Source organism: Medicago sativa, chromosome 4 (assembly GCF_051527215.1).
Source record: "Medicago sativa cultivar Bolivia chromosome 4, Bolivia_mono, whole genome shotgun sequence".
In the NCBI taxonomy this organism is placed as follows: domain Eukaryota; kingdom Viridiplantae; phylum Streptophyta; class Magnoliopsida; order Fabales; family Fabaceae; genus Medicago; species Medicago sativa.
In genome coordinates this window covers 92,162,415-92,297,087 of record NC_140752.1, presented here as the reverse complement: position 1 = coordinate 92,297,087, position 134,673 = coordinate 92,162,415, and the positions used below count along the sequence as shown (strand labels likewise).

The 134,673-nt window shown below is 33.3% G+C and overlaps 12 protein-coding genes, 2 long non-coding RNA genes and 1 pseudogene across 23 annotated transcripts; 11 read left to right on the top strand and 4 right to left on the bottom strand.

Moving 5' to 3' along the window:
• Window positions 1-20,172: 20,172 nt before the first annotated feature.
• On the bottom strand, window positions 20,173-22,960 carry LOC146933811 (uncharacterized; annotated as a pseudogene).
• Window positions 22,961-23,634: 674 nt separating this feature from the next.
• On the top strand, window positions 23,635-30,926 carry LOC146933810 (crossover junction endonuclease EME1B-like). The gene is made up of 12 exons (XM_085705597.1): window positions 23,635-23,948; window positions 24,119-24,286; window positions 24,377-24,456; window positions 24,999-25,205; window positions 25,301-25,454; window positions 25,555-25,664; window positions 26,855-27,030; window positions 28,175-28,238; window positions 28,348-28,466; window positions 29,218-29,307; window positions 30,192-30,306; window positions 30,520-30,926. The coding sequence occupies exons 1-12, from the start codon at window positions 23,696-23,698 to the stop codon at window positions 30,688-30,690; spliced, it is 1,707 nt and encodes a 568-aa protein (XP_085561723.1). The 5' UTR covers window positions 23,635-23,695; the 3' UTR covers window positions 30,691-30,926.
• LOC146933809 (putative serine/threonine-protein kinase At1g54610) lies at window positions 30,675-36,327 on the bottom strand. Its single transcript, XM_085705596.1, has 7 exons — window positions 35,772-36,327; window positions 34,509-34,793; window positions 33,399-33,716; window positions 33,088-33,309; window positions 32,892-32,989; window positions 32,579-32,690; window positions 30,675-31,353 (listed from the first exon to the last, which is right to left on the bottom strand). Exons 1-7 carry the CDS (start codon window positions 36,207-36,209, stop codon window positions 31,009-31,011), a joined length of 1,818 nt encoding a protein of 605 aa, XP_085561722.1. The 5' UTR covers window positions 36,210-36,327; the 3' UTR covers window positions 30,675-31,008.
• A 1,088-nt stretch (window positions 36,328-37,415) lies between these two features.
• Window positions 37,416-41,753, bottom strand: LOC146933808 (TSL-kinase interacting-like protein). The gene is made up of 8 exons (XM_085705598.1): window positions 41,626-41,753; window positions 40,857-40,994; window positions 40,414-40,634; window positions 40,073-40,311; window positions 39,746-39,983; window positions 38,532-38,939; window positions 37,859-37,978; window positions 37,416-37,773 (listed from the first exon to the last, which is right to left on the bottom strand). The coding sequence occupies exons 2-8, from the start codon at window positions 40,981-40,983 to the stop codon at window positions 37,684-37,686; spliced, it is 1,443 nt and encodes a 480-aa protein (XP_085561724.1). The 5' UTR covers window positions 40,984-40,994; window positions 41,626-41,753; the 3' UTR covers window positions 37,416-37,683.
• A 2,536-nt stretch (window positions 41,754-44,289) lies between these two features.
• LOC146933807 (uncharacterized) lies at window positions 44,290-51,145 on the top strand. 2 transcript variants are annotated; one of them, XR_015007566.1, is made up of 6 exons: window positions 44,290-44,797; window positions 46,754-46,851; window positions 47,225-48,221; window positions 49,046-49,215; window positions 49,870-50,179; window positions 50,724-51,145. It is a non-coding gene; the product is annotated as an uncharacterized LOC146933807 (long non-coding RNA). The 2 variants fall into 2 exon arrangements; XR_015007567.1 differs by lacking the exon at window positions 44,290-44,797 and adding an exon at window positions 46,173-46,573.
• A 4,073-nt stretch (window positions 51,146-55,218) lies between these two features.
• On the top strand, window positions 55,219-56,846 carry LOC146933806 (uncharacterized). The gene is made up of 2 exons (XM_085708414.1): window positions 55,219-55,957; window positions 56,354-56,846. Exons 1-2 carry the CDS (start codon window positions 55,219-55,221, stop codon window positions 56,635-56,637), a joined length of 1,023 nt encoding a protein of 340 aa, XP_085564540.1. The 3' UTR covers window positions 56,638-56,846.
• Window positions 56,847-59,191: 2,345 nt separating this feature from the next.
• On the bottom strand, window positions 59,192-62,410 carry LOC146933805 (uncharacterized). The gene is made up of 3 exons (XM_085705595.1): window positions 62,145-62,410; window positions 61,702-61,782; window positions 59,192-59,791 (listed from the first exon to the last, which is right to left on the bottom strand). The coding sequence occupies exons 1-3, from the start codon at window positions 62,301-62,303 to the stop codon at window positions 59,393-59,395; spliced, it is 639 nt and encodes a 212-aa protein (XP_085561721.1). The 5' UTR covers window positions 62,304-62,410; the 3' UTR covers window positions 59,192-59,392.
• A 4,071-nt stretch (window positions 62,411-66,481) lies between these two features.
• Window positions 66,482-68,537, top strand: LOC146933804 (small nuclear ribonucleoprotein SmD3b-like). The gene is made up of 5 exons (XM_085705593.1): window positions 66,482-66,673; window positions 67,746-67,798; window positions 67,915-67,981; window positions 68,067-68,123; window positions 68,256-68,537. Exons 1-5 carry the CDS (start codon window positions 66,515-66,517, stop codon window positions 68,313-68,315), a joined length of 396 nt encoding a protein of 131 aa, XP_085561719.1. The 5' UTR covers window positions 66,482-66,514; the 3' UTR covers window positions 68,316-68,537.
• Window positions 68,538-69,642: 1,105 nt separating this feature from the next.
• LOC146933803 (UDP-rhamnose/UDP-galactose transporter 4-like) lies at window positions 69,643-74,783 on the top strand. Of its 7 annotated transcripts, XM_085705589.1 has the most exons (7): window positions 69,643-69,819; window positions 70,088-70,159; window positions 72,069-72,219; window positions 72,887-73,071; window positions 73,160-73,360; window positions 74,008-74,169; window positions 74,263-74,783. In XM_085705589.1, the coding sequence occupies exons 3-7, from the start codon at window positions 72,090-72,092 to the stop codon at window positions 74,614-74,616; spliced, it is 1,032 nt and encodes a 343-aa protein (XP_085561715.1). In that variant the 5' UTR covers window positions 69,643-69,819; window positions 70,088-70,159; window positions 72,069-72,089; the 3' UTR covers window positions 74,617-74,783. The 7 variants fall into 7 exon arrangements, with proteins under 7 accessions (XP_085561715.1, XP_085561718.1, XP_085561713.1 ...); XM_085705592.1 differs by lacking the exons at window positions 69,643-69,819; window positions 70,088-70,159 and adding an exon at window positions 71,292-71,495; XM_085705587.1 differs by lacking the exons at window positions 69,643-69,819; window positions 70,088-70,159 and adding an exon at window positions 71,490-71,598.
• A 19,342-nt stretch (window positions 74,784-94,125) lies between these two features.
• On the top strand, window positions 94,126-97,700 carry LOC146933802 (mediator of RNA polymerase II transcription subunit-like protein). Of its 2 annotated transcripts, none has more exons than XM_085705583.1 (4): window positions 94,126-94,278; window positions 95,058-95,261; window positions 96,837-96,949; window positions 97,042-97,700. In XM_085705583.1, the coding sequence occupies exons 2-4, from the start codon at window positions 95,072-95,074 to the stop codon at window positions 97,174-97,176; spliced, it is 438 nt and encodes a 145-aa protein (XP_085561709.1). In that variant the 5' UTR covers window positions 94,126-94,278; window positions 95,058-95,071; the 3' UTR covers window positions 97,177-97,700. The 2 variants fall into 2 exon arrangements, with proteins under 2 accessions (XP_085561709.1, XP_085561711.1); XM_085705585.1 differs by having other exon boundaries at window positions 95,055-95,261.
• Window positions 97,701-100,663: 2,963 nt separating this feature from the next.
• Window positions 100,664-105,611, top strand: LOC146933801 (uncharacterized). 2 transcript variants are annotated; one of them, XR_015007565.1, is made up of 9 exons: window positions 100,664-100,839; window positions 101,346-101,434; window positions 102,473-102,539; window positions 102,675-102,800; window positions 102,881-103,059; window positions 104,081-104,127; window positions 104,469-104,876; window positions 104,962-105,040; window positions 105,152-105,611. It is a non-coding gene; the product is annotated as an uncharacterized LOC146933801 (long non-coding RNA). The 2 variants fall into 2 exon arrangements; XR_015007564.1 differs by having other exon boundaries at window positions 102,675-102,755; window positions 102,861-103,059; window positions 104,962-105,611.
• An 879-nt stretch (window positions 105,612-106,490) lies between these two features.
• LOC146933800 (uncharacterized) lies at window positions 106,491-109,370 on the top strand. The gene is made up of 3 exons (XM_085708413.1): window positions 106,491-107,375; window positions 108,487-108,921; window positions 109,008-109,370. The coding sequence occupies exons 2-3, from the start codon at window positions 108,508-108,510 to the stop codon at window positions 109,260-109,262; spliced, it is 669 nt and encodes a 222-aa protein (XP_085564539.1). The 5' UTR covers window positions 106,491-107,375; window positions 108,487-108,507; the 3' UTR covers window positions 109,263-109,370.
• A 777-nt stretch (window positions 109,371-110,147) lies between these two features.
• Window positions 110,148-114,633, top strand: LOC146933799 (replication protein A 70 kDa DNA-binding subunit B-like). The gene is made up of 11 exons (XM_085708411.1): window positions 110,148-110,666; window positions 112,205-112,469; window positions 112,572-112,668; window positions 112,765-112,892; window positions 112,985-113,069; window positions 113,198-113,327; window positions 113,426-113,580; window positions 113,690-113,810; window positions 113,892-114,065; window positions 114,180-114,251; window positions 114,338-114,633. Exons 1-11 carry the CDS (start codon window positions 110,517-110,519, stop codon window positions 114,524-114,526), a joined length of 1,566 nt encoding a protein of 521 aa, XP_085564537.1. The 5' UTR covers window positions 110,148-110,516; the 3' UTR covers window positions 114,527-114,633.
• Window positions 114,634-115,401: 768 nt separating this feature from the next.
• LOC146933798 (uncharacterized) lies at window positions 115,402-117,257 on the top strand. The gene has a single exon (XM_085708412.1). It carries the CDS (start codon window positions 116,156-116,158, stop codon window positions 117,128-117,130), a length of 975 nt encoding a protein of 324 aa, XP_085564538.1. The 5' UTR covers window positions 115,402-116,155; the 3' UTR covers window positions 117,131-117,257.
• Window positions 117,258-118,480: 1,223 nt separating this feature from the next.
• On the top strand, window positions 118,481-124,435 carry LOC146933797 (neutral/alkaline invertase 3, chloroplastic-like). Its single transcript, XM_085705582.1, has 7 exons — window positions 118,481-118,625; window positions 119,003-119,742; window positions 120,555-120,720; window positions 120,822-121,033; window positions 122,788-123,281; window positions 123,364-123,412; window positions 123,695-124,435. The coding sequence occupies exons 2-7, from the start codon at window positions 119,047-119,049 to the stop codon at window positions 124,010-124,012; spliced, it is 1,935 nt and encodes a 644-aa protein (XP_085561708.1). The 5' UTR covers window positions 118,481-118,625; window positions 119,003-119,046; the 3' UTR covers window positions 124,013-124,435.
• Window positions 124,436-134,673: the final 10,238 nt, after the last annotated feature.

The following is a 134,673-nucleotide window of genomic DNA, read 5'->3' as shown; positions in this document are numbered from 1 at the left end:
GGCAAAATATTGTACAAACTTTGATTTTTTTTTTATGGTGTCCGGGGTTCGAACCCCGTACTTGGCATATATTTATGCATTGTTCCTATCAACTGAGCTAAGCTCACGAGAAAAAAACTTTGAATTTATTATGAATTAACAAAATAAATAAAAAAATGTATAAAATATTTTCTGAAGGCTAAAAATATTAAAAAATAAAAGATATTGTTTTTTACAAATACTATATTTACTCAATAACGTTTATTTTGTGTAACATGAATACAAATTTGTATGATCATATAAATGACTTGTTAAATATTTGAATAGGAGAAACAATTTAAGGAGCCTGAAATAATAACATAAATAATATTAAAATAGTTGGTTTTTTCTATTTCAATTATACTCTATAACAAATTTCGTTATAAGAATACCATATTTTTGGTGTCTTTCAAAAATATAAGAATTTATATTATATGATATTATATTTGTTACATTGTTGGTGTCATGAAAACATATATGTTAAGTTTTTTTAATAAGAAAAAGATATGCATAGTTTGTTACACTATAAAAGTGCAATATATATATATATATATATATATATATATATATATAAGTATAATTTTTTTAGGCATCTATACCCTTTTTGAAGAAAAGACATCTACAATTTTACTTTTAATTAAAATCAAAGTTTTATAAAAATAATCATATGCATTATGCAACGCCAAAAAAAATTATACGCATTAGCGTAACAAAAAATAGACACACATAAAGTATTACTCTAAACGCTAATGTGTGTGTATATATTAGCAAGGTTGAAGAAAGAAAATAAAAATATTTGGTATCATTAAATGACAGCGTGAATAAAAATATTTGTGAGGTTGTGATGATTAAACGATATTGAAATTAAATATATAAGTGATAAAAAGATAATAAAACTCCTTTGAAAAAAAAGGTATTAAAATTAAATGAAACCTGCTTAAAAAAATTTAAATAGAACGGTTAAAAAAAATTAAATGGAAGAAAAAACATATTTGAAATATAATAACAAAAAATAAAAGAAAAGGTTCCCAACGTGAATTGAAGAGAGATGCTTGTGAAATAAATTGTCGAGAAGTAGTTTTTTGAAGTAGCATTCAACAACTTTTGGCCAAAGCTGATTCCACTCAATTTTATACATTAAAAAAAGTACATTTTTTAGTAAGTACTTAATTGATATTGTATTTGGCCTAACTTCTCCTTAAAAATGTATAGAAGTTGGAAAAAAGTCGGGTCAAACGATACTTTAATCTCCCACAACGACAATGTAGAAGCAACTGAATTTAAGATTATTTTTATTCTTATAAAATAAATATAAAATAAAAAAGAAAATAATATAAAATAAATATAGAATTATGAGGTGGCACTCTCCAAGGTTAATGAATTATGAAATTACCAAATTGCCCCTCCTAGGGGTAAAATTGGAAATTCACATGGCATCAATTTTAATAAATAGATAATAGACGACAGTGTACCACCCCAGTAAGTAACCTTATTATCGGAAGCGGATTCAGTGCCTTTGGCACTCAGTACCTTTGTGACTTTGGCTAACAAAATTTTGACACATGTCAAAATCTTTTAAAACCAGCTTTTACAAAAAACGACTTAGAAGGTTAAGAATATATAAAATAAATCCAAAAGGAAAAATGATTTTATTACCATTTATTTTAGATCCAAATTATCAGGATATTACTCAAGTAAAAGCACAAATTAAATGGTGCGAAGAAACAGCTCGGTACTACCTGAGAGAAGATTTTGATTATTTTCTTTTTAAAGAAAATATAGAATTAGCTGATTCTTTAAGAGAAAAACTTAAAAAATTAGCAAGATAATGGAAGGTCTTATAAATCCATTTGGAAAAATAATACCTCAACCATTTATATTAGAACCTAATTATAATAATATAATTAGAATGAAAAACCAAATTAATTGGTTAAGGGAAACAGCATATTGGTTTCTAATAATTGAAAACGATTATTCTACATATTGGGAATATGAAAACTTTGCAAATCTTTTAAGTCTCAAAATACAAAAGTTTATACATGGCTAATAAGGGTGTAAGTGAAAAAATACAAGATATTTTTGAGAATCTAACAGCACTTCAGAAACAGTTAGATAAAATAGTAGAAGTTCTACTAGAAAAAGAGTTTGAAGAAAAACTCAATGAAAAAATTATCTAGTCTAGAGGAGAACCAAAGATTACTAGACGAAAAACTTTGTATAAAAATAGATGATTTAATCGATCTATTAAAACTTTTACCCACAAGGGATAAATGTCTAACTCTAGAACAAATACAAACTTTTGCCAAAAAAGAGGGGGGAGACATGGTAGAAATTTCAGAAAATATTGAAAAACCAGAAAAAGAAATTAGCTTTTTCGCGCCGTTACCCTAATATGGACGAAACAGAAGAAGAAATAGCAAACCAGCTAAATGAATTACAAACATTAATGGCTTCCCTAGACATTAATAGAAAAAATCAAATAACCGAAGAATCTGATGACGAAAACAAGTTTGTTTACGACTTTGGTTCAGAAAGTTCTTTCAGTATGGAAGAAGAACCACAAGTAGGACTTGTGAAAACCAATGAACAACCAGAATCATCAGAACAAGGACGTAAAAGAGGACGTCGAGAGAATGAAGAAGAATTCATTGATCAACAAATCATTCAAAATAAAATAGATGAAAGAAAATTTAAACAAATACCACCTAAATATATACCGACAATAAATCGTCACAAAGAAGATGACGTTTTAAACATTGACTGCAGTGAGGATATTAAAAGAGAGTTAAGAAGTTGGTATCATGATCACATGGTAACAATCCAATTAGACCCTACACTTGGGAAACTAAGTCCAAAGAGTATTTTCAACTATTTAAAAACAAAAACCATAGGAAATGCTTGGAGTTTTTTGTCTGAACAATCAGATTCAGAGCTCCCATCAACAACTGAAGAAGTGATAAATCATGTCTATTCAATTTTAAAAAAAGAATTTGTAGGTTTTGATGCGCCAGAAGCAGAATCAGACCTAGAAAATACAAACATTCATAGAATCTTTAATCTAATTAGAATCTGTGATATCTGTTATGTTGAACCATTTATATGCGAGTTTAGCAAATATTATTATGCAATATCTCCACAAAAAAGATTACAATATAATCTTTTAGGATTATTCTACAATAAACTTCCATCATCCGTAGGAACAATAATGGAAAAAGTAATCCAAGAACACCTACAAGTGATCGTAGGTTTAGATGATACTCTAGGAACAAGAGTAACTGCATTAAGGAAGTGGATATCCGAAAAATGCATGGAAAAAACTGCTAAAAGAGAAGCAGAAATAAACGTTTGCTGTGATAGAATTCGAGACAAAATAGGAAACTACGGTTGTAGTAAACCTAGAAGAAAGAAAAAGAAAAAAGTTTTTAGGAAAATAGATCATTCCGAATATAAAAGAAAAAGGAAATTTCCTAAGAAATTTAATAAACAAAAATATTTTAGGAGAAATAAAAAATATCCTAAAAAGAATTCATGTCCTAAAGGAAAGAAAACATGCACATGTTGGTTGTGTAATGAAGAAGGACATTATGCAAATGAATGTCCTAAAAAGAAAGATTCTAAAAAAGAAACCTTGAAATTAATTTGGGAAGTAGGTTTCGAACCAATAGAATCAGATATAGATTCTGACGAAAGTAGTATTTTTGAATATACTACTGAAGAAGAAATTGAAGAATGAGTAGAAAAATTTTAAAAAATGGAAACCCTAATGCAACATTTATTCAAATAACATTGAATAAAAAGAAAATTATGGGTTACATCGATACTGGAGCTACTTTATGTTTTGGTAGAAGATCCATAATTAAGGAAGGATGGATTAGACTACAAAAACCAAAAGAAATTATCTTTGCTGATAAGCAAAAACACCAAATCTGGTTTGTTCTAAAACATGTTTTTATAAAAATTGAACATAGATACTTCTATGTAAAATCAATTTATGAACATGACTCTGGAATAGATCTGATAATAGGAAATAACTTTTTAAAGTTATATAATCCTTTTATTCAAAAAACTGACACCATAACATTAAATTGGTTTGATATCAATAACCCAGAAGAAAATGAATTTGTTACAACAAACATTATAACAAAAAATGAAATTTTAAAAGCAATTTCAGAAAATCTTAATATACTTAGATGTATGTGGGATAAGAGAAAGTTTTATTTAACAACTGAACAAAATCTAGGATATCATCTAGATCAAGTTTGTTCTGAAAATCCATTAGATACTATAATAAATAAAATACAAGATTTAATTGTTGTAAAACTTAAAGATCCTAAAAAGGAAGTCAAGGTCCTATACAAAATCCCTTATTCAGGAGAAGATAAGGAAGAATTTAAAAAAGAAATAGCAGAACTATTAGAGAAAGGGTTAATAAGTCCTTCTATTAGTCCACATTCAGCGCCAACTTTTTATGTCAGGAAACACAATGAGATAAAAAGAGGAAAAGCTCGAATGGTGATCAATTATAAAAAACTTAATGAGGCAACTATAAGTGACTCATATAAGTTACCAAGAAAAGATTACATTTTTGAAAAAATAAGAGGATGTAATTGGTTTTCATCTTTAGATGCAAAATCTGGATATTGGCAGTTAAGGTTGTCAGAAGAAACTAAACCTTTAACAGCTTTCAGTTGTCCAGAAGGACATTTTGAATGGAATGTTTTACCATTTGGTTTAAAACAAGCACCATCAATATATCAAAGATTTATGGACAATACTCTTAAAGGTCTTGATCATATTTGTTTTGTATATATCGATGACATATTAATTTTCACCAAAGGTAGTAAAGAACAACATGTTAAAGATGTTATGACTGTTTTAAATAGAATAAAGGATAGAGGAATTGTTCTATCTAGAAAAAAGTCAATACTTTTGAAACAAGAAATCGAATTCCTTGGTCTTATCATAAGAGAAGGAGGAAAACTCGATTTATCACCACATGTTCAAGAAAATTTTTTACTTTTTCCTGATCAATTAGCGGATAGAAAACAGATCCAAAGATTTTTGGGATGTTTAAACTACATTGCTAATGAAGGATTCCTTCAGGATTTAGCAAATGATAGAAAAATTTTACATAAGAAGATATCTGAAAAAGTGTCATGGTCATGGACACAAAAAGATACTGAGGCTGTAAAATCTTTAAAAGAAAAATTAAAAGTTTTACCACAACTATACAACCCAATAGAAAATGATTTTTTGGTTGTAAATGTTGATGCAAATCTGAACCGTCATAATATTCCTAAAGGCGTGGAAGCCCGCCAGAGGGACTCTAAGCCCTCCAGAAGGGCTCTGAGCCCTCCATACTGTTTAGCTTCGCATTGTCATCTCAAAACAGATAGAATTGAACAAACTCAGAAAATCGAATGATTATACATATGAGAAGAAAAAATTGATCCCAAGGATCTGGTCCCATGGACCTGCGAGCCCCTAAAAGCGCCAACCCTTTCAGGGCTCTGGCGAGGGTCGATAACTCGCCAGAAGAAAAAATTGATCCTAAGGATCTGGTCCCATGGACCTGCGAGCCCCTAAAAGCGCCAACCCTTTCAGGGCTCTGGCGAGGGTCGATAACTCGCCAGAAGAAAAAATTGATCCCAAGGATCTGGTCCCATGGACCTGCGAGCCCCTAAAAGCGCCAACCCTTTCAGGGCTCTGGCAAGGGTCGACAACTCGCCAGAAAAAAAAATTGATCCCAAGGATCTGGACCCATGGTCCTGCGAGCCCCTAAAAGCGCCAACCCTTTCAGGGCTCTGGCGAGGGTCGATAACTCGCCCACAGTTAAAAACATGCGAAAGAACTTGTGCACTAAACTGAGTCAATCTCGAGAATTAATATCGCCCGTTGTAAAAGCACTGAAGAACGATTTGTAATCATCAAACTAACAAAGTCACTATTACACAAATTTATCATCAAAGACATTATCAGTTAGAGAAGCAAACGAGATTCCGAACAAGCGAATGTTATCAAAAGACAAGTTGGAAAGAGCCCAGAGTCATATAGAACGAAGTTTGATCAAATAAACATTGTCTAAAGGGCGCTTCCCAAAGCCGCCAAAGTTACTAAAAAATACATAAATAAAAACTACTCGTCATCTACTAGCTCGCCATCAACAATGATCTTGAAGGGGTCAAGCTCGTCCACTTTGGCCTCAGGGTTAAACAAAAGGACTTGCTCCTTAGCTCGCCTGAAACCATCCTCAAAATACACCGCTAAGGATCGCCTCCCCTCATCCACTGCTAACTCTGACTTTTCCAACGCAGACTTGACCCCGTCCCGTTCGCCCTCCGCAGCTTCCTTTGCCTGTTTCATCTCCTCTAGGGCGGCCTCCGCAGTCGCCTTCTCCTTCAGCGCCTCCTTAAGGCGACCATCCAATCCAGTACACTTATGCTTCCACTTCTCTGTATCTTCCGCAGCATCATTGTACTTTTTCGCCACCTGATCATACTTCATTCCCCAAGCAGTGGTTCATCAGCATAATCCTCAAAGCTGCAGTATTGGAGTCGGCCACCAGATCACTGCATTTGGCCTTCATCCCAGCTTCCACGTCCACTCTCGCAAGTGGCACCTGTTCTTTCATATACCTACAAATAATAAAACCACAATAGGTCAGTCCTAGCCGCCTCGAATATACAGAATGGAGAAAGCCAAAAAACGACAGCATACCGGTGGATATCAAATTCAGAATGCCAAAAGGAGTCCACCACCTCGTCATTCAGAGAAGAAGCACCAGCCTCCTTTCCAGACGGAGGGCGACTACTGATGGGCTTAGTCCCTCTGCTGGGCCTAGTTTTCTTGGACGCTGGAGAACCCGCCGAGACTTGAGCCTGGCCAACACCTTCCATGTCCTCCACCTCGATCACGTTGGTGTCGCCCTTTCCAGAGTCTTTCCTCTTTAGCCTCCTCAAAGAAACGCCGCCTGCACTGCTGGATACGTATCCATCAGGATTTTTGCTCTTCTCCAGCTCGGCCAAATACTTCTTCATCTCCGCGTCAGTAAGGGGCAACATTTCGTCTATACAAAATCAAAAAAGAGAGAAGAAAAGGTTCAGTTAATTAAACCAAAGAGAATAAACAAGCAGAACAGACATAAACTTTAAAAAGGCACTCACGTAAGTAAGCTGCCATGCGAACAACATCGCCCTCACTATTTAACAGATCATGAATATTGGTTAGAGGAACCTTCTCCAAGAACTGAGTTAGCTTATGCTCATAGGGCGACATTTCATCCAAGTCATACCCCCTTACCTCCAGAGGAGTACTGGTCCACCGAAGAGGAAACTTTGGCTCACCATTCACCAGAACTGAGGACGTTGAACACCCGGGCGATCCCTGCACTCTAACGAAAGTATCTCGCCATTCTTTCTTGAAGTTACACGCATAAGTAGGGAAGAGCCTTTTTCCAGAATGGGCAGAGATAGATATCCAAGTCCCTTTATTAACGTCTTTGGTGCCATAAAACTGAAAAAAGACGGCAACGGAGGGCTCGAGACCTAGAGACTTGCACAGAATTTCAAATCCACGAATAAACGCCCAGCTATTGGGGCGAATCTGAGTAGGTGCCACATTCAAAAATTTTAGCACGTCCATCTCAAAAGGCGTGAAAGGAATTTTCACGCCAAACTCCTCTAGAACGGCGGTATAGACGAAGTAAGATTCATCCCCTTCTCCCGCCATCTCCTGATCACACGCGCGTTCGTCGGGATCACAAGACAACAACACTACATCTTCCTCCCGTCCGGTGGCCGAAATATCGAACTTACTTCGAAAGGAATCCATAGCAGAGACGTCAACGTAAAGGGAATCCTCTAACAACACTTCTTCCGCAAACAAAGACATTCCTATTGACCTAGGAGGTAACTTCTTCCCCACTAATTCACGAGGAGTTCCCTGAAACGGACGAATTTCCCAGCACTCATCCTCCTTAGTTGTCCCTGAAGTGGCAGACAGAAATACACAATCACTATCACTGTCTGAATTAGTATCGGACTCACTCGATAAGTCGCTAAACAACTCTTCCCCGTGAAGCCCACTGTAATAAACATCCCAGTTAATAATCCCGTCGGGACCCGTGGCATGCCTCAAACATTCCTTTCTCAAAAGATCTTTTTCAATTGAGTCTCTGGGTTGAATCAATTTTCCCTCACCATCGCACTCTCTAATTAAGACCATCTTCTACTATCGCTTTCACTCGAAACATAAAATGCAAAAAAAAAAAGAAAAAATGAAAGGAATAAGTATTCAATAAGTACCTGTGACAAAGGGAAGGGTAGATCTTCAAAAGCTGTAAAACGGTGAAGCAAAGAGAACCAGGATGAAGTCAATGAAGGTCGAAGACAGCAAAGAACGTTTGAGAATGGAGATTGGGAAATGAAAACCTAGAACTGCGTTTTTAAAGGGAAAGCAAGGGTCGCCTCGAGAAGCGTGTCGAGCACAGTTAAGATCAAGACACGTGGCGGCCATCGAACGAACAGTGGAATATAAAGAGTTTCGTGACTACACGAGCGGCGACCTAATGTGGTCGCCCAAAACGACGAAAGACATACAGAAACGACCTTTGGCGACCTCCTTTAAACAACACACACGACCCCCGTGAGACATCATCACTTCGCCTTGTCCCAAGACTCGTGCTTGGGGGGCTGTGAACCGTCATAATATTCCTAAAGGCGTGGAAGCCCGCCAGAGGGACTCTAAGCCCTCCAGAAGGGCTCTGAGCCCTCCATAAAGACCTTGGCGCCCTCCAGAGGGGTTCCTGAGCTCTGGCGCGTTCCCTTAAAGGCGCCGCCTTACTAAACTTCTAGAAGCCTCTAGAAACCGCCTGAAAAAACCCCAAAATACACAAATACCCCTGTTGCTTGGAAGCCAAGCAACTGAAGCCCAAGCCCATAACAGGCTATAAATACCACTCTTGAGAGCACTCTCAGGGCATCTAATCATCAGTCTAAAACCCTAGCATACGATTCCTAACCCTAGAATCCTTATCGTACTTTTTGCTAGTACAAAATCATTTTACATGGGCTGGAGTTATGAGAGCTCTACCTAATGGTAAACAAAAATTGGGATTAAATCTCAATGGATATGTTGAGGATGAAACCCCACAACAATCCTATACCATTGTGGGCGCAACCCCACAGTTAAAATCAGATATCCCTAATGGGCGATTAGATAAAACATCAGTTTCAACTGATACAAAACTTGATTATTCAAGTAATAACATCCGGATTAAGGATAAAGATCTTGTTTTATGCAAGTATGTTTCAGGTTCTTTTAAAGATGCTGAAACAAGATATCATATCAATGAGAAAGAGACTCTTTCTTGTTTAAATGTTTTAGAAAAATAGAGAATGGATTTAATTCCATCAAGATTTTTATTACGAACTGATTCAACTTATGCTAGCGGATTTTGGCGCTACAATTTAAAAGTTGATCATAAACAAGGAAGACTTGTTAGATGGCAAATGCGCATCCAACAATTCTATCCTTATATTCAACTAATAAAATCAGAAAACAATTGTTTTGCAGATACTCTGACAAGAGAACGGAGCAAGCTCTAAAAGTTCTCTACAACAGCTTAAAGCAAAAGGATGAACAGATTGAAATTCATAGCCAAAAGCTAAAACAACTCTCTTCGGAGAGGGGGGAGATGATTAAAATGATCGAAAGTCTAACCAAGATCATAAATGTTGAAACTCCAACAACAACAGAAGAACCAACAAAAAAGACTTTGAATGAACAACAAAGTTTTTCATCAACATCTTCAGCAGGTTCTATGCCAGAGGAAGATACGAAAAAGTCATGGGCTGAAAAAGTTAAACAAGAAGATGAAGAGTCAAAAAATGGTTTAGACCAACCAAGCGATGCTGTCGATCTACAACCAGAAAAGAATGTGTATGTCATCTTTGATGGTCCGATGAAAGGCATCTACAACAATTGGGCAATTGCAAGCCTTCACATTAATGGTAAAAATGTTAGACACAAAGCTTATCCAACAATGGAAAAAGCAAAAGAAGCTTACAAAGCCTCCTATAAAGAAATGACCATTGCCAAAGAAATTGGTCAACCATAAAAAATGGAATCAAAGAAAAAGATCTCAGTGGGATCCATAATAAATCTCCAGAAAGAAAAAAATAAGCCAAAAACCCTTGATGATTTCATGGGAAAATGGAGATGGCTAGCCAACTTCAAAGAAGAATTAGCACTTGAATGTTTTTACCCAGTCAATACCACACATGGGGTAAAAGCTAATACAGTTCCAGGAATATCCAAGGAATTGATTAAAGAATTTTATGACTATGGAATGCTTAAGACCGTGTATCTTGAAGAAGGAGAAGGTCGTAGATTCCAAGAATTAGCTGATCTTCCAAAAGAAATTGGTGATACAGCTAAGAGATTTAATGATTTCCTTGCTAAAGGAAGAGAAATATACCTCCAGTTCGAACAAACCTATCCATGGTTTTTTGAAGAAAATAATTTTATGGCTGTAAAACCAAGAACAGTCATCAAAATAGGAATTTCAAATAAAACTTATCTACCTCCAAATTCAGAAAGTATTGGATGGACAGTAGATTCGTTTATTTATCAAATGAAACGTTTTTATGATAACCTTATTAAATATGGTTCTACCATTGTTAATTATAAGGTCCTTTACACTACAGAAACCTGTCTCATGGTCTGTGATTCAAAGAGGAAGGTTTCAGAGGAACACCTCAAGCAAACACTCCATTATGAAGAACATTTCTCAAGATTTGAGAATGCTCTTAGCCAGATCCCAGAAGAAGTTCAACAGGAGTGCTGTCAACTCTTCTCGAAATACAAAGGGCATAGCTGTAAATGGTGTACAAAAAAGAAAGTGTCGGTAGAAGAAGACAAAATACCGACAATCACAGTACTTGAAGATAAGGCAAAAGGAAAAGCCTAAACACGTGTCATGTAGATGACCGTAGGAACAAAGTTGTAATAATGGAACCTTATCATCTGAATCAGATGGGGTCCATTTAGTTGAAAACCTTATCACCTTATGTGATAATGCCTTTATTTTTTCCTTTACATGTTTTGTTTGTTTTTCTTTTTAGCTGGAAGGAAAGTGACATGTGACCTACTCTGTAAGTCCTTTCCTCCTATAAATAAGAGCCTCGATGCTCACTTGTAATTCACAACTTTAATCAATGAAGTAAGTACCTTTAGTTTGTAAAAAACATTGTGGGAAAGGACTTCGCAGGATTTGAGGTTGTCATAACCAAATCAAAAGATTTTAAATTTCCAAATATCAATAATCGAAAGATTATTTCAAATTCCAAAGGATCGAAAGATCAGAATCATCAAAAATCCAAGACAAAGTCAGGTATGATTTTAAATATTTTTAAATTAAATATTTTATAATTTTTACATTTCACAATGAAATTTAGTATGAAAAAAGAAGATTCATCTGGTTTTATGGCAGATGTGCTAATAGATCATATAGAAAAGGTAGATTTTACCTTAAAACCAGAAGAAAACTTCAAACAGAAAAATATTTTTCTTTAATAAAAGAAAAACTATCTAGGGATAATATTTTAAAATATGGTATGATGATAGGAGAAGTTCCTGTACCAATGGAATCAACAGATGGATCTGTTGTAATATCCACAGTAGACGAAGAACAAATTAATAATAGATTAAAACATCTATCGTTAGAAAAAAGACAAAAGATAGGATATATTCATATATCAACTATCCAGATAATCATAAAAAGTACTTTTATGAAAGGAGTAAATTCAGAACTAGAACTTCTTATAGAAGATGCTAGAATGAACAAAAAACACTCACTAATAGCCGGAGGTGAAGGAAATTTAATAGGTGGAAAAATAAAATTTGATATAAATTTACAAATAGGTTTGAGTCTAAATGATATAGATCTAGGCAGATCTTTAGTAATTCATTATAAACTTAAAGATCAAGATCTCATGAGACCAGGAAACCATCCTTTTAGTATAAGTTATAAGATGAATTATGCACTAAGTAATTCTCATTATAGTATAGAATTTAGTGGAAAAGAGAAAATACAAATAGATGAACTATTTGCACCATTAGTAAAATTAGAATCACCAATTCTGAAACCACTAAAAAGGTCAAAATCAATTATGACTATAGAAAGAACACCTCTTCTAAAACAAGAAGAAAGTACTAGTGAACCAAAGTTTCTACCAGCAAGAACTTCATTAGATAGTTATGAAAAAAGAAAGCTTAATAAAGCTTTATCAGAAATAAAAACTGAACTTTCAGGTATTAATAGAAAATTATAATGCCAGGAATAACAATAAAAAATGAATTAAGTTTATTCAGAATAAAACTAGATAGCCTAGTTAACAGAATAGAAGAAAATTTCTTCAGAATAGAAATGAAAAACACACTTTGGAGAATTCATGATTTAATGATTTTACAGATTTCATATATAGATGAAATGATAGAAGAATTAGAAGAAACAGAAAATATTTCCGTTACACAAAAAGAAAGAGCCACAACCCTGTTATGACCATCTCAAAAATTAATTGAATTTGAAAAATCATTAGAAAAAATTCAGGAAAGTTCCTCAAATTCATAATGCCTGGTTTAGGCCTTATAACAGAATTAAAAATTTTTAAAGAAAGATTAGAGAACATAGTCTCTGATATAGAATTCTATCATAGAAAAGTTATCCTAAGACAGATTCTTTTCCATTCTAAAGAATTCGTACAATATCATATATAATATATTGAAGACTGTCTAAGAGAAATAGAAGATTTAGAAAATCTTACTAATACACAAAGAGAAAGAGCTAAAACACTCTTAAAACTATTTCAAGGTTTAATTAAAATCGAACAAATGTTAAATCAAGTTCGAGAAAATTCCGTTGGCGATTATGCCAACAATCTGGTATCAGAGCCAGTAATACAATCCTAAGGGATAAAAATAAAACTGAAAATAAGAATATTATTTTTCAAAAACAAAAAAAAACTTTTTAAAATCGTTTTTTTTAATAACCGGTTTAAAAAGATAAAAACAGAATGGAACAATCTAGTACGTTAAAAAATCTTCAACGGACAAGATTTGTTGAAAGTCACATGACTTTTCCCGCCCAAAAGTCATGGAATCCTGGTCCCTTATTATCTTCACCTTTTTTTAACCAGCTTTTTTATTTTCACCTCAAAACAAATTAACGATTTTTTTTTTGGGGTAGAATCAGGAGAGAAAGGGACACTGTCCGCAACCAATTTATTAATGCATCCCAAATTTAAGGGTAGGGTAGCGTAACGAAACGCGTGGAATGGGGTGAATGGGGCTACATTTGAGACCGACACATACATACATACATACATACGGTCCATTCGAAGGGAATTAAACATTGGATTTGTTTCATAAAAACAAAGTGGGTCCCATAACTTTTTGGATCATGAACCTAGAGAAGATGTTTTAGGACCCTCTGGGCCATCACGTGCTTCCACAAGGATTGGTTTTTTGCTTCGTTTATTAACATGTGGTTTAGAGTTTAGATAGAGTATTTGGAAGAGATAATCAAGATTGGTCTTGGATTTATTTGGTTCGTCAATGATGAATAAGAAATAATCACGCTTGGTCTCTGGGAGTTTTGTTGGAGGGTACATGATCACGTGATTGTGTTGGTCATCCACGCTTAATTAGAGCTCAAATTTGATAGTAAAAACTATTCACAGCCACTACCTTTAAACGAGTTTTGTCGTTTTATTTCAAGGCAAATGCTAAAACCGATGGTTTATACAGAGTTAAATAGTGTTAGCAACAAGTTTTTAAGGATGGTAAACTTTTAACAAAGGATCTCGAGGGTCAAAAAACACTCTTTAAAATTCAAAATTTATAAAGTACTATTAGTCAAGGTAGTGTGGCAGTGTCAGGGCCGGACCTTGGGGAGTGCAAGAAGCGCTACTGCACCGAGCCTCTAAAAACTATGGGCCTCAAAAAAAATTATAATACCCACCCCCATTGAAAGAATCACAACAATTATTTCTTTTTCGCATAAACCATTCGTTTTCCCCTTTCCTACGACGTAGGAGTGACATTCCAAACGGCATCGTTAGCTAAATTTCACCTCTCTTTCACTTAATTTTATTTTGTTTTGTTTCGTGTTTAAAAGTTCTTCTGATTCTGATTTTTTAATGAAGTCTAGCTACACAAAAAAAAATTGCGTTTTGATTTTACTGAGGCCAATTTTAAAAATAGAACCGAGCCTCCTATTTCATAGGAACGGCCCTGGGCAGTGTTATATTTTTTAATACGTTAGAAATGGAAAAACATTTCAAAAAAATATAAATATTTGAGAGAAATTATAAACATAACTTTATATGAATGTTTATACATGTTTATATAAAGGGTCATGTTAACTTGTGCCTTAAGGAACTAAAAATAGAATTAAAAGACAACTTTTGCATTGAAAATATAAAGTTTTAGACTTTTAATACAATGAATGTACAATTTTCAAGAAAAAAGTTTCTATGTTTAGTTTTTAAACTTGTGCCCCAATTGCACAAGTTAACATTTCCCTTATATAAATTTTTATGATATGACATTAACCCCATTATTAAAGGGAAATGTGAACAAGTGCCACCAGAATACTATTTAAGCACCTTTAATATTCCATCCGTTTTAAAATGAGTATCGCTTTAGGATTTGGCACACAGATTAAGAAATGGAATGAAATAATCATTGGATTTAACCTTTTTACTAAATTGCCCTTACTTTACAAGAAAAAGACAAAATTAAAGTTGCATTGAAAATTGTGTGAGAGAAAAGTTCGAGTATTTATTGAGGGTAAAGTTGGAAGAAAAAAATTAAAGTTGTATTGGAAATGTAAAGTGACGTTCATTTTGAAACATTTTTTTTTCGGGTAAAGCGACACTCATTTTGAAACGGATGTAGTAAGTTTTTATAAAAATTTGTGTAATCAATGTATTAAAATTTGTAACATTTGACTTTTTTAAAGAATACTCCCTCCGGTCCTATTTATAAGAAAAAGTTGATTTTTTAGATTCATTGAGTAATTGATGTATCTTGTCTAAGATATAGACCAAATACATCATTTATACAATGAACCAAAAAAGTCAAATGTTTCTTATAAATAGGACCGGAGGGAGTATATATATATATATATATATATATATATATATATATATATATATATATATATAGGGGGCTGTTAACTTGCACCCACCTAAAAACACTAAGGTGCAAGTTAACAAGCTGCACCTACTAGTTATTTACCAAAACACCCATGTTTTTCTATTATAAACAAATATTATTTATGCTATTTACAAAAATGTCCTTTTAATTAAAATAAAGTTTAATAGAGACAAAAGGGTGTTTTAGTAAAGTACAAGTAGGTGCAGCTTGTTAACTTGCACCCACCTAAAAACACTAAGGTGCAAGTTAACAAGCTGCACCTACTAGTTATTTACCAAAACACCCATGTTTTTCTATTATAAACAAATATTATTTATGCTATTTACAAAAATGTCCTTTTAATTAAAATAAAGTTTAATAGAGACAAAAAGGTGTTTTAGTAAAGTACAAGTAGGTGCATCTTGTTAACTTGCACCTTAGTGTTTTTAGGTGGGTGCAAGTTAACAGCCCCCATATATAGGTGTGTGCAAGTTAACAGCCCCATATATATGTATATATATATACATATGTATATATATATACATATATATATATATATATATATACATATATATATATATATATATACATATATATATATATATATATATATATATATATATATACATATATATTTCAACCATGAATAGTTAGTTGTTTAGATGAGTCCTTTTTCAGCTGCGATAAATGTAGTTTAGAGTATAGTTGTAGTTTGGGTTAAGGTCTTCTTCGTATTGTATTCTCTCCATTTGTTTCATTACCAAAATTTTGGTGTAAAAAATTTCAATTTATGTATTCAATTTTAAAAATATGTGTATTAATATCATTTATTTTATTCAAAACTACTATAATAATTGGCATTTCTATTTCATTTAGGAAAAGGAGAGGATCCCAACGAATGTTGCTACCAAATGTCCTAAGAACATTTATTAAGGATTTCATAAAAGAAAATTTTATCTGAAAAATACAAGTGGTTATTTTCATCAATGTAATAATTACACACTTTTTTGTGTAAAATTATTTCTTTTGGTTTCTAAATCAATACTTTTAATGCACTCGTTAACATCATTATTAGTTATATGAGTAGTTTTTTATAGTGTTTTTTTTTTTTTGAAAAATCAAAAATGGAATTATATTAACACCACACAAGAGTCGCAATAGCACAAGATGTGTCAAAAAGACTCTTCAAAACAACATATAGTATTTACAAGAACCAAAGCAGATTAGCCAATACCCAAACAAATTAAAGGGCTTGACCACCATCTATCTGTACCAAAAGGAAAGGTAGCATTTCTAGCTTTCAGCCACCCTAGAGACAAATATTTTACTTTGTCCAACAACCTAGGCATCTGAGTAATATAATTATTAAACAACCTATTATTACGTTCAGTCCATAAAACTCATGCACAAAGGAGCCAAACAAGCTGAAAAAAATTCTTCGTAGCTTGATTTCCACCTGTTGAATAAACAAACTGGACAAAGTGATCAGACAAAACATTCGTGTCCACTCCATAAAAACCAAGCCAATCGCGAACCATGGGCCATAAAGCAGCAAAAGTAGGACAAAAAAGAAACAAATGTTGCGCCGACTCTAAAGAACCGCAACCTGTAACACACAGACCAGCTTCTGGTGAAACAACACCTCTATAGATCAAATTCGATTTGGTAGGTAATCGATCACGAAGTAGCCTCCAGGCAAAAACAGAGACTTTCAGAGGAACCTGCCGATGCCAAACTAACTCCGCTGCTGGGTCCATTAAAGGTAAGTCTTTTGAAGTCAACACATCATAAGCCCCCCGAACAGAGTAACCCTCTATGGTATCCGGGAGCCACAACCACTGATCTGAAACATCAACATGCAAAGAAACATCAAATAGACAAGCCCTACACTCCTCTAACATCTCTTCCTCCCACGCCCACAGTCTCCTCCTCCACTGCCACGCCTCGCCCCCCTCCGCCACACCAAGAGAAAACAAATCAGCCACCGTAATATATTTGTTTTCATATAACTCAAACAACCTACGGAAACGAACACACAAAGGAACCGGCCCCAACCATCTATCAAACCAAAAGAGAGTGTCAGTTCCATCCCCCACCTTCTTTAACACACATTCCTGAAACCAACCTCCCCCATCAAAACCGCCCCCATCCCTAATCCTCCCTACCTCCCGCCACCATGAAGAACAACTCCGGCCCCCATCCTCCAACCTCCCTCTAGCCTCGCCGTAACGGGCAACTAAAACTCTATACCAAAAACCATCCCTATCCACTAACATCCTCCAACACCATTTTCCTAGTAATGCTAAATTGAACTCCTTCAACCGTCTAACCCCCAACCCTCCAACCTTCTTCTGCAGACAAACAAAACTCCAACCAATCCAAGAAATTTTCCTATGATCCTCACCCCCACCCCAAAAAAATTTATTCAATAAAGATTCAATGGAAGAGATTATATCTGACGAAGCTTTGAAGAAGGAAAGTGCATAGACAGGCAGAGAAGTCAAGACAGATTTGAGAAGAACCAATCGGCCACCAAATGATAGGAAACGACTATTCCAACCCGACAGTCTAGATTTAATGCGATTCACAATAGGATCCCAGAAACACAATCTCCGAGGATTGCCACCAATAGGCATACCCAAGTACAAGAAAGGTACCTTACCCACTTTACAATTTAGCACAGACGCGGCCTCAGATAACCAGGAAGGAGCGATGTTAACCCCCACCAACGAGCTTTTATGGAAATTCACTTTCAAACCAGACAAAGACTCAAAAATAACAAGAGCAGCTCGCAAAGCACGAACATTAGCCCAACTTTTAGTTCCCAACAACAAAGTATCATCAGCAAATTGAAGATGAGACACAACAATCAAATTGACTTCCCCAATGCTATAACCAGTAAACAACTGAGCCTCAATCAATGACTTCATCAAGACATTAAGGCCCTCAGCCGCCAACAAAAACAAGAAAGGAGACGACAGGTCACCTTGTCTGAGCCTTCTCTGTAGCGGAAACTCATCAGTGGGGCTGCCATTCACTAAAACAGAAGCTGTGGCCGTACTGACACACTCTCGAATCCACTTTCTCCAAAGAACCGGGAAGGACATTTGAGACAAAACGGAGTCCAAATACCCCCAATCAACCGAGTCGTACGCCTTCTCAAAATCCACCTTAAACAGCATAAGGTCTTTGTTCTTTGTCCGAGCCTCCTCGACAACCTCATTAGCTATCAGAATTCCATCCAGAATTTGCCTATTTTTAACAAACGCCGATTGAGAATCCGAAATAACAGAAGCAATCACTCCTCGAAGTCTGTTAGCAAGTAGTTTTGCCAAAATTTTGTACAAACTTCCCACCAGAGAAATAGGTCGAAAATCATTAAGCTTCTGAGGGCTATCAACTTTAGGAATTAAAGCAATAAAAGTAGTGTTGATACCTTTTGATAATTTACCATTACGATGAAACTCGGATACAAATCTCATAACATCATCCTTCATGTCCAACCAAAAATCCTTTATAAAGCCAAAATTAATGCCATCCGGACCCGGACTCTTAAAATTATCACAATCCCACACAGCTGCCTTGACTTCATCAACCGAGAACGGTTTAATTAAACTAACCCCCTCCGCCACAGACAACGAAGAGAACTGTAAATTAGACACAGAGGGACGGTTAACATTTTCTGACTGAAAGTGTTTCGCAAAATGTGAGAAAACAGCATTTCGGATAGGCTGCACTCCCTCAATGACCACATCATCAACCAAAATAGAACACAACGCGTTATGACGCCTCCTCCTCGACATAACAGAGTGGAAGAATTTGGTATTAGCATCACCATCACGTAACCACTGCACCCGGGACTGCTGCCAACAAATACTCGAATTAAGACGGGACAAAGAATGAATATCTGACGAAACACCAAATAATTCAGCACATTCCTCTTCAGTCAACTCTTCCACTTCACCTTTACTGTCTAAAGCTGCCATACGGTCCTTGAGATCAATAATTTTCCTTGGTAAATTTTGAGTGTGAGAAACATGCCACTCCTTTAGAGCTAATTTAATCAACTTAAATTTTTCCTTTAACACATAACCCCCCCAGCCATCTACCTGGAGAGATTTCCACTTGTTACTCACAAATTGATTATACCCGGGAATATCCTTCTAACATTTCAACAGCCTCGCTGGCCTAGGTCCCCAATTTTCCTCATCAACAGACAAAACCAACGGACAATGATCAGATAATCCCCTCAACTGCGCAATCTGTAGACAGTTAGGCCACTTCAGACACCAATCCTCAGATAACAAAAATCGGTCAAGCCTACTCATCGATTTGCCATCCCCTTTGTACCAAGTGAACATTCGACCTCCCAAGGGAAGATCAAAGAGCAAATTAGAATCAATGAAATTATTGAAATGAGAAAAATCGGAGGTAACATTTCCTTCTGAAGTGGATCGCCTCTCCTCTCGACAACGAACTGCATTAAAGTCCCCACAAACACAAACTTTCTTACCCCTCAAGAGAATCAATCTAGGAGATAAAGAGTCCCATAAGAGTTTTCTGGCTGCAGCGTCACACGGAGCATAAATATTAAACAAGTAAAATTCCTCATTAGATTTGATGAACCGACCATGAATAATCAAAGTATGAAGACTGCTAGACGACGACCACACTTCCACTTCTGAATTATCCCACAACGTTAACAACCCTCCAGAGGCCCCTTGAGAAGGACGAAAAGAAAAAGACACCTCTGAGTTTCCCCACAGTGAAGCACATAAACCATCATCACACACTTGCATCTTAGTTTCTTGTAAGCATAAAATAAACGGATTCTTCTCGATGACGAGTGAACCAACTTCCTTCCTCTTTTCAAAGCCTCCTAACCCCCGCACATTCCATGAAATCAACTTCATCCCTAACACCCTCACCCTTCCCCACACCCTCCACCAACGACAACTAACAACCCCTCCCCACCGAATCTCCACCTCCCCCAACCTCTTGACTACGAGCCCGACCCCTCCCTCTACCTCTATTAGCTAGCACCCCAAACATATTATGAGACTCCCCATCAAACTGAACACCAATCGCCTTTCCAATACCCCAAACGTCCTCCACCCCAACCTTATCATTCCCTTTTAAAACCACCTAGTGAGACCAATCATTATTCACCGAGTCAGATGAAGAACTACCAACGGAAACATTTTGAGACACCACCTCCACCGCCTTCTTATGTCGGTTGGAACCCTGACGTTTTCTAACATTTTTCTTCAGAATTTTCAAAACAGATGAACGATCTTTACAAGGTAGCCTGGCAACTTTTTTCAGACTAAGCACAGAATGACGCAGGACTCCATTCACCTTCTTGCGTTTCTTATCACTAGTAGCAGCCGAAATAGGATTAGGCCGCACCACATTCTTCCTTTTCTTAATGGATGATTTGATAATGCCGGCCTCCCCATGGTGTTGGTCACTTAACCATTCAAGACTCCAAGGTCCTGATTATAAAGAACGAGTACCCCGTGGTGGACAAGATAACCCACGGCCTTGTCGGCTCGTCTTCGTATGCACAAAAACCTCATCAGCATTCGAACCCAAAACTTTAGAAGCATCTGTAGAACTCTGAACCTCTACCGCAATATTAGGCACCGAAGTGCTTTTACAAGGACTAGTAGCGCTAATATTACTGCAGACACCATTATCATCCACACACAGCACCTTCGGCATCTCTTTATAAGAAGAGGGAACATTAGAAAATTTAATGGGATTTACAACATTTTCATCTAATTCCACTGACACAACTTTGTCTTCAGCCTCAGCCATATGGGACTCTGCCTTACTCCCATCAACTATGTCATTCACAATATTGTCCACCAAAAAATCAGCATTAACACCATTACGTTCAGGGTCAATACCAATATCATCTCGGTCAGACTTTGCAGAATGATTACCATCATCAATATCAAACAAACACACATCATCACCCATGTTAAAACCCCACTCCTCAACAATTTTAATCTCCACAACCTCACCATCAATAATAATATTCTCAACACAATTTACAACGTCCAAGGAGGACGTCGCAATCAAAACACGAGCATAATCAAACCTGAATTTATCAAGAGTATCACTGTCGGTACGTAAAAATCTTCCACAGTCTAACACACAAAGTTTGAAGAAATCCTCATTCCAAGCGTGAAGCGGAATACCAAACATTCTCAGCCAAGCACCCCTCTGGAAAGGTATTACTTTCTTATTCCACCTCGCAATATTAGAGAATAAGAGGTGAAAAAAATCCTGAGCACTTTCAATAATAGACAAAACATCTTTACCAGAAGAACTACTGAGAAACACCCTGTCTGCACCCAAGGGTCGGACATCTAAATCTCCAAAACCTGCATCTTCAATTCGATTCTAAACCACCGGAATAGCCTCACCATTAACCACAGATGCCGTTAAACCAGAACGTGCCCACTTCAAGTCATTTTCAGTGGACCTATATTTGCGGATCAATTTTTGGATTGAAGGTTGTCGCCCTACGTGAATAACCTGCTGCTTCTTACCTCCATCCACTCCACGCACACCATTCGTAACCACCACATCCTTTTCACCAACCGCGATGACATCCTTCCCTTTTTTCTTATCCAACCGCACCCTCACCTTACCCACCGTCACCTCATCTCTCCCTACCACTCCATCGTCCACCACCATCACCGCATTCATACCCTTTCCTATATCGACAGTCGACCTAGCTACTTCCTCACCCATTCTCAACATGTTTTCTCCCTCACCATCACCTTTCTTCCCAATCTCCTCAACCACCACTCCCTCACCCTCACTCACCCTCCCCAACACCCCATTAGCCGTCCTATCGAATCTTGCAACCTTAGCTTGAATACGAAAGTTACCAAACTGCACAGCATTCACAACTTTAAGTAACTTACTCACATCCCTAACATTTGAGAACCTCACAAAGCCATACAATTCCCCATTAACGTTGCGTTTACTTGGAACCACCACATCCTCTAACATACCACACACCTCAAAACCCTTCCGCAAATAAAAATTCGATAATTGAGGTGGAAAGTTGGTAAAGTAGAAGGTAACAAACCTTTTGAATTTAGTACCAATTGGTTGCTCAAGTGAAACAGGAACTGCTACACTTGCATCTGTTGGTGGAACTCGAGCATTAGTAAGCTGTGCTTCCTGATTGTCAATTTTGCGAACACAAATAGCAGCACGGCGAACGACCTTATGAGAGCCGTCAGCACCGCGTCGGTCTAGCTCAGTTCGACCGTAATCAACACCACGCATATCATCCTCCACAAAGCCCCTCCTGCTGTCAAAAAATTGCGCCTTGCTATAAGGACCCTTCTGAACCTGAAGCCGATTAGAATAGTAACCCCAGTCATTGTAATCGCTGAAATCCTCCCATGAATCCGTAAACCCAGACTGTCGGTTGTCTCTACCATCCCAATCCCTGCGCCGCTTGTTCTCCCGCTGCCTGTCCTGACCTCGATCACCCTGTCGCCGTGCTTTCCTCCGTCGCGGACTCACGTCAAACCAATCATCCCCATTCCCCCCCTTTTGTGGCACCCTGCTTGGACCCCTTCCCCCCGAAAGGACCTCACCTCCGGCGAAAAGGAGCGCCGGCGTGACTGTTCGTGGCGGAACCGCGACCAGTCGACCCTCTAACTCAGATTATGCATTTAATTTATTTTTATAAATAAAGAGGATCTTAACCCATTGAGCTATAAATAAAGAGGTGTACTAAGGAAACTTATGAATATTTTCATGTTAACTCGCGAGTAGATGGTTTCACATTTACCATTCTCTAAGGACGTTAGAAGAGCTCTGACTGACCTAAAACCTTCAAATCTAAGAGATAGAGTTCGTGTTAAATTATTTTTTTGTTACATGTCTATGTTAGATTTGAACTTAGTTTAAGAATATTTATTTAAACTTTTATCAAATAGATTTACACAAACTAGTTTAAATTAAAATAAATTTACGACAATTTGATTCAACTACGTTTATTTATCTTCCGACCAAACTTCACTTTACTGGATTCCTTTTGTCCAAAAATCAGAGAGCTAAAAAAACAAATTAGTTAGCAGGTGTTTATGTTAGATCTGAAAATTAGATATGAAGTTAAAATAAGAGAAATGTTATTTGAACAACTATTATTTTGAACAACTTATGTGACAACCAAAATATATAAAGAAATATATGTGTTGACATAATATGAGTATAAAAGATAAAATTTTCACAAAAATGACGGTTTAAATATCATTTCTATTAAAATAATAATTTGGCGAAAACTGAATTTCCTAAGAATTGAAAGGGGTGCAAGTTGGAATTAGGAGGGTTGTAATAGAAATTTGATTCCAAAAGAACTGGTCACTGAAGTTCCCACTTCCCATGATCCCGCGCTTATTCGAAGACGGAAACTGAACCACCGTAGTCTCTGACATCAGAAAAAATGGAACCGATCATCCTCTCCGACGAAGATGACCCTACAACACCATTCCCCGTCTATTCTAAGAAACGCAGAACCTCACAACCCGATCCAAACCCTACCGTTTTCCTCATCGACGATGACCCCACTCCACAGAAGCAACATCATCTACCTTCTTCTACACCTTCTCTCGTTGTTCCCGAGACTCCGTTCTCTCCTTTATTCGATTCTGAAATTGCAATCGTTAAATGCACTTCCGCTCCTACAAATGCACCAGGTCATTCATTACTCATCTTAATTTTTTTTATTGTTTCATTTTTTGAAACCCTAGAATTATTCATTCTTAGTTATTTAATTAATTAATGCTGTTGATTTTGATATTATGTATATGAAATTGGAATGTTAAACTGCAATTGCAATGTTTGTTTGTTTGTTGTTGGTGTTTAGGAATTAGTCAAATGATATGTTTGGAATCAGATGATGAACCTGAAAATTCTGGAATGGGAAATTGGAATGAGACTGAGGATGAAGCAAGGGGGTTATTGTCTTCATATGAACCAATTGCTGGAAATTCGACACGGACCTATGATTCGATTGGTTCCGGAAGTTCTCATGGTAAATGTCTGTTGAGTTTTTAACTAGTTTCACTTGTTTTTCACTGATTGAAATGGTTTATTTATTTGTTTATGCATTTGATGATTTCAGAGAGACTTGTTTCGTGTGGAAATGTTACTCAAGCTGAAATGTCCGAGGACAATCCTTCAAATCATACTTCCTCACAAGCGGTTAGTCATCTCATGATTATTTTGTGTTGTTTTTATGCATGTGCTCGCGCGCACACACATATATAAGATGATAAGATAGGATAAGGATTTAGGAATGAAGAGTATCAGAGAGTTAAGGTAGCACCTATTGTAGAAAAGATGGTAGAATGTGACCTGTAGGTGCTTTGGGTATTAGTGGAGAAGACATGTAAAAGCTCTAATTAAGAGAAAAGATTAAGTAGAGATTAGAGAATAGTCTAATATTTAAAGGTAGAGGTAGAGCAAACCATTAAGAAGTATCAAGATTTAAATGATTTATGATAGGATGTTATGGTGTTGTTTGACTTTGACCCATGTAGCTTAATGTAAGTAGTATGAACTATGAACAAGACTTGAGTGTTTTCTTCACTCTCTTTCATGCACATATACATACTCTTTTATTTGCTATTTTTTATTTTCTCCCTATTGTGCTTCTTACATTTTCCAACATGCATTTGAGAAACCTCGCGTTGTTTTATGAGTTGTACGGTTATCCTAATGAGAGAAATATGAGCCTGCTGCAGGAAGAGGATCCTAATGAGAGAAATATGAGCCTGGAGCAGGAAGAGAATCCTAATGAGAAAAACATGAGCCAGGAGCAGGAAGAGAATGTTGACAACATGAAAAGTTCTAAAGTCTCTACAAAGAGGGCAAACAAGGCAACTGGAAAAACAAAGATGACAAAAGAAGAAAGAAGTCGTTTGATGGAAGAAAAGAAACTACTGAAGGAAGTGGGTTTCAGTTTATATTGTTTGGTGTTTACACTTTACATCATTCCTGATTTTGATCATAATAGCTTATAGTTTTCTACAAATTTATTCTTCAGCAAGAGAAGTTAAAAAAAGAAGCTATGAAGGCTGAAGCTGCAGAACTGAAAAAAATTGAGAAAGAAAAGCAAAAGTGGGAAAAAGGGAAGTTTGCAATGAAATATATTGTTGCAGAAATAGATGCAAAGGTAGTTGAATCAGGGTCAATCGGAGGTAGGTTATTAATATCTGAATCAACAATCACATGATAAATTTCTATGTTGCTCCTTAATTATGTTTGTTTTCTCATAAAACTTCTATTCTCTTTTTTCAGGCCATTTGCTTACTAGGTTTGCTGAAAAAGGGCTTACTTACCATATTACATCAAATCCTATCTCAGGATCAATTTTATGGTCTATGAAAGTTCCAGAACAAATTTCACAGGTAAGAAATATCTGTAGTTCATCTTCGACCCCAAATTCATTAATAATTTCTCTCACTGTTTTATATATATTCTTTTCTTGTATCTTTTTTGGTTTATTCGATATACATGTTTGTTGTTTGCTGCTTTATTGTGTATGTTCATTTATTTTTGTCGAAAATTCTAAATAAATGTTTTTATTATTTTTACTGTTTTTAGCTGGGTTAACTTCCACGGTTTACATTTTAATTCCTTTCTGCACAAATAGATTGTAATTTATGCCGATAAGTTTGTAGAACTAGCTAGACCCTCATAAAAAGCCAGATTTTTTAATCTAATTAAATGAAGGAATTTCTACAGAAAAAGTGGATACCTCTTTGAAATTAGAAGGAAATACAAGTACGAAAATGATGAATAAATGTTATGAAATGTCTGCCAATCCCCAGAACTGAGAGCTCAAGCCACAATGGTTGAAAGTCAGCTTTGTCTATATTCAAACTACAAGGCTAACACATTTTGGATACGATATTATTAAAAAAAACTCTCTCCTTACCTCGGCATCGCTGGTGGCACCAACTATTTTAATCCCCTTGTATGCGACCAGTATGTAAATACTGTCGATACTCGTTCTAAATAGATTACTGGTGGGAATTATCGAAGTGGGGGAGACGTGGGGAGGACTTGTTAGGGGAAGCGTACTAGGGAGTTAGAGAACCACATGAAGGGATCATATCCGGAACTGTTTCCTTTAGGTAATTTTCGAGGGCGAAAATTCTTTAAGTGGGGGGAGAGTTGTAACACCCCGATTTTTAATATTAGCTTATTTATATTATTATTAGATAATATTAGTATTATTGTTATTATTAGTATATACTTTAAATCTAACAAACACGTAAAGCATAAGAGCATTGAACAGATTTGTCTTTCTATAATTAATTGATTACCTTATTATGTTGTGAAAGATAAAATGAAGATTAGCATGGAAAAGAGGATTCCGCATCACAAATGCCATGTAAGAATGATTTCATGCGGTTAAAATGATGATAGTATAGAACTCAAATTTTTTGAACTATAGGGACCTACAAACTACAAAGCAATCAAACTGAAAATATATTTATAAATCTTATCAAAACATTATTTGTTTACCTTTTGTGGATGAATACTTCTGACTATTCTGTTTCTCACTGATACCAATATCATTTATTATTTGCAGCTGTCCACTGAACGAATTGAGATTCCATATGTCTTGCTAGTTTATGAGGCCGACAAGTTTTGTAACCTCACCGTGAATGACTCTCTTTTTGATCAGCTCAACAGCATTCGAAGTCATTATCCAGCTTATACTGTTTGTTACCTCACAAACAGGTTATTTTCTTATATTAATAAAAGGTGAGTGATACATTTCAATTTTATTAGTACTTCAATTATAGTAGGCGATTTCCGATATTTATGCTTTGGTGCATTGTGCTATGTCGCTAATGTGTGTTCACGAGCATAACTGTGGTGTGTGTATTTGCCAATCAATCTCCATGTAATAACTTTTTTTTTTATAAAACTCCATGTCCAATAACAAAATATCCGGTTTCAATCAAACTCTCAACAAATTGAAGGAATACAAGTTAGAAGTACTTAATTTTTTTGCATTATACATGTATTTAAATAAACGGGATAGATTTGCCAGAATCATACACTCATAACCTGTCAAACTCTAAAATTATAAACAGATCTGACTAATCCGTCATCACTCATTTGAGAGGGCACTGATTGGGTAAATGGTCAGGTCCATATTTATCTATATTCCTATAAAGTTTTATATGTTCTGAACCTACCACTAAAAGTGGTATGAATGTATAATATTATGTGGTTGGAGTTGAAAACATAATTTACTGGTCCTTTCTTCTGTGAGAAGCTTAAACATGCATTTCATTTTCCATTCTAAACATTTCTTTCAGGTATTATACATATTTTTCATGAATGTTAACGAAATTTACTTAAATTTCATCTTTTTTTAATTTATCTTTTGATTTGGAGGTTGTCTGGATATTTGTCTTAAATTACTATCTAATTGACTATATTTTGGAAGAATTGGTGTTAATTAGCTGTTCTAATTTTTAAGACTAATTTACAGTGTTGAAATAAAAAAGTATATTAGAGTTCTCTTGAATTTTATTTTTTAGCAAAACTCTCTTGAATATTATTGAAATAGTATAAATGAGGAAATATGGAAAACCATGTACAGTAATGGCCATAATGCAGCACTGTTAAGTCAAAAGTAAGATTATTTAGTATCGACTCTCAGCTGTATGTTAGTTTCATACAAGGCACATAATGCATTCTGCACCCTGTTGCCATATACGTGATGAAAAACTACCAAAATACCAAAAGGATGTTGCACACCGCAAACGACCTTATTCACAAATGCAAATGCACATATATCTGCCAATGATTTCTGATATTTCAGCCAATTAATTGACAATCTATAATTTTTTCACAATATTATCTGATTGAAACGTTGATCTTTATGATCTGTTAGGGAGCAGGAAAAATACAAGAACCCTGAAAACAATAGTTGTTGGAGACGTCCACCTGTTGAGGAGGTTGAATAACTGACCTTCCATATTAAAATTACAATAAATAGGTCACGTTTTAAGTCTTCACCTTCTTACTGAAACATGTTTATCTTATTTGTTTTGAATTGTCTTGTAGGTGCTTGCAAAACTAACGACTAATTTCACCAAAATACATTCCAGGCAGTGTGTAGATGAGGCTGAACTGGCTGAACATGTTGCTGGTTTGACATGCAGTTTGGCATCTTGTCAGTTTAGGTACTTGATGCCTATATTTTTGGTATTGAATTAGAGTCCTGTCAAACTTTGATGGAGAAAAGCTTTATGTGCTATACATGTAAAATCAGTTATTCTTAATCCATTAAAGGGTTGGTTGAAGAAAGATGAAATTTGATAGGTCTACTTATTTACTATATCTATGTCAATAGAAATAAACCCACCGTTTCTTTTTAAGAGTCTGTTTGTTACAACTTTTTAAAAAAAAATCACTTTTTGAACAAAATAATCACTTGTAGAAACTTCCATCCGTTTCTTACAGATTTTAAAAATAAAATCACAAAAATCTAAACTGCTTCAATGAGAAGTTGGTAGCTTCGGAAATCATTTTCTGATAATTGATTTTTTTTATTAAAAAAAACTGATTTTCATTTTGCTAAACAAACACAAAGCTGCTTCTGCTTTTTTTTAAATCTCTAAAAATTAATCTCTAAATTATCGAGTATCAAAATCACTTTTTTCATAATCCATAACAAACAGACTCTAAATTTTTCTTTTTTCATCAACTTTCATGCATTTTATTTGCTTCTATATATTTGTATCGAAGCACATATTTTTTCAGTTTGCCATAACTAATTACATGTGCTAAATTGATGTCACTTTAGAAGACACAGTAGACAATACCTTCTTTTTAGCACTCTATATAGTAAATACATTCCCTATTCAGTTTTTTTATTTATCTTATTTTGATTAATATTAATATTACATCAAATTGGTTCATTTATTACTGCAGAAAGAAATTAACCCGGTTATCTGTAAATGCAAATGGATCTCTCGTTTCAAAGGATAGTGTTGACCGAAATTTAATAAAGAAATCCACGTGGTGAGTGATTTTCATGTTGTTATTCTTAGATTATCTTTAAATTTTGTTTTCATCTTCTCCTTATTTATTTTATTACATAATTAGGATTACGAGTATTGTATTCGCATAAATAACAATTAACATTTTTTCTTCAATAATAATGTTTAACATATCATTGCTGATTGCTGTGAATCTATGATATGATTATTACTCCAAAAAAAGTTATTACATGGAGTATTCCTCTTCCTCTCTCTCTACTTGAAGGACTAAATCTTATAACTTAAAGTCTTCAACAGCTAAATATTGCAAAAAAGAAATCCTAACATCCTCTCTGTTTTTTTTTGGACACATCCTAACATCCTTTTAATTACTTAAAGTTTTAAGGTCTGGCCATCAGAAAAGGCATTAATACCTTTTTCTGTAGGCAATTAGCAAAATTATTAGCCCAGTTCATTTGGAGGATGTATTGTGTGTGTGTGTGTGTTGTTGTTGCATAAACTCTATGAAAACAGTATCTGGCTCCGTTTCAATTATTCATTACGGTTGTTTTTCTTAAAACTTTTTTATATCTAGTTCTTAGATTCACATGCTCTTGATTTTTTTTTTTTCTTCATTTTCCACTTGTTTGTGTAAGAAATTGCATGAGTTTGTCATGGATGCCGACATTAACTCCCACAAGGCCACAACTACTTTTTATTCCTTTTTAATGTTGATACAGATTGAAAATGGTACTAGTTTGCTACAACTTCCAAGATGTTCATAATTTACTGGATTTTTTTTCTCGTTATTTTGCTGTTCACAAGTTGCAAATATAATTAGGAACATATCTTTAATTACCTGTATAATCTGATGATCGGATGATGTGTTTTGATATAACTTATTGTTACTTTTGCTTGCATGACTAGGTTAAAAGCTTTGGTTGCCATCCCCAAGGTACAACCACGATTCGCAGTTGCTATTTGGAAAAAATACCCAACCATGAAGTCTCTGTTAAGTGTTTATATGGATCCAACTAAATCGGTATGTGTTGTAAGGTTGCATTTGTTTGCTTTCACCTTCCTGACATGGGACTCTATTTACAATTAAATTGCACAGTAAAATGCAGTTTGTTTGGCAACTTTAGTTGCTTACAAATAATTGCTAGTAAAAGTAGGCATGGCAAGAATTATTTATTGTCTTTCTTAATGATAGAAGATGCACAAGTATAAATAAAGACTAATTTTATGGCCACAGGAGCATGAGAAGGAATTTTTACTCAAAGACTTGATGACAGAAGGTTTGCTTGGTGGTGACAGAAGGTTAGGTGAGGTTTGCTCAAAGCGAGTGTTTAGAATTCTAATGGCTCAAAATGGATCCATCAGAACAGATGATGTCGAGAATGGTGCTGATTTCTTTGAGCGTTAATCAATCATAAAGAGCTTTGTCAATATATATTTATTTCGTGTTTAAGAAAGTATTTCAACGTGTGGGCTATCATTTCTAAATTGCATCTCATCTGAACGTATAGAAAAGAATCATGATGATTGTGTACAACCATGGACATGGCAGGAGGTCCCATGGACTTTTGACTTTCAGCTAACTTCCATACGATCATATGTCATATATATCTGAGTGGAGATCCTCTCCACTTCATCTCTTCATTTCCCCTTCCATTACTATGGTATGATAACTAAAATGTTGAAACTGTAGACCACTTTAGACCATGTGAATTATAGAATAAGGTCAAACTTCACGGTCCAACGTACTATTTGATCCGTAGAGACTCGATAGCTTATTTGGATCAAGCCGAAAATCCAATGTCGAGAAGGACCTACGAAACTGACCAAAATCGTTGCCTTCTTTGGGGTTAATCATATCAAGTATAGATGCATGTAAGAGTGGGTAGTTTTTTATATTCTTAAGAGCATTAGGATGACCTTCAGTTTTGGGGGATATTTTCCTGCTAGAGAGAAAAACTGGGGATATAGATGCATTCATGCTCCTTTCGTTAGTAAATATTGATGATGCTTTGCTGCTTCCACTATTCCCTGTTTCCTGTTCTAGCATGTTTTGTCCTATACTCTTTTCCTGTCAAAACCAAAGGATACAAGTTAAATTATAACCCATGTTTTAAAATTCCAGATTTAACTGGTAGGTTGGTCGGTGGGCCATGGAATTGGCCAGTTAAACAGTGCCAACACTGATAGATCTGTTATGCATACATGACAGGTATAGATGTGAAATGAATTCTCTTAATTTTTTTCTGTTTCCTAAACTCCAATTTTTTTGACAACAAATCTCCATCCTAATTCCTTGAAAAATGCTGTTTACACTCTTCTAAAGGCTAAGAAACACCTTAAAATGACAAATTTAACCTCAATTTTCTTCGGCAGTTAACTACCGCCGGTTAAAATTCATTGGCAGTTAACTGCCGATGAGGTTATTTTGGTATTTTAGCGGTGTTTCTCAGCATCCTTTGATATGTGAACAACATTATTCAAACTCCTTTCGTTTTCAACGGAAGGTTAAAACTCTTGTGTTACATAAGACGATTCATTCTCATAGAAGTTAGGGCCTTTTACCATTCTTATTCCATTTAATCACTTCAGTAAATATAATTTAATGGGTTAAACGGAAAATAATAATTTAAAATGTTGTAATATTACACTGAGATTGCCCAATGCATTTTTGAAATCAGTAATGCTATATAGTATGTTAAGTTTCACCCACGGTGATTCATGAATGACCACTTGTCCAATTTTACTATATCCGTAGACAATAACAAAACAGGAATGATATAGGAACAACCTTCAGGTTGTCCACACCGTCTTTTGATACGGTAAAGTAGTATAAATTGATTTTTTTTATTCATTTTATGCTATCTTGAAATATGTGCCAGCTTGAATTGCCTTGAGAATGATACGGTGTGGTTAAAAGTTGTTGGTTTTTGGTTGTTAATATAACACAGCTCATAACAAAATGGCCTACATTGGATCTTACTTATATATTTTTAAAATTTATTTTGCTAGTTTTAACTAGGAGTTATCACCTGTTTTATGGAATCAATTTTTTTTTTTTTTTTTTGACATACTGGAGCCAAATGTCCTACTATCAATAAAACCATGCAATTACATTGTCTAGAGATCTAAATTATTGAATGAGATTGAACAATTCATATTTTAACTTTAACAATTTGACTTTCAAATGCAACTTAGATTGAGACGTTTGATCTTCATCAATCAACAAATGTGGGATGGAAAGATCCAATTATTACTAGTTTTGAAGTATTTTGGTAAGAACGTGTGTAACTGACCTCCTTTGATGGTTCTGAATCTGTCTTGCCTTGTTCAGCCGCTTGGATCATTCCTGACAGGCTTAAATTGCTTGCACTTCTTTTAGATAGTTGCCCCTTTTTCCCTTTGCGCCTATACCAAGTAAAGCAATCAGTTCAATCCAATGCTGCAATGTGGCTATCAGGAACACATAATTTAACAAGTTCACATTGTCTACATAGAAATATCATATACAGAAACCACAATGATGGAAAGAAATTTACGTAGAAATATCATATACAGAAACCACAATGATGGAAAGAAAAAGTGTTCGATTCTAAAATGATTGCGTACCTTTTGCGTCTCTTAATATGAGTGCGTTCATCATCACCTCTGTTGATTATCACCGGTAATTCTGAAAGGTCACATGCTAATGGACTAGATTTGAAGAACTGCAAGCAGTAAAACACTTACCAAATTGTAATTATTTGTGGTAAAGTATAGAGATCTAATGAAATGTTAACATGAAAGCAACAAGAGAAGAACTGACATCAGTTTCAAGAGCAGAGGCAGCAGTGCCACGCTGTTGAGAGTCAAGATTAAGAAGTGTAGTCAAGAGACTAAGTGCAGATGAAGGGAAATCCTTAAAGTTTTCTTCAAAACTAGCTTTATAACGTTGTGGTGTACGGAAGCTTGTCTTTAGCTTCATTTTTGTTAAGTAATCCTCTGAAGGTGAACCACAAAGTTTGACTATCATATGGAGTTGTTCAATCTATACACATAAAAAATATACTTATTTAAAACCTTTATAACAAGGGATAATATCACTAGATATCAATCAATGTCCAAATTAAGTTTTACCTCTGTCCTCCCGGGCATAATTGGTCTTCCAACAAACATCTCAGCCAACAAGCAACCTACGCTCCATATATCAATGCTATAATCGTAATCAGTTGAACCTAAAAGAAGTTCAGGAGCTCTATACCAAAGTGTTACAACTCTATTTGTAAGAGGCCCTTTAGGTTTAATTTTTAAAGAATTTGCAAGACCAAAATCAGCAATTTTTAGCACTCCTTGTTTATTTATTAACAAATTAGAAGCTTTAATATCTCGGTGCATAACTCCCCTCTCGTGACAATGCTGGAGTCCCAAAAGCAGCTGTTGCATGTAACATTTTATCTGTACGAAGTACAACCAAACTACATCATTATTACATTTTTAAAAAATGCTGAGCTAAATATCAAATATTTACACCTTAAAAATAGAAAATGCTGAACCAAATATCAAATATGTGCACCTTAAAAATAGACTACGGACCTGTTTTGATTAATATATTTGAGAATAGTTTATTGAGGTAACATTTGTGAGGCTATTTGGAAGAACTTGTGACATATTTACAATTTGTTGTCGGTTTATGTTTTGTCACGCTCTTAATGTGTACACTCATTTGTACCACTCTAAAAAATTTCAGTTAATTAAATATATGCTCTTTGTGACCACATTTTGCAGTTGCGTGACCACTATTTAGAAGCTGAAAAATGTGGTCACGCAACTAAAATGCGCGTGACCGTTATTTTTCCACTTAGTTAACCAAATAAATTCTGGAAATTAGTGGTCACGCAACTAAAAAATGTGGTCACACAGACCATATATTTGGTTAACTGAAATTTTTCAGAGTGGTACAAAAGGATGTACACATTAAGGGTGTCTACCTATCATTGCTCGGATATTATCTAAATTAATTAATCCAACGATTCACTCTCAACCGTAGACTGATCCAACATATCAGGCATTAGATTACTCCAACGGTTGAGGTTTGGTTGGAGAAGCTAAGAACCGCATAGGATCCAACTTTGTCCTTTGATAATCAAACATATATGTGACAATGTATATACCTTTGGGAGCATCTAATAAATCACAATTTTCACAAACATCTAAACTAAAATCATTTGATCAAAAAGAAAATCCAACCTGTGGTTCATTGAGTCTTTCTCCAGGGCGTGAGATAACTCTAGTAAGGTCACATTGCATGTATTCAAAGACAAGATAAAGACTATATTGCATCCTTGATGTTGCTAGTCCTTCAAGTTTGATGACATTTGGATGATCCAACGTTTGTATTATCATAATCTCTCTTGCCATAAACTTGATGCTTTCAGAATCTGAAGTGTCAAATCTTACCTTCTTCAAAGCAACTATCTTTCCACTGTCCTTATCTCTTGCTTTATATACATTGCTATATGTTCCACGTCCTACCTACAATAACCAAATCAATAAGTCACTATAACATAATAAAGAGCCAAAACCCCTTCCTCACCTCAACATAACTGCATTTTTTTAAACAGCAGACATATTTATAATTAGAGCACAAAGGGTACTCAAACCCGATTACAAAACAACCTCAATAAAGATTTAGAAGATGCTAACACAAAAAGTTAAAAAACCAAAAAACTGTAGAAAAATGTATTCGTATGAGACAATCTATAGATTCAACAAAAACCTCATAGAAATGACGGTGACCCCTTTTATTTTAACCAAAACCATTTTTAAGATTATGTGCTTATTGAGTTGATTAGCTTTGATAAGCATTCAGGACCAATACATTTTTAATATTAAAATAAATAAGCGATGTTGAAATGTGGTGATATAAAGTTATTCGTTGAGCTTATCTAGTAATTTTTGTTTTGAAGTGTTGGGTTGGAGAGGTTGAATGCTTACTAAGTACGAACATTAAAAATTTATAAAATGAGTGATGTGTACATGTAACTTGTAAGATGATGTGTTTAAGAACTCAAATGAGAGAGCTCGATTGTGTATGTTCTAAGCAATCGAGTAATAGATATTGCCACATTCCTAGCTAACCAAATAACTCCTATAAGTGAGTACCAAATTAATGCCAATAACCCTTAGCAAACCAAGACTAAAAACAATTAGACAAGTCATCCGGCATCACTATATCAACATCAAGCCATCTAAATACCTCATACCAAGAAGTGCATGCGAAAGCATGGAGACTAACCTCAATCAAATAATAAATCTCCTAAAGGAAAAAAAATGAGACTTCAAATGTGAGTTTTGAAAATCAAACCAAATATCAAACTGGTGAGATATTCATGTCATGGTTCAAAATGTGAGTTTTAAAACATTGCTTCATATAAAACTTGATGATAAATAAATTAACTATACAATATAAAAATATATCTAATATAGATATTGTTACTAGTTAGTGCTTACCTTTCCTAGTTTTTCATAGGAATCAGCAGTCTTGCGAATCAAACTAGCCAAAACGTTTTCAGAGATATTATCAACTAGCCATTTGGGCCACTCACCCTCTCCCACTTTAACTTCATAGCTTGCAATTTTCATCTTCTTTTTCTCCTCCTCAGACTTATCATCAAAAATATCTCCAACTGCACCATGTATCTTATCATCACCTCTTTCTCCTTCTCCTCCTCCGGTACTGTCAACTGATGTAGTAGTCTTCACAATCACAACTCTCTTCTTAGTCTCCACTTCTGAGTGCTTAGATGAATAATTCTTGTTATATCTGATGATTGGTTTGAGTGAAGAACCACTGTTTGAATACTCATCTTTCAACCTCTCAACATGGCGGCTCCGGTTTCGGTTTCGGTTTCGAGGGGGAGTATACTTGCTACTAACAACACATCCCATGTTATCTATCTATCTATCTACTTTTCGGAAACAATTAATTTCAAAGCATATTCTACTGCTATATATAGGTAAAGTATAGATACGTAGATGTAATCATAAATTAGTAATAACAATATAAAAAATGGAAACAGGTGGAAAAATAGATATAGATAACGTGAAAAGGAAGCTGCATGGAACCTTCCTTCCTCTTTGATATATAGATAGCCGGCATGATTAAGGATAGAGATGTTTTGGAATTATTTCAATATCATCACTATAACTTAGGTTTCCTCGTTAACGCTTGGATTATTAGGTACAAACATTCATACAACTATGTTCTTAACGAACCGCCTCATATACTGTCACAGCTCACATTGCTGCCATAATCATACACCACACAGACACAGTACAGATAAATAAATAAATAAATTCGTTCTCTTTTTTTTTTTTTTTTCTTTCTTTCACCAAATAAATTGATTTTCTACTCGTCGTTTCATTTTCAAAAAATCATTTTGCAATGTCTCTGCATTACAAGGGTGGGCATTCAAAATGACTCGCTGTGTAACATTATTTTACATAATGTACCCATTCATTCTTGATGCCTGTTGGGATCATATTTCATTATTTCTTCATAATCAGGTCTGGACTCTTAAATACATACTATATGGCCAAACTTCAATCTTTTCTTTTTTGACAATAAGCTTCAATCTTTTCTAATGCATACATACAGATCATAGTTTTATAGATTTTTAACTCGCAAGACTGATTATTTTACGCTTTTTTTTAACATTCCACATAAATAAAAGTACTCAACATTAAACGATAGCCAAACCCCTCTTTTTCACTGATATTATAGTCAAACAATCAATTTAAATTATATATTAGTATTCTGTTAGAACTTAGAAGAAACTTTAAACAAATTGCACAGTAGAATACATAATCCTATATATGCGAGCTCATTGTAAAACTTGGGCATATCAAATCCTTGAACTTACAGATGCAAGTAATTCCGTTTTAGAATAGAAATCATTTTCTAATTTAGCCTTCTTCCAATTTGCACCAATATGATAGTTTATTGCAGTGCAACAGGTGAAAGATTTGAAACCATAGCATAATGATTTCAATTATATTTCAACTCATAAGCACTTGACACCTAATACATCCCAAAGCAACCGAATTGAAACGTTGTGGATCAGAAATACTTCAAAAGCACTGAAGAGCTAAATGTAAGTCCAAAACATTGATTTTTACACCTGATAACTCAGTGTTATGTCCATTGTTTCTTTTCATATACACCCTGTTTCTAGACTCTACGGCAAGTGATTCTATTAAATACAAAAAACAATTCCTTTCTTTTCTATTAGTGTGTTTGGATTGGCATTGGAAGATGTGAAACACATGCTGAGTTCACAACAACAACTTATTTGGAAGTACATTGTAATGTGCTTCAGTTATAAACCAAACACACGCTAGTCTCCAACTTATATCTAAGCTGCTATTTAATTAATTCACCGATACTAACACTGTCTCCGCCAATGCGTTTCTTAGCTGGCATGCCAAGATCGAAAGGTCCCGTAGAGTCATTCTGCATCAAGATAATATATTAGTTAAATCAAAAGTCACAGAAAAACAAAATAAACACTGAAATGCTTAAAAATAATATTAATTACCCAGATGATGCCTGATAACCCAAGACTTCTTTCACCATCATACAAACAAGAAGAAAGCAATGAGTCTGTTTGAGTCTTCTCGGACGAGGGATTTTGTGAAAGCCTGGCTTGATCATTAACCTTTATAAATCCGATAAGAGACAATGTGCAGATTAGTGAATATTGATGGGTTACAAAAAAGCATCTATTGAACTCATAGTCTACAAGTAGAAGCATAATCTCAAATACTGTATTGATTTGAACTCTGATTTCCATGAAGATGCAACATTAGAAATTGTTTTATTAGCAACACATTTTTTGCAGCCATAGGTTCATTCTAAACGTTAAGCATTCTATTCATAGGAGGCCTGCCAATACTGAGTATTCATAGAGCAGATGAAAACCAATGAAACGCATTCTTTTTAAAAACATTAATCTTTTTCAAACAGAGTTGAAGACCAAAACATATGGGATGTAAAACAAAGGTCGTTTTCCTCATCAAACGCAATTTGGGAATGGAGGAGGGGTTGGTTTACAAATCATACACCCCGTTATTTCAAAATCAATAACTCAGTTGGATGAAAATAAGTAACTAGAAAAAACAATAAAAGAACTGCTAAGTTTTGCATCGCGTGTGAAACTATCTAACATTTCAATAATTAATAGATTTTGATTAAGACTGTTAGCAACTGACCTTGTCTGTGCATGGAAGCTTAAACGAGTATGAAGATGCATCTTGACTGCAGGCCACGGAATAACCTGTTTTTGTTCCACTGGCAGTCTGCACATCTGCTGGGGAAGATAAATTTTGAAGATCAAATGAATCGCATGCATCGCCAGCATCAAAAATTGATGTGCATGACGGTCCGGCAGATGGTGTTGAAACAGGAGGATGACTAATTCGGGAGGTGATAAAAGCATCCAATGAATCTGAAATTAAATGACTTGTTTGACTGGTAGCATTGCTGCCAAACAATTTTGAATCAAACTTTCCCATGAATGATGCTTCAGACAGGAGGCCGCCAATGCTTATGTTGTCTAGACTATCAGCCCATGGCATCGATGTCTGTTGAACGCTACAACTTTCTTTTGGCTCATTATCCTAGTTAGAATGAAACAAACATGATTACAGGCGAAACAAGCATGATTAGAAAACATTTTTTTTTATGGAATGTACTGGATTTGAGTTTTTTATTATAACATGGGCTACATTTTAACTGATAGAGGAGTGGTACTCAGAATTCAGTTTAAAATTCAGGACCGACCACCAACTGATTTCTCCAACATGTGATACATTATCATAAATAATAATAATTTTATATACACACGAAAAACAGGTATTTTTAAATTTATGCTATCTGTATGCTAATTAACTACACTTTTAATATGTCTTGTAAATGTTCATACAATTCTGTTGGTATTTTTAAGTTTGAATATATGCCAAAATTTTCCATATAATTCCATTGGTCAAAGAGTAAATCATCATCAAAACCATTTTAATATTCCCCAATCTACGTATATAAAACTAAGGACCATTTACTTCCCAAAAATGTTTCCAAAATGTGTCAATTTTCATTTCAATAACCATATGTAGGTTGTGAGCAACCGTGGTGTTTTCAGAAACAGTGAAAAGAACTTTTCAACATTTACAATTTTTTTAAAAATCTTTATTTTGTTTTCTGAAATTCACAATGAGAACAGCTGGTCAAAGGCAAACATGTTTTTACAGTTTACATTCATTGTTTATTTTAAGAATGGAAACAGGAAATGGTAAATGGAGCCTAATATTTGTATAAACCAGATCCACCAGCAACAACCATGTGTCTTCAAATGAAATCCGTTTAATTTAATGAATGGACCTATGTTCAAGTTAATGTAATGCACAACAAAATATCTAAAAAACTATACCAGAGGATCGGCAGGTTCATTGTCCATTTTCTGAGCCACAATTTCACTTATTACGTTGACCACGTCAGTTGCTGTGTCTGCTGCAGTTGCCTGAATCTTGTCCCGATCATCACTTAACGACTCTAAATTAGCATTGCAACCTGTCTCTGTTCTTCCTGACTGTACGCCCGACTCACAGGGAATCGGCATGGAGGATATACCAATTGGTGTAGCTTTTTGTATGTTAAACCAACCATACCTTTAAAATAAGAGAAAGAGTTACAATACTAACTAACTAATTTCGACATAGAAAAGAAAACATGTCATAGAAAATGATTGCTATCATACTTCAACCGGAAAATTGCAGGGTTTCCAACAGCAGCATACACAGCTGCGGTTGTAGTGTCGCTATCATTGATTGTCCACCTTTTGCAGTTAGATAGATTTTTCATTCTGTTGTATGGAAAAAGCATGGGCTCCCCTTTGGCTGGACTTGAACTTCCCCACTTCTTTTTAATGTGTCTTAGAACTGAAGAAATTTTCTTTCTACCACTTAGTGTGAGTTCTAAGTATGGATTATGCCCATCCTGAAAAAGAAAAATCAATTAAACATCCCGACTTAATGCATGCAGACTGGGACAGATAAAGTATACAAATTTTTCCAAATGTTTCATATACCAACGTGCAACCTTTTCAAGTCCTTTACGAATTACTTCATTTGATGGAAAAAGCTGTAATGTGATTTTTGCAGAAGAATTGAGTGTTTGTCCCGGATGAAGATCAACTTTAAACGCGTCTCTCATTTTCATGAGAAATGAATCTTTACTAGGTTGTTCTTGACACAATCCCACAGGTTCCTTAAATGGAAAATGCTGATTCTCTTTGTTAGCCAGCAATTCCTCACCGCATCCTATAGATAAACGGGTTTAACTATATTAAGTAAAATGTATATGATAAGGAAAAACACATCATGGTATAAATTTCAAAAGTGCCGTTACTTCATCCAATAAAATAAACATTTCTTTAACAAACATATTGCAAGCAGACTAATTGAACCTACGAAAATTCAATCTAAACTAAGATACAAACTAAGCAAATCAACACAAACAGTAAATTGGCAAAAACTAGTCACCTTTTACTTTGTGATTCAATTTATTTGTTTTCTTGGAAGAATTTTTTACTCCAACGGATCCTATCTTTAGACCGGATTTTCCATAAGCCTTAACCGGCTTTCTGTCTTTTGATGTGGCTGTTTTCATGATAGCTCAACCTTCCCGAGCGTGATAATGATAAAACAATCTCTGTTAGTATCCTTCTTAACAAGTGAGAAGAAAAAATAAGCACAAAAACAACAAATAAGATTAACCTTTAAAGACAGAAGAGTAATTAAAATTGGGTAGCAGAAAACTGATAAAATAAAAAACTTTCCTTTTAGCCCTAATTTACACAATTATCGAATATATCAAACTTCCCATAAGAGAATGAAAAGTTACAATAAAGGTAGCAGATCTAATAGATAATCCCATAATCGAACTTGAATTTGAATCACAATCGTAAAACACACGAACAATCAGCACAGGCATCGTAAAACAACGAGCACCAAACCCTAATTTGACTATTTTTATGAGATTCAAGTTACAAGCAACATAAAACTCCAAATTGAACTCGCGTTAAAACCAAATTAAAGTACTATTTAGCAGCTAGAACGAAAATTGTGACGAAAATTATTGATGAAATTGAGAAGAAGGTGAAAGGGATTGATACTTAGATGCATGCGATGGAAATTAATCAAAATCGCGTATACTTGTTAACGAGAGAATTATGAATGGTAAATAATGAAGAAATAAAATTAAAAAAAAAACAAGGAAGCAAGTGAAATTGAAGAGGAGATTAGAAGGAACCTCGGTGAGAATGAAATCGATCGAATCGCGGAGGAAGAGAGAAAGCGAGGAAGACGAAGAAGAAAAAGAAGAAACAGTGTGCGCGCGGGAATGAAAATTAATGTTGAAATTTGAGGGAATGAGCAAACAAAATGAAGCGGCAACCGCTTCCTCCTCTTATGGGCCTTTGTATGTGTGTGGGCTTTACGCAATCTAATCCCCGAAAATTGCTGTTCACACCTTGAAGAATGTTAAAAAACACCGTAAAAGATCTAAATGTCCCTCAACAGACGGCAGTTAACCGCTGCCGGTTTCATATTCTCTTGGAACCTCTTGTTTTTAAACAACAATTTTAATCCCTCTATTTTGTTGGTTTATGAAATTAAATTCATTCCTTATCCCCTGCGTTTATGCGTCACATTTTAATGTGATGTGGTATTTATTGATGTAAACAACTAGTATCACGTCGTATAAATAAAAGTAATATAATAAACGGGCTATACTATATATTTTTTAGGAGAGATTATACTAATGTTGTCCATTACAAAAATAATACTCAAATCAATCCCTCTATAGATGAACTAATTTGTCCTCAATTGAAAATGTTAGAGACTAGTTTGATATAATTTTTAATCCAAGAATAATTTAGGCAATAGAAAAACTATCAAAAAACTAAATTAAATCTTCAGTCTAAATTAAATCATCTCGTTGAAAATGTAAGATTTGTTTGTTTGAATATAAAATGTCATGTAAAAGGAGAGAAAAGAGACAGTGACGAAAAAAAAAATTCTATAATTTGTTTTTTTATTTTTTTATATGAATTTTTTTTTGGAAAATGTTGTTTCTAGCGAAAAAGAATTTCAGGGAAAATCACACGCCCGCTTTTCTTTAATTGAAGCAGCTATCATGTGGGACCTTCTTTGATACTATGTTTTATTTGTTCGCTACCACTGCAGATTTTGGTTCGTGAGGCATCCGCGAGAGTTTTCTCGCGATATATAGCATTGGCCATTTTTTTCCTAGAATTAGACGTAAACAAATGTACCAACATCTCTCGACAAAAAAAACAATGTACCAACGTTGGATCTGAAGAGCTAAAAAACTTTTATAAAAACAAAAAAGAGTATAAAAAACTAACTTTTTATAAGAGTAAATTACACTCCCCTCCTCTCAAGATGCTTGAATTACACTATCCTCCTATCTTATGTTAAAATGTACGTTCATCTCCTTTGAAAAGTAAAATTTATACTCTCTCCATTATAAAATGCTTGAATTACAACTCTATCCCTTCATAATTAAATATGCATTACACTTTAATCTATTTTAACATAAATAATATTTTTATGATATATATTAATTTTGAATCATCATTTAAGAAAAATTAATTAATTTCTCTATAATTTAAATGTCAACGGTAGTTAAATTTAAATATTTTGCTATTGATTTTATAATTTGGAGTATAAAATTAACTTTTAAATAACAATGATTTATTGTCTTTAGTAATTTTTCACATATTTTAATTATTTTTTTTTGGGTTGTTTCATATTTTATATTAAGGTTTAAAACTACATGTTAATGAAATTGTGAATAAAAATTTGTGAAAAATATGTATTCGATTTTTTGTTATATTAAAATAGATCCGCAATACTATTTTTTTCGTGGTGTGTTAAATTATTAGAAATAAAAAAATATTGAGGGAGCAAAGTGTAGATTTTAACATAAGAGGGGAGGGGAATGTAATTCAAGCTTCTCTTAGAGGATGGGAGTGAAAAGTTTTCTAATTTGTTTTGAATAAGAGGGGAGGGGAGTGTATATTTTAACATAAGAAGGGGGATGAGTGTAATTCAAGTGTCTTTAAGGGGAGGAGAGTATAATTTACTCTTTTTATAATAGTAAATATGTTAATTCGTATCTATTTGGTATAATTAATAATTAACGCAGTTGTTCTTAATCCTTATTGTTGCTCTTAATGGTATATTTATATTATCACATCTCATTATAAGTTTTTAGCATATACCTCCCTTTTTCCTAAAAAAAAAAACATTTACCTCCCTTTATAGCGCAAATTCAATGCTAATTTTTTTTTTAAAAAAAAAAATCTTATGTATTATGATGTTTGGTTGAGTAATGATACCTCTAGACAGAACCATTCAAATCTATGATCTTAACAAAGTGGATTGCATGCCTTTTCCTGTGCCCAACTCTTCCTATCGGGATGGGTTTCGATTCAAATTTTTGGGAGTTTTGTTCCTTGAACGCCAAGAGTTTGATGGCCAGAACATGGGGCCACAAATCGATTCATGCGTGTGCAAGTAGTGAAGATGTCACTGATTATGGTGTTTTTGTGATTAAAGTGTGTTGAAAAGTTTTTGGAGTGAGGTGGGAGCCTTCCTCTGGTGTCAATCCTTGAGTTAAGGCTGACAATTTGTTGCTTTTTTTTAGTGTCAGAGACTTGTGGTTATGGCTACTGACATGTCTTCTTTTGTCGTATTATGCAGATTTTCTTTCCTTTCATGGATCAATTTATGGTTTCAATTTGTGGATATAGTTTTTGGAGTGAGGTGGGAGCTTTCTCTGGTGTCAATCCTTGTGTTAAGGCTGACAATTTGTTGTTTTTTCCTTGAGTGTCAGAGACTTGTGCTTATGGCTACTGACATGTCTTCTTTTGTCATCTTCTGCAGATTTTCCTTGATGGGCCAGAGTGGTTTGAAATGGATTGAGAATCTCACACTGGTATTGTTCAGCTTGATGAATGCTGACATTGTGTTGTTTTTTCTTCATGTGTCAGTGACTTTTGTTTATGGCTACTGACATTGTGTTTCTTGACCTCTTCCATCGTTTTCCTTTCCTTTTCTGGTTTGAATTCCTGGTTTGAATTTGGTTCATCTGTCAATTCCCTCTTATGCCCTTGGCTGATTGCTATATATATGTGGCATCTGTGACATTCTCATCACAAATTCCAATTCCTTTCACATCCATTGATTTTGTGAGTTGCTCTCTCTATTTGGAAAACTCTCTCTGTACGCAATCTCCATTGATGGAAAGGGAACTTTGTTAGTCTTGCATGTTTTTGGAAAATTTCAATCATGTTGTCCTGTGTTTTTACTTTGGGAAAAGGTTCTCCTCAAGTTTCTACTCATGGCCTTTTCTTCACGGCTTCTGCTACAAGGTTCTTCAAGGCTTCTGCTACAAGGTTCTTCAACTTTCTTTAAATACCACATTATTTTTCAATGCGTTATTCTTCATCGGAGAAATGGGGTTTGGGTATTTGGTCTATTCAAATTATTATCATTTTTCTGTGCTTGATATTATGCCCATAACATGTTTGTGAAATTGTTTCAGGATACGAGACAATTGTTGAATCTTTACAAATAATTTTTGCACATTTGTCATTTCATTATCATGTAAGTGCAAACTGCACTGCTTCTTAATCCTTTGTTTTTGGTTAGTTGGTATTTTTAGGCTTCTCAAACTTAACATATGAGAACAATTCCTAAAAGCATTCAAAGCGGAAGAATTTTTTATTTTGGTGTGGTTTTGTCAACTTATGAATTTATTGTTGCATATGAAAAGTTGAGATGAATTTATGCAATTTGAGAAGGCAGGTTTGAGCTATTATGCCATAGAACCTTTTATTATTTGTTTAAGTAATTGTTTTGAAATTAAGAAGTTGTCTCAATGTTTTATTGTTTTTAGCCAATGACAATTTTGTTTAACAATCAAATATTAAATGACATAAATGAAAGGCTTAATAGATCAATTGGTCCCTCAAATAATTTCAAGTTTTCATTTTAGTCCCACAATTAATAAAACTCCCGTTTTGGTCCCTCAGGTTTTCTTCCGTTTGCCAAATAAATCCTGGACTGTTAACTTTAACTCTAAATGTCTATGGTGGACCAACCTTAAGAGTGGTCCACCGTAGATCCAATTAATTTTTTAAAATTTAACCGTTAGATTGTTTTTTTCAAAGGAGGACCATTAGATTACGCAGGTCTATTTTATCTTATAGTGAGTCAACAACATCCAATTAATTTTTCTGTTTCTTCATCTTCTTTCCTATACTTCTTCATCATCTACATCAACATCATCATCATCTTCATCAACATACCCAGAAAAAAAAATCCAAAAAATCCAAACAAAAATTTTGGATTTAAATCCTCACCAACTTCAAATCATCAAAGATTTTGGATCTAAATCATGATTGTATAGGCTACAAACAGAACCAAAAAACAGACAGAACAGCCCAAATCCAAAAGGGACCAAAAACAATCTTTGGCCACACTGATGCTCCCCTCCTGCTGTTCGGCCACTGCAGCAACAAAAAACCAGCAGCTGGTGATGAAAACTGATATAAGCCCCCCCAAGAACTGAACCACACGCCAACCTTCAAACACCAAAGCTCCCTACCGCATCAGCAAGAATCACAGTTGCTGCTCCCCAAAATTCACACCAGAAAAACACTGCAACTGCTGAAAAAACATCCCAAACGGCTGCCAATCCCAGCCAGCAGCTGCACCTGCAGATCCCGTAGCCAAAACATACAAAAACCACCCCACTAAAGAGCAAAAACAGCTGCTGCACTACAAAAGATTTTGGATCTGCTACATCAAAAGAACACGAAAAACTAAGCATCTCTATCAACAACTTCACTTTAGAACTTTGACACAACCCACCAACCTCATTAAGCACATCGACAATTTTCCTCACATATTCCATTCTAGAATCCTCATGAACACAGATGAACATCCTCATAAAAAAATTGATTTGCGATTTTGGGTTTGTGGTTTAATGGGGTTTGATTAATCAGAAGAGGAGATGAGATTTTGCAGAGAGGGAAGAGGCAGGTTAAAGATGAGGAACCTAATCCTGGGTTTCTAAAAAAAATGCCTTTTTATACATGTCACGTGGCCTACTAACGGAAAAGAGGTTTATTTGACGGAAGGGATTTATTTGGCAAACGGAGGAAAAAGTAAGGGACTAAAACGCCACTTTTATTAATTGTGGGACCAAAATGAAAACATGAAATTAAATAAGGGACCAAATGATCTAATAAGCCTAAATGAAACTTGAAATCTTGCATTTACAATTGTTGATCTTAACAGAAGAATATGCTTAAGTTCAACTGCATTTCTTTTTTCTTCTTCTTTAGGTATAAGAAGCTTCTCACAATTTTGGAAATAAAGTCTTCAAAAGCATTTGTGAGATATGTAGTATGCAGCGGGAACTGGGAGCTGGTGTGAGATAAATGTACATGACTGCTGCAGTTATATGCATATTTTATTGTTTTTATTCATCTCATCTAGCCATTAGGTGTTGAATTCTGGATTATCTCATAAGTGTAGTCTATATAGAGAGCGATTTTTTATTGGTTACTTAGCTGCCTTTTTGTTTTTAAAATTGTGTCTATAGACTTTCTGGTCTGTTTTAATTTAAGTGTTTCTGTTCTTCTTTTCCTTTTTCCCCTCTCTTCTCCAACAATGCCTTCTTTTTTCTCCCTCCTCTTCTTAAAACGCAAACCTCTCCACTTAATTACAATTTGTTTTTAATGATTTATTGTTCCTATTTTTGTTTTTTTTCTCTTCTTTTGTTATGACCTGATTGGATCTTCTTCTGCTTGCAGTTGCAGATGTTGTATTTGGTTTCCTATTTGCAGATCAACAAATTTGAAGGTTACCTACGAATTTGACAGTCTTATTATTTTATAGTTGGATGTAAGATGTCGATTTTTCAACCGATGATGTGTGTTATGTAGCTGTGGTTTGTCTTCTTAATTATTGATGTTGCTGCTGTGTTTTTTTTAATGCTTCTGCTTTTTGATTGCATTAAATTCATATAAGAAGGCATACTATCTTATATTGGGGATTATATTTGATTTGCATGCTCTTTTAATAATATAAATGTAGGGACGAGCAAAATTTGTTAATATTTGGTGTTGTTGAGTGGTAAAGATTCACTTAAGTATGTGAGGGCCATGTCTGATGAAGTGGAGTAAAATTAAGCTTTATTTTGATTATAAGATGGTTGTAAAAAGTCAAGATGGTCCATAAAGACAAGATTGGTATTTGAAATTGGTCCAAGTTCTCTTTAGATAAACAGATGTAGCGAAATTGGCAATTCATAATTTGATGAATCATATTTGAATCTATTTTGTTGTTGTTTTGCCCTTGATTTTTCTAAGAAACCATGTCATGTATATATAGATTTAACAGAGTATTTTGAAAGAAAAAGTAAAGTTCTTCTCAAGGTTTGCTTTGAAGATTTTTTGCAATGTGTCAATGTGTACAAATTTTTATGTTTTTTATTTGAACCTGTCAAAAATCTGTGTTACTTTATATACTTTTTCAGAATTTTGTACATAAAATTTCTTTCTTTGGTAGTCAGACTCCTCTTACGCGGTAATACTTCAGAACTGACAAAATTTGTCTTTTTGCAAATTATATGAGACCATGAGTTTTGTTCAATGTGGTTTGTACCATTTGGCCCTGTCATGGAGTGTTATAAATTGATGCCAGATGGTAGTGGAGGTGTGTTGTTCCCAGTTGATCTGGAGCATTCAAATTTTATTTAACTTCATCTTCAAGCTCTCTGCAGCTAAAGATCAAAATATCCCAACAAATGTGAGTTTAACTATTATTCAACCTCTCCATCTTATTCCTATTCTTTTGTTGTTGTTTCTTTCTTCAAAATTTTTTGTTTTTCCTCTTCATGCAATTCTTTAGAAGTCCAGGCCACATGAATTCTTGGTAAAGTTCTATCTTCTCCATGTTTCTTTATTCCACCCATAGCTTTTATGCATAATAGCTACGGTTCTAAACTCATTTCATGTGCTAGAAATCTTTGTGTTTTTGCAAATTTGTATGCCAGATTGTTAAAATGTTATTTTGTTATCCCAATATCATTTTTAGTTGTGAAACTACTTGATTTTGGGCCTGAGTAGTTTAGAGGGCCTAGAATTAGTAATGAGAATAAAATGCATTGTAGATGTTTGATAAAATGCCCATAAGCAAAATATGGTGTTTAGTTTCACATGTTTTTCCAGCTGACATAGAGAAGATAGTAAAATTTATGCAGCAATTTGATTATTATCTTCTAAAAGCATGGTTTTCTTTTAGCCTTTCAATAATATTGTACATAAAAAAAGCAATATTGGTCTTGACAAAAAAAAAAAAAAAAAGCATATTGGTGATATTGGAGTGATGAGTTTAGCATAAGAAAGTTTTGTGATATTAGCAAACAATATAAGAAGACACAAAAGTGTAGTTTGGGTAATCTTTGAAGCTTTTCTAATTGGTTTGTATGCTTTTATTATTTCTTAATGATGAAGGCAATTTTTATGCTTCAAATATATAGATTCATTATTTTTTGACACTCATGGTTTATTAGATATGTGTGGTTTACTCATTTGAACTTAATTTGACGGTTTCTTTTTCTTTCTTTGTAGCTTATCTATTCTCTAGCAGCTCAAATCCTTAGATTCTGGATGGCCTTCTTGGATCAGGTTTGCAAGGATATAAGTTGTTGATGTCACATGGGAATTTCAGCATTCATATTTTTATGCTAACTAGAATTTCCACATTCTAGATGGCTTGATACACACAAGATTTGTTTCAGGTATTGTTTTTGAAGCATGTTTCTATTGTCGCAATTATACTCATGTAATTGCCTAAACCTTAGATGGTTATTCTGATCAAAATAGTATGGTGTGCCTCAAAACTCATTTTGACTGGGTATTTCGTATAAACTTTCTGTTTTGATCTTCTAATTGCCTCCCTATTACCTTTATTCTAACTAGCTTTATTTTGTGCTCTATTTACTAAATATATTGAGTTCAACATGGAGAGTTAAAAGCTTTTGACTACAGTAAAGATTCTTAATTACACTGCTTAATTATGAATGTGTATTACTGATAGTTTGCGTATGTTTACTTTGTTGTTAATTGGTTTTGGCCATGGTTTCAAAGTTTAATTTAGTTTTTATTATCCTTTTTGATACATTGGGTTGTTAGGAACCCCTTTCATTTGAAGTTTATATATATTTAAAGAAATCACTTTGCTGAATATAGATTGAAACTATACTATTTATCAATTTACATACAAAATTTTTTTTTTATAATTCTATAAACATTTATTGATGCTTTCCTACTTCAGCATGGTATCAACATTAATTCTATGATAGAATTTCTCATTGTTATATTTGAAAGCTACAATATTCTTTTTGGGCATTAGTGCCTATAGTTAAAATAAACTGTATTTTTCTTTAATATAGGTTACCACAAATGGAATAGCTCTAAGGGTTGATGGATATGGTGTTGATACCAGCTGCAACTCTGCTTTCCTGCTCACACAGTTTCTTATGTCTTTTCTTCTTCTATTGAGCATTTGTGTTTCAAAAGGTTGAGTTAATTTTGTTTCCGTCACAAAAGAGTCTCTAAAATTGGTTTTTTTTATCTCAACTTGACAACTTCCAACACAAGTTTGTTTTTTTATCTTACTCCAACCACCCACTTTTGTGACTTTGGAGCTCTTAGAACTTGGCCTCAATCTTTTTCATCTCACTGGAGCATTTTAATCTCATGGTATGTTTCCTTCATTATTTTTTTGAGTCACTTCCATTATACCTTGCTTCTATGTTTTTAACTAAATTCAAGCAACGTCTCCATATTATTTTCGAGTCCCTTCCATTATACCTTGCATTTATGTTTTTAACTAATTGAGACTATATATGGTTATATATTGTCTGTGTGTTATTTTTTCGCTGCTGGATTTGAATTAAATTAAATCAGAGCGGTGAAATTTGCAGAAATAAGTTTCAAGACATAATAACATTGTTGTTTTTTTCGGTTGCCGTTGAATCAGTTATTAGAGTCCATAATGTTTTATTCAGTTATTAGAGTACACACGCACCCTTATCTGATATAATATGAGAGAGATTATCACAGTATAATAATTGCTTCCAACTCCCATAAAAGTATATACTTTGGTCTAGACAGAAAATTATATACTTTGGTGTCTTATTTTAAATGGCTCGAGTGCTTGTGATCATATTATGTTTCTACTCTTCAGTTGAAATGGTTGATTATTGTATTAGTTTTTTAATGGAAATATGATCAATTGATACAGCTATAGATATTGGTTTGTGTCTCCCCTTTTGCTGTTGTTGAAGCTCCGAATTTGAAGAAGGCTTTGGTGTTGTTAAGAAAAACTTCCGAGGTTGCTTATGAAGTTGCTGCTTTGGAAGCTAGCATGCCACTCAAGGTTGTTAAAACTTAAAGGGAATGAAGTTTTTTGGGTGGTTCAACCTCTTTTAGTTCATGTCTGCCGCTGCATTTGACTTAATAAATTTTGGATTGTGGCTGTGTTTGTCATCTTTTATGTTTCACTGTCTATGCACTTTGAATTTGATGTAACATTTTTCCCTTGAATTGCTGATGTGCACGTGTACTTGGTTATGTTTACGGGGTTGGCTTTGTGTAAGTTGTGCGTATGTAATGGGTTTGGTTTTGTGTTTGTGTTGTTTCGTATAGTCATGCATTTTTGCCATATTTTAATGTAGAGTTACAATCAATATGGGTATCAATTGCTCAAGTGCTTTGAACTCTTCATAGTGTAACTTACACTTAAGTGACAAAGTTACTTTACTCCCAAAATATAGTTGTGCATTTTATCATATGTTGCTCTAGATTTACAATAAACATGTGTCCTTTTTTTTGTTGATACAAAACATGTGTGTCCTTTGCTCAAGGAGTTGTTTGGGACAGAGTCGGATATATCGACGAGTTGAACACACTCTTGAGATTTTTTTTTGCTAATGGTGAACTAATGACTTCGACATTGAATGTGGTCTACCATGAGGTGTTCCAAAAAACATAATTGCCATGTAACTTGGTCCTTCCTTATGACTTTTTCCACTATGTACTTGGATAATGTTAAAATAGTACGAATTTATCCCATAATAATTGATGTAAGAGATACTATTGACAATATGAGAATTGATGCAAGAATTTATAGTAGAAAATTTGTAAATTTCATTGGTTTAGGTTGTGTCTGTGTCGTGTGGACGTCGTGCAGTATGTGGTACAGTGGTCTGTCGTCGGCTGTAATTTCATGCAATATGAATTTGTGATCTTGTGTCATGTAGTATGTGGTCGTGTAGGCCATTGCCGACTGCTTTCCACCCGTGCGTCGCACGGGCAGCACACTAGTTTGGTACATACCCAACTAAAGTACTAAACCTTAGGCACCATTGTGTTCACACACACAATATATATGTGTGTGTGAATTCATAGACGTTGCTATATAAATTTGGTGGTTTTGTACTCAAAAAAAAAATGGTGATTAAACCTAGGGTGGCCATATTTTATGCTGACATTCACTATTTTAGTGTATTATCTGATTGTATTCAAGAAATTCTAATGAATAAAATGAAATAGTTAAATCTTCGTAAAAAAAATAGCAACCGATTCATAATCAATAAATTTAAATGTAAAAATGATTGAAAGTAATTTCTTTTGGTAAAGTAATTTTTTTTATGGTAGCCGGGATTTGAACCTCTGACCTTGCATACTTTGTGCATTGTTCAAACTAACTGAGCTGAAAATAAACCAAGTAGATTATGTATTTACCTTTACCTTTATTATTAGTAGTAAGTATAGGTATCCTATTTGGGCCTTTAGCCCTCTTATGTAAAAAAAAAAAAAAAAGTATAGGTAACAATATTAATTTCAGAAAATTACTCTAAATTTAATTTCCATTTAACAACATCAATTCTTTCCTTTTTGACCGGGTCCACATTTATTCAAAAGAGTATAAAAAGGTTTGGTAAAAAATATAACTTGTTAAAAATACCTATAACATATTGATTCTATTTTTCTTTTTAAGGAGGAGAAATAAATTTCTATTTCCTGTCAAAAGAAAAATATTTCCATTTTAGATTTGCCATAAATCGGGACACACCACCCCTGCATCATATTTTCATATTCGAATCATATAAGATCGATTTCATTTTCACACACAATTGAAAATCATAAAATTGGTCCCGTGAGCATAGCTCAGTTGGTAGGATAATGCATTATTATATGCAGGGGTCGGGGTTCGAACCCCGGACACCCCACTTATTCATCTTATAAGGTGAATTTTAGCCACCAGACTACCTGACCAAAAAAAAAAAAATCATAAAATTGTAAAATGCTTATTTCATTTTCACACACAATTAAAAATCATAAAATTTTAAAATGCTTATATTTCCATTTAACAATAATAACAAAAAAAACAACAATAATAACAAAAAAAAACGTATATGACACCGACGGCTTTAAAAAACCTTTTTTGAGGAAAGCTTTAAAGAATCATTAGGTTTCTAGTAAAAAAAATATTAAAATTAAAAGTTTTGGTTCTCAAGTTTTCACATTATCTCCCTAAAAAAAGTTTTTCACATTATTGCAATTTTGATCGTACCTAATTTTTTACCTTATAAATGGTGACTTTTGGACCAAAAAGTGGCAATTTATGGTCACAGAAGGATACCTTTTGTATTCTCTCTTGAGATTTGAAATTGAGGCAAAATGTTATAATTTGTTGGGTTGAAATGACTAAAATTATACTTCATCCGACCCAAAAAGACTGATTTAGTTAGTTGTTTAAATGTGTAAATTTTTAACCTTTAATATATTTAATTATTTATTAGTAAAAGTTACAAAATTTTGATATTTAAAAAATATTCATCGAAATAATTCAGACAATATCTTATATACTAACTTGGTTAAATTGAGTCACTCATTATGAGGCAAAGTGAGTAATAAAGCGTAAACCCAAGGAACCAAAAATTCGGATTGAAAAATTCGGATTGAAAAATAGATGGACAACGACCTTGTTTTAGAAAAAAATATATTTTATTTTATCGACGCTTTTTATAAATAATATTTAATTGTTGTAATTTTTTAAATATAGAAAATAACTAATAAAAAAACAGTTTATCGTCTCATAAGTTTTAACTCAACTGACAAAAAATGTCAAAATTGTTATGACGGATGCATGACCAAGGTTCGGACTCCGACACTTTCATTTTGCGTGTGTGAGTTTATGTTGTCCTTATCATTTCGTCTATCTACCAAAAAATAAAAACAATTCATTTACTTTTTTTTTTACAAGAACAATTCATTTACTTATGGTCAACTAGCGAAAAGACGGGCACTCACGTGCCCGTCTTTCTGCTCTTTTTATTACGCTAACGTTTGAAAATTATGAACGGTGTTTTTTTTTTATGAAATTTTGATTTTGATTAAAACTAAAAAAAATATAAATGTTTGTTGCTTTCTAGTTATAAAAAATCAAACTAACCATGATTATCTATTTCAACGACACCGACAATAATACAATATAACAAAAATAAAATAATCTAAATTCTTTATTTAATGACACCAACAACAATTTTATTATAGAAAAAGTTGGTCAAGGGTATAATTGGAATGATGAAAAAGTAAGTATAAATATACTCATTTAGTTTGTTATACTTTTTAAATGATAAAGGAAAAAAAACAAAAATATATATTCATATCGTGTTTGTTACATTTATTTTAATATTTAAATTTATTCTTATCAATATATTATTTGTATTGAAAATTGAGGGTATTTTTGGAAAGAAAAATCCAACCCAAAAGTGCTGAAAGGGGTAGTTTTCTTTAACAGTTCATTTATTTATTATTTAAGGGCCTTGTTATATGGTGCGAGGAATCGTTTGTTGAATTCAACGAATCAGGATGTGACTTTTTTTTTTTTACGACAATTACTAAAAAAAAATTAAAAAAATTATATATAGTTGGGATTCCGCCGAATACACACGTCGTGGTGGTTTAACAAATTTTCTTCTGCCCTAATCGACACTTTTCCTTTTCTATTTTCAGAAGGAAATTGTTGCACCTTACGAGACACTTTTCCTTTTCTATTTTCAGAAGGAAATTGTTACGAGACACTTGAACGAAAAATAACCAAACACGTAAATATTAACAGTTGTTTGAGATTTTCAATTTTGCCACACTAGTACACTACCAATGAATAATAAGTGGGTTTTGATGTTCGTCAAATTTCGTTAAAGTGCAAGTTGCACTACGTAGCCATGTTTCTTTTTTAGCTGTTCTTTTCTTTTTGGAATGTCATTAATCAACATAAATAATAATATTAATATTTTGGTTAAAAACGGGATGCGTCGCCTCTTTCAAGCGTCCCCCTGCACTACACACGTTAGGATTAGTCTTTCATTCATTTCAAATTTTAATTTCCCACAATTCTGCATTCCCTTTGGCAAATTGCTACTTTATATCGTGCACTAAAACACATATATAAAGAAACAATTTTATTTGCCCCTTAAATACAATTACAACTCAATGAATGTGGGCATTAACTGAAAAGCAAAAATAAAGAAACAACATTTATTTTACGAAAATTACTTTATTACCACGTGAATAAATTTAGGAATGATTTTGTCAAAAAACAAAAAAAAAATTAGGAATGATTTTGGGCATTAGCTCCTATAAATAACTAAACTCTCGCACTCATTCTCACATCACTAGCAGCACTTCCTCTCCCTCTCTTTCAAGGTTGTTTTCTCTTACATAGAAAAATGGCCAAAGCTCTGGCATTTTTGCTACTCTTACTACAACTAACCTCTTTCAGTGCATTTGCTGAAGACCTTTCAGATGCATTTGATGACATTTTCGATTTTGATTCTAATGACTCTCTCAATGCATTTTCTAAAGAGTTTGAAACTCTTCACAAACCATCACATGCTCATTCCCTTCACCACCAATCTCCCGCGTCTTCCCCTCACCATCACCTTCACTCACCATCACCTTCTCCCTCCCTTCATCGCCAATCACCTACTCCTTCACCTCACCACCACCATCACTCACCATCACCAGCTCCCTCCCGTCACCACCAATCTCCTCCTCCTTCCCACCACCACCAACCACATGCTCCTTCCCCCCACCATCACTCACTATCACCTGCTCCCTCTCTTCCCCACCAATCTCCCGCTGCCTCCCCTCACCACCAATCTCCCGCTCCTTCTCCTCACCACCACCATCACTCGCCATCACCCTCTCCTTCCCCTCACCACCACAATCACTCACCATCACCTTCTCCCTCTCCTCGCCACCAAGCTCCTGTTCCGTCTCCTCACCACCAATCTACCATTGTACCTGTAAAACCCCCAACCCATCACCACCCTCCCGCTCACTCACCATCGCCATTGCATCCCACTCCTGTCCCTAGAAGCGTCATGGTTGTTCGAGGTGTTGTTTATGTCAAATCTTGCAAGTACAGTGGTCTTGACACCCTCAAGGAAGCTACACCGCTTCTTGGTTTGTTTCTAGGCTTTGTACTTAAACAACATTAATTCATGCATATGTAGTTTTATGTCTTTGACTTTTATATTTTACGTAGTGTTTATTTTTTGTAAAATTATATACATTATTTGTTTTTTGTTAAATAGTATATACATTATGGAATATGCTTATTACCACGAAAAGTGAATCAACGAAAAGAAAGAATAACACAAGACTCATCCATGTTTTCCGCCAAACACTAAATAAAATAAAATAAATTGTTAAGAAAAAAAGAAATTGAGATATGGGATAGTGCTATTTCGTGGCTTTCGTAGAAATCCCTTCGTGGGATATAGTAATACTTATTCATTATTCATTGGTCCTTTTTCATTGGTATGTCAAACTTATTCATCTTTTGTTTTGAAATTGAAGGTGCCGTTGTGAAGCTCCAATGCAACAACACCAAGTACAAGTTAGATGAGACTGATAAAGACGGTCACTTTTCTCTCGTAGGCCCAAAGATCATTACTATTTATACCGCTAAGCAGTGCAACGTTGTTTTGGTTAGTGCACCACAAGGCCTAAAACCCTCAAATCTCCATGATGGTATCACTGGTGCTATTCTTAGGCCAAAGAGACGATTTGTATCTAAGGGTGTTCCCTTCATTCTCTTCGCCACTCAGCCACTTGCTTTTGAGCCCAGCTGCCCTCGTTAAGAAAATAATAATTTAAAAAATTTGAGTTTATATAGACCGTTGAATTTTAGTGTTTAGGTTTTGATTTTCGCTTTCATGTTAAAATAAAGTGTTAAGAGCTCAAACTATCGATTTTGAAAAGAAAAAAAGAAAGAGAGCTTGATACATTATGCATGATCGATGGTTCTTGTAATAATTGAGTATTAAAATAAAGTTGTTTATCACCTTTATTTAATTAGTTTCCTGCAATGATATGTTTATCCTTTTTATCATGAAAATTGTCACATTTTTCGACATAATAAGTTCTACATTTATGTACTTACGAATACACACTATCTTGTATAGACATGGGCATCGTACCCAGTAAAATAAGGATACAAGTACACAAATACGACAATTCTCTAAAAATTAAGGTACTCGTGCGTCATAACAACTTAAAGAAACACAAAAATTGTTTAATAAATATTCCATTATTATTCCTATTTAATTTAATGGGTAACTTTGGTGCCTTTGTTTGGTATTCATATATAAGCATCGGTATCCACTCTGCTTGGTTAAAGTCCACATAACAATTCCTGCAATTCTACAATCTGATTTCAGATTCATGTATATAAGACAGAAATATTAGAAATAGCTCTAGCAGTGAACAGCTACCATACCACTTTGTCTCTTAAAAAAATAATGTTTTTACCACCACCACCAATTTTAAAAGTAATATTATTAACAAAATAGCCCGGGTCAAGCATAAGATTCTTTGGAAGTGATCAGCGGCGAAGCTAGCACAATTTTTACGAGGGGGCCAAATATAAAGAAGAAATAAAATATATTTTAAAAATTAATATATTAAACTTAATTAATAAGTAAAATAAATTTACAATAAATTTTACTTATATTTAATTAATCAACAACAAAGAAAATAAAATCTAACAATAATTATTTATAAAAGTTGTACTCTATGAAGTTTTGACAAGTCAAAATTATTTATAATTGACACTAAACTAAATAGATTGTAAGTATTTTTTTAAAATAATCTCTCTTTAAACCAACAAAATTGTTTGGAGTAGCCAAATAATATATTAATGGGATAGCTATATTCAAAAGTATACAAATTATGCTAGGTTTATTTTTCTTTTGGGGTAGCCAATGCTACCCCACTGTTATGAAAGGATTCGCCCCTGGAAGTGATTGCGAGATCGTTAAAAACATAAACAAAACTCAGTCTGTTGATTAAAAGAAACAAAACTAGAATAAAAAAAAATAGGAAATGTTCGTTCAAATTAAACTGCTCTTACAAATTACACACCCAAATAATTTTTCCAAGGATATTTATTTTTATAGAAGATGTATTGACAGTGTAAAATAGTTTTTCCACTTGCATTCAACCAACGAGCATCTTGAAGTTAGTTGCATGACATTATATATTGATGGTTTTTTATAAAATTATTTTGCAAGTGCATTTCAATTGAACTCTAACGTTATCTTTAAAAAATAATCACTACATTTTATTTTATTTTTAAGAATCTCATATGAAAACACAAAGATTTCTCAATTTAGCTCCCTATACGTTCAAAATTTGTCAAAATACACCACGAAAACTTATGGTAAAATGCAGCATTTTAGAAGAGGATTGAGTAATCATCTAAAATAATTGCATTTTTATTTATTAAAACTTGTAAGATGTCTCCTAAAGATTCAAATTAAAAATTGTAAGATGTCTCCTAAAGATTCAAATTAAAAATCAACACGCCTGACCACACAAAAGCCCCCTCCAACCACAGCTAATTGCATTCTAGCTTAAAAAATACATTTTTGATCTCTATATTTAAAAACTATGGAATTTTGGTCCTCGTGAGCTTAACTCAGTTGGTATGGACAATGCATAAAATATGCAAGGTCTGGGTTCAAACCCCGGCCACAACCAGAAAAACCATAAACAATTGATTTTTGTCCCCGTGAACTTAGCTCAGTTGGTAAGGACAATGCATAAAAAATGCAAAGGTCCGAGGTTCAAACCCCGACCACCACAAAAAAAAAAAAAGTTTTTTTGGTTCCTATATTTAGATTTTTGAAATTTTGTTCTCTCGTCTCATTTTAGGATTATTTTGCTGACATGGATATGTAATGTGGCCTCACAAATACTACCAATAGAGGACAAATAGCTTAAAATGTAAAGACTACAATTGCATTTTCTTTGTAAATAGGAGAAGCAAAGTACATTTGAGTCTATAATGTTAGAGAAGTGTTATGAACACTATCACATTTAAATACCACAACTTTATACGACTCATTTTCAAAGTGTAGGATCCATAATGATTTAAGCTAATAAGACTGTTATAAGACTCATTTTCAAAGTGTAGGATCCATAATGATTTACGCTAATAAGAGTGTGTTAATGTGAGGGTTTGAAAAGTGTCTCTTCGTAATTTCAATTCATTACAATATTTTTTTTTGTCGGAGGTAAATTGAAGTTAATATACATACAAACATCGATATTAGAATATATATTTTTTAGCAGTTTAAGACCTAAGCCTTGAGAAATCTGAAGCAAATATCACCCACTAGTAAGACTTTATGCTTATGTAATGGCCAGCATTTTTTTTCAATAACTTCTAACAAAGTATACTCTCATGTTGGAAGCTTCAAACTGGAAAACAATGGCTCGCAAACACATTGAAGTCTGTCCACAATAATCTTACAATTTTTCACCAAACATTTATGAACATAGATTTCACAAATGACCTTCTCTTTACTGTTACCCACTCTAACTATGATCAAATCAGTATGGAAAATCATGACCAGGACTGTCTGCATGCATGTCCATGCAATCACTGGAGTTGGACGAATTTGAATCTCTGTTCTGGCCACTAGGATACACCATTTCATTGTTACGGGTTCCGTTCCCCGATGACATGACATTACTCGAAGGATTGCTGCCCTGTGCTAAATGATATGGCTGAAGGCTGCGACGAATGGGGCTAGAGAGTGCATTTGAGAATACTGAGTTCTTTACTTGATCGGTTTGCCCAGTTCGTATCCCCTGTCCTGCAACAGTACTTCCAAATGCATTGGACGGTATGGATGCGGCAAAGTTAGTTTGAATTGCTGTTTGGGAGTTCTGTTGAATTGACTGCCTTGGAGAAACTGGTGATTCCTCTGCTCCATATTCAAGCTCATTCTACATGCAAACACATAGCCAAAGGTTATATCTACATCCGGATATCAGGAGACATTCGAAGACAGATTTATTCTGTATTGATATTGTGCAATAATGTTAACTGTAGGACATAATATGTGGGAAACTACGGTCCAAGTGAAGCGAGAAAAGTTGTATCTTTTCAAAGATTTGACTATAGTTCAACCATCAAGATCGGACTGATACATAGCATTAGAGCAAAATCTTATGGTGCCATAAAAATCCCACCCAGGCAAAATTCAATAAAAGGCCGGACTTATTGTGAATCTATTATACAATGACTAACATTGTGGTTGCAATCAACCTCTTAGAGTTAAATGGATAAACTTTTCGGCAAACACATACTGATAATAAGCAAGGTTTAAATTATCTTGCAATAACCATGAGTATTTTAACTAACAACTTCATTTATAAGTTGAAAATTGAAATCAACTTCTGCATGTCAATATTTCAGAAGCTCTTCGTTTAACTTCTCTATTCACACCTATAAAACTCATAATGAAAATTGAAATCAACTTCTGCATGTCAATATTTCAGAAGCTCTTTCGTTTAACTTCTCTATACACACCTATAAAACTCATAAGGACTTCCTTACGATTTATAAGTTAAGGCCCAACTTGAATTAGCTTCTAAAGCTCAAACACATGGGAGTTTCTCGATTAAAATAAGTTTATAGATGTTCAATTGCAGAAAAATCTTCGCAAGCTACTAAGCTTATATAATTTTATGAGGAAGTTAAATAAGAGAGCTTATGAAAAAACTGATATGCAGATGCCAGTTTCAACTTACGTTAGAACTTTTGTTTACATGCTTATAACTATTCCAAGATTATTCTTTTAATATACTTTTCTCACATCTGTTCACTGAGAAACTATTTTCAGTTCAAAAGCTCCTATTAGTTAGAAGCTAGACCAAACTGGACTTAAGCTGCACTTTAGCAACTCCAAGCCCCCTCCCTTTCACATAGGACCTAACTCTTCTGCAATAAATAATACAGACAGGAAAATGGCAAGTTTTCTAGTACAATCATCCATGACTAATCTAACACCAAAAGTATAACCGACACGGTGTGGCACAAGTGATAGATATTTGGGTTTATCAACCTTTTACTTGGGAGTTTGATCCCGAGGGATTAATCTCCCCAGCCGTGCGAGGGGATGATACCTTGGCTTACCAAAAACCAAAAGCTTAAAGATAATGTCCACTAAATAACAGTTTCACACTCAAAGCAATCGGCAAAGTGACCTTTAAGCTATAGGCAATGATAGACCTGGGGCCTGTTTGGACTGACTCGTTTGAGTTTATCTACTGGTATAAGCATTTGTGACATTGTTCGGGAGAACTTATGAAAACAACTTACAACATGCTCATGAGCTATTTTCGGCTTATTTCCATGAGTTTTTCAGGATAGTTTATGAGAACAGCTTATAGATTATACAAAAACAAATTGACTTCATTTTATCCTGTGTTATAAAATATCTTATTCATAAGTGCTTATACTATAAGGGCTTGTGCTACAAATAAGTGTATGTTTGGTTCCACTTTTGGAGGAGGCAAAATTGATTCAATAGGTGTAGAGTTGAATTTGACATGTTTGGTTCCTCTAGAGTATAATTGATTTTGCCCCCAAAATTGTTTCTACTTGAAGCTAGAAATTGTAACTTCTGATTCTAGAGTTTATTTTCACACTCAAATGTATTGTTCAACACACCTTCACATCAAGATATCAAATATAAATCAATTCACTCAAAATCATTTTTTTACGGCACAATCAAACATACACTAAATTGTTTATTCAAACAGGGCCCTAAGTAGTTTTTCCATTGAATGAGTAATGGTTCAGCACAAAAACCCAAAAAGAACCCAACAATGCATAGAGAATAAAACAAAACCTGCAAGTGAGAGACTATATCAATAGTAGTGACTCTCATTCCTTCTTGTTGTTGTCTAAGAATCCACTGATACATTTTCTCCTGCAATGGATTAAAAACACCAAAGCATTTTATATTAAATCAAATAAATAAACAAAATTTCAACCATTGAGTAACATCAAATATTATAAACAAAATTAGGGGCTGGAATGTGGTGAAATTACTTCAAGAATTAAAATTTAATTAGTAAAGTCACAGATTAATGGGAAATTGAATAACCCTAAAATGCAAGAACGAAATCTGGTACTGTTTAGCTTAAAAACTATAATAATTATAATTAATTAATTAAATAATTAAAAGAAAAGAATGGAGATTGCGTGTATAATAAATTATTAATTGTTAATTGAATAATAATTTGAAAATAAGAAAGGGGTAAAAGAAGAAGAAGAAGGAAGGAAGCATACAAGAGCGTGGCGTTCACCGGCTTGAAAGGAGAGTTTTTGTTGATTCATGGCGTGGGTATAGAGATGAGAGAGGGAATTAGCGGTGGTGCAGAAGGTGGAGTACATGGTGCGATCCACTTCATCGAGACGAGACTCCACCGATTTTCTCTTTTTCGCCATATCTCCACCGATCAAGGAAGGAGGATTGGTTGATGTATAATTAATATAATTGAAAGATGGGTTCGGTGCGGTGCTTGCCGGGCAGAGAAGTAAGAGAAGAGAAGACTGGAACAATGGGGGACATCTCCTCCTCTATATATACAATACCCAATAATTATAAGCCTACAAATCAATCATATTTCTTCATAAAATATAAACAAAAACTAACTAACTTTGGTTTCTTTTATCCGACTCGAGTGATTAATCTTTCATTTTTTAAAGGTCAAGTGATGTAACAAAAAATAAAGGTTAAGTGATAAAAAAAAAAAAATTGTTTTTGAAAGAAGATTGTGTGATTAATCTTGTTCGTAGAGGATATGTGATTCAAACCGACGTATATGATGGAGTTTAATTGTGATGCAAATGTTGACATAATGACGTTATAAAATTATTTTACACTATCAATAATGAGTTGATCTAATATCTACCAAAAAATGACTATTCTACATTGTGTCTTTTTAATCATCTTATTCTCAAAATTAAATAAAATAGTTTAGAAAAAAGCACTACATACATATTTATTAAAAAAAATAATTATATTAAGAAAATTAAATAACATAAAAAAATACTTTCTTATTTTGCTAACAACTTACTTAGCGACCGTCTCTTCTATGTAAGGAAAATTCGACCAAAAAAAGATTAGCTCACCTTATATGTTCCACAAATTTTCAACGAAGATTAATCATTGTTAAACGGTTGTAGAAGCTTCATATCAATAACATGATAACTAAAAAAAAACTTCAAACCAAAGCATGTTAAATACAAATGTAATAAATCAAACAATTGGACTCAAATAGTTTATGACTTATACCAACGACAAATTGTTCAAAATAATCTGAGTTCAATTCACGAGTGAATCAATTATTGACAATAATAGACTTACCTTATAGTCGAACTCCAAAATATCAAAGTAATTTCTTTAAGAACTAGAAGATTAAAAAAAAATATACAACAACAACAACAACAACAACCAAGCCTTATCCCACTAAGTGGGGTCGGCTACATGGATCAAATGACGCCATAGTGTTCTATCAAAAACCATATTTGGATCCAGCTCATTGACCTCTAAATCTTTTCTAATGGTTTCTCTAATGGTTTTCTTAGGTCTTCTTCTACCTCTTTTAACCTGGCTCTCCTCCATTTGATCTACTCTTCTTACAACGGCATCAACGGGTCTTCTCTCTACATGTCCAAACCATCTAAGCCTATTTTCTACCAACTTTTCTACTATAGGTGCTACCCCCACTCTCTCTCTAATGGTGTCATTCCTAATCCTATCCCGTCTAGTCTTACCACTCATCCAACGCAACATCCTCATCTCCGCTACGCTTACTTTATTTAAAAAAAAAATATACAAATGTAATATTATGAGAGCTCGTTTTATAAAGGAAAAAACAAAACTTGCAATGTGGACATAATGTGGTCATTTTTATAACATCACGACGTGGTCACTTATATAATTAAGTAAATTTACAAAAGTTATATCGGGGAATTAGTCACTTTAGTCCCTGAATGCAGAGAAATTGTAAAACAGTCCCTGAATGTTGACTCTGTTGGTCAATTTCAGGGACTAATGTGACTAACAGAGTCTACATTCAGGGACTAAATTGACTAACGGAGTCTGCATTCAGGGACTAAATTGACGAACAGAGTCTACATTCAGGGACTATTTTGCAATTTATCTCCATTCAGGAACTAAAGTGACGACTTCTTTCCTATGAAGGGACTAAAGTGACTAATCTCCCAAGTTATATTTGATGATATTGAAATCTATTTTAATTTTAAACTAGATATTTTTCGAAATTTCATATAAAATTAATTAAACTTTGTTTTTAGAATTTATTTAATAAATTTTAAATATATGATAATGTTTTTATATTATTTAAGATATTCTCATTATCTATCAATAAAAGAGATAATTGATGTGTAAGCTTAACTCGGTTGATAACGACACTACATAATATATGTAGCGATTGTGTTTTGAACTTCAAAAACCTCACTTATTCACTTTAAAAAAATTAAATTTTTATTGATTGTTTGAAAAAAAATTGTTTTCGATGCGGTGACTTAATTTATGCAATAAAAGTGTTGATGTGGTGACTTAAGTTTCACAAAGAATTTATGTCCTATTTGAGGGTCTAGAGGAGAATGAATCGAAGGACTTTGGACGAATAGGATAAAAGGGGTATAAGATTTAACTTGATATTATAGAAATTCAATTGACGTAAGGTATAGAAATACAGTTAAAAATCTATAAATTAATAATGTCAGGACCGGAGAAATTTATTAATTTAGAGAGTTATTAATTTATCTATAAATTAATAATTATTAATTTAAAGAGTTTTTAAGTAATTATACTGTACATACCAAACAAAAAGGCAAATTAGTCTATGTCTCTTAGAATTACGTTGCAGCCAACCTTGGGACTCAACGTAAATTAGTAACTACTGTGTTCATATGCATTGGAAATCAATAATGACTTTTGAAGTACAGTAAATGTAAACAAGATGAACAAATGTGTTCAATGTATTCTTAATATATTTTTTTCAGTTTCTATAAATTATTAATTTATGATTTTCTTGGGACTGAAAATTATAAAGGGATCTCCCAAAAAATTATTATCTTATTATTTTATCGAGTTTTTCAATTTTTTACATTGGCCCAAGTCAGGACCGGACAAAATTATTATTTTAGAGAGTTTATTAATTTACCGAGTATTAAATTAAAGAGTTTCTACTGTACATAGATTGCACGTTATGTTGAACGTACATCCCCTAAAAGATTGGCACCTGTTAATTTTTTTGTGTGCATGCAATTAGATACTGTGGCAACTTCTTTTTAGTCTCATGAGCAATGAGATTACTTTCAACATGCAGAAACAGATTGGTCGTTGCAATTTGCAAGGATTTGGTATATTTATTGGCTATTACATGCTACTTATCATGGAACTGGAGAAATCAAAAGATCCACGACTCCAACTTTGTGAGAGTCCTTTAAATCCTTGGTACAAAGTTCGCGAAGTAGGAAACAGGTTTGGTAGGGACCAGGGTGCAGTGGTCTGCTGCGAGAGGAGAGTGGTGGCTAGATTTGTAGGTTTTCGATACACAAGTGCATTTTTCATCATTGAATCGATAAATTTCATCACATATCATCTAATTTAATAGTAAAAACTATTCGGTGCAACAATTCTCAAGGAACTAAGGTTTGGAGTTTAATTCATGTCATCATATTGCTTGCAATTTTCATCTTGATTGAGTCATTTTTAAGGCTGACTCTACCCTTGTTGCAACCGTCGTCCTTAATCTCCCTAGTCCAATCTCCTATCTCAAACGTTTCTTGGAAGAAGTTTTTAATCTCCTTAACCTCCAAAATTGGATTGTCACCGTTCAATCTTGAGAAAGATTAACTAAAAAAGGATTTAATAGTCATTTCCTTCTAGCTTTTATTGATACTATTGTAGTTTTTTCCTGCTCTTTTGGTGTTGGATAATAAGGTATTTTCACTCATCGTTAATTTATCCTTCTTATTAAATAAAAAAGAAAAAGGTTAATAATTGTTTTAGTGACTGTCCTAATGACACCTGTTAAAAAATCAACATTAGTAATATTTATTGAAATACTTGTATTTAAAAATACTACTACCTCCGTCCCTAATTATAAGACCCTTTTGAGAATATTTTTTGTCCCTTTTTATAAGACCCCTTTGCTATTTCCAACTACATTAATTATTTCTTTACACACATGCCCCTATTTATTATACATCTTTTTCTTCAATAAGCAATAAATAACATGTTGAAAACATAAACCAACACTCTCTCTTAAAGGATAAAATTGTAAAACCAATAGTAATTACAAACATATTTAATACAAATATCCACTATCTTAATTCCCGTTATTTTTTCAAAAGGGTCCTATAATTAGGGACGGAGGTAGTATAAAATATGCTTTTTTTCAATGTAAAATTCATTTTATTTAGGTAAAAGGGGTGTAAATAGAACGTATGGGGGTGCAGCTAAGAAAACAATTAAAACACGTCACAACTATAAATAAAGGTTGGAGGTTTTTTGTTTCAAAAACAAGTAAAGCGATAAAAAAAAAAAAAAACTGTGTATTAGAAGAGGTAGAGTTGAAAAAGATCGTGAATTAGGGTTTTAACAAAGAAGCGAAAAGAAGATGAGTCGTAGTTTGGGAATTCCGGTGAAGCTCCTCCACGAGGCCTCCGGCCACGTCGTCACGGTGGAGCTCAAGAGCGGCGAACTCTACAGAGGCAACATGATTGAGTGTGAGGATAACTGGAACTGCCAACTCGAAAGCATCACTTACACTGCTAAGGTAAGTTCTTATTTTATTTAATCACTTCTCGTTCATTCATTCATACATTTTTCACAATTTTTGGTAGAATTGAGTTGTGGCCGTCGTGGCTGGGTTTATCGTTGTGATGTTCGCAAATTTGGCAGATGTGGAGCGGGATTAGGGTTTATGTTGTATTTTAGGGATCTTTGAATACTTATGGTTTTGAACACTGGATCTTTCTAGTATTAACTAATTTGGTTTGATATCATACCATATCATTAGAGAAAAAAGTAGGGATTTTTGGGTGGTTTCGGACCATGTATATGATCCATAAAAGCACAAGTAATTTTGTTAAAGAGGGTCAGATTAAATCGACCCATAAAAGTTAGGCTCTGTTTTTTAAATGTCATACTCTGAGCTTATAGCTTGTAAGTTCATATGACCAAAAAAGACCTGTTTTGTAACTTTTTTTTTCTTTCTTTTTCTCACGAGCTTATAGATTATTTTTGCCAGCTTATTGCTTAGTTTGATAAGCTAGTTCAATTACCATATAGCTTAAAGCTTTTGATAGGCTAGTTCAGTTAGCATATAGCTTACAACTTATAGCTTATCATTTTCTCTCTCAAAGTTACCCCTTTCATCTTGGAAAAAGTAAACTATTATTTAAACACATTTTATCATGTCAATTCTTATTTATAAGGTAGTTCAACTGCTAATTTTACCAAACACTACAAATTCAATCCACCAGCTTATCTGCTATAAGCTAGCTTATAAGCTATTTGCTATTTTTTGCCAAACAAAGCCTTAATCCATTAAGAGAGATTTGGGTTGTATGGTCTATTTTTAAGATATGATTAATAAATTAACAGTAAGACATGGTTTTGTTTTTCTGATGTAGCCCGTCTATCTTGGTGGGAAAAAGTCTTTGGTTGTTGTGGTTGTATGTATGCTCAAATGTGATCATTGAATTTGCAGTCCATCTTTCTCTCCTATGAAACTTGTTAATTTCTTTATGCTGTGTTTAGACCTTAGTATCTTCATTTCAAGTGTATTTTGTTAAAATTCATAGTGTATCTACAATAGTTGCTAATAATGGCTAAATCTTCTGCAGGATGGAAAAACGTCACAACTTGAGCATGTATTTATTCGAGGTAGCAAAGTCAGGTATGAATCATCATATGTTGCTCAGTTACTATATAACGTAATTATTTCAAGTAAGGTTTTATTGTATATCGCATTTTCTGTAAGGACAGTTCTCTGAAGTGATACTAATGTGACAGGTTTATGGTCATACCCGACATGCTGAAGAACGCTCCCATGTTCAAGCGTTTAGATGCAAGAATCAAGGTACCTTCTTATTAAAAAGTGATTAATTACTCTATATTTGGTCTATTTTGATTCTGTATTCATTTTTTGTCTGAATATCTTGAAGGGCAAGGGTGCATCGCTTGGTGTTGGTAGAGGCAGAGCAGTTGCAATGCGAGCAAAGGTATTTACCTTTTTATATTCCTAGTTTATTTATTTTCATCTAGCCTTGGGAAAATGTTTGTTCAATGACTTGCTAGTTGAAGGACCTACCGTTGTTACAAATGTGGTGTAACCTCAAATGTTTCCTGTGTAGGCTCAAGCTGCTGGCCGTGGAGCTCCGCCTGGGAGGGGTGTACCACCAGTGAGGAGGTGATCATCATTTGTATAATCTCTATTTTCTGTCTGTTGGACGTGATGTTGAGTTTTGTTGTAGACGTTTGTGATAGAAAGAAATTTGAATTGGAACTATCTAGAATTCACAGACTACTTCTCACTGGCTCTAATCTTTTGCCTGTATTGTGTGCTTGGCTGGTAGAATTTTGTCTTAGGTGTGGCAACTTTTAAAATTAGTATATGACGGTGCAAGTTATTATGAGTTTCGTGAGGGCAGTTTGACAGCCCTCAAAACTGGTTTAAGACGGATTATGTTAAAATTAATTTTATAAGCTCTAGTTATTTTGTAATTAGAAGGAAAGTCACCAAAAGATTTTAGAGTGATGCAGCTTTCTTGACCAGCATGCATTGTTCATTGCATGCTTTATTTTATAAGTAAAAAATATCACATCGGAGCTGTCAAAAACTCAGCGCTAAAACTTTTTTCTCAAATTAAAAAGGAGAATTTGGTTTTTGTTTTTGATTGGATTTTCTACAAGGAACCAAATACCAAGCTATGGTGAACCCTGTTTATGGGTGTCTCATCACAAATTACCAAATTTACCCCATTTATGGTTATTACAGGAAGTAAAAGTCTAATTATTGTTTACAGAAGACATTTTTCATTAACTTCTCAAGGATTTACCCAGATGATATTTGGTGTTCTAAAACAAATAAGAAAACCCTGATGTTTACATGATCAATAGATTACAACTCCGTCTATGAATATTTCTTTTCAATGATCAGAAAATTCATTTTGATTCAAGGACAAAGGGAAAAATGCACAGAACAATTTTTGCGAATAGTGTCATGTTGATATCATGGTTTTGGTTTGATTCAGATATCGTAAAAAGATATTACATAAATCAAATCAAATTGATTACTAGTATTTTTTTATTTTTTCTGTCGATAATTGAATCATTCGTACTTGTTATATAATGGTTGCATTTTTTTTTTACAGAAGAAAATTTATGTGAATTTGGTTGGGTTAGGGTTGGCTTCAAAGCTCGACAAACGTTAGAATAGTACTTTACAAATTTTCTACAAGTTTTAACACTGACAACAAGAATTGAGTCCACAACACAACCTTGTCGGCTAATCAATTTTTTACAAACCGAGTCAATCTTTATTTATGAGGTTCTGCTTTTAATACGAATATAAACTGAGAAAATAGCAAGACACATATGAAGTTTTTTTTTTACAAGAAGACACATGAAGTTAAAATCTAATTATAGTCAACATAAGGCATTTTTCATTAACTTATCAATGGTTTACCTATGTGATATTTATTGTTTTCATAACGTTTTTTTTTTTTTTTTTTTCATTAGCAAGATGAAGTTTTTCATTACAACTCATTACCTGTATTCTCCGAAAATTTCGTTTCAATGATCAGAAAATTCACTTTGAGTCAAGGGGACAAAAGGGAAAAAAGGACAGAACAATTCCTCTTGTTAATAAGCACCTCATGACATGGACAGGAATAAAATGCCACGCGAAATGAAATGGTATATAAATCTTGCCCTTTATATCCTCCAAAAAAAAAATCTTGCCCTTTATAGTTTTTAAGTGTTTTAATTTAAGGTACAACTCAATCATACCAAAAACAGAGAAATCCAATTTTAATTGATTGAAAATTATCATTAAATTTCTTTTTGACTGAGAACGACTAAAAAACATTATAGTCATTATTTTTTTTTTGGATACAATGCACACTAATACATTTTTTTTATTTTATTTTATTTTATGTTGGTCTTATAACTATTTGTGAATTAGAGAGAGAAAAGAACAAAAGAGAGAAGACTAAAGAGAAGAACATTGAAGGAAGAAGGAGTCCGTTGAACTCAGGTTTGATTTTCATATCACTTGTTTTTGTTGATTTTTTGTTTCATATAGGGTTTGGAGTTTTTGTTGTATAGTCCCTATTTGTAATAGTTTTTTTAGATATGACAACAAAACCCGTCCTGCTCAGACCCGACCACCCCCGCCTATAATTTAACGGGAAAATGCCGATTTAACTGGGTGTGAGTGCGGGTGTGGGGGAAATATGAGTTTTTAGTACGGGAGCGGGGGATACTTATACCCGCCCCGCACCCACCCCGTCCCGCACCTGCTTTTTGAAATCTATCTTATTAAATTTTATAATCTTATTTCCATTTTGTTGTCAAATAAGCACCAACCTATTTTAATATATTATTACTCTTTAGAAACATGTTTATTAAAATTATTTTGCTCTTTTGAATAAAGTTTATTAGATCTTTAATTATTAATATAATTGTTTTTTGTTGTTATGAAAAAATGTATTTTTTAAATATATTATAGAAAATAGTTTTCATGGGTGGGGGCGAGGTCAGGGCCGAAAACCCGTCCCCATTGGGGCGGGTGCATGAAAGCGGGGGTGGGGGCAGTAATGCTTAAACCCTCCCCCACCCCGCGCCGTTGCCATGTCTAGTTTTTTTAGACCACAGTGAGTCACAAATGCCACACTACCAAATGACATGTGTGCACAATGTAACACTAAGGACGAGTTTGATTAACAAAATTACATCTAAGAGACCAAAACGAAACTAAAAATAGTTATGAGATCAAAATGAAACCACAAGTTAATAAAAAATATAATTTAGCCTTATTAATAATATTAAAATTATATAATTTTCCCCCTCATTTTTATGTTAGATCAAATTTTTACCCATTTTTTCTTGACCTAAAGAATGTATAGAATCGATTTTTATGTATATAAATTTTATAAAACTTAATTGTCTTTAATATACTTGTTTCAAATTAATTCTCTAACAACAATAGTGTAACATCTGAAGAGTACAATCCTCCCATTTATTCTGATCAGCCATCATTTTTGTACCTATAATAAATAACAATAGTTAAATTTAAGGTAAAATTTAATCATCAAAAGTATTGACATAATACTAGTATAATTTAGGCACCACATAAATAATGAGAAAGAGTTTCATCTTTCAATTAGTAGTGCTCAAAATAGACAATTCTTCTTCATGACATTCCGTTTATTATGTAACAAGTAACATCTCCTTTTGTTCGTTTTAGTTTTGCTTTACCCCTGAAAATCAAACTCACTCATTTGTCCCCACTTCATTTTATTATCATCAATTCATCACACTCAACCTAAACGTTACAAAAAGCACCCAAAATTCAGTTGTAACTTATCAAGGTTAAACAAATTTTGAGCTGTGTTCTTTGCTTTTCTCTCTTTCTCTCTCTTTTTTTCTATCTATAACAAGCAACCTCTATTAGCTTCTTCATTCCGCTACCAGGTACTTAAAGAGTAAGAGGTTGTTTATTCAGTGTAAGAAATAACATACGTGCAAATTTATATATGAAATGAAAATAAATATGTTCTTGTGTTCTATGGTTTCTTCTTGAATAAGTTGTTGTGTTGAGAATTATTGATGTTCCGTGATTCTGTTCCTAAGAATTAAAATTGCTATAAAGTGATAGGATTAATGAATCTGAAGAGGATTGTGCAATCTCACTTTCATTTCATGGTTATTGTTTTATTTTTCTCTATGTTTATTAGATGTAAATTGAGTATTGTCGCGTGCAATTGCGGATATTAATCCGTCAAGTTGAGTAGGATCACATGAGTTTCAAAGCTTTCCTTAAGAGTTTTAATGCTGTTCTATTCCCAGAGATCACTAATTTTAATGATTTTTCAAGTTGTGTGTTGAACTATTTCATTGGAATTTGTTGTGCTTCTGACGACGTTTTTTCTTCTTCTATGCAGATAAGAAAGTTAGGTTTCCATATGGATTCTACAACCAAGGGTGATAGGAAGATTGCACTTGATCTTGCATCATGGATGTTCAATGTAGTCACATCTGTAGGAATAATCCTTGTGAACAAAGCCCTGATGGCTACATATGGTTTCACTTTTGGTATAGTCATAATTCATTACCTTTTTCAATTTCCCCCTCCCTGATAGGTATTAAATAACTTATTTAAAACAACTTATTTGCATGATTTTAGTGTATCTTTGGTTTAACTTTTGGAGAAGTCAAAGTTGATTTCAGAGAAGGAGAACTGATTTTGACATGTTTGGAGTTCTCAAGTAAAATTGATTTTGCCTTTTGAACTCTTTCTAACTTGAAGCTAAAATTTGTCTCTACAATTCATTTTTAGTCTTGAATTTATTGTTCAACCAATTTTTTCATTTTTAGGAGATTATCACTATATAAGATACTCCTTGATTTGTTATTAATTATCTTCTCTCTCTCGTTAAAATATAAAGGCTGATTTTTCTAAGTTCTTGTTTGACCCGTAGAATAGAAGTAGTTGCATATTGTTCAAAATCAATCCATTCATAATCATTTTTTGTCACCGTCGAACCAAACACATACTTAGTCTTGTGTTTGGTATGTATTATTGCCTATATGTATCTCTATTACAACAAAGTTAATTACTGATAATAGCACCGGATGAATTTTCAAAGATCATTTCTCTTCTATAACTAGTTGACCAAAGGGTATGTGACTTATGATTTCTTCTGATGTAATTGAGTTCTGACACTGCGTATCATATATTCATACACTATTATTTATGCAGCTACAACCTTAACTGGTTTGCATTTTGCCACAACAACCTTGTTGACATCATTTCTTAAGTGGAATGGATATATCCAAGACACTCATCTTCCCTTGCCCGATCTTATCAAATTTGTCTTGTTTGCAAATTTCTCTATTGTGGGAATGAACGTGAGTTTAATGTGGAACTCTGTCGGTTTCTATCAGGTAAAGCATCATCATAATTTAAATTTATAACTTCACGTGATAAAGACAAATATTTACTTGTTTCTTAACCTTGAGATGAAAATTTCAGATTGCTAAGCTGAGTATGATTCCAGTATCTTGTTTCTTGGAAATTGTCCTGGACAATGTGAAATATTCAAGGGACACAAAGCTTAGCATTTCTTTGGTTCTCCTTGGAGTTGCTGTATGTACAGTCACTGATGTGAGTGTCAATGCTAAGGGTTTCATAGCTGCTGCAGTGGCAGTTTGGAGCACCGCACTGCAGCAATATGTAAGTAATATGCTAACCTATATATCAATTCAGAATTTGAGTTGAAAGATTGCAATAGATCAAAATTGAATCCGTTGTCATAAAGGCGGTTCTAGAGTTGGTAAATGTGTACTGTCAGATGCAGGATGCTTGTTGTCATGTAAGTACGAATTAGTTCACCTTGTTACAAATCTAAAGTTGACAAAAACAGCCAACTTATGTAATTTCAATCGCTGGTGAGAAAATCAGCGGCTGACGGCTACCTACACACACATAATAAATCATTGATATATGTAAATATTTTCCTTTAAATTTCTCATTAATTGTTGAAATTCCTTACTTTACCATGTAAATTGAATTGCCAATTCACTTTAGAGGAGCTATATCTTTAATCATTAGTATTATTCTCAAATGCATGTTTTCTTTGTTAGACAATGGACATATGCAACACTATTTTTTATAGGCAAATTATTAGTGGTTAATTTGTTAGGAGGATTTGGATTTGTTAGTAGCAGAGATCGAGCCCTAAACCTATTTTATAATACTCATTCGTTAGAGCCTAGATCGAGCCCTGTAACATATGTTAGCTAGTTCTAGTTCTTACTATACTGTTTTATTAAGATGCCATCAACAATTTTTTGGCCTGATATTTTACTTTTACTCTGCAGTATGTGCATTTTCTTCAGAAGAAGTATTCACTTGGATCTTTCAACTTGTTGGGCCATATAGCACCAATACAGGCAACAAGTTTACTGGTTGTTGGCCCCTTTCTTGACTATTGGTTAACAAGCAAACGAGTTGATGCCTACAACTATGGATTAACATCCACCGTATGTTTCACTCTCTCTTTGTTTCTTATATGACAAATACATCTCTGGAATATGTAAAACGGTTTATCAATGTTTTTCTCCTTTTTTCTGCAGTTGTTCATTGCTCTGTCGTGCACTATCGCGGTTGGAACAAACCTTAGTCAGTTCATATGCATTGGAAGGTTCACAGCAGTATCATTCCAAGTCCTTGGCCATATGAAGACTATTCTGGTCCTTACATTAGGATTCATCTTATTTGGAAGAGAGGGTCTCAATCTACAAGTAATAGTAGGCATGATCATTGCTATAATGGGAATGATTTGGTATGGTAATGCATCTTCTAAGCCAGGAGGGAAAGAGTCTCGTAGTAGCTTGTCCGATCCTATTCCTACCACCAAAACACAAGATTATGATTTACTACCAGTAGTAGTATCTGCTGAAACTGATCACAGTGATGAGGAAGTGTAAGAAAGTGTAAGAATAAGTGTATATAAAGGGATGTGAAACTTCTACTCAAGTACATTGGAAAAGTCATGTATTCATTTGGTGAATTGGTTCATTATCTTTATATGATGTAAAAAGACTTGCTCAATTATTTTCATATACATAATCCATATATCTTTGTTTTTGTGTTACGGAGTTGGAGATAACACAAAGCTCTATCTGAGTCTATTTTTTCCATTTATATTACTAAACTCAAAGAAAATCAAGTTATTCATCACTTGGACCAGTGAGTTAATTCTATGTTTGTATCATTGTGATGAATAAGTTGATTTTCTTGTGGGTATGCAACCTATGGTCGGTATGCTAGAATCAAGTTAATCTATCGTGATTTTTTAAAGCTATGTTTTGTAGCCTTGACACAATCACGGTGGATGATCGTGATTCTGACATATCCACCGTGATATCAAACAGAAACTAAATTTAGTATGAAACACGAGATATATAACAAATATTTATAAAAAAAAACAGAGACATATAACAAATTAAAAAATTTAAAGGGGAAAAGAAACTTAACTCATAAATTGGATCTATTTTATGCTTGTCATATGTAATGCATAATTCTCTTAGAAATAAAAATGTTTTTTTTTATATAAATAGGCCTAAATAGATTTTTGGTTCCTGCAAGTATGCGTCATTTGAATTTTTGTCATTAATTTACTAATCCTTTTTTTGGTGGTGGCCGGGGTTCGAACCCCGAACCTTACATATATTATGCATTGTCGATACCAACTGAGTTTAGCTCACGAGGACAATTTACTAATCATTTTAAACAATCACTACAATTATTAAACATTTTAGTTTTTTGACGAAAAAAATATTTTAGTTTTTATCAGTTTGTTTGTTGAAGTGGATAGTGATTAGGGACGTGGATGACTGGGTTTAAATAATTGTTTGAAACGTACAAAAATAATGATTGAAACAATCAAAATCAATAATAATGAAAATTTAAAGTTTTTGTCCAAAAAAAAACAAACAGGGTTGGAGTTGTTAACTGTCAGAAGGATATTTTGGTATTTTACTAGTGTGTTTCAACCCTATTGCATGTGTATACAACAATTTTCTTCTATCTATCTACCTACGATATAAGAAAGCAAGATACTATCAAAATTATTTAACTACCCCTACTCCAACTTTTTTCCTCTACTCACAGCTCAAGGCTATTTTGATAATTTTGTAAGATTATCTACCTACAATATAAGAAAGCAAGATACTATCAAAATTATTTAACTACCCCTACTCCAACTTTTTTCCTCTACTCACAGCTCAAGGCTATTTTGATAATTTTGTAAGATAGTTGTGACATGGCAACTTCTTAACAACTTCAAATATTATATTATATTTTTACTTTTCAGATTTTTTAAGATCCAATGGTGTTGATTTGTTACACTTTGATAAAAAAAAATATTTTGGAGGCAATTTCTACACTTTCAAAATTCGAATCTAAATTTTTTTCATTCTCTTTTTCACTCACGGATTCTCTCTCTCTCACTCCCCTATTCTCTCTTTTTTCCTACTTTCTCTCTTTTTTCCTATTCATACTCTTTCATCTATAATTTTTCCTCTCACGACCTCTTCTTTTTTTCTTTCTTTTTCCATCTTCTTCATCTCTATCTCAAACAATTTGTTTCTTATGTTTTTTTTTTTTACTTTTAGAGATGGCAACTGAGTCACAAGATTAGAGATTTTCTATAAAAAAATGTGACATACATTTGAGTAGCTACAAAAACCGCAACTTCATGATTCAAATATGTTATGTTGATGTTATTGTAATTGTTGTTGTTGTGTGTGATATTTTTCATCGTAATATTTGGGTTTCTCTTAATCTCCGTTAAAGACGGATTTTTTGTGTGAAAATTAGTTATTTTGTTTGATTTTGATAGGGAAAAGCTTTCATTGGAGGTGTTGGACAGTTGTGAGTCCATGTTAAGGTTAAGATGAGAAAGGTCGAGGAGAAATTGTTATTTGGCTACAATTAAGCAAGTTGTTATTTACTGGATTGCTACTTTTTTATGCTTGAAGGATATGAAATTTAGTGATTTTTTTGGATGATTTTGCTTTGTGTGTTTATCAACAAGTTTTTATTTCTATTTTTTGTTGTAATAAATAATGCATGCTAGGTGTTTGATTTTATTCTTAACTAAAACAAATAGGATTACAATAAGCCATCACACTAAGATGTTTTTGGGATTAGTTTTTAGGAAGTAAGACCAAGAGAAGTTGATTTTTTATGTTAAAATGATACCGAGAAAAGGATATTAAATTTCTAAAAATTAGTGTTTATTACATATTTTTGAAATTGATTTTTTATGCTTTTGCGGTTTGTGTTTGATTTTTCATGTTTGACGGATATTGGTTATTGCATATTTGAGACAAAACAATTTTTTGAAAATAAGTTGCCAAAAAAATGATTTTGTGAAAGTTGAAACATTAATAATTATTTTAAACTAATAACTTACTTTCAATTTTAAGTTTTGATTGTTATACTCTCAATTTTTTGTAATGATAATATTTTCTCTGTCACTTAGATTAATGCTTCTCTATTTTGAATATAATACCCTGGAACCATTTTTTTTTTCTCTCATTTCATGTTTAATGAATTGATGAGTTGAAAATGGAACTAATTACTAATATTCCTCTTGAAATTGATATGTGATTTGTGATATTTTAGCATTGATGACCCTTTTGGAACTCCGACAACCCATTTGCAGTTCCAGCGTCCCATTTACGGTTTCGATGAGCTCCATCTTGTACTATTTATTCAAATCACAACATGTTCATGACTTTACTGATATTTCTCTTAAAATTGATGTGATTTGTGATATTTAAGTATTGGCGGCCTTTTGCAACTCCGGCAATCCATTTGCAGCTGCAACGTCCTATTTGTAGTTTTGGTAAGATCCTCCTCGAGCTATTTAATCAAAATGCAACATGTTTATGACTTTATCTACTCTGTCGTGTAAATTTCTTAATCATCTTAATATATTTATAGAATGGACATGCATATATGAGTAACAATGTCTGCTTACTTTTATACTTGAAGGTTGTATGTTGTGTGACGAACTTATTTATATTTCAATATGTTTTATGAAGAACAATGTCTGCTCAATTTTGTGCTTGAACAATGTCTTTTATATTAGTTTTGTTAATGTTAATATTTGTTATGTATTTATTATTCTGTTTTGGCCACAATTTTCAGTCAAGTTTTGATATTAGTCTGCATCAAATTTCAGTTCATTTCTTTCCATTTTCCAGTTTGCTAAACACTGATTACAACCTATTATCTCATTAAGAAATGTGGGAAACATGAACACAACACGCAAAAAAGAAAGCACTGGAGAATCGTTCGTTGACTGGTGAGCTATGTCTAATCAAATACTGATGATTTGTATTTTAGATTTGATTTTTTGATCTTTGAAAGTGACCACTCAAAGTGTTAGTAAAACTGTCTAAATACAAAAAATACGTGACATAATTTGTGTGATATTGCAATCACTCAATGTCATTGTGTTTGTTGTTGTGTTATATGCATTTGTGTACGTGATCACTCACAAAGTGTTTGTGATAGTGTCTTCAATTTTTTTTAAAATTTCAAACTATCATTTATATATTAAAAGCTCTTTCTCTCTCTATATAAAGATATTCCATAAATTATGCAACAAATATGGAGATTGAAGGACACAAGATGAAAATGGTGATCAACAATATAATAGGCATCACGTTCTTCTTCTTCACTATCAAGTTCTTCATCTGCAATATCTTCTTTAACCATTTTTATCATATTACTTTGTTTTCTTAAGCTTCACACATTCAACTGATGAAAAAGAAGGAAAAAAAAAGAGATATAAAAGAGTCACATGTAAAACAGGTTTATACACATGGTCCTGAACATAAGTGTGTTCCGGATTCTAAAGGATACAAAAGAAATGAAAACATGATGACTATCTTTCTTCAAATAAAAGTAGTGTTGCTAACTTTGTTTCCTTCTTCTTCGAATATGAATATTAATTTTCATATTTTGTTAATCTTTGATAGGAATACACGAGAAAGTTTACATTGAATACACGGTAGACTTATGAAATTAATTACATACAATATATTTATTTTTAGAGTTATTTAATGGTCTTATCCATTAACACGGGAAAGAAATAAGAGGAAGTGATTATGTGGGTTGTTGTGGCCGGGTTTAGGTTATGCACGCAAGTGTTTTTTTTTTTCTTTTCATGTTATAAAATGGGAACAGTATTGTTATACAATTTTTCAAACTTCATTTTGTAATAAAATATTAAATATATGTGAGTGTAGAGACTACTCCATCTGAAATAAAATATAAGCAAATGTAATAGTTGAAAAGTCAATGTATGTGGTTATATTTCACTTTGCTTATGTTTTATTCTTGATGGAGTATATATATATATATATATATATATATATATATATATATATATATATATATATATATATATATATATATTAATAAAAAATTATGTGACAATAAATATGTATTTTTACTGGAATATTTATCCAATATATATTTATTTATGAAACTTAACGTGAACTAATAAAATATATGTGAGTATATGAACTACATTAATGAAAATACATGTGAGTATAGGTATTTTTACTGGACCCATGAGAATAATTTGTTTTTTTAGGGCATTTGGTTAAAATTATTGTTTTTAAATATCGTCAACATAAAAATACACTGTTTTTTAAAAGGAGAACTATATATTAATAACATATATGTGAGTGTGAACTATATATTAATAATAATGTATATGAGTAATTTTTTTACGGGAATATGTCAGTCTATGTTTATTTATGTAACTTAACGTGAACTAATAAAATATATGTGAATATATGAACTATATTAATGAAAACACATGTGAGAATAGATATTTTTACGGGACAATGAGGATAATTGGTTTTTTTTTTAGGGGAATTGGCTAAAATTATTGTTTTTAAATATCGTCAACATAAAATTAAATTGTTTTTTAAAAATGAGAACTATATATTAATAAAATATATGTGAGTGTATGAACTATATATTCATAAAAATGTATATGAATATTTTTTTTTTTTACATTTTTTTTTGTAGTGGCCGGGGTTTGAACCCCATGAGAATAATTGGTTAAAATTAATTTTTTTAGGGGAATTGGTTAAAATTATTGTTTTTAAATATCATCAACATAAAAATACATTGTTTTTAAAAATGAGAACTATATATTAATAAAATATATATGAGTCTATGAACTATATATTAATAAAATGTAAATGAGTACTTTTTTTACAGGAATATGTGAGCATATGTATATAATAATTTTCAATTATAAACATAAATGATTATCTCATGTTTTTTTAGGGAATTATTATCTCATGTTTGTTTTCTATTATACATCAAACATTAAATAAATGTCATGCAAGCATACGTTATTTTACAGGATTATGTCAATATGTGTTTATTTGTAAAATATATGTGAGTGTATGCACTGTATATTAATCAAAGTATATCAGTGTATATGTTTATTTTACGGCAATATGTCGGTATATGTTTATTTATAATGGGAATTATATATTGATAAAATATATTCGAGTGTGTGAACTATATATTAACAAAATTATATCTCAGCATATGTGTTTTTACGAGAATACTCCCTCCATTTTTAAATATAAGCAAAATTGATTTTTTAGGTTCATTTATTTAATGATGTATGTGGTCCATATTATGAACCACATACATCATTAAATGAATGAACCTAAAAAGTCAATTTTGCTTCTATTTAAAAACGGAGTGAGTATGTTAGTATATGTTTATTTATGAAATTTTATGTGAAATATATTCTATTAGAACACTGAAACATATTAGTATTTTTCACGGGACCCATATTAGTATTTTTCACGCTGAAACATATTAGTAAATAAAATCCGTGACTATTTTTAATTATTATTTTTTTAATTACGCCAATACTAAAATTAGAACAATATTATAATATACTTACTATGATCAATCACGCTTCAATTTTCAAAAGTTATTTTTTTCATTCTAGAATTGGATTGCTAAAAACTCATTGGAGCATATACAATTAAAATACGGGACCTATATTAATATACTAAAAGTTCACTATTCCCATCACACCCGCGTCACGACGCGCGGCAAAGCCGCGCTACCCGTGCTGTAGCACGGGTATTTCGACTAGTTTATTATATAATTCAAAGAGTAGTTGTGGGTCCTACACAAAATCAAACCAAACGACCAAACGTAACCACGAGTCATCACAACAAGAACAACGAACCATCTTCCCCACTCTCTCTCTCTCTCTCGACCAAACACAAACTCTCTCTACCACCACTCTCAACAAGAACAACTGTGACATAGACGAATCATCTTCCCCACTCTCTCTCTCTCTCTCTCGATTCATCCACCACTCTATCTGCTAACCTTTCAACATCTTCAGTTCGTCTCAATGATAACACTTTCAACACCTTCATCGCCGCTCTTTTCTCGCCCCTGAATGATAACGCTCTCTCAAGCTATACCACTACTAGGATCTTGATGAGTGAGAATCCTGTGTTAAACATATTCTACCGATTTTTGGGACCCGTTTTACCGATTGTTGTCTCTGACTTGCCTTCCTCCGGAAATGCTGCAAGAAATTGAAATACGATTACTTTTGGAGAAGGTCCTAGCCGCCCCCGTTGGAATGCTTGGGATGATTGGCGTTCCATCTTTGGCCCCGTTCCTGAAGAAGATCGCAGCCGGCCCCGTCGGAATGCTTGAGATGAGTGGTGTTCCAAGAATAATGTGAGAAATTTTGCTGAACAAAGTCCACGTCGTAGTTTCAAGAATAGTTTCAAGAATTACAGCCCTTCAGATTGGGATGGGTGGCGATGCAAGATCTTTGTGAATGGTTCTGGTTCAAGAAAGAAGGATACTTTTGCGGCTGAAGGTGGTGGTCGCAGTAGTGTAGGAGATGGTTCACTGGCTTTGGGTGGTCGCAGCAGTGTAGGAGATGGGTCTGTGAATGGTTCAAAGACAAATACTTTTGATGTTGAAGGAGATGAGTCTGTGAATTCTTCAAGAAATTTTGCTTTGGGTGGTCGCAACAGTGTAGGAGAAGGGTCGGTGAATGGTTCATAGACAAATACTTTTGTTGTTGAAGGAGATGAGTATTTGTCTTTGAACCATTCACAGACCCATCTCCTACACTGCTGCGACCACCCAAAGCAAAATTTCTTGAAGAATTCACACACCCCTCTCCTTCAACATCAAAAGTATTTGTCTTTGAACCATTCACAGACCCATCTCCTACAGTGCTGCGACCACCCAAAGCCAGTGAAGCATCTCCTACACTGCTGCGACCACCACCTTCAGCCGCAAAAATATCCTTCTTTCTTCAACAGCGAAGGAGATTACATGGATGGGTGGGGTTCCAAGAAACCTGTGAATTCTTCAAGAAATTTTGCTTTGGGTGGTCGCAGCAGTGTAGGAGATGGGTCTATGAATGGTTCAAAGACAAATACTTTTGCTGTTGAAGGAGATTACATGGATGGGTGGGGTTCCAAGAAACCTCTGAATTCTTCAAGAAATTTTGCTAAAGAAGTTCATCAGAATTGCGTTTGTGTTTGTTGTGGAAAGGATTTCCAGTCAACAATTGCAAATGCAATTAGTGCTGCTACCACCGCAACTGCTGCGGCAACAGATGCGGCAAATGCAAATGATGTCGTTGTTGAGAGCTGGTCTAAATGGGTTAAAGGAATGGCAAAGAAATTACTATATGACGTCTTCGTCACGCTGTTTTTTGGGGCACTGCTACTAGTGGTAATACATTTATTCATTCTGTATTTATATTATTGTATATTAGGTTGTCGATACAAATTATTGTATTTATATTTATGTATGTTCGCTTTTGGGATAGTATAGTATCTTTGTATGATTGTGACTTTGAATTATGAAATTAGGAAATTAGGTTGATGTTTGGGGCAGTATCACGTTTGATATCTTTGAAAAAATCTAATGTTTTGTTTTGATTGTTTTTGTTTTCAGTAGGACCATTTGTGGCTGCAAAAACGACTTGAAAAGAAGCAATGATCCAAGACTTAGAGAGCATGAAGCAATGATCCAAGACTTAGAGAGAATGATGCTTCATTACATATACTTAGTTAATCATCAATGACTTATAGCACATTTATTCTTTGTCGAATTTTTTGGTTGATGTAAACACTTTCATAAATGCTTTGAATACATTTTTGTTACCTAATCAAGTTTCTATCTTAGTGCTCCTAGTTATTTTTGTGTCCGCGATTAAAACTTATCGCAGGTTTGTGCTTTCGTCGTAATTATAAGTCTCGCTGCCTGTAGTTAGTGTAGTAAAATTTTTGAGACTTAAGTTCCACACACCAGGATCAGTTACAATTGTTACCTATGATGTGCGTCTCTCTGTATGATTTTCAGTTGCCAGATTATATGCATTGCTCCCCAGGGGTGACGATTGTTAACATTATTCCTTTTTTTGGGTACTCAGCATATGGCTAATTGTCAAATTGTTTATTCTTTATACTTTGCCATGTTTGTTCAAATTTGTTTGTGTTTAAGATGTAAATGACTTTTATGATTTTTAATATGAGTGTTGGTTGATTTGTTGGTTTTTTTATGTGTTGTTGATAGTGCAAGGCAATGTTGGGTCCGCAATTGACACGGCTGTGAAAAAAGATTTGGTTAACATGAGGACTTTCCACATAGAATATGATTGATGCAGTGTTAGTGGTTATGTAATTTATGCCTTTTTTTTGTTGCTATTTGTTATGAGTTGTTTTGCATCTGCGTTATTCGTTTGGTTTTGCTGTCAAGAATGGGATGCAAATCCTTGCTTCCCTTATTTAGTAAATGGTAGATGTTGCTGATGATTATTTGAGTATGTTTGTGTGAAGAATCAGTGATGCATGGATAAAAAAATGGTTAAGCTCTAAATCATGAACTTTAATGATTCCGGGTTAATTTTTTATTGTTGGCTCAATTCGCCGTTTACACGGAAGGAGATGCATTTTACTTATTACCAGGTATACACAGTCATAGATACTTGATTCGGTGCTTTCACATGATTCCATTATTTTTCGTAGTATATGGATTATGCCTTATGCATGGTAGCTTTATACTCTGGATTCTTATTGAGTGGTTATAATGGAATATAGAATTGTCCATGCATTGAGTGTGCATGATTTTGATGAAAGGATTTTATGTATAATAGGATAAGGGAAGGATGCCGTCATGTTTCGTCAAGGAGTATGGCGTCTATGTTGATGACTTCGTTATGCTGCGCGATTGCAACAAAAATACGTTTGAGGTTCGGGTTGATAGGAAGAATGGCAAGATTTACTTAAGGGATGGTTGGATGCAGATGAAAACATTTTACAATCTTGAACTGGGGGCATGGATCAAACTCACTTATACTGAACCAAACCTTATGCTCATGTCTATAAGACACAGGTCTGGAGTTGAAATAGAGTACCCTCAATGCAATCCTTCGATTGTAAGCAGACTCCTTCTAAGCCCCTCCCACCACAGCCTGCTGAGACTCCGCTGTAGTACTGTGCATATATTGAGTGCATCCGATATTGAATCTGGAACTCTGATATGTGGCGGCTTGTGGTTCTTCTTTTTGACTCAATATCTAAATTAATGTTTTTATTAGTAGTATTGTTGATTAAGTTCGCTTTTATGGTAGGTGCTCTCATGGTCAAGTTTCTGTCAGGATGCGTTTCTCCTAAACAATACTTTGATAACCATTGTTGATCAGGGCAAGTTTAACTGGAAATGTACTATGCAGTTTGGTGAAGAGGATAATCGTATGGTGTGCAAGATTGGTGGTGATTGGAGAGCTATGTGTCTTGCGCAAGTTTGGCGTCGGTCATGCGATAAAGCTTGGGATCAGTGGGGAATATGGCGCTGATATTGTGTACTTGAGACACATTCCTCTGCAATGCACTTATAAGTCCTACATTCAGCCTTGAGTGCGGATGATTCGTCTACCAGGTTAATCACTATTTTAAGAAGTGCCCTATAAGGAGCAATAGGAACTGATTGTATGCAGTGCTTTATTGATGTTGTTTACTAAGTGCTAGGGATTCAATATCGTGATCAAGTTGGCTTCAGTTGGACTCTTAGTTAATGTGTCTGTGATGTATGTCTTTTGGATAGATCGTGTTGAAACTCTCTTTGTTATCATTTACCAGTTTCTGTTCTGTGTGTAATTTAAGAAGTGTTTAACTTAGAACTTATTGTTCGTATGGTGTGCATGTAGTTATGATTGTGACGTGCTATGTAGCTCTATTTGATTCAGAAAGAATGCATTCTCTTTTTCGATGTGCAGCTCCTTAGCAACTATATATTTTTTTTGCTTGCATGTAATTGTGCCATTCCTTTAATTGTCTGTTTTTACGCTACTTAAGAGCAGGGTATCAATGCTTACTTATGCAAGAATGTCCATTCTGTTGATTTATCCAAGTTCATTATTTGAATGAATGTGTTAACGAGAATATAGTGCACACATGTCTTGGTTGATGGCGCCAATGATAAGGTACTTATGTGAATCATGTAGACAAATGCAAGTAGTAAAATAACATAGGGTCTGAATGGAGTGACTGCACTTGCATGTGTAATGTACTTCATTTGAGAGTCATGATCACAATCTTTACTCAGCTCAATTGTTGTTGTTTTTTTCTTTGGTTGTAATTCTTTGTGCAGCATGATTCATTCAAATGTGCAGCTGTTTGAAAGTCAGTTTATCTTTCATTGTATGGAGTGGATTCAGGCAATATTGTCGGTATAAATAGCCTGAATAAATATCAGAAACATAACGTGAATTCCACCTGTGTTTGGGATGGACACAAAAGCTTACTATTACGATACAAATACATGTTTGTTGTTAGTGTTTTCTTTATTGTTAATTTCAGAATGTGAACAATTGTAGAGCATACGTTTAGCAAGGGTTTCTCTTAATTGTGATTAGAGGTTTATTAGCTTGTTCTAGTTCTTACTATACTGTTTTATTAAGATGTCATATACAATTTTTTGGCCTGATATTTTACTTTTACTCTGTGCAGTATGTGCATTTTCTTCAGAAGAAGTATTCACTTGGATCTTTCAACTTTTTGGACCATATAGCACCAATTTAGGCAACAAGTTTACTGGTTGTTGGCCCCTTTCTCGACTATTGGCTAACAAGCAAACGAGTTGATGCCTACAACTATGGATTAACATCCACTGCATGTTTCACTCTCTCTTTGTTTCTTATATGACAAATACATCTCTGGAATATGTAAAACGGTTTATCAATGTTTTTCTCCTTTTGTCTGCAGTTGTTCATTGCTCTGTCGTGCACTATCGCGGTTGGAACAAACCTTAGTCAGTTCATATGCATTGGAAGGTTCACAGCAGTATCATTCCAAGTCCTTGGCCATATGAAGACTATTCTGGTCCTTACATTAGGATTCATCTTATTTGGAAGAGAGGGTCTCAATCTACAAGTAATAGTAGGCATGATCATTGCTATAATGGGAATGATTTGGTATGGTAATGCATCTTCTAAACCAGGAGGAAAAGAGTCTTGTGGCAGCTTGTCCATTCCTATTCCTACCACCAAAACACAAGATTATGATTTACTACCAGTAGTAACTGCTGAAACTGATCACAGTGATGAGGAATTGTAAGAATAAGTGTATATAAAGGGATGTGAAACTTCTACTTAAGTACATTGGAAAAGTAATGTGTTCATTTGGTGAATTGGTTCATTATCTTTATATGATGTAAAAACAGTTTGCTCAATTATTTTCATATACATAATCCATGTATCTTTGTTTTTGTGTTACAGAGTTGGAGATAACACAAAGTTCTATCTGAGTATATTTTTTCCATTAATATTACCCAACTCGAAGAAAATCAAGTTATTCATCACTTGGACCAGTAAAGTTAATTCTATGTTTGTATTATTGTGATGAATAACTTGATTTTTCTGTGGGTATGCAATCTATCGTCGTATGCTAGAATCGATGATCTACTGTGATTTTTTCAAAAGCTATACTTTGTAGCTTTGACAAAATCACGGTGGATGACCGTGATTCTGACATATCCACTGTAACACCCCGTTTTTCCCAACTTAAAAATTTCATCATAAATCAGAGTAATTTAATCACAAACGGAATGTCACATACTTCTTTTAAATCATAAAATGGATAATAATAATTATCTTTCAAATTCAACTTTCAAATCTAAAATCATGCAGCGGAAAATAGTTCAGCATACTAAAGTCTTGGCACGCAAGCCTCATCAAAATCTCATGAGTCTTAGTTCAATATTTATTAAAAAAGGTTCATAAAAGACACGTAAGGAATAGAAGTAAAAGCAAGCCCCCATCCCGTTACGTATCAGAGCACCTAGACACGAGTGAGGAGTCCACTCACGAACACTTCTAGTCTTTATTACCTGCAAGTTAGCCATACGAAGGGCAACATTTTCAAGCAGAAGGGGTGAGATTTCACAGTCAATAAATTAAGCATATAATTCATTAAAATGCATTTAGCAACATAAAACATTATTAACATATCAAACATTTATCACTTAGCATATTATCACTTCATAATTATATACCATCATCATTAAATATCATGTTCAACTTAACACTTGACTCGACAACACGACTCAACTTGACCATGCAACTCTTATCAACTTAACAACTTAACAACTTAAACCATCGTGAAACCTCTTGATATGCAAATGCATGTGGTACCATTCAACAACGTAAGTGAGCGTAATTAGGCTCTTCAACATGTGAGCATAAAGCTGCCGGGCTTAAAGCCCCCAACGTAGTCTGAGCACAAAGGCTGCCGGGCCTAAAGCCCCCAACTTTAATGAGTATGCAATGGACTTAATCTCTCCTACAACTTAGACAACAACATGAACATCTCTTATGACTCCATAAATATGGACAACTTCTTACAACTTACAACTTAGACCAACATATAGAACCTCATGACATTAATAACCAACTTTTAAGACAACATCTTGGATAGACTCATACAGCTTAATTCAGTAAGTGACATCAACATGGCAGCACAGAAACAACATCACAATATAACAGTATCAATGATAATCAACAACATCTTAAACGTCTTATATAATCCACATAATACTCATAACAAATCATGGCAAAAGAAACTACTACTATAACCCTTAATTACAATCCCTCTCATTAAGGTTATTGATTTGGGGTCTTACTATACATCTTAGGAACCCTTTAGAGGCATAAAAATAGGTCAAAAATAGTCTAAGTCAACACTTCATCGTGGCACGTTGAGGTACCATCGTGGCACGTTTGGACAACCTAAAATGGTTTCGTTTCTGGAAAAATCGTGGCACGCTGGGCTTCCATCGTGGCACGTTCATAGTTCGACAGACAACATCAAATTTTCTACCGTTCACGTTTTCGTGCGTAAAACCTAAACCGTGAATCCGTTTTCGATGCCGTTTTTGCCTACGCGCTCCTGACACTAAGCTCTATCTTATTGTTATACCCTAATTTTGGACCTAAAAATACTAGCTCAATTCTTCTTTTTCTTGCATTTCAAGTCACTAGATGTGTCCTTGATCAATTGCATCTTTCACTGCATCTTATTTCAATATTACTTGCAAAAGGGTATTTTAGTCATTTCCTGCATTCAAACTCATTTAGTCTTTAAAAATTGTTTGAGTCTTTTTCAATCGGTTTGAATAAGTCTTTATTTCAATTCTATGCTAAAATCCATTTCAAAAATTGCATTTGAAGTCATTTTGAGTCAGTTTAGCCCCTAGGGGCATTTTAGTCTTTTCATGTGTTAAAACGCTGTTTAATTTCAAAAAAATTGTCTCTGAGTCTCTTTCAATTTGTCTGAATAAACTCTTGCTTTAATTTCATGATAAAATCCATTTTAAAATTGCATCTGAGTCATTTTGAGTCGTTTTGGTCCCCAGGGGCATTTTGGTCATTTCACACAAAATTTTGGCAGAGAGAGGTTACTTTAAAGTACCTCATTTAAGTAATTGGTTCATTTTAGTCCATTTTGTGTTTTTTATTGGTTCCACTTTACGTTTTTTCCAATTTACCAATTTTATTCCAATTTTATTGTTATTTTCATTTTAATCCCCAAACTTTTAGGAATTGCACTTTGGTCCTTTTATGCCATTTTATTTCTTTTAAGGTTTTTTATTTTAATTTTTAGTCCTTTAAGTCAAACTTTTACTTTTAGTCTTTTTTAGGTCAACTGCAGATTAGTCCTTTTAAGTTCGTATTTTGCATAATGGTCCTTTTAGTTTTAGAAATTGCAGATTGGTCCCTAAGTCCAGAATTCAGTCCAAAAGCTTGTTACAAAGTCCAAGCATACGTGGCAGTCCCACATTGGTCCAGAACATCACACTTGGCCTATAAATAAAGGCCAACTCATCAATGCAGAAAAAAAAAGATACCATTCAATCATTGACACATCATCACAAGGTCCTAATAAACCTTCTCTCTCTTCTCCAAACCCTAACCACCGTAACAAACCTCCAACCACCACAAAAACCACCGTAACAAACACAAATTCACACCAATTCGTACCAAATCCTCATCAATTCAACATCAAAACGTATCAATTCACAACGATTTTCACACAGAATAACCAAAACTCAGAATCAAATCAAGAATACGAAGGAACAATCACAAACCCTAAAAATTCCAGAATGCAGATTCAAAGTCAAATGCGAAGAACTCATGATGATTCTCAGTGATTCGTCAAAGAATCATCATCATCGAATCATCACCTCTGCAATTCGAGTGCGAATTCACCATTGTTAACGGTGAACTCAAGCACGATCACAGAGGATTTGAAGAAGAGAAGAAGAAAGATCAAAAGGAATCGAATCAGAGAAGAAGAGGAAGATAACTGATTTATTTTCAGTTCAAGAACTCACCAGAAACCTTCGCAAGGATCTGTTTGTTCAAATCTCCCACTCAAATCCAGGTAACACACGAAACCTTCTCGTTTCTACTCTAAATCTTCATCGAAGGTTCATAAGCCAAAATAAACGGTGAAACAACGTGGATTAACAAGTTTGAAACTCGTTCTTTCGAAAAAGTTTGAAAAGAATTGGAAAAGCTTGAAACCGAAACCCTAAGATGTAGATCCACAGAGATTCACCGTTTATTCTTCAAATCAGAGTTCAAATCCATAATCAGCATAGAAAATAGAGTAGATTAGGGTTTAGTCTCAAGAAGTTTAGAAAAAGATTTGAAACCCTAGAAACCGAAGGTTTAAGTTTCGATTTACTACGTTTCAGCCACAATTTCATGAAATTAGTCTCAGATTCGTAAAGAGGGGAGGAAGACGAAGAATTCTGGGTATTTAGTTTCAAGAAATAGTGTTAGATCGTCAGAGAAGATGAAGATTCCGATGAATCTTCATCCCTCTCCGCCGTCCTCCGCCGTCCTCCCCAATTTACAGCAAGGCTTAGTGTTAGAGAGAAGAACGAGTGAAGAGAGAGAAGTTAGGGTTAGAAATGAGCTGAACCGGCCTCCTCTCATTTATAAAGGGGAGTGAACCAGACCGGTTTAGCTGAGCCAGTCTGGTTCGTCCCTGAACCATGCATCCCTCCCGTTAGATTTAGGGTTTGATCCGTTTGGATCAATCCAACGCCCCACAGCCTCCCTGGTGATCCAGGATCCACACAGGGTTGGGTTTGGGCCTAGTCTCTTTGTCTGTGTTGGGTTTTTTTGCTATGTACACCTACTTGATGCTTTTTACACCCCTGTCTCTTCAAAAAAATCCTTTAAAAATTCCTAAAAAATTCCTATGTGTTCTTGATCATTTTCTTGATATTTTTGTGATGTTGTTATGTGATTAAAAAACATGTGGTATTTTCTTGTTAATTGTTTACCATTTTTGTTAAAAATTGTGAAGTGTTATATGTTCTTGAGTCTAGAAATCTCTTAAAAACTCTAAAAAATTTCATGTATATTTCCTGTTAATTTTGTGGTATTCTTGTGATGATTTTTGCACTTTAAAATTTGATAAAAATAATATGATGTTCCTCTTACTATTTTGTGATGTTTTGTGTTAAAAAATGTGTGAAAAGTACATATTCTTGATCCCTAATTATGACACATGATGTTTGATTTGTGGAGTATGAATTTGCAATGGATTTTCTTGCTGATTTGAAGTGTTTTAGTGCTTGTGAATATGTTGTGTGAGTTTACTTGTCTTGCAAGTTATGTGAAAATTGTTTGTAAAAATTAAATGCCCAAATATGCCTAAAATATAGCATGATTCTTTGATTTGGATGTACTCTCATAATTCTCATATTGTTGATTGTGATGAAAATCTTTGAATGTTGTCATGATATGGGAATTATAAGTCATACACTTGTCTTGTTATCATGATGAATTTTGGGCATACTTTGCTAGGAGTTTAGTCACCCTTTTTAGCTTTTTTGCCATTTTGATTAATGTTCCTTTTGCTTATAATTTTCATGCTATTATACCTTATCCTACTAACCATTTCATTTCATGTTTCATTCATTCATAAGCATTCCTCATCTCACTTCATTTCTATAGCTTTAAAGACTTAGTATGTGAAACCTAGGGATCTTTGTATTTTACTTTTATGCAATTTTAATTTCTTGCAAGACCATAGAATGTATCTAGGCCAATGATGTAATATGGACTATGGACTCTAATAATGTACACCGACACAAGCACCGACACATACACACACATCACATAGATATTTTTAGATGTATGGCTAGGATATGCATGTTTAGATGTATGTTTAGGATTGAATGTTTAGATGAATGCCTAGGATTTACACTTAGAAAAATCAATTTTCCAAAAATATGAACAACATCACTCAAATCATTTTCACAATAAACCTTGGGATCCAAAATCCCATTGATTTTCTCTTTTATTTTCTTAATCAAATTTCAATGAAAATTAATCATACTTGACTTCTTTTTCAAAGTAACTAATCAAACCCCACTTTTTTCCTTAAATCTCATGCCTTTAAGGCCTCTCAATCTCCATTCTTCAAAACTCCAATTTTCAAACTTAAAATCAACCAACAAAAACAAAAACATTTTTTGAAGAGAACTACGGTGGATTTGATCCCTTAAACGGGTACGTAGGCAAGGAATCAAAATTTCTTCAATTCAAATAAAATAAAAATTCAAACACATTTTTCTCCCTCCAATTCTTCACTTAGTAAACCCTTAGGTGTAAATATCATTTTTTCAAATAGCATTTAAAAATAAAGCGCGCGCGTAGAAAGTAAAGACGGTTCCTATAGGTTACTATAGTCGTTATGGGTGCCTAACACCTTCCCGTAGCGAAAACAACTCCCGGACCTCGATTCTCAAGGGTTTTTGCTTATTTTTTCCCTTCCCAAGAAAAAATGAGATATCACCGGTTAAAAAGGTTCAAACTTAATCAATGTTTGACACCCGAAAAACCAAGATAAAACACTTATTCTACAGAAAAATTCAAGTTTGAACCACTCAAAAATCGTTTTCCAAAACCTCACTTAGTCACTTATTTGCAAAAACGCTTAACATCAATATTTCACACAAAATTTCTGAATTCATCTACCCAAATCCAAAATCCTGATTAGAACATTGTTATAGGATTAATCTATGAAATGTAAATCATCTATACATAGTTTTAACAAACTTCTATACTATCAACAGTCTATAACAACCTCAAAACCCTAATTCTTAAACTCACCGACATGTCAGCTAATCACATGATTTTAACTTCAACTACTTCTGATAATCATCAGAGGGATTATCTAAGGTCTATTTACAGTCTCTACATCAATCTAATAACTTTTCATCACTTAATCCTCAATCTCACTCAAAACCCTAATTCTTCAATCTCTCAAAAACTAATCCTAATCATGCTAAATCCATTTCTAAGAATCATACCCTTAATGATATTGAAAGTTAGTCTCACCCTTACCTGGTTATTGCAGAAAATCGCAGCCCTCCCCTTGTTCTCCTCTTGTTCTGACTTTTCTCCATTTTTCTCCAAAAGCGTTTCACGTACGTTCTAAAACTTATTCTCTCAACCTAACCCTCTATTTATAACACTTGTATTACTCTTCTCACCACTAACTTACTCATCTCACAACACAGCCCCACTTCTTAATATTTTTATTTTATTTTCATATCTTATTTTAATAAATAATAAAATAAGTCTCAACACCTCATAACATCTCTAAAAATCATAACATCGCATATATCACATAATTTTCAGATAATTCATATATCTCTCATAAAATTACGTAAACCTCATAAATCACTTAAATTCATAAATCATATAAATATATATAAATATATTTCTAAATAATTAAATAATTTACGACGGGCGTTACATCCACTATGATATCAAACGGACACTAAATTTAGTAAGAAAACAAGAGACATATAACAAATATTTTTTTTTAAAGGGGATAACAAACTTAACCCACAAATTGGATCTGTTTTATGCTTGTCATGTACTATGTTTTTTTTCTTTTTTTGGTCAAATATGTATACATAATTCTTTTAGAACTAAAAGTGCTTTTTTTTTATATAAAAAAATATAACAAAAAGGAAAAAAATAATATACTTAAATAGATTATCAGTCCCTACGAATATACGTCATTTGAATTTTCATCATAAATTTACTAATCCTTTTAAACAACCACGACAATTATTAAGCATTTTAGTTTGGGAATTTCTACGGTACACTCACAACGTGAGGTGTACCGGTACTCTTGCTTCATAATTTTATAAATTAACGATAATTTTTTATGTAATAAATAGCTATTTGTCAATATTTATATTTTATAGAACATCATTTCATAAGAAAAACATTATTTCATTGTTTATAAGACTCATAGTAATTTTTTTACATATTATCATAAAAAATAATGAATGTTCTCAATTATGAGTGATAAAAATTCAAAAATAAATAATTTTATTTCGTTGACACTTTTGATGAATAAGATTTAGTTATTATAATTATAAATGATAAAAAAATAATATTTTTCTTCAAAAAAACAACTCATTTAACTGTTAATTTAAAGAATGAGTGTACCAATACACTTAAATATATTGAGTGCCAGTGTACCATAGAATTTGCCTTTTAGTTTTCGTCCTAATCATGTTTGTTTGTTGAAATAGATAGTGATTAGACACCCCACTTCTCCACAATTAAATTGTGTGAGCTCTAGCCACTAGGTTACTTGACAAAAAAAAAAATAGTGATTAGACACCCATGTGGCATACCATGACTGAGTTTAAATGAGTGCACGTCGGCAAACCAAACATGGATGGACATTTTTGCCCCTAATGAGATCACCCACATAGGAAATACCATTTTTACCCCTGTGTTCTTCTTCTTATTCCCTCGAACGCTGCAACTCTCTCTTCTTCTCATTCTTCCCAGTCTCTCTTCTCAGTTCTCATTAGCAATCGTAGCTATTTCTTCTTCTGGTCAACGAATCCCTCCCTCTCTTCAACGAAGCGTTACCGTGTCCGATTTGTCGCCGGAGCTCTGCCGCTGATCCTCACGCGGAGCATATCGATCTGTGAGTTTATCTCATTAATCCAAATTCACTAATTTTATCGATTATTTGTTTTTCTTTCACTTTATTTGATCATCAATCTATCTATTTTCGTAATGCATACAACTTTAATTCGATCTGCACTTTGCTACTGTTTTGATAGATAACCATAATTAACAATGCAAGCACTAAATTTGCTGCATTGGTACTATTTTTATTTCACCCAAATTCATGACATTTTAAATGGTACCCTTCAATTTTACTAATTAATCATGTAAATTTGAGGTTGTCGAGACAAATAGGTTCTCTAGCTTCAAAACTTTAATTTTTTTTCCTTCAAAACTTTAATTTATGTCTCTCTAAGATGCTTGATTAAATAATGACTGAATGAAAGGCAGAAAAGTGGCTGCTAACATGAATATGCTAAAAATGGATGGAAATTAGCCGGATATGGTTTATGTTTATGTGTTCTTAAGATTCAAAGCAAACCACAAAGTGTCAAACTCTACACAATGCATTTTTGCTTTCATGTAAGCATTATCGATCAAATTAGGGCATATGTGGAGAAGACTTGCAAAAGAATGGGCAAGGAGGGTAGATAGACAATTTATACTAATAGTTATAGGTAGAGGAAGACCAAAGGCCAAACCACTAAGATTGATTTGAATTTAAATGGTTATGATTTTGTCTGATCTATGATATGATATTTAAAACTTTACTGGCATGAAAAATGAAGCCTTAACAGTTAACAAGCATTCATTTCATTTTATATCATGTTGATGATCTCGTCTTTCCCTTAGCAGGCTAAAAGAGGCAAATGGGTGATCGGCAAGTAGCTGACAACCAGCATTCAGTTGATCAACAGCTGCCATCTTCTCCTCCTCTTCCTCCTCCCTCAAAAGATGATATGATTTCATGTGTTATGGCTTTGGAGGCTGCTTTGCTTCCCTGTTTGCCAGCCAGAGAACTTCAAGCAATAGACCGTTCTCCCCACCCTTCCCATCAAAGTGAGTAACTTCAAATCTTTCAAATTTCTGATTTTGGTTCACTGCATTAGAAATTAAGTTACATGATAGCTTAATTGTTCTGTTAAAAATAATGTTTTACTGATAATATATATTTTTTATATTAATTGGAATAACAATTGATAATTTATTAATTAAGTTACATGATATCTTAATTTTTTATATTTTTTATATTTTTCAGACGAGACTATAGTATTTATTTTGTATAAAAAATAGACTGACCTACTACAAGCTGTGACTAAATAGGTTGACTTGTTATAACAAAGTCAAATGATAATTATTATTGGTTAATTTAAGTTTAAAGGAATGAGAATGCTCAATGCTAACATAACATATGTTGAGGATTCTTGAGTGAAAGCTCCGTGTGTCATTAATTAGATACAGACTAGTAGTCAAGCAGTTACTTACACTAGTGATCAAGTCTCAAATAAGCTCCATGTAAATTGCGTTTTGATTGAAATGGTGCCATTTCGGTAATAATTGTGTGGTTGAATACAATCTTCTCTGATACTGATAGATACTAGAAGTTATGGGAGCTCAAAATATTCATTTTGCATTATGATTCAATTTATTTTTTCTAATTTTTCTTCTTCATAAAAATGTAGACTCTTTACATCAGAAAAGTACACCCTTGTACATATATATTCTTTTATAAAAAATGCTGTTCCTTAATGGGCTGTATGGAACTTGTGAAAGCACAAGGTGTATGATATGGGCGACGATACCCTCAGCGTGTGAGGAATCATAATTGCAATTTCTATCTAGTTTGTGTTTGTTGCTAACTTGAGACATTTTGTGTGATCAATGGATGAATATGATGTACCATGTGATAATTGAGTTGATTGGTTAAACTGTTATGATTTAACAGACCTTTTTATGTTAAAGTTTAGAATCCTTGCAACAACATTGTGCCCCCCTTGTGGAATTCAGTTGTTGACACATTGTTAAATGTGCAGTTATGAGTGCACCAATCATCCATGGGGAGAAAAGAAGGGTGGTAAAAGGTTCATATTGATGATTTTAAATAGATAAATAAATTAGTAAAGAACCAGTGAACCATATGTTAATCAATAATTATTGATATGATGCAATCTAACCACAGAAATGAGTGAAAATGGGATGTACTGATGTCTGATCTTTAGATGAAATTCAGTGTTTTGATCTATTTTATTAATTTTTAATTTTTTTTATTTCACACGTTTTAGGTCCGAGGGCCATAGGTTGTACTTGCATTTATTTAGACCTTTCTAGCCTTAGGGTCAAATAGAACCCGTGGTTTGACTGCAATTTTGGAACTTTTTCATATGTAACGTATAACTAGAATCATAGCACTAAAAATTAGCTGTGAAGTCAAATAGGAAGTGATAACGTCACTCTGTGAAGACCTTATAAAGTTTTGCAGCACTTGCAGGATCAATTAATGTCCCGCTTATGTCCCTATTCTGCTCTAGTTATGTCTTTGATTATTAGCAAACATAGAAAATGGAAGTAGAACAGTCAAACTAAACAGATTTTAATATATTTGGAAAATTATCTTAAGTTGGGTTTTTCTATCAGTCGATGTGGATCGCCATGCTAGAGATTTTATGGAGGCTGCCAAGAAACTTCAACTTTATTTTATTAGTCTGCAACGTGAGGATAAGCCAACAAAAGCTGAAATGCTTAGAAAGGTATGCTGACTACTCTGAATTAGTGTTTTTCTTCAGTCAGAGACCTTGTAATGTTCTTATCTAACTTCAACTGTTATGTGTTGTCCAAGCAGGAGATTGCTCTTATGGAAGATGAGCTTAACGAAAAAAACGAGCTGATTAAAAAACAAGAACATTTGATTCAGGAGTGGAAAAAAGAGCTGTCAGATCAGTTGGAAAAACACAATATTGAGTTGAACAGGGTTTAGCTTGAGATTTAATTTATAGTCTCTATAAATATTTAAAAATTCAATGGCAGTTTTTTGGTCTGTCTTTCTCTCTCTCCCATTCCTTAGTATCACTGCTGCTACTTACCACCCCACTAGTACCAGTACACAGTTTGTAGAATATGATGTCTTTTAGGCGCAAGTGATAATAATTAGCTGAGAAATGTGTGCTTTGATTGATGAAATTACTCGTAATCTGTTTGCTGAATGTTGATGACAACAGTCAAATCATCCATAATGGATGACGAGAAAAGCTGAACAGTGTCACTATCCTTGTTAAAATAACAAGCCAAAAAGCTACAAGAAAACAGCAAGTGTATATTGGATCTCATTGTTAGAATATTATCATCAAGTTGAGAATGCCTCGTGTTAAATATTGTACTAAATGGTAGCATTCTGTCAGGCAAACAAGCTTTCTAGCTCTTCGTTGCACATTGAATTGCATGTTCTCTGGGCATGTATCACATCCTAACTTTATGCATAACGGGTTACTGTGGGCTGTTTAATGCTTTTTCTATGTCCATTGCGATGTATGTACATTGTAACAGCATAACTAATGTCTGCAGCTCAAATATTATGGTAATTCAATGGTATGGCAACAAAATTAGCGTAACATTCACCCGTTGGTTTTAAAACTTAGATCACTATAGGTATGTTTGCGTTAGCGGTATAGGGTAAAATTGAGTGGTATGAAATGAAGTATAATGGATTTATTAGATTTAAAAAAAAAATCGATAGTGATACTCTTTCATTCATTCAATGTCATTTTATTACATTTCATCAATCCAAACATATAGTATTTTATTAGTAGATATACTCTTCTCTGTAGTGCTGAGCTTCACAGTTAAATGCATAGTTATGGTTGAGGAGAGTTGAAATACAGATTATTACCAAGTGACTAACATCCAAAATATGTTGATTTTGTTGGCCGTACTATTCAAGTCAAACGAGTCATACTAAACAAAACGTGCTGTCTATAGTAGAGAACTAGAGATTGGAGAAGTATAGAAGAAATAAAGGAAACGGGAAAAGTTATTGGGTAAATTTTTTGCTCTGGGGAGTTGGAGAAAAAGGTGAGATTGACGCTAGAAAATAAAAGAATAAGAAGATGAATAAGCAAGAGTAATGTTATTTTGAACGAAAATAAAATTGATTTTGAGTGGATTGATTTTGGATAAGAGTGAGTTGAATGTAAAGTGATTTATGTTTGGAAGTATTTATGTAAAAATTGTTTTAGCAGTAAATTTAAGGCTAAGATCAATTGTAGAAGTCAAAAGCTAGAAATTGTAGCTTCAAGTAGAATCAATTCTACAAGCAAAATCAATCATACTTTAAATCATCCAAACATCATAAAATCAATTCTACAACCTCTATAATCAATTTTCACCTTTTAGAATTGAAACCAAACAAATGCATAATAGTGGGAGGTGGCAAAAAGAACGAAATAGTAGGAGGTGGCGGAAATAAGGTTGTGTTTAGAGATAAAGGTAATTGGTGAAGGATTATTTTTACCTTTGGTTAAAACATGATTCGTAATAAGAAGCATTGCCCAATAAATAATACTTCAGTTTAACGATGAGTACTTAAAGTGTGTTTGATATGACCTTCTAAGTGAAAGCTATGTTTCGGAGCTTCTCATTTTTCGCGGTCATTGTTTGGTGAAACATGCCTTTGACACGTCCACCGTCGTCAAACCAAACAAGCTATTACTATTACTATTACTATCAGTAACATAATAATTACTATTAGTAACATAATATATGTTTTTGCTCCCTATAAATATGTCAACTTTTCGTTTTAGTCCCTCTAAAATTTTCCTTCAACTTTTAATCCCTATAAAATTTTCAATCTTCATTTTTGGTCCCTCTTTTAAAGTAAACTCATATGTAGAATTCATATTTTTTAATAAAATTTTCCAGAAAAATTCAAAATATTATAAGAATCACTCCCAAAAAAATTTAAATTTTTTTAACAAAACATGAATTTAATAAGAATTTTTATATTTTTTAAGGTTAAAAATTCATATTTAATTTGTGTTTTGTTAAAAAATTCTAATTTTTTTTAGGAATTTTTGTAAGAATATTTTACACATTTCTGCACAATTTCATTAAAAAATACAAAAATTAAATTAAAAATAAAGACCAAAAGTAGTGATTGAAAATTTTATAGGGACTAAAAGTTGAAGGAAAATTTTAGAGGGACTAAAACGAAAAGTTGACATATTTATAGGGACCAAAAACATATTTAACCCTAATAGTTATCTAACCTAGTAAAAAAAATAGTTATCTAACCTTATTCCTTAGCTATCGACCATATTCTTTTATTACAATTGTTAACAATATTTTTCCTTGTTTTATAAACACGGGAGAATTATTTCTTAATAGAAATAGAGATGATTAAACGAGGCCACCATAAAATTATGTTGATGCAAGTCTTTTTTTTTTCTTCATGACATTCAATCATATCCTTATTCATTAAGTTGACAAAATCTTAATCTTAATCTTAATCTTAATCTATATATAAAAGTTAACCCATGCCAATTTTGAAGCCCTACTTTTTCCTAAACCCTAATGACTAAAATTCCTGTTTTACCCTAACCAAAACAATTAAACGGATAAACATAATAAAAAAAAAAGCCGCAAATTTCTTCTAAACCGCAAATTCCTGTTTTTCCTCTCTTTCGCTCACGCGGTTCTTTCCTTTCTTCTCTGCGATTCCACCGAAGCCGCAATTTCCTGTTTTTCCTCTCTTTCTCTCACGCGTTTCTTCTTCTTCCTCTTATCATCATCACCACCGCCAACCCTCTCCCTCTCTCTCTCTTTCCTTTGTATCTTTTTTTCATTAACGGGTTTCGTGTTTACTCCACTGTAGCCCCTTTCTTCTCTGTGATTCCACCGATACCGTTTCACTTCAATTTCATATATACCCCTAATTTCACTACCATCGATTTCATGATTCTGATTAACTGCAATGTTTATTTTACTTTTAATTTTTTTCAGGAGCTTCAGATTGAATTTTCCAAGTATGAACATCCAGTTGTTTTAACTGTTGAGGCTCAGGTAAATAAATTACTTTTTATCCTTTAAAATTTCTATCATTTTTTTATCTGATAATATATAGTGTCTGTTTTTTCTTCAGGCAAAGTATGTTGGCAATGGTGGCCTCAGTAAAAATTTGTTTTTGAAGCTACATTTATAATATAAGTAAAAAAAGATACTTTTTTTTTTATGGTTATTGTTATTGAATGTGTATGATATATGATACCTGATAATTACTATTGTTGTGAAATAGGATAAGAAGAACAGGTTTTACATTGTTAATAGGTTTTTTTTGTTGTTTAAATTTGTTCATTTGGTATTTTGGCTGAAGCATCAAGTGGTTTTGTTTTGAGATTGAGTGTACATTTTATGGTAGTTTTGAGCTTTGTTTGTTGTTTGTGATTTGTATTGTTGTTTGGATGCAGCCCAAATTTTGCAATAAAAGTAGTTGAAACTCACCTCTAAATCTTACTTTCAGCCATCCAACATAGTTGAAACTGAAACTGTCCAAAGGTTATTCAACTTTCAATGGGGTCTAGGCGGTTGCATAATTTCATCATGGCAAAGAATGCCCAAGAAACTGCTTCAATTTTGATGAATTTGAAAGGTTGATTTGTTATTCTTTTCTGTTTTCCATAAACAAGCATTCCATATTTTTCATTTCTTAAAGATATTGTGAGACCATAATTATTGTGAACATTGCTTTCATTTTATAGTTTATATTTTTCTCTAGATATTGGTTGTGTTTCTCTCTAAATGTATGATGCATATCTTTAAGAAAATTGAATTGAATTGTCAGTAGTTCATCTTGAACTTAATCAAATTAGTTTAAAGGTTTGGTGCATTGACGTTGTGATTCTGAATAGAAACTAGCCTTAGAAATAACTGAATTTTACCTTTTCAACTTGAACTAATTCTTTGGAACTGAACTCTACCAAATTGTTGTGACTAACTGATTTTAGTACAGTTTAAAAATCCAAAAATTAAATCGAGTCGAATATTAGAAATGCTAAAAAATAGATATCAAACTGGACCACGTTGAGAAAACTGAATAATGAATGATAATTCATGACCTAGATCACATTTCAGCTTCATTGGGTGTGATTTTGACAGGTTCAATTATATTGGAACAACTCAAATACATCAAGCATCTGTAGCAAATTCCAAAATCACACTCAAGACATATCAAGACTGGTTCGATGGTATAACATTTTTCTCTTGCACATGTTCCCTATTTTGTGCATTCACAATTTTTGGTGTTTTAAGATTTTGCATTCACCATCTACATTTTCCCTATTTTGTAAATTAACAATTTTTGGATTTTGCATTCACTATCTACATACACAATCAACTATCATGGCAATCAACAATGAAGATTTTTCAGCTACTTTGTGTTTGAAGATGTTTCTTCATTAGGTTTTATGTTTGAAGTTTTACTTTTTTTCATTAATTTATAAAGACTCTATAATGGTGGTTATTGTTTTGGTTTGGGTGATAAGGGGATGAAGTAGTGGCATTGTAATCTTGCACTTTTTGGAAATGTTACTTTAGATGTTTTAAGTTTTCTTTTGGTCGTTTGAAGAATGTACTTTGGGTACTATTCAAATGAATGATTTGATTTGGTTTTGGTGATCAATGTGGGAATTGAGGAGGAATGTTTGTCGTATATCATCTTTACCACTGATTTATACTTTTTTTCTTTATTGGATTCAATTTAGACAAAGGATTTTTCATTAGTTTATGAATTTTCTTCCTATTTAAATTTCTTCTCCTTTTTCCAATTTTCTATGATCTGCAGGGAGAATATTTATTTCAAATTTGTTATTATACCTAACAAGTTTATTTTGGGTCCTTTTTCTTCATATGATTTTGTTTCATATCTTAACTGGTTAATGTGTTACACAATGTATTTTTGGTACTAACTGACTCACTATGTATCATATGCCTTTTTGCTTCATTGTGTTATTGGCTTCTTTTTTTTTTATCTTGGTTTGGATTGCGATAGTTATTAGTCTGTCCTCCCCAACTATTTGGAGATCTTAATCCATGTCTAGACATTTAGAGCATGATGTTTTGTCCCTCAATATATTATTATTTTTTCTCTGAAACTTTGGTAATTGAATGAAATGTTCTTTATTTGTTTAATTTCATGGCAGGGATTAGGGAATTTTTTTAATAGGATGACTGGCTTGATCATTAGAATGGATCTCTTATTTAACCAAGTTATATGTCTTTTATAGATTCACATTCCAGTCAAAAAAATAAAAGCTGCAATCAGTCCCTTAAAATAGGTGCACATCAAAACTGGTAAACCTTCTCTCAAAAAAAAAAATCAAAACTGGTAAACCTGTCTGAAGATGACAGTGTTGTTCTAATGTTGGTTTCTCTGAATGTTTGTGTAGAATTAGGTGCACTAAATATGTTGTTTTGGGGTTTTGACAGATTATCCTGTTTGTTTTAATCCCCTACGTGGTTCTCTGTAAGCAGAGGGTTATTGCCTTGCCTTCTCCTACTGTTGCAAGGGTTAGTTTTCAATAAATTTCGATGCTTCAAAAAAACAATGTTAAGGTAGCAACTTTCTCTAAAAAAAAATTATTTTTCTTGATTTTTTGAACATTTGATTGCTAGGTGAATTGATATATTGATAGGTTGTTCAAAATCTCTAAAGAAGGGATGCACTGTTATATCCATTGGAAGCCATTGATTTTGGTCGAAGAATGGCCAATGAGAAAGAAATAAAGACATGTGCAGCGAAAGAATATATATTCACTCAAAACTCATCCTCTATATTGAGTTGCCTATAGGAGTTTGAACTTTACTGAATCAGGTGTTTTTCTTGGTTGTTTTTTTTTGCATACTTGTAGCTGGTCCATGGTAATTTTCTGCATAATTTGGAGCGAGTTTTAGGGATTTTATGCATAGTTTGGAGCAGGTTTCTAGCCTGTCGGCTGCTGTTGTACAATGGCAATAGTTCTCACTTTCTCTGTTTTCTAATATGGAAGGTTTCTTAACATTTTCAAGCGTTTTTTTTGTAGTTTATAATTGTTTGATTAAGTGGCTATTGATTTCACAATTGTTTATGGTGTTGATTTTTGTTTTGATAATCTGACTTATACCCAATTTAGAAGTTATCTTGATATAGATCCTGAAAGCACTATCCTTCAAATATATACCATGATCTATTGTTTTATTCTAAATTTCTAACGTACATGCAAAGAAACAGTGTGTACATTTGGCAATATTTTCACATAGTCCCTAAAGTGACTATATAGTGCAAATTGAACTAAATCTCTTATATGCACGAGTGGATTACTTACATGTACATGTTTATGTATTGAAAGTATCATATATACGCCCTTGAACTACTGAAAGCACTTATTTTATTTGTAGAACAATTTACTGTCACTAATTGGGTGCATGTTCTCGCCAAATACTCTTATTTGTTTCTATACGGCAGATTTGAAGAAGCATATATATGTATGTCTGAATACAAGTAGATCAAAATACCTGATCTAGATGTTAAAAAATTTGCTCAAGTATTTGAATGGGAAGTAAATTATAGTATCGGATTTTTTAGGAGTTATTGATATTGAGATCTACAAAGTAAATTGTTGATAGAGGATCCATTATGGATGCTTGATAGAAACCCTTTGCTGCTAATAGATGCTCAAGAGTGAAGGAAAACATGCATTAGTTTTTTTTTTATGGCTGCTTGACAACAACCCTCTGCTGCTGTTTTTGATGTTATGGCGTTGCAGATGCTGTTTTTTAGGTGTGGGGTGCGGCAGTTCTGTTTGCTGCTAAAACTGCTGCTATTTAATATATGTTCCATTTTTTGTTCGTTTCAGCCTTGGCAAATTATCATGAGGACAAGCAACAACCACTGAATGCATAGGTTAAGCTTTCTATTCTATTTTGGTTTAGTTTTTTGATTGATATTTTGTACATAGGTTATTTCTATGAAGTATAATGTTTAGAAATGACATTGATTTAGCTTTTTGTTGTTACTAAAATAATTTGAACTGCTTGACATGTTCTTCAAATGAGTGGTTGTTATAAAAATCGGAGTTTATTACATTATATAACAAATACTTTATAAAAGTCTAAATGTATATATTGCTAAACAGTTGTAGATGTTGTAATGCTATGCCCAATCTCTTGCTTTTGATTAAGCGACTTTGTTTTATCGCATATGAAATGATTCTTTGCTCATGATATTGTTGTTTATGATCTTAGCTTTGACATAAAAGGGCAATATATTGGAAGCTGTTCTGATGATGGGAGCTTAGTTCTTCAAAGACGAAAACCATGTATATCAAAAGTCTAGCCCAATATATTGACATTATCTTAACGTCGGTACTCTTCCTTCTCATTCTATTGTTCACTCATACTCACATTCATTCAACCAGTTAGATTTTGCAGATTCTTAGAATTGAAATTGAAAATGAATTGGGAGTACTTATTAGTTATTTTGTTAAGTTGTGTACTCTTATTTTTGGCTTAATAGTTACAAGCACAATAGTATTTTTGTGATTTTTCCCTCACATTTTTTTAGGTATTAAGTGTTCGTAAGATGAATTTTTTAAATGAAGCACCTTGATTGGATAAGTTACCTAATTAAGCTATCGTTGTAACAAAAATAAGGTGAGAAAAATTTTCTATAATTTCTCTCACAAGTGCTTATGGACATGTATTAAACTATTTCTACAATTGAATTTTACAACGATAGGAGAAGGCAAGGCAGAGACGGGTTAAGCTGAAAGGAAAATGTGATTAGCGGAGGTTAAACCTGAATGGAAAATGGCAAGGTCCTGATATATTACTTTCCTTCTCTTTCTTGACTTTAGACGTTCGTGAATGTGATTATTACTTGATTATATTGTTATAAATCTTAGGCATTTAAAATTGAAATTATGTAGGTCAATATAAAATCATCCCCAAAATTGAAATTATGAATGCTCAAAAGTGCACTTTAAGAGAGACCTACACTTTTTTAGGAATTGGAGAATTTTCATGGAGTACATCTGCACTTTTTTCATTTGAGATGTCTGATGCTATGTCATGTTTTGCTAACTTTTTTTTTTTGAAGGATGTTTTGCTAACTTGCTGTTGTAGAGTTTTTGGGCCATTTTTTCCGCTTCTGGTGTAATTCTATTGCCGAATCAACTCACATTTTTCTGGTCTCATAAGCAAATTTCGACGCCTGTTTTGGTATGATGCAGATAAAGTTTGTGTTCTGTTGCTGATGTTCCAATCTATATATTGTGTAAAAGCTACACGTTGTAATCTTTCATGTTCTAATCCATATTTTCTGTAGAAGCAATAGTTGTTATAAAATATATAGATTAAAGATGCAACATCTCATGTTCTTTTGTATTATGAATGTCATTTTTAACTTGCCAAATTATGATCGAAAGTCTTTCACTGTGGGATACTTTGAATTTGTTGAGTGTTAAAGAATTTTGGGTGGACTTCATGAGTTTAATTTCTTCATCTACTGCTTTTCATGATGAGGACGTAGAATTATTATTTTTTGTTTAATTTGTGATTGGGTATAAATCATTTTATTATTGAAATCCATATCTTTTTTGAACATTTTTATATCATTGTATCTTTATTTGACGCTTTTTTTGAACATTTTTATCTCATTGTGTCTTTTTTGACGCATTTTATTTCATTGTATCTTTTTTTTTTTTGGAACACCTTTTGAACACAATTAATGCTTCTGGTATCTCAAATCACAAAATAAGACTAAAAGTTTTTTTTTTTTGAAGAAAAAAAAGTTGGAGTTTATGTGATGTTAATGAGAAATATGGACCCAACTACATGCCTATGTAATGGAACTAGGTTAATTGAGAATTTCTTTTCAATTTAATGTATACAGTTTCATATATATCTATGTTTTGCAATGACCATTAACAAAAGTCAAGCGCAGTCACTAAAACAAGTTCATATATACTTTCCACAACCAGTGTTATCACATGGTCAACTTTATGTAGCAATATCAAGGGCTACCTAAAGAAACGGTCTCAAAACTTTGCTAACAGACGAAGACGGTCTCAAAACTTCTTAATATTATGAAATACTATATGACAATCATGACATTCATCTAAACTATTTTGTTACCTATTATCATCAAATATTACCTTCCATATGACCCGTGCATTAGCACGGGTCGATGGTCTAGTCATACTATATATAAAAGTTGCCCCAAGCTTCTGTTGTCGCCCTAATTTTTGTGATGCCCTAATGATATTAATTACTGTTTTACCCTATTCCAAACTTTGATTATGGAAAATAAAAAGAAAAATTAAAAGAAAAATACGGATAAACATTAGAGGTTCACAATTTTCTATTTTCTTGCAAGTAAACTTGGTGCACAATTCTTCCAAAATCACAACAGATAAACATGAGAAAATAGAAAACAGATAAACAGATAAACAGATAAACATGGGAAAATATAAAAACACATAAACAGATAAACACGCAAATAGACTTGCTTAATTGTTGTTCTGGCTCAAAGTTGTTGCGCTACAAACATGGGCTTTTCATCTGTTTGCGCTACAAACATGGGTGTTTCCACAAAACCCTAACTGTTTCCACCTAATCCAAATTTTAATTCTGTCTTCGTGTGAGATTTTCATCTGTGCACAATACTTCCAAAATCACAACAGATAAACATGAGAAAATAGAAAACAGATAAACAGATAAACAGATAAACATGGGAAAATATAAAACAGATAAACAGATAAACACGCAAATAGACTTGCTTAATTGTTGTTCTGGCTCAAAGTTGTTTCCTATCACACATAAACCGCAAATCAAACAAAAGACTTGCTTCCTATATTGTTTCCAACCCTAACATAAATTCGTTCTCCTTTTCTTCACCTATGGCTGGAAGAAACATGGAAACTCTCCTCTCCTATCACTGCCTAACTGGTATTATTTTTGCTGTTTTATGTAACGATTTTTTGCTAATGTTTATATTATTTTTGTTTCCTTGCAATTTATGCATAACCAATATTTCACTCTCCTTCATTGACAGGTCCTCTATTAACAAACCCAATTTCAGATTATGACAAGGCAATCAACAAGCTACAACTCAAATATAGAACATACATCGTCGACTATGACGTTGAAACTGTGAGTATACTTTCCTCATTGTTCAACTATCCTTTTCCTTGATTTTTATAATGTTCTGTGCTTATAATTAAACTTTTGTACTTCTGTGTTTTTGGTCTCTTATTTAATTTTTTCTGTGCTTCATTATAATATACATATAAGTATATGTAACTCTAATTTTAATTAAACTTTTGTGCTTCTGTGTTTTTGGTCTCTTATTTAATTTTTTCTGTGCTTCATTATAATATACATATAAGTATATGTAACTCTAATTTTAGTCACCTCAAATACACTATTTGTTGTTTTTGTTTTAATTTTAATGGATACCTATATAAAAACTTTTTTTTTTGTCATTGTACCATTTTGATTTTACACTTTCATTTTTGGTTTTGTTTCATGCAAAACTTGACCCTCTAATTCATAGTGTTCTTCACTTATTATTTTCCATCATTATTTGCTTATTATTTGTTTGTTTGCACTTCTATATAATGTTCTATTTGATGATTTTCCTTATTATTTTTGTGCTTCCGTACATATATATATTTGTCTTCCTAATTTAAACAATTTCGCCCTATAATGTTCCATCATTATAATATAAACAATTTTGCACTTCTATACAATGTTCTATTTGATGATTTTCCTTATTATTTTTGTGCTTCCGTACATATATATTTTTGTGCTTCCATCATTATTATTTGTTTGTTTGCACTTCTATATAATGTTCTGCCAAGCAAACAAAAAGAAAACAATTTCGCCCTATAAGTATATGTTCCATACACTATTTGTTGTTTTTGTTTTAATGGATACCTATATAAAAACTTTTTTTTTTTTTTTTGTTATACCATTTTGTTTTTAGACTTTCATTTTTGGTTTTGTTGCATGCAGAACTTGACCCTCTAATTAATCTTTGCAATATTTCTGTGAGATCATCATGACCGAGTGCATAATGTTATTCACTCATTATTTTTGCTCATTTTTATTTGCTTATTATTTTTTTTGTTTGCACTTCTATATAATATTCTAATTTTCGATTTTGCTTATTATTTTTGTGCTTCCTTACATATGTATATTTGTCTTCCTAATTTAAGACTACCATCTGCCTGCTTCCTTATGATTTTGTTGTTTTCATCAGGCTGTCGTATGCTTGCCGAGAATGTTTGGCGGTGATTTTGGAGATCAGATTGGACGCTTTGCAACATTAACTGATCCAAAGGGAAATCAATTTGAGGTCTTGGTCGATGCCATCAATGGTAACTTTTTTCTAACAAAGGGATGGAAAGCAATTCGCGATTTTTATGGTCTTGGTCTAGGTGCGTGGGTTAAACTGATTTTTCTTGGTGGTGGACGATTTGATATAAAGCTGACTGATAGGTTTCACAAGACTATCACCTATCCCGTTTTTGATCCCCCCATGAATTTCCTTATTGACAAAACTAATGTCCAACCAACTTTCAACCCCCATCTGCAACCAAGAACATCTCTTCTCTGTTATAGTCACAATATTAGTAATATGACTATAAGTTTCGAAAAAAAATTATCCCACCATGATGTGAGAAAGGGTGATTTGGTACGATGCACTTTTCCTATAAACTTAATTTTGTCGTTAGTTTTTCATGAACTATGTGTAAATTGCTTCCATCTTGGTTTTTGCAGATACTCATTTACACTGAAACTATTGCTCAGATGCTGGATACTTCTCAAACCAATGTGAGGATTGTGGATGACTGCGGTAACATATGGGACTTTGACTTGATTTTTGGTACTCTTCCTTGCGAACACTGCAGGATTGGTGGGCATTGGAAGAGGTTTGTGGAGGCTCGCAGGCTGCGTGAAGGTGTCAAGATCAGATTGGGAGCTCTGAAGGCAGGAATGAATGAGTGCATTTATCTCGATGTTGTTTACAATTAGAGAACGTTTATTTAATTTCTTGAGAACCTTGCAAACTATTTCTTTTAGCAGATCCACCATGTTATTTTAATTTCTTCGGAACCTTGCAATCATTTGCTTCAATCAGATCCTTCTATTTTTTAGATTTAAATTTTTGAAGTCTTTTTCTCATAATTTTGATTGTTGCCACTGTATTATGTTGCATGGAGTAATGTTGTCACAACACAATGTGTTTTTTTAGATGTTGTCACAAAATCAATTGCTATACTAGGAGGAGTCATTGAAGATTCTGGTCCTACTCCTTATACATAGGCACATTCAATTAATATTTCAAATAGATTAAAATATCGTTTTTGATTGAGTAATGAGTCATTGTAATAGTGGGAAATATATGATTCTTTACCAAATAAAATAACTGTTATGGAGAGTTTGCCTTTATATTATGGAACACATTTTGTTTCTTTAAAAAACATTTTGGACGCTACTACGCGAGTGAATATCACACCACATCGCGTTCCCTTTAATCACAAAATACCCTTGGTTATGTTAATATACATTAATGCATTGATATTATGGAGAAACTGAAAGTTATAAAAATGATCTCTGAACATGAGAGGCTAAGTCCAACAAACTTCAAAGTTAAGTGGTATAAGAATGGATGACAGTAAATAGGTAAGAGAAACACTTCTAATTTAGCATTTGATTTGTACAACTATTTTCCATGCTTTCTGTTAAACATGGTGAAAAAAAAAGGAAATCATAATCTCTGAATAATCCGTACCTTAATATTATTTACGCACTTTCTGTATAACAATCCATTATTTCTTCTATATATTTGATTTGTTTAGTATAGTTGAATAATCCATTCTTATGTGTGTGCTTTCTGTTAAACATGGTGAAAAAAAAAAAAAACTATTTTCCATGCTTATCAATACCAGGATCCAATGTCAACCTTTATCAAACAGATTGTTCTATTTTTCATGATTATCAATATCTCAATCTTTAATGAACAGACTGCCCTATTTTTATAGTGCTTATCAACATGTCAATATTTCCTGAACAGATTATCCTATTTTTTCTGCAAAGAACTGAACAGCACGTACCTAACAGAATAAGCTATTTTGACTGCAACATCAATTCACAAATCGTTTTCCACAGTCATTATAGTCTCCTACGAGCTTATCATCCTTTTGTTCTTTAAATACTTCTCCACCTAACACAGATATAATCTCATTATAAACAACCAACTCCTTTCTTGACAAATACCAAGTAACAATGTCTAGCATATACACCCCAGTGTCTGCTATTGCTGGAGGAAAGAAGAACCTGAAGATGTGTGTTCGTGTTGCTCATATTTGGTTAATTCCAGAGAAGAAAAATCCGACTAACATCATTTTCATGAACATGCTGCTGGTTGATGCAAAGGTTTGTGCAATTTTTCAATGTTACTTTTTAGAATTAACCACATATATTTATTTCTGGTTTACCTTTCAATTCTCAAAATATCTGTTGATTACTTTGAAAAAAGCTTGCATAGTAAGTATGCGTTCTCAGGCTAGGTAAAAGTCTCTAAAACATGGATTTATAAATTTGTTGCCCTTAAATTTATATCTTTGCATACGTGCGTATAATTAAAAGCATAAGTATATTATGCCTACCTGCATATAAATATATGGATTTGTTGATGTTTTCCTACTTAAATTTATGATGTTGTCATTATTTCTGGTTTCCCTTGCTTACTTTTAATTAAAAGTAAATTATGCCTACCTGTCAATATACAGAAACAAAATTTATATTATCAAGTTTGGTAGTCAACGATTTTGGAAAGGATTAGAAGTGTTGAATACTTGATTATAAAGACATTGATTATAATGAACTTCTGGTCTCTTAATTAACAGCAAAAAATAATGAAATGGAAAAAAAATACCTGAATAGAGTATTAAAAGAGCATGCTTCCGATGTTAAACACAACAGAAAAAAAATTCGATAATGTATAGGTTGAAAGAAGAGTATAAGGTTAATTACTAATAATGCAATAAGGTCGATGTCCTTGCTGTTTTGTTCTGCTTTGGTGTCATTGAACAGATGAAGAGAGTATTAAAAGACCATGCTTCGTAGAATAGATATATAGGTAATAGTAGAATTCTTAATTAACAGCAGAAAATAATGAAATGGAAAAAAATACCTGAAGAAAGTATTAAAAGACCGTGGTTCGGATGTTAAACACAGCAGAAAAAAAAAATTCGATCATGTATAGGTTGAAAGAAGAGTATAAGGTTGTGTAATAATGCAATAAGGTCGATATCCTTACTGTTTTGTTCTGCTTTGGTGTCATTGAACAGATGAAGAGAGTATTAAAATACCATGCTTCATAGAATAGATATATAGCTAATAGTAGAATATAAGGTTGTGTAATAATGCAATAAGGTTCTTATGTGAATTAACCTGTGGTCTTAGGGTTCAGACTTATGAAAAGAGAAAGCCAATAACGCCAGGCCAGGAAATTGTCACACAAATTATCCTTCTTTATGTTTAGTTGCAATCCAATAGTATACCACAATTCATTGCAAGCCAAGACAGTTTTGTGATGTCAAACATTTGTTTACTAAACCTTTGTTTACCTCAATTTTGCATGCATCCTTAATTGTAAAATTAAAAATACCTTTGTGTACCTCATTTTATCTGCAAACACTTTCTCAAATACCAACATGTTAGATTGCCACGCAATTGTCACACAAATAGGAAGAAAAAAAATAGAGATACTAACACCAGGCCAGGAAATTGTGCAATAGCGCAGTAAGTTTCTTTATGTAAATTATCCTTATTATCTAACACAAATTAGCACCAATTAGTTGGTTATTTATTTGTTATCCTATTTAAGAAGGAATTGTCAACGTGCCTATTTTAAATTAGTTTATTATTTTAATTAACCACCTACTTAATACTTTTGTTGCCATCTATAGGGTGGACGTATCCACGCCACAGTCAGAAAGGAATTGGTGGCAAAGTTCAGGTCATTGGTTGAGGTAGGGGGTACATATGAGCTTCACAATGCAATCGTCGGTTTTAATGAAGGTCCATATAAGCTAACTTCCCACAAACACAAACTTAGTATGCTGCACAACTCAAATTTTATCAAAAAAGACTTGCCTACTATTCCTAACAATGTTTTTGAGTTCGTGTCATTCAATGAAATTCTCTCTTCAAATGTCCAGGACACATCTGCTGGTGAGACTTCGATTATGAATGTGTGTTGTTCATTACTTATGACTTTCTGGACTCCTTAAGACAACACTAACATTTGTTTTTCTTTTCTATACGTTAAATCAGATGTTATTGGTCATGTAATTGAAAAGGGTGATCTAAGGGAAACTGAATTCGAGGGCAGGAAGAGCAAAGTGATAGATCTCACTTTGCAAGATCAGGAGTGAGCTTTATCTTTTTATTCATACCTCTTTCATGTAATACAATTTTGATAAACATTGTGTGGATGAATTGACTATTACCTAATATTTGATTGTAGAAACAACCGTTTGCATTGCTCTCTTTGGGCTGAACATGCTGACAAAATTGTCAGCTTTTTTGTTAACCATGACAACTCTTCGCCTGTTATATTGATAGTTCAGTTTTGCAGGACACGCAAATATAAGGGTATTTGATAGTTTTTGGTTTCTGCTTTCTACTAATATCCACACATGAAATGGAAGATAATGTTCACTTGCTGGTCAATTTGGTAAAATTAGGTGCAATGGGAATTGCTAATGCATTTTTTGGGACTAAGCTCATAGTTAATGGCGATTTACCTGAAGTTGCTGCTTACATGGAAGCGTAAGCATTTAAGTTTTTAAATAGGATATAAACTAAAAATTTATGATTCGTATGAACGTTGTTGTATCAATGAAACCTTTTGCTGGTTGAGTAAAATTCTTTTAATGACGTTGTTGTACTTTTATCAGCATGAAAAATGCATCGGTCCAATTGACCCAAAGTGTTAGCCAAATTTCCTCAAGCGGCTCTGCATCTCTGTCAGATGAGTTGCTCAACACCGAGAGAATGACAATCGAAAGTATGATCGAGTCAACTCAGGTAGTTGTCTGTTTTAGTAAATTATAAATATTGGTTTGGATTACTCATTCACATTTATGTTCGAGATTTATATGTAAAAGGCGGTGAAATTTTTACAGGTGTGTCAAGGTTCGGTACTTGCCACTATATGTGAGATCGAAACTGGAGTTGAGTGGTACTTTCGGTCATGCACCGAGTGTGCTTCACTGGTCACTGTTGAGAATGGAATGCTCCGTTGTCGTAGGTGCAAAAAATGCAAGGGCGCTGTGCCTAGGTATCTGAGTCTTATCCGAATATAATTTTTGATTTTATTATACATGGTAGTCTATTGATACCGTTAATAATTTCATGGTAGTCTATTGATACCGTTAATAATTTGTTAGGTACAAGCTGCATGTCATTGTGATGGACGATACAGGGTCCACTACCTTTGTCCTTTTTGATCGCCAGGTAACACAATTTATAGGGCGTACAGTGGAAGACTTAATCAAAGAACATGATAAGGTATTGGATAGATCCATGTACTACATATGAGCATTTGTTTTCCACGTAATTCTCAACTCACATCTTCTGATCTTTCGACAGGGAGGTGCCAGTGATTATCCTACTGATTTTGATGTGCTCCTTGACAAGCAAATACTTTTCAAGGTTGAGGTTGGTGAAGGAAATATCATGAAGAAGTATAGGAATTATACCGTTAAAAAGGCATCTGATGATGTTGGTGTCATTGAACAATTCATGTCTAAGTATAATTTAGAGGTAGTTCATAATTGATATTACAATCTAATAATTTTTTTAAATTAATGTTTATAAGGAAATCATCCTATGACATTCTATGACTGATTTGTTCTTTTGTTGGTGTATGTATGATAGAAACCCAACGATGGATCTGGTGAGGAGCCAAGTGTGGATGGTGTTGCTCCAAACAATGATAATGTCCAGATGGTACTTGATTGATCACTTACTAATGAAATGCATAAAATTTAATCTGTAATAAATTTAAACAAAATTTTTTATGCAAATGTCTACAGGATGTGCAGGAGGTTCAAGACTCATGCAGCAATACCTCCATGATTGGCACACCAACCAGCAAGACAAGTCTTAAGAGGTCCTCTGACAGCATTGACTCTGTGGCTGTTGAACATGGTGAAGCTGGTCAGGCATCAGTTACAAAACCTAACAGGTCTGTTCGTGTCAAGATTGAGCCTAAGGACACTTAAGCTGTTTGACTTGCTCGAATGTTGGAACTACCTGCTTTGTTATTTACTGTCTTCAATGTTCATGAATCAGACCTTTAAGAATCCGTGTTTTCCCTTTCTGTTTATACAATTTGGTCAATAATTTTCATCGTATTATTGTGTTGGTTGTACTTGCTTAGCTCTACAAACTTTCAGCAGTACACCTAAATAAAGTTTTGGTTTAAGCATTAAGTGCTTTAATTAGTGTGTTATTTATTATATATCTATTTGATTTTGGTTTCTTTGACACACTCTTATAGTGTTAATAGGAGTTTGTTTGCAAATAGCACGCTAAATGTGTTTTGGCATTCATAGACCATACTTAATGTTTACCTGTATATCCAGATCAATCAATTATTATACATTTTTCTGTGTTAATTATTATTCATTTTAGGATATAAGTAAAATGCACTACTCAACGTGTTCTTAAAAACCTCACTAGGAATGCGACTGTGAGGGGTTTAATTTGGTTTAGTTTGAAAATGTCCATGATCCTATTCAATTTGATGATGGAACAGAATATGTGAGATCATTCACTTTGGATGGATATGTAAAAGAAAAGTACAATAATAGTGGCTATTAGTTTAATCTCTTAGGAGTTTAATTGGTTCATTTATTATACGCCTGTAAACTAAAATTTAGTACATCGGAACTCGCTGGCGTGAGATATATTATCAAACGGTTGTGAAAGAAACCAACTATAGGCCTGTCGTAATTCGTAAATCGTAACAACTACTGTTGCAGCTTATGTAAGTGCATCCAGTGACTTGGATAATGATAATATTGATTCCAAGCTATGATACCATATAAAAAAACAAAGCCTAATATATTTCTGCTATATGTTTTACACACGGCTGTACAAGGCTTTATAGCTGTCCAAACTTTACAAGTAATCAAATGCATTTACATGATAATTAAATGCATTGAATTGGAATTACAGTAGAGGAAAACAATTGCGCATGAATAAGGTAAGTCAACTGTACAGACTAATCACAGTTGATCCTAAACAATAATAGTTATACATGAATTAATGTAAGTCAACAATGATGATGATGTCATAGGCAACAATCAAGAAGGAATGCTCTCAGTACACCTATACTTCAAACTTCAGTAGCTGATGCACAAGCTGCCAGTATATGAGCTGCTAAATGCGACAAAGCTATTCAAAATGAAAAATCAAAGTTAGATCCCAAACCAATCTATACTCGAAACAATGAGATGTTGTTACTAAGTGTGATTTCTGTTTTAGCCAAACCTTTTCAGAAGGTAGTTACCTGTAATTGGGCAAACCAATCGTATTCCTAATAACATCATGTCTAATGCTATTTGGGGCATCATACCACCATCTAAAACCAGTATTGTATAATCCTATGTTATCCAATCCATCTGCACAGACATTTCCTTCACTAAGGATATGAGTCACTGCAAAATGCATTCCTTTGGAGAATTTCATGCAATTAAGCCACCTATTCCTTACTTCCCTCAAGGATCGAAGCACTTGATCGATCCTTGAGAGATGTTCTAAAGACCGTAGATGAGAGAAACAAGGACTTACCGTTTGGTGGTAAGGTTGTTGTCTTAGGTGGAGATTTCAGGCAGATATTACCGGTCATGCCCAAAGCTACCAGGCCAGAGATTGTCTATGGTACAGTTAACTCATCTAATTTATGGAGGTACTGTGAAGTTCTTACGCTTACAAAAAATATGAGGGTTCTAAGCGGAGCATCTGAAGCAGACATTGAAGAGAGGAAGTTGTTTTCTGACTGGGTTTTAAGCATTGGGGATGGTACAACTGGGCTAATCAATGATGTCGACATATCCGTCAAAATCCCGTCCGACTTGCTTATTCCAAGTTCAGGTAATCCTATTGCATCTATTGTTGAAAGCACTTACCCAAATTTGTTAGAAAACATTGGTAAAGCAGAATATTTTCAAAGTAGAGCAATATTGGCACCAAAGAATACAATTGTTGATCAGGTTAATGATTATGTGTTAGACTTGATTCCTGGTGAGGAGAAAATTTATTTGAGTTATGATACACCTTATCATAAAAACCTAGGCGGTGACGCACTGGACGACATCCACACACCTGAATTTCTCAACACCATTGTTGCCTCCGGATTGCCAAACCATAGGATTCGATTGAAAGTAGGAGTACCTGTGATGTTATTGAGGACCATAGATCAAAATTTGGGTTTATGTAACGGTACAAGATTGATTATTACAAAAATGGGTAAATTTGTGCTCGAGGCAGAAATAATATCTGGGTCTAATATAGGTGAAAAGGTGTTTATTCCAAGGTTATCGTTACAACCGTCTGATACTAGAATTCCATTCAAGTTTAAACGAAGGCAATTTCCGTTGTCCGTCTCATTTGCAATGACTATTAACAAGAGTCAGGGTCAGTCTTTGAAAAATGTTGGTGTCTATCTACCGTCTCCTGTTTTTTCACATGGACAATTGTACGTCGCAGTATCGAGGGTTACTTCGAGGGATGGTTTAAAGATGTTGATCAATGACGAGGACGGTCAGGATACTGATGTGACATCAAATGTGGTCTACAAAGAAGTTTTCCGTAATGTGTAGCACTTGGTTTTGTAGTAATGATTTTATTGCATTTGGGTACTATTTTTATGTTTACAGACGTTGGATTTTCTTTTTTCAATAAACTATGTCATTAAATTTATATGTCATGTTACTGTAACAGGGTTGATGTCGTGGAGATTGTTTAATATGGTGCGTTACAAAGGTTTCTGACAATTTATTTTATAAATTAAATTATACTGTTTTTTGGTTTCAAGTAAAATGATCCCTTTTACATCTGCGCTATAATTTTTTTTTGTATGACCCGTGCGGAAGCACGGGTCAATGGTCTAGTATATATAAATGTTAAACAGTGCTGATTAACCCTAATCCCGCCACTGTTTAACCTAATCCCGCCTTTTTTGAGGGTTTAAAAAATCTTTATGAAAAAACTCTTTGCAAGGGGATTCGAACCCACAACATTATAGTTCCATGTAAGCACTCCAACCACTAAGCCAATAATTGTTTTTGTGATTTAATTTTGATTCCACTACCTCATATCCAATACCAAACACCCTCATTAAAAAACTAATCAATCCCTTTTTCTTTCTTTACAGAATTGAACATTGAACGTTTCTGAACCCTTATTCCTTTGATCTCAACCCAGAAGGCAGCGGTTTCCATCCATTTCTTCCCTTTTTTCCTTCGATTTATCCTAAAAATTGTGACTGTGATGCATATTTCGTCCATACTAACTTATTAATGGTATGATCACTAAACTAATTTTGATATAAATGTTATTTTATTCGTTTTGATTTTGTGGATTGTGATTGTGTCAGTTTTGATGAAAGTTGATGCTTGAAATCCTATTGTGATTGTGTTAATTTCCTTGGTTGTCAATGCTTTAAATAATAAGACACTTAAGGCTTTAAGTAATAACACACTCATGCTTTAAATTGTAATGGTTACTATTGACACTTTCAATTCCAAATCGTATTTTCGAATGTTTAATAGTTACTTATCTACTCTTTTTAGACTGAATGTAACTTGATTTGTGATATTGAAAATGATTTTAATTTGAATTATTCAATAATATAAATGTAGTATTTATTGAAATCTAATACATTTATCCAATTTGATGTTTATGTTATCAAAAAAATTGAAACAAACAAAAAATACCCGTGCATCGCACGGGTCAAGGTCTAGTTAAAATAAAAAGTAAACTACTAGTAGTATTTTGTGGCACACAAAAATCTTCATTTCGTTTTGATTTACTACTTTTGAGGCTCAGGTGATGCCAGAACAGAATGTCACGTGGCATAAGCAAGAAAGTAAAAAAAAAAAAAAACCTAGAATTGGAAAAGAAAAGAGTCCAAGATAAGAAGACAATGAAAGCAAAACTGAAAAGAAAACAAATCACTCATCACAAGAAATAAAATAGTTTGCGATGCATTTAGTGTGAGTGAGAGTTTAATTGCGAACGAATATACAGAATCTGAAGATACGCACACGACACGACACGACAGTCTCAGATTCTCACTGCTTTTCGGCTCAAAAGGTTCGTTCAATTCAAACAAACCATTCAAAACACTCTTTACTTGCTTCAGAGTTTGAATTCCTTAACTGTTTTATTATGAGTACCTAGTAGAAACTATTTTAGATCATAATTTCACTGTTTATTTACATCATGTATTACCATTTGTATCTTAATTAGGTGACGTAGTATGTTATGGATTTGTTTTTTAATTAATACCGGTGACTACATGACAGTATCGTGTTGGGTGTTCGCGTCTTTGTTAGTTGCTTCATAGAATTCAACACCTATCTAGTTACCATCTCAACCAATATTTTAATAATTGAAATTGCAATGCTATTATCATCCAATTTTGTTAACTAGTTCTCACTCATTGGTTGTAATCTAAATTTACTCTACAGGAGGCAAAATTTTAGGTGGTAGGGTTCCTTATTTTAAAACCACCATGTCTTTAGGTGCTTCCAAAGCCGTTTTTCAGGTTCTGTCCAGTGTTGTTCCTCAATCCGCATATAATGAGCCTTTTGTCAACACTTCCCAGTTGCGAACAAATTGTATGAAGAAAAGATCCTCAAGGCATAGGTTTTTAATAGAGAGCTCTAGCATGCTTCAAAGCCAGTTAAGGCCCCATCGATTTCCATTTACCAGTGTCAGTTTCTGTGACTATAAGACCTATAGTCATCCATGGTTGCAGACATGTAAATGCCAAAAGGCTGAAAATGTGAGCGGCATAACTTCAGGAGACGGTAATGGATCAAGGTTTGCGAGTGATGTTGAAAAATCTAGTCTGGTAAGCAATGTGATGAGTGCAAAGTCTTCTTTAGAGTTTGAAGATGTTCAACTGTTGGAACAGGAAAAAGAGGTTTTGTCATCCAATGTTACAAATGGGACTGCCACGAAAAATCTTGGTACAATTAGCCTCAACTCTATTGAGGAAGAAGCGTGGGATCTACTGAGGGAGTCTGTAGTTAATTATTGTGGGAATCCTATTGGAACTATTGCTGCAAAGGATCCAAACAGTACCAATGTTTTGAATTATGACCAAGTCTTTATTCGTGATTTTATTCCATCTGGAGTCGCTTTCCTATTGAAGGGAGAGTATGATATTGTTCGTAATTTCATTCTTCATACACTTCAGCTGCAGGTAATCTCTTGCTCTTATATTACTGATAGCATGTTCTTGGAACAGAACTAAATTTGATACAACTTCGTGCATTTACATGTCTGAGATGCTGCGTATGTTCATTTTTTAATTGATTGTGTTGAGCTGATGTGCGTATTCTTTGTGTTATGTCCTTACAAACTTATTCCATTCATTAGTCATTACAATTCAAAGTCCCACTAATCTAACTCTATGTGCCTCTGTCTAAATATAGGACCCTCTTGAGTTTTTTTGTTGTCCCTTTTTATAAAAAATCTTTCAAATTTTCAACTGCATTTCAACGCTACTGATATTATCAGGCAATATTAACTAATTTCAACTGCATTACACTGCTACTGATATTATCTTTCAAGTTCATTCTCTTGAGTACATCTTTTTCTGCAATCTGTAATAAATACCTTGATGAAAACATTAACTAATTTCTCACTCTTGATCTTGAAGAATAAACTTATAAAACAAACAATTGTCAACAAATTTAATACCACAATCAACTTTCTTAATTCCCGTGATTTACTCAACGGGGTCCCTATGAGGAGGCTGAAAAAGCTTTTGTATGACATTTACTATTAATGTTAATTGTCTATGAATAGAATAGTGTCCCAGGACAAGGTTTATTACTAAAGGAAGGGGACTTAAATAACTCTTTTCATTAAAGGAAGGGGCCTTAAATGACACTTTTCATTAGTAATCTTTCATTGTTGGTACTTCTTTGGCTAAGACCTATATGTATTTTCTTGTGGTAGCTCTGTTGTTTATGATACACTTGAGCATTGAACAAACATATACAATTTCAGAGCTGGGAGAAAACAATGGATTGTCATAGTCCAGGACAAGGTTTGATGCCTGCTAGTTTTAAGGTTCGGACAGTTCCTCTGGAAGGTGATGACTCTGCAACAGAAGAGGTTTTGGATCCTGACTTTGGAGAGGCAGCCATTGGCCGTGTTGCTCCTGTTGATTCCGGTAAAATAACTGATAGGATCTATAGAATCTTTTTTACATAACAAAAGAAACTTAACATAATACTTCTTGGATTGCTTAACTTATTTAACATGTGATCTCAGGGCTGTGGTGGATTATTTTACTACGAGCATATGGAAAATGCTCTGGGGATTTATCTGTTCAGGAGAGAGTTGATGTGCAAACAGGAATTAAGATGATTTTGAAGCTTTGTCTTGCTGATGGTTTTGACATGTTCCCAACATTATTAGTAACTGATGGTTCTTGCATGATAGATCGAAGGATGGGCATACACGGGCATCCTTTGGAGATTCAGGTGTTTACGATTTCCTGTCTTTATTCATTAGCATGCTATTTATTTAACTATTTCTTGTTAAGGTTAGACAAGGAACTTTGGTGCTTATTGATTTATTCACGACAGTGCATTTATTTAGATAGATTGGGTAAATGATACTGTTTTCTGCGATTCTGCACCATTTTGACAAGAAAAAGGAACAAATTTTCCTATGCTAGATTGAGGAACAGCATTTCTGTCCTTTATTCTTAGTAGTGACTAGGCTCTGTCTTGGAGTTGGTATTAGGTATTTCTTATTCATTTGAAAGTGACTTAGCTATATCTTTTTTATGCATGAAAGGTAAAACCTCGCATTAACCTTTATGCCCTAGGAATTTGAATGGATTAAAGATGAGGTGGGAGTGCTGGTGAATTCATATTAATAGACAGCAGCAACAGTCAATTCTGAAATAGATTGTATTGCCGTTGGATAAGACTTGTGGTAAATAAACTAAATGCAATATAAGGTTTTATAACATATTCCAAATCTGGCCCCATCAGTATGGTAGATTTTAGAAATTCAGAATACTATTGTGTTTATACAATTACACCACTGAATTGTTGAAACTACAAAAAAGGACACATCTCTTGACATAGATTTGGATTGGTATGGTACATTATCAAAAGCTTCCCATGGCTTTTACTGTTTTGAAGTAAAGGTCCCTGATGTCTCAAAGTCTCCAAATCTGTGTAATTTCACCTTTGTAAGTTCCAACAGTTAATGGTAAAAAAAAAAGTGAAGACACCAAAACTTTCCACCTTCCTCGTATATGTCTTGCTATTCCTTCTCAACTGCCTTGGTTAAGCTATATAAATACTTTCATGCCAAGCTTTTTATATTTTGTTTTAACATCCTGTTAAATGGGGAATCACACTGTAAAATCGTGTAGGTGTGAATGATTGGGTTTGGATTGATAGCAAATTATAAAACCCTACAGTCACGTGCATCTCAGACATTAGATTTTTTATTTTTTTTGAAAGTGCAAACACTGAGCACAAGATGCACTCGGCACGCAAAAGAGCAGTAGATACAAAGGAGAGCCTCAAAAGGACTCTAGCCAACCAAGGCACACCACAAAACAAGAACAGAAACAACTGCTCCTATCAAAGAGCAAAACCAACGCAAAAGGCAACAGGGAAAAAAAGAAACAAACTGCCAAAATAAACACAAACACACCCAGCCCACTGCTGTTAGATTTATTTAATGTCCATCAAACAGCCACGTCCCCTCTTTCTTTATATTGAAACGGCACATTTAGGAGCAACACTTCTCTTTACTCTCCCCAACTCCACCTACCTACATCGCCTTCTTGGCAATGGAAATATGTCCTCTCTTCATCATTTTGAGGACCTCCACCCACTACCATCTCAACGAAAGCTCGAGTGTGATGCCGCCTCTGCAGCCGCAACCCAAATTCTGTGTTTTTGCAGCTCGTCTGTCAATATATCAGTGACAAAGCTGTGGTTTTTTAGTAGTTGCAGAGAATCCAAATCCTGAATGGTTCTATCTTACCTAAAAAAACACTGCTAATAACTAAAAATAAATAAATTTTATGTACTATGTTTCGAAATTTTGCTTGCATGTATCACTTTTGTCAAATAAATTTATCGTTTTTATTGAAAATATTATGCTCCTGAGATGCTTACAAGTTACAATTAAAGATGGAATTAGCGATCAAATAAACTTATCTAATGTGTATTTTATTTTGCTTTCTGTTTTATTTTTCTGTTTCTAGGCACTGTTTTATTCTGCCTTACGTTGTGCACGTGAGATGCTTACTCCTGAGGATGGATCAGCTGATCTTATACGGGCACTGAACAATCGGCTGGTCGCTCTCTCATTTCATATTAGAGAATATTATTGGATCGATATGAAAAGATTAAATGAAATTTACCGTTACAAGACAGAGGAGTACTCATATGATGCAGTTAATAAATTCAACATATACCCAGACCAGATTTCTCCTTGGTTAGTGGAGTGGATGCCGAACAAAGGAGGCTACTTAATTGGTAACTTACAACCAGCTCACATGGATTTCCGGTTTTTTTCACTAGGAAACTTGTGGTCTGTTGTCAGTAGTATGGCCACAGAGGAACAATCACATGCCATATTGGATCTTATTGAGGCCAAATGGTCGGATTTGGTGGCAGATATGCCACTCAAGATTTGTTATCCGGCTCTTGAAGGTCAGGAGTGGCAGATAATCACTGGCAGTGATCCTAAGAACACGTACTGCATCTAACTTTCCTCTGCTTATGTTTTTCTGTTAAAATATTTTTCTTGAAATGATTTTATTTAATTTTTTTTGCAGGCCTTGGTCTTACCATAATGGAGGCTCCTGGCCATCACTTCTCTGGCAGGTTTGTTACAATGACAGTTTGGTTCACTTGCATCCCGAATTTTATTTTTAGATTGCAATTAGTCAGCAATGAAATGATATTGTCTGTGTATGACGAAGCAGTCGTCATTTATAGCTACTATACTTTTTTCACCTTAGCTCTTATCATAATCTGTCCTATTAAATCTTTTTCATTTAACACATGCAAATCCTTTCATAGCTTAGCTGGTTTCTTCACCTAAGCATTGCATGTTTGAATTAACACAATGTACAAAGTTTTGACATAAAAAAATGTGTATTGCAGCTCACAGCTGCATGCATAAAGATGAACAGACCACATATTGCTGCAAAAGCTGTTGAAATTGTTGAGAGACGTATATCAAGAGACAAGTGGCCAGAATATTATGACACGAAAAGATCTCGATTCATTGGAAAACAGTCTCAGTTGTTTCAGACATGGTCAATTGCGGGATACCTTGTGTCAAAGCTGCTGCTTGCAGACCCAAGTAAAGCAAACATACTGATAACTGAAGAGGATTCTGATCTTGTGATTGCTTTGATTAATGCCAACCCAAAAGGAAAGCGCGGGAGGAAAAATTTGAAGCAGACCTACATTGTATGAATCTTCGATTGCAATTCATTTGGTTCTTTTTGGGCAGCTGATAGTTTTATTTCCCATTATTTATTCTGGTTAGCAGCATATTATTCTTGAAACAGCATGCTAAATATATAGGTTTGGTTGTGATGAAACTGTCTACTCTTATACTAGTAAATGTGTAAATGTAATTGAAATATGATGTCAATACTTGAGGATTAAGTAGCATACGGAAGATACAGCTAATCTAGATGATGAGAAACTTTTGTGCTACATTTCTAGAGATAATATTTTCCCCCAATTTGTATATCATTTACCATCTTTTTCTGTAACCGCCATAGAATTCAAGGATAGCCACTTGAAATCTTGGACGCTTGTGCTTGTGAATGTAAGTGATGTGTTATTTGCACTATTCTAAATTAGTAATAAAAATGAATTAAATTGAACTGATTTTACTGTACCCACCAATGGTAAGGTGGATGGTTTTTTTAAGTCTTTTTGTTCTGTTGAGTTGGATTTCTCAAAATATTTGACTTTCAGTTTTTGTGAGCCAGGATTGAATGAATTATTGGGTGAGATTAATTGTGGGGTGAGTTTTTTTTGGGTACATGCATGTAATTAAATCATGCGCTACCTTGTTATGATAAATGATCATTCATAAATTATCTTTACAGATATTTATGTTTTTTTAGAGAAAGATGTTTGCATGTTGAAATGTAATTAGAGGTGGATTCCAGGGTGAAGGTGCTATCAAGTCCCTCACCGGTGGACCATTATTAAGAGCAATTAGATTAATCCAACTCGCATTTTATTGTATACTCTCTACACTAGATCACAACTCTCTTCCCCTTTCACTAACAATCATCTTTTTGCTGCTACTGCACCCACCAGCCAATTCACATACGTTTAATTCAATCTACTATCACATAGAGAATCTTAAACAGAACTTCCGCCCGGAGTGTGCAAAATTGTAATAGTACTAGGCAAATAAACTAATATTAATTTTTTAATTGATTTTTTTAAAGGAATCATAGTGTACCCTCCTAACAGAATAACAAGTCTCCACCCATTTTCTCATGTTCTCTGTCGAACAGCATGAAACTTTCTACCATTGATGACAACGGAAACCTTCGTTAATCGCCGAAAGGAAGATATTTTCCTGGAAAGGTTTTTTCGATGGAAGTTTTTACTGGTGGTTTAGAGCTTGGGGAGAAAAGGAGATTTGTTATCTAGTGTAGATAGTGTATATAAAATGTGAGTTTGATTAATCTAATGGTTTTTAACAATGTTTTATCGGTGAGGGAGTTAATAGGACTCTCACCTAGAATCCACTATGATTAGATGTATATTTAAAAAGAATTACACATAATATATACAATTTAAATCCTTTACATTTTCAGCAGAGTTGACACATTTTCAAAACAAAGGACCTCAAATATTATCACAATGTAATATTTATTTTTGAATGATTTACATAGTTATATTCAATCACCACCACATAAATATCGCGTTTTCAAAATTGAAGTTATTTTTTGACGAGAGAGTAGTAATTCAACTTGGGTGGCATTTTATAAAATTATAACAGTCATATAAACAAAGCAACAATCACTTGCATTGTAAAGAAGAGTAAGAAATTAAACGTTTTTCCCCCGGAAAATGCAAAAAGTATGGGAACTTCTCAGAAAACAGCAAAAAGACAAGGTTTGGGTCATGATTTGGAGTTGGAGACAATATCAGACCACATCCAGATTAATGATAGTATCAAGTTTGATTACTGACACCAATAACACATCAATGCCTAGAGCTTGAACTGTCATTTTCAGTCATACACACACACACTTAAACGACCATGATTCTCGTTGCATCATTTTATTCCTTTTTTTACAGAGAATGATTTGAATTCTTCTTCAGCTTGTGAAGTGAAGTAATGCTAGAAAACACGACCAGGTGTGTATGAGTTTTTTCGTGCTATTCTTGGAATCCAAAACAGTGCAGCTAGCTAGCGCAAAGGAATGTGTTAATTAAGACTAAATGATAGTATGATATTTGTACAACCATTTAAAACAAGTTTCTTTTATATTTTTATTGTATTCTTATTTTCTCGGTCCCTCTTTCTCTATTATTTTTGGTATATGAAAATAGAAAAGAACAAAGTTGTCACACATTGAATAAATATCATTATTCTTGATTAATGATAAGTTAACCTGAGTCCCAAAACATAAGTTAAGAAGTTAAAAAAAATTAAAAGATAAAATTTATATTAAAAAGATAAAATTTGAAATTTTTAAATTAAATATACAACTTTTAAAGTTATTTTTTATATATTTTCCGTAATATATTCAACAAAAAAAATCTTAACATGGGTCCTTAAGCTAGCATTTCTCTTTAGTACTCTGATTTTAGTTAAATTTCTATGGGAAATGTTAACGAGTGCTCCCGGGACACTTTTTAAGCACTTTAATAGTTGAATTTTTAAAAGAATAATTACTAAATATGGAATGCTTAAAAAGTATCCGGGGGTACTCGTTAACAGGATCCTTATTCATCCTTTCTATGTTATGAAAGTATTGATACCCAATCAAACCAAATATACCTAAGAATTTATCTTCTCAATAACTGCGAGTCTAGATTTTGGTTTGGTTTATTTATAATTCACATTAATCACGTTGGGAAAAAAACTGGTTTTCTCTCTAAGAGCTTCTCCAATGCATATGATTAATTTATACATACACTCATTTAGTCCATGCTTGTAGTTTTAGTTGGAATATTTTCTCATTGTTTAGACAAAGTAATTCTTGTCCTCGTGAGCTTAGATCAGTTGGTATGGACAATGCATAAAATATGCAAGGTCCGGGGTTCGAACCCCGACCACCACCAAAAAAAAAAAAAAAGACAAAGTAATTCTTAGGTAAACGCATACATTTTTTACACACACTAAAAAATACACAATATTTTTTTTGACATAAAAAAATACACAATATTAACTATTTTAAAAATACATATTATTTAATAGATTTTTTCTTTCTTTTTAGTGTATTCAAATATGTGTGTCAATACAAGAATTATTCTTATAGATAAACAATGATATCTCCAAATCCCTTTTGATATGTATGGCTCAGGGACAAAAGGAAAGGTAGAGAAAATAGAGAAACTCTCTAATATTTTCAAGAAAAGTTTATATTATTTGAATGCTTCAATGCTTGAGTATGCTTATGCCAAAACACTATGTGGTGAGCCTTATTTATACTACTCTAGGAAGGCTCTCATTACAAACTAGAAATATATAGAAACAAAGAAAAGTCTAGAGATATGAATACTCTAGTACATAAGACTAGAAGGTTCTAGAAAAGTTACCCTAGTGCTTATTTAGTAGTGTCTAATAGCTTCCTTATTATTCCCTAGTATTCTAGAGACTTCTATATTATTCTTTAGTGTTCTAGAGACTTTCACATTATTCTCTAGTATTATAGAGTCTTCCATATTATTCTTTATCATTCTCTATCAACGTATTTAGAGAAGAAACTCTATCTTCACTTCTCTCTAAAAAAAAAAAACTCTATCTTCACTTTTTGGGTCATTCAATTGCCACATAATCACCCCTATATCACTTCTCTTTTATTTTATCTAAATAAGTGATATCCATACCAATATGGTTTTTCTTGTGTTTTCTATAACTTTATTGTCCAAGTGTAGTGTTGTGTTTCATCGTTTTGGTACATGTAGTTTGTTATGCTTGCAGTTTGAGGTTTAGATTGACAAATCAACTTCATTCTATTGCAAATTCAAACACTAATTTGAAAATTAACGTTACACATTCAAATGTATAGATACATCGCTCATTTTGATTTTGTCACGTTTATATATAAGCATTTTGCTACTTCATGTTATTTGTTTCTTTTTGTTTGTAGATTCATTCATCATTTTTAATTTTAACGATGTTGAAATCGTGTCATTTGCAATAATTATTATTCATTTTATGAATGCTCTTTTGGTGTATTTTTTAATTTAATTTAATTACTTTCTTTTATAATGCATTGCATTCCACTGATAAGAGTTGCAGAAACAGACAACATTTCATTCAGATTTGGCCTTCGAAATGTACAAATGTACAGCAAGAGGCATGCCGTGTCATGTCACAACAACAACAGCTTAATTCCTCATCTTTGTAGAGTTGTAAGAGCAGCATGGGATTGGGGTGTCTTGTCTCTAGCAAAGGCAGGAACAAAGGAGGGAATAATGGAGCTAGTGAGAGAGAAAAGACAGGATACGGACAAGAATTGCACACATTATACACAGTCAGTACTCAGTACACACTCCATGGAATGGAATGGATCATATAACTAGAAGGAGCATGGGGTAATCATTCCCTATAGTACAACTCGCCATCATTAAACCGTTTCTTTTTTTTTTCCTTAAAAAAAATGTACAACGCTTTTTAAAAATTTCAAATTAATAAATTATTTTTAAAAAAAGTTAAATAATGCAATTTAACACATTGAGAATATAATTTTCATAAAAACTTTATTTAATGAACTTAAAAAATGAATCAAGCAATTTTAAGTTAATTTGATCCCGATCACAAGATTGATTGGATGGAACGATCATGGTGGTATTGGAATGACCTTGAATGTTGATGGGAGTAGCCTCGATAACCCCGATATTTCAAGCTTTGGGGAATTGATTCGAAATTCTGATGGTGCTTGGTTCCATGAGTTTGCGGGTAATATAGGATTCTCCAACATCCTCCATGCAAAATTATTGATGGTGTATCATGGATATCATGGCTTGGGAGTTTGACATTCTGGAGTTGTTGTGTACTTGTGTTATTCAGACTCTAAGACCACAATTAAGTTGATTTCATAACATGTTAACAATGGGGCTACTCGCTAAAGACTAACGAGTTCACGTAGTTCATACTCTTTAAGAGGATAACGCGTGCGTAAACTATCTTGTTAAACTTAGAGCTCGCAATCTTGAGGCATATACACCTATTGCAGTTCTCCAAGATGGACTCCGCCTCCTCTTAGCGGGTGATAGTGGGACTTTATTTTCCTGACAGTTTATTTTTTTCTCTTTTTGTTTTTTTTTTCCTATTTGTACCAAAAAAAATGAATTAATATACTCAAGTGGTTAATCACCTTATTAGGGAGAAATAATCTTGGGTACTTATAAGACATAAGGTCTCGATGAAGATCTTCAATTTTAAATGGGATCCACATTTTTTAATATTAAAACGTAATGATATAGATTTATTGATAAATGATTAATTTAATCAAAGTTAAATAATTCAAGAGAAACCAAGTTCGACTCTTAACAATTTTTTGTCATGCTATGGAGGTCCTTTGCCATGATATAGGAGGGTGTTAAAACACTCACACAAAACTTGATAAAGTATTGTTTTTCAGAAATAAAATTAAAATTGACGCAATAATCCTAATTTCCGTTCTTTAAAAAAAAACTAATTCCTGTCAAATTAATTTGACAGAGTTACTCCCTCCGTCTCAAATGATTTGTTACTTTGAAATAAAAATTTGTCTTAAATTATGTCTTTATAAAACCAATGAAACATTAATGTTACTTTTCATATTATATACATTTTTAATTTTTAACTATTTATTATTTTCTCATCTTTTAATTCTTTCATTTATATCTCTCATATCATTTATCGAGTACAGTTTTGTAAAACAACTTATAAATCTATTTTTCACACAAAATTAATTACATTTCTTAATACGTGTGAAATATCCAAAACGTCTTATAATTTGGGAGGGATGAGCAACTCTTCATGTTTTTGTAAGTATGTGTTTTATTTTGGATTTAAATTAAGGACGAGACTAAAAAGGGAAAAGTGAATTGAGGAACAGTGTAGATTATAGGTGGTAATTAATTTGAAATGTCATAATGGGATCCTACAAGCAAGACAAAAAGAAATGATGTATGTTTGCCACCCCCATGCCCTTTATCCAGTTTAATTAGGGCTCAAACCATAGAAGAAAAGGCGTTGCCATTTTTAAAAGATATATCATTTGATAATCCGAGGGACCTTGTTGTAAATGATGCAATATACTATTCCTCCCATGGTACGTATCCACTCTCGCATCATCACCACGTTATCCTAACGCCAGCAAAACCCCATATTTCATTTTTTTTTTTTTTTTGTGATATAAACCCCTTTCATATAGGATTATTTTGTTAATTTTGTACGAGATATTATGAGTTGTTTTAATTTTTTTTTCGAGATATATGACGTTTTGGTCATTTCATACGTATTATTAATTTTGCATGAGAAAGAGATATTATGAGTTATTTTACAAAATTGTCTTAAATATATAGTATAAGAAAGACAAATTAAAGATATAATAGGAAAAGTGACAATAATGTTATTTATATTGTAAAACATCATATAATTTTAGACAATTTTTTTCCCAAAACGACATATAATTTAGAATGGAGGGAGTACTTAAGAGTGATATCTAAAGAAGCTGATTATTCCTTTAAAAAAAACCGGTTATATAAACAACCGTCTTAAAAGTACATCATCTTAATTACAAAAAAGTTACACGTTCAATCTGTTGTAAACCGACTATTTAAATGTCAATGCAATCGGTTAAAAATAGAATATTTTAATCTTCCGATAATAGGGTTTGGTGTTCATATATGGTTTTAGGACAAGTAATTATTTTTATCTCTAAATATGTAACAAGTAGTCACAGTAGTCTTTCAATATAGCAAAATTATAAAATGGTCTTTAACTGTGCACTTTTTTAGTTAAAATACTTTCTTTAACACCATGACCTTTAGAGTTCTTGGAGGGTTGATGCGAGGTTAACGAACAGAGGGTTAAAACGAGGAGTGTGTATGAAAGATCTAAGCATTTCTTGATTGGAAATAGAAGCATTGTTCTTGTTGGGGACCATTTGACTAACGTAGTGCACAGTCATAAACTATTTTGTAATTTCGCTACTTTAAAGGATTATTGTGACTACTTGTTACACATTTAAAGACGAAAATGACTATTTACTTGTAATTTTACAATGATCCTTTTTTTAATATACTAGTAACTATACATCATATGCAATCCTTATTTTACTCTATGAATTCTTCTTACTCAGTAGCTACTTTTCACTTCGTTCACCAAAATTTCTATAAATGAAGTCATGATTCTGGTGTTTAGTTAAACAGCTAAATGACCAAGTTATATCAAACGGGTAGATAAATCAACTACAAATGATTTCGATGGCTAGATTGGTCCACAAATATTTTTAGGCATGAGAAAATATAAAGTTAATTATGATTGTCACACTTAATTAATTCAAGAGATGATAACAATATTATAAGCTTGGTTTGGAATTTGAGAAAAAAGGTAGGTGTATCATGTATGTAGGGTTAGCTCGAGTTTAAAAAGTTTAAATCGCAAAAGGGATATGGAAAAGGCAATAAGCTTTTCGTTGTGAAAAGTCAAATAAGCAATCACCCATCATAATGATACTTCACCGCCGATGCTGAAATGTAGTGATAGATATATTATATCCAATATCCATCCATCATCATTGTCTATGATATTCCTTTAACAAAAATGGTGTAAGAAAAGTAGGGGAAAAAAATCAAAGTTTCATATTTAAAAGGGATAAAGTCGTTAAAAATTTATAAATATGTAACATTCTCATCTTAGTTTTTATGTAAAGATCTAAACTCCTATATAAACTTTATAAGATACTAGCGAAAAGACGGCACTCACGTGTCTATTTTTCCGTTCTTTTTACTGCGGTAATGTTTGAAAATTATGAACAGTGTTTTTATGAAATTTTGATTTTTATTAAAACTAAAAATATAAATGTTTGTTGTTTTCAAGTTATAACAAACCAAACTAACGTCCTCGTGAGCTTAGTTCAATTGGTTGGAACAATGCATAAAATATGCAAGGTCCGGGGTTCAAACCCCGGCCACTACCAAAAAAAAACCAAACTAACCATAATTATTTATTTCAATGACACCAACAATATAACAAACCAAACTAACCATAATTATTTATTTTTCAATGACACCAACAAATGACACCAACAATATAACAAACCAAACTAACCATAATTATTTATTTCAATGACACCAACAATATAACAAAAAAATATAATCTAAATTCTTTTTTTAATGACACCAACAACATTCTTTATTAAAGTATATAACTCGTATATAAACTTTAAGTGTTAAGTATTGTTTAAATTAAAGATCAGACTTAGATACTCGTAATCTACAATTTAATTTTGAGTGTAATCTAAATTTAAGAATTTTACTTTTGATTTATTAATTTAAGTGTTACAAATATTAATTAAATAAAAGGTAAAACCACAATTAACATATTAATTTTAAATTTAAAAATAAATTTTAAATAATATATAAATTGAACACAATTGATTTTCCTTTATTCTCATAAATTAAATATGACTCTAAGAACGTAAAAAAAAAAAAAGACTCTAAGAGTCATGCATTTCAATTTCAATCACAAAGAATGTCACCTACTATTTGCATGACATCACCGATATATTTTGCGAGAATACATATCTCTCTCATTCTTCATGTATTAAGTATGACTTTTGAAGTCATATACGTTATGTGAGATTGAATATTATATATGTTTGTAATACAATGTGAATGTAAATTTCAACTCATTACATTTATGTATCACTAGCGAAAAGACGAACACTTTTTCCCACTCTTTTTATTACGCTAACATTTGAAAATTATGAACGATTTTTTTTATGAAATTTTAATTTTGATTAAAACTAAAAATATATAAATTTTTGTTGTTTTCAAGTTATAACAAACCAAACTAACAATGATTATCTATTTCAATGACACAAACAATACAAAAAAAAAATATAATCTAATTTTTTTTTAATGACACCAACAACAATCTTTATTATAGAAAAAGTTGTTTAAGAGTATAATTGGGATAATAAAAAAAGTAAGTATAAATATAGTCATCTAGTTTGTTACACTTTTTAAATGATAAATCGAAGAAAAAAAAAACAGACATACATATTATGTGTGTGTGTGTGTGTTTTTATTTATATCATGTTTGTTGCATTATTTTTTAATATTTAAATGTATTCTTATTTGTATTGAAAATTAAAGGCATTTTTGACAAGAGAAAAAGTCAACTTAAAAAACTAAATAGAGTTATTTTCTTTATATATAGTATAAATATCAAAGTGCATTCATGTGGACCATCCATCAAGATAAGTCTTATACTTGGATTAGATCAATTCAATCAATATTTAAAAACTTATTTGTAAAGAGAAGATTGTCATTACTATTTATAAGCTCTAATTAAATTTAATCTTTATTCTATGAGAGATTTTGAATTCTTTCAATAATGAAGTGTAAATAAAATCTTATTAAAGGAATTACTAACAAATTTATACTAAAATAAGAAAATTGTTATATCTTCCGAATGATGAGCTAGCGAAGTCTTCGCGAATTAAAATACAAGTGCAATTTTTTGTTTATCTCTCCTCTGTGTATTCCGCCAAAGTCGTGTTTTAATTGATTAACTGCTCTGTCGGGATGATTTCGGGACAAAATCCTTCGTTGTATATAGCACATCTCATAAAATAATCCGAAAGTGAATATAATGATGTCAATAATTTTACTTATATTACCATTTCTATTATTGTGCACTCAACAAGTTTCACTTTGGCCCATGTAATATCATTATTATCTACACGGTAACGGGATATTGCATGGTATTTCGTACAATTTTAGAGAAGGCAACATCCCAAACAAAGATATCTAGCTACTGTACTACTCTATTGAGTGAGAATTTGTTTTATTGTTGTCGGCCATGGTGGGGATGGTTGGGATGATGATGAAGAACGGTGGTGGTGGCAGCGGCATTGATTGATTCAACCAGATTTGTTTGGAGGATTCCATTGGTGGGAGAGCTAGTTTGTTGTGTTTTGTAATTTATGGAAAACTAAAGGAATATGCAGAACCGGTTTTGTAATTTATAGAAAAGTAACCCCTCTCCCCATTTCAGTAGTATCATAGAGTGATATTTGCAAATTGATTCAGTGAGTTAGAAGTCGTGCGTGTAAAACTATATATAGACATGAGTGACAATTGTAAATTTAGTGGCAAAAATAACGACATGAATCAAATCATACAAAGTATGAATCGATTCAGACACTTGAAAACAAGGAGATCTAAAGTTATGAAGATTGATACGGTTCAATGGATTTCCAGATGAATATTGAATCGATTCAAGACTGCATATGCAAGAGCTTGAATCGAATCATTGAGTCCTAATGAAGATTGAATCAAATCAAAGATAATTTATATGAATCAGATAGGCTAAACACAAAGGGCAAATGACCCAAATTAATCGATTCAAAGGATTTGAAACTTTTTATGATTCGATTCATAGTGGTACGAATCATAGCAAACATGAAATGATTCATATTGTCATGAACAACAAAGAAGAATATTGTGGATCTAAATGAATCGGTTCATGATTCGATTCAACGAGTTTGAAAATGAGTTCTAACAAAATTTGACAAACATAAGCCACCTTAAACACAATTTAAGACAAGATACATTGTAGGAAACTAAGATCATGATTCACAGAGCTTGAAAATGAGTTCTAACAATACTTGACAAACATAATCCACCTTAATCACAATTTAACACAA

Bases quoted from the DNA above. Each gene is read 5' to 3' on its own strand.
- LOC146933810 (XM_085705597.1), top strand. From the start codon at position 23,696: ATGGAACCGATCATCCTCTCCGACGAAGATGACCCTACAACACCATTC. The intron at 28,467-29,217 runs GTACTTGATGCC...TTATTACTGCAG, and splicing joins TTGGCATCTTGTCAGTTTAG to AAAGAAATTAACCCGGTTAT. The intron at 30,307-30,519 runs GTATGTGTTGTA...TTATGGCCACAG, and splicing joins ATATGGATCCAACTAAATCG to GAGCATGAGAAGGAATTTTT.
- LOC146933809 (XM_085705596.1), bottom strand. From the start codon at position 36,209: ATGGGATGTGTTGTTAGTAGCAAGTATACTCCCCCTCGAAACCGAAAC. The intron at 33,717-34,508 runs GTTGGATTTTCT...TACTTCGTACAG, and splicing joins AAAGACTCAATGAACCACAG to ATAAAATGTTACATGCAACA. The intron at 31,354-32,578 runs GTCAGTTACACA...TGGTTTTGACAG, and splicing joins ATTCAGAACCATCAAAGGAG to GAAAAGAGTATAGGACAAAA.
- LOC146933808 (XM_085705598.1), bottom strand. From the start codon at position 40,983: ATGAAAACAGCCACATCAAAAGACAGAAAGCCGGTTAAGGCTTATGGA. The intron at 40,312-40,413 runs GTTGCACGTTGG...TTTCTTTTTCAG, and splicing joins TTCGTAAAGGACTTGAAAAG to GATGGGCATAATCCATACTT. The intron at 37,979-38,531 runs GTCAGTTGCTAA...GGATTTATAAAG, and splicing joins AGCTTCCATGCACAGACAAG to GTTAATGATCAAGCCAGGCT.
- LOC146933806 (XM_085708414.1), top strand. From the start codon at position 55,219: ATGGCCAAAGCTCTGGCATTTTTGCTACTCTTACTACAACTAACCTCT. The intron at 55,958-56,353 runs GTTTGTTTCTAG...TTGAAATTGAAG, and splicing joins GGAAGCTACACCGCTTCTTG to GTGCCGTTGTGAAGCTCCAA.
- LOC146933805 (XM_085705595.1), bottom strand. From the start codon at position 62,303: ATGGCGAAAAAGAGAAAATCGGTGGAGTCTCGTCTCGATGAAGTGGAT. The intron at 61,783-62,144 runs GTATGCTTCCTT...AATCCATTGCAG, and splicing joins CCGGTGAACGCCACGCTCTT to GAGAAAATGTATCAGTGGAT. The intron at 59,792-61,701 runs GTTTTGTTTTAT...GTTTGCATGTAG, and splicing joins ATATAGTCTCTCACTTGCAG to AATGAGCTTGAATATGGAGC.
- LOC146933804 (XM_085705593.1), top strand. From the start codon at position 66,515: ATGAGTCGTAGTTTGGGAATTCCGGTGAAGCTCCTCCACGAGGCCTCC. The intron at 67,799-67,914 runs GTATGAATCATC...CTAATGTGACAG, and splicing joins ATTCGAGGTAGCAAAGTCAG to GTTTATGGTCATACCCGACA. The intron at 68,124-68,255 runs GTATTTACCTTT...TTTCCTGTGTAG, and splicing joins CAGTTGCAATGCGAGCAAAG to GCTCAAGCTGCTGGCCGTGG.
- LOC146933803 (XM_085705586.1), top strand. From the start codon at position 71,788: ATGAATCTGAAGAGGATTGTGCAATCTCACTTTCATTTCATG. The intron at 71,830-72,068 runs GTTATTGTTTTA...TCTTCTATGCAG, and splicing joins AATCTCACTTTCATTTCATG to ATAAGAAAGTTAGGTTTCCA. The intron at 73,072-73,159 runs GTAAAGCATCAT...TGAAAATTTCAG, and splicing joins ACTCTGTCGGTTTCTATCAG to ATTGCTAAGCTGAGTATGAT.
- LOC146933802 (XM_085705583.1), top strand. From the start codon at position 95,072: ATGGGTGATCGGCAAGTAGCTGACAACCAGCATTCAGTTGATCAACAG. The intron at 95,262-96,836 runs GTGAGTAACTTC...TTTTTCTATCAG, and splicing joins TCCCCACCCTTCCCATCAAA to TCGATGTGGATCGCCATGCT. The intron at 96,950-97,041 runs GTATGCTGACTA...TTGTCCAAGCAG, and splicing joins AAGCTGAAATGCTTAGAAAG to GAGATTGCTCTTATGGAAGA.
- LOC146933800 (XM_085708413.1), top strand. From the start codon at position 108,508: ATGTTTGGCGGTGATTTTGGAGATCAGATTGGACGCTTTGCAACATTA. The intron at 108,922-109,007 runs GTACGATGCACT...TGGTTTTTGCAG, and splicing joins ATGTGAGAAAGGGTGATTTG to ATACTCATTTACACTGAAAC.
- LOC146933799 (XM_085708411.1), top strand. From the start codon at position 110,517: ATGTCTAGCATATACACCCCAGTGTCTGCTATTGCTGGAGGAAAGAAG. The intron at 112,470-112,571 runs GTGAGACTTCGA...ACGTTAAATCAG, and splicing joins TGTCCAGGACACATCTGCTG to ATGTTATTGGTCATGTAATT. The intron at 113,811-113,891 runs GTATTGGATAGA...ATCTTTCGACAG, and splicing joins TAATCAAAGAACATGATAAG to GGAGGTGCCAGTGATTATCC.
- LOC146933798 (XM_085708412.1), top strand. From the start codon at position 116,156: ATGCCCAAAGCTACCAGGCCAGAGATTGTCTATGGTACAGTTAACTCA.
- LOC146933797 (XM_085705582.1), top strand. From the start codon at position 119,047: ATGTCTTTAGGTGCTTCCAAAGCCGTTTTTCAGGTTCTGTCCAGTGTT. The intron at 119,743-120,554 runs GTAATCTCTTGC...ATACAATTTCAG, and splicing joins TTCATACACTTCAGCTGCAG to AGCTGGGAGAAAACAATGGA. The intron at 123,413-123,694 runs GTTTGTTACAAT...TGTGTATTGCAG, and splicing joins GGCCATCACTTCTCTGGCAG to CTCACAGCTGCATGCATAAA.